This window comes from Watersipora subatra, chromosome 10 (genome assembly GCF_963576615.1).
Source record: "Watersipora subatra chromosome 10, tzWatSuba1.1, whole genome shotgun sequence".
Classification (NCBI taxonomy): domain Eukaryota; kingdom Metazoa; phylum Bryozoa; class Gymnolaemata; order Cheilostomatida; family Watersiporidae; genus Watersipora; species Watersipora subatra.
Window position 1 is genome coordinate 11,396,106 of NC_088717.1, and position 144,179 is coordinate 11,540,284.

The following is a 144,179-nucleotide window of genomic DNA, read 5'->3' on the forward strand; positions in this document are numbered from 1 at the left end:
AGCGTAAAAGAAAGAGAAAGTGGATGCAAAATAAGCTTGAAAGAAAGTAAAAGTCATGCAAAATAATCTTAAAAGAAAGTGGAAGTGATGCAAAATAAGCGTAAAAGAAAGTGAAAGTGATGCAAAATAAGCTTGAAAGAAAGTGAAAGTGATGCACAATAAGCGTAAAAGAAAGAGAAAGTGATGCAAAATAAGTATAAAAGAAAGTGAAAGTGATGCAAAATAAGTGTTAAAAGAAAGTGAAAGTGATGCAAAATAAGCGTAAAAGAAAGTGAAAGTGATGCAAAATAAGTGTAAAAGAAAGTGAAAGTGATGCAAAATAAGCGTAAAAGAAAGTGAAAGTGATGCAAAATAAGTCTAAAAGAAAGTGAAAGTGTAGCAAAATAAGCACTTTAGAAGCTTTTACGCTACATAAAACTTTTGACCTTTTTATAAGAAAAAGTCTGCCTTTGATAATGCCAAAAGGCATCATTACAAGAAATGCCACGATAATTTCACAAACTTTATGCAATAATAGCGTTTTCATATACAGTATCACTTATGCCAAAACACATGATGGATTTGCCTCCGTCAGTCTACCTTTCCAAAATGGTGCATTCAAATGCTACCAACTAGGCTTTTTTATTTACATCTATGCAATACCTTAGTCTTACACAGATCATGAGAGTAATGATTAAAAAAATGCATTGTTTCCGTATTTTGAATGCCGCTAAAATAGGTTCTAAATGAGCTGTTTTTTTTAAATCTTTCTCAATAAAAGTTTTATATTCAAATAAGTTCATTACAAGGCATTTAAATAAGTTTGACAGAAGCGTAACAAAAGTTTCAATAATATTACACTTCACAGACTTTCACAATAACAATATGATATGGCCACTATTGATATACAGTATCACACTCTTGGCTTAAATTTTAGCCATGTATATGACAAAAATTAAGTGCAATATGAGCATACCCATATTTATACTGCCAGAATGATCTATTTCCGTGGTGAATCTGAGTCTATCTTAACAAGTTTCTTGGAAGGCTCGAAATGCAAGTGAACGAAAGTTTTGCAGAAAGAAAATTCAATATGTTTACCATGTAAAGATATCTGAACAAAATACTGCAAGAACCTTTAACGAATGAAAACAATGTGGTAACACTGCATTACTCATGGTGAGTCGATTACAGCAGAAATATGGTAAGTGAGGTGCATACGGGTGGCCACTGAATCATGCAGACCTAATAAGCAATAAGCCTCACGATGTACTATAAAAATTGAGGCATAGAATTGATGTGAATAGCTCATGTTAGTGAGAAAAGATGACCAGCTACTTCTTGTGTAGAATATGTTTTCAGTAAATGACAAATTGTTTTCATTCACTCTTATACTTTCTATTGACAAGATCTTTAATATCATAGATTAAAAACTGTACCGATAGCATATGTATGTAGGGGTATAGGTGTATGTACCATATATGGTGTATAGAAGATAACTCCACGGTAATGGATATGTATGTAGAGGACTAAATGACTGATCAGCATGCATGTTAGATGTTTTCATGCATACTTCACAGTTGTTCGCATCAGTATATATTTATCTATACGTGCATATATATACGTATATACATACATATGTATATACTTATATATATACGTATACACATACATATGTATGTATATACGTATATATGTTGTATATACGCAAACAACGTTGTAGCTGCCGAGAGAAATTTTAGCTGTAAAAGTCGTTTAGTTTTATTATACTCAACTCGTAAAAATTTGAGTTCTCTTATTAACTTAATTACCTTGAACTAACATATAAACATGTATACACAGTCAACGTGAATAACTCAAACTTCACGAGACCGAGCAAAAGTGTTCAAATTATCATAGCATTGTCACAAGTGCATGTATTTATCAGTAGATACATGTACATATACAAACTACATCTACTATATAAACAGCAATCGTTGTCTCTGTGTGTGTGTGGGGTGTGGTGTGTGTGGTGTATGGTGTCTGTGGTGTGTGGTGTGTGTGTGTGTGTGTGTCCACCTTATAGAGTACCGTGCTTTTCGGACTATTAGCCGCTACTTTTTATGATGGTTTGTGATCTATGCAGCTTAAATAAGGGTGCGGCTATTCTGTGGTTTTTTATTTCACCGCTAAGGCGCATTAACGGGAATCTCCGGTTAGTGCGCCTCTATACATAACCTATTCATCGTTTTTGCACAAAAATCACGTCATCTCTGGTTAGCCCGCCTCTTTACAGTGACCAATGGCACTGTTCCGTTTGAAAAAGCAAAGTTGCTGCCGCGTTAAAAACACCATTCTGAGTTTCGCGGCCTATACAAAGGTGCCTATACAGCTATACAAATGTACTACTCATTAAATAAAATAAACTTATGAGTAGTAATTTACATGCAATTAATATTTACTGCCAACGTGTACCGAGAAGGTCACGTAAACGTTTGTTTTTTCCGGTCACTGGAAAAAACACAGTTCTCACCTACTAAACTTCCACATCAAAAAGGTAAGTACTTCTTATTCAATGTTGTATTGTCTATGAATTGCCACACTTCCAATACATAACCCTTTCACTTGCGTCCACGTACAAATTTAGCTATCGGCCTACTGCCAGGCATTTTTCCAATATTGCTTCATAGGTATACAATATTTTTTCAATTTCAAACTCCATCTAGAACGTTTGTTTTGGTTATATATCTCATTTTGCCAACATTTTAACAAGCACTGCTATGAAAAAACTCCATTGTATCTATACATTGTGCATTTTAATTATCTGTGTAATCACAAAAATCTGAATCGGCTATAATGTCATCAACATAAGTAATTGTTTTCTAACTCGGGGGCATTTTCAAAACATACACAAAAAATGGTTGTTTTTAAGTTGGAAATTCTCAAACAAAGATTTAAAATTAAATTTTAGGCTAATTTTATAGAGAAATCTTTGGACAACACAGTCACTACCATAAAAGTCTTAAAGATCGTTGGTTATGTTATCAACGAATAATAAAATTCAGTTACTAGCAATTGCTGGGAAAGTCGCAAAAATGTGTCTATGGCAGTCGACCATAAAAAACGTATAAGTCTACTTCAGTGAAAGGGTTGAAAACGTTGGATTTGCCACTGTTTGTGATAATAAACGTGTTCATTTCCTTCCGGAGCTGGGTTACTTTTCCTTTTTTTCCAGCTACGAGTACTACAAAACTACAGCTACTACAGAACTTGCACGGGCACTCCAAGCGTTGCGATAGGCAACGGTGAGAAGAAAGCGAGCAGCGTATATTACAAAAAAGCACACCATCTCATTCAGTTTTAGAAATGCTTGAAGCAGTACAATGCCTCCCAAAAAGCCTACTGCCCAAATGCAAGAACAGATTGATTTTCGTAGAATCTGCAGAGCAAACACAGCTACGCCCACAACGAAACAGAACTGCTACTGCAGCTGCCAGAAGTGCAGAAATTGCAGAACAAACACAGCTACGCCTACAACGAAACAGAACAGCTACTGCATCTGCTAGAGGTGCAGAAACTGCAGAGCAAACACAGCTACGCCTACAACGAAACAGAATAACAGCTGCTAGAAGAGCAGAAACCGCTGAACAAACACAGGTACATCAAGAGCAGGCCAGAATTATAGATGCTGCAGCTGCTAGAAGTGCAGAAACTGCTGAACCGACCTAGCAGCGACTCAAACGGCTCAGAGCAGCCGCTACAGCGGCCAGACGTGCAGAAACCTCCGAGCAGATGCAGCTGCGACAAGAACATGACGCACTAGCTACAACAGCTGCTCGGCGAGCTGAATCTTCAGAGCAGATGAAACGGTGACAACAGCGAGATGCACTAACTACAGCAGCTGCTACCAGGCGCCGTGTATGGGCAGAAAACTTCGCACTTGACTACAGTCCTGCAACACAGTATAGGGCCGAATTTTTCTATGGGACGAATGTCCAAAAATGCTCTAAATGTAATGCCTCACGTTGGAAAGGCGAGAGGCCATATATGTAGTTTATATAGTAGATTTTACTGATAATAAATTTTATCAACACAACCACATTACTGCTGCACAGTTTGTATATACCATGTCAAAACGCAGGTTATAGACGAAGAACTGGTGAGTCATGGTTAGTGTTTTAAGCATGTAGAAGTCTCAATTCAATAAATGCTGGCGATAGCTTAGCAGTGCAATAGCAAAATATTTTCTAGAATTTTTTAAAATATGTAAAACTTTTCAATACAGCCAGTTTGAAGAACTTCAGTTTGCCTCGCAATGTCAATTTCATTATCAGTTCTGTGTACAAAATTAGGACAACTCCGATTTGAGTAGTTCGAGACTGATGCATTGTAGACTAGCTGTAAAACACATTGCATATTTCCATTGGTCTCTCCAACATTATTGACATGTACGACTGCATATGTGTATGCAGTCTGATCAGCACAAAAATTTCAGTAGATTGCGTATTTGGAGTTGTTTTACAGTATGAAAGACAGCTCTCAATAAAACTATTGTTTTTAGTGTAAATCTGTTCCCGAACACGGGTAATGCAACTAGTACATGTATAAATCAAAAGCATAGATTGCTTATTGCTAGTTAAAGGGCCTTTTATGTAAAGTTTTAAAAAATTTTATCATAAAGTATAGATATTTTTCTATCACTTGAGATTTGTTTGTTGTTTTAGGTGATGTGACTGCTAGGACGTTTTCAGATTAAAAATGGCAAAACTTGATCGCGGTTAAAACGCTAAAAAAAGACATATTTTCCTTCTGAGCATTTTAAGCAAGATCAATTTTGCTGATTTTACTTTAAGTTTATCCGAATGTTTCCACCCTTTTTCTTGCTTTTGAGAGGCCATCGCAAAGCAGATGTCTGGTAAAATTGGGCTTTTTGCAAACCTTTAGAAAAGTTGTTAACGAAAATATTTTGCCAATGATGGTAATAACAACGCCTAAGAACTACTAAACGTTGAGTTTTATCGCTATGGCTTGGAATAAAGTGATATTCTAAAGTGATAACAACCGTCTCGGTAACCGTTGAGCAAAAAACTGTTCGAGTTAATGATGCTAAGTTCGAGTTATCTAAAGCAATTTATCATTGCGTGGGAACAGACCGAACAAATCTGTTTGAGTTAACAATGTGTTCACGTATCCGCGGGTGAGTTATCTATGTTTGACTGTATATATATATATATATATATATATATATATATATATATATATATATATATATATATATATATATATATAGAATAAAGTATAGGCTAAAAGTCAGCATAAAGTGCTCGATACTAAAGTAGAGCTTACTATAAATTTGGTAAGAAATTTAATAAAATTTGACTAAGCAAAAAGTTACTAAAAGTTTCATAGGTATTACACAAACCTATGAAACTCTTAGGTTTTGAAAATAGGAAAATTCTGAAAACCTGAAAATTCTTTTATATAAGCTGAAACAGCTAAAGTTTAGTTCAAATTCTATTAACTGGGTGGAAAACTTTCTTTCTCAACGAAAGCAAGTCACCATTATTGGACAAAATTTTTCTGATGAACTAAGCATTACATGTGGTGTTTCCAGGGATCCATACTTGGCCTTACACTTTTTTTAATTTATATAAACGATTTACCAAACATTTTAGCGGTTTTTACTCCCATCTTGTATGCCGATGATACAAACTTGTTTTTAGAATCCGAAGACTTAGATGAGCAGACTTCTGCAGTAAATAATGAACTGAATGAAATCCAAAAATGGTGTACTACGAATAAACTAACATTAAATGTAGACAAAGCAAACTTTATGATATTAAAGGACCAACAAAATAAATACAAATTTCCTAGGATCGCTTTAACTTTGCATGGTAAAATTTTAAACCAAGTCGAAAGTGTAAAATTTCTTGGTGTTCACATTGATACAAACTTATCATGGAATGATCACGTAGGCAAAATTTTAATTAGTGTTAGACCTTTGTTAGGACTCCTATATAGATGCTCAAGTTATTTACCTCCCAAAATTTTGGTTCTAATTTACAACGCATTTATTCATTCTAGATTCAGTTACTGTATTGAGGCTTGGGGTAACGCCCCAGGTAAATACTTAAACAAACTCCAACTTCTACAAAAACGAGTTCTCAGGATTTTACATAAAAAACCTAAATTAGAACACACACGCCCACTTTTTTAAAAATCTTCACTTTTGACTGTGAATAAATTCTATAAATTTCGAACTCTCATCGCGTCTCATCAATTATTCTACAGCCTTAAATCACATCGCATTCATCAATATCCCACTCGCTGCTCTTTGTTAAATCTAAAGCTACCTCCCTCTAAATCTGCTTCGGGTCATCGTAGAATGTCTATCAGCAGTCAGCACAGTGGAACGCTCTGCTTGATGAACTGCGTAGGGTTGTGAGTGGGCCCACTTTTAGATGTGCCCTCAAGCTGTACCTGTAGAGTGATGACTAGCTAGTTTCTGGCTGCTCGTTGTAAACTTGTGACCCAGCGCCTTGACTAGCAATGCTACTGCGCAGTTTGGGCCTCATCATTATTTTCTTTTGTCGTTTTTGTTTTCATATCTTTTGGTGAAATGAAACAAAACAAAAGGTGTGTAACACACATCAGATAAAATGCTTAGTGAGGACTATACATAAAATTCTGCATTAGCTAGTTAACTGAAATAGAAGCTCAGGTATTAAAAGCTAGATGAATGGGGTCTATTATGTAACGGTATTTCTTGAAAGATGTTTCTTTGAATGTTTACAAGTAGATATTAGTTCAGTTTGTTTAGAGTTGCCTTTTCGGGTCTGTAAATGATGCAATATTTTTCCAAAGTACATAACTTGCAATTTTTTTTGTTTGTAAGGCTATGTTTGCAATGTTTTTAGGGTAAGGCTTGGCATGTGATAAAATTTTCTAGGTTATGTGGTAGTCGATGCTGCTTTCTTTGAGGTCCCATATGTAGCTGCTTAGCTCGGTAGAGTGGCGTTAAGATATGTCCTTGCATGTCGATTTGTGATGGTTAGATCGTATTTTGAAGCTGTTGTCGCTGAGCCCTACATATGTGGCTACAGGTTTTTAGTTATCGGTGGTTGTTACGCTTGCATGGTATATCACTGATTTCGCTAGGCAATTGTCTGGTAATGGGCAGGTGTTCTTATTTCTGCAATTGCAGCCAGGATTAGTTGTTGCTTAATTGTTCCGATATATATAGATGGATACGCTAGAGTGTAGGCGATATATGTCGCTATATGGGAGCAAATACGTGACCGCTTTTCATTATGACACAGCGTCATGAGAAGCGGTAGCTCTTATTAGTAAGTTTACTCAAATTATCCGTTAGCAATATGCCAGGCTAATAGCAAGTGGCAGGCAACTCTCATTATCTCTCAATATTTATAAGCTGATTTTTAATACCCGGGCAACGCCGGGTAGCACAGCTAATATCTATCTACATAATAAATTAATATAGAACTTTTTTCCAAGTCAGACATGTTTATTCGTGTAAATGTTTTTCATAAAATGGTAAACTTCATGAGTTGATACACCGTATCTTTACACTAATCACAAGAAATATGATGTTTATTTTCATAATCTTGTAAAAACAGTACTACCTGAAAAAAAATGCCATGTAGAAAAAATGCAATGACTAAGTCAAGGAATAAGTGATGACATAGGCTGCGTGCACACCTGCAAATAATCCAAAGTTTGGTTTTTGACTACATATAATTTGTATAACAGTCACTTTTTGTCGCAAAAAGTGCTTCAACCGATGTGGCAATTACATGCATTTTTTCAATCGGTTAGCAGCGCATTACAAAAAATGATTGAACTCATGTTTACTTATGCAAAGTAAAACCGAATTTATTCTGCTATGATTGGTTGTCACGTCCGACCCATCGTTTATAAATTGAGGGAATTCAAACTAGAGTTCGGCCAAGTGTTTGGCACACATTTAATTGGCTGAAAATAAAAAATTTTGAAACTTGTCGGCCAATCAATATTTTGGTAAATTCTTGCTTGATTATTGACTATTGCACACACAGCTGTAATGAAAAGCCATACAGCTACCCGCACTCAAGCAAAAGAAAAGCACACAGTTCTATGCACAAGTACTCGCAATACCATGTTTGGAGTTTGATGAAATCATAAAAGTTCTAGTTGTAGTTGAACTAAGACATGGTTTTGGAGCTGGAAATAAGCTGACTGGCCTCTAATGCTGCCAGTTGTTCCAGTCTGTCAGTCATTGTGAGAGCAAGAGGTTCTCGGCATGTCTCAATGTTTGTAATAATCTCATGTGAATTCCACTGCGAGTTGACCAATGAATGAGTTGTATCAAAATGTCCGACACGAATTCGTCTTATTGCAGTGCAGACGGCCCCGCACCTTAGTTCCTGTCCGATATCATGGATGAGCTTCACTATATAAGGCCCAGTTTCATTCACTGTGTGAATCTCTGTAAGCAGATGTCAAAGTAACAAAAGTAGGAGAGTGAAACAATTGCATGAATTTGATGTTTGATGATAGGGAGGAGCAACCCTGAGTTTCTCATTGTGTCATTTACAGAACTAAGAGCACCTACAGAACTAGGAGTACCTACAGAACTAGGAGTACCTACAGAACTAGGAGCACCTACAGAACTAGGAGTACCTGCAGAACTAGAGACACCAGCAGAACTAGGAGCATCTACAGAACTAGGAGCACCTACAGAACTAGGAGTACCTGCACAACTAGGAGTACCTACAGAACTAGGAGCACCTACAGAACTAGAGACATCAGCAGAACTAGGAGCACCTACAGAACTAGGAGCACCTACAGAACTAGGAGTACCTGCACAACTAGGAGTACCTACAGAACTAGGAGCACCTACAGAACTAGAGACATCAGCAGAACTAGGAGCACCTACAGAACTAGGAGCACCTACAGAACTAGGAGCACCTACAGAACTAGGAGTACCTACAGAACTAGGAGCACCTGCAGAATTAGGAGTGTCTGCGGACGTAGGAGTATCTGCAGAACTATGAGTATCTGCAGAAGTAAGACCAGCAGTAAAACTAGGAGTATCAACAGAAATAGAAACACCAGTAAAACTAGGAGCATCTACAGAAATAGAAACACCAGTGAAACTAGGAGTAGCAGCAATAGGACAACCTGCAAAACTAAGACCTCCTGGACAGCTAGAAGCTCCAGCAAATGATTGTCCATTAGTAAGTTGGAACTGCATGACACAGAATAGAGATTTTCACCAACTGTAGCAATAGTAATGCTATTACAGAAGACGTGACATTTGAATTGTATGAACTCTTCAGTGTTCACATTTTCTTAACGTTTAGTTGGGACCAAATTTAGATTTGCCTCCCTTGGTCAACACTTTACTAGGGTTCCCCCAACCCTTACGGAGTGATGCTTTCAAAGGCTGCCTATGGAATACAGTACACTCCGGCCATTTGTTCCGGTGTCGGCATCGCAAGAGAAATATGTGGTATAGAGGAGTATAGAAACCCATAGTAAATATACCACGCAAACACTCCTTGGTAAAATAACATCAACATTTAACAAACGTACGGTACGGATTAGAAATTAGCAACAAAATAGCATATTAACATTAGCAACTATAATAGTTACCAACAGTAACCTTGGTGTATTTAGTGGCTATGATCTGTAATAAAATTTAACATTACTATGTACAGTACATACTGTATGGAGTTCTTACCTTTGAGACAGACGTGTAACATAAACTTTGAAATCAACTTAAATGAATTCAGCTTTTTAAACGCACACTGAAAAGCAAGTTTAGTATGCATTTTACTAAACTAAACTTCAAATTTGTCATAGGCTAGAATTTTATCACTTATCTACTTTCGGTTTCGTTTCAACTATAACTCAGGCCCCTATAACAAACGACGCTGAACTAAGATAGCGAGCATGGTATATCTCTTTGTGGGTGGGATTTCGGTGAGCAGCATATCAACATCTTCGTTGTTCTGACGTATTCAGCACTCTGACTGCTAAATTTGAAATTTGGGAGATATTTTTGTCGTCTGGCGGAGATAAACGTGTTTTACATCGGAAGGCAAAAAACCGTGATGCAGGGACGTTGCAACCCAGAGATGCACTGTACTGCATACAGAGCAAAATGAGAAAAATCTTAAAAGATGTGCCATTCTCATATTTCTAGTGCAGCTAAAATGAAACATGTCACAGTAATTCCTTTTTAACTGTTTGACTAACGCAAAGCTAAAAACAAAATAGAAATAAACGTTGCTGAATTTTGAATTTTTCCAACAGTGGTATAATATTGCTTATATTAATAAAGAAATCTCAAAGTTTGTGTGTATGTATGTGTTTCAGTTTGTCCAGCTATAACTATTAAAATTTAGGATTGAAATTTCTGTTTTCTGCTGGATTAGATCTCGAAACCTGCTATTCGCCAAGCAAATATCTTACCAATTGAGCAACGCGAGATGTATCAAAGTCTAAGGCGATATGAGTCGTCATGTTGGTTAAAATAGGCATAGCATTCTGCGTTAGCCAACATCACTAAAGCTTGCTCTCACGGTTCATATTAGTAAGTTTAGCAATACGGATAGTAGCGTCTCAAATTAGTCTTTGACAATGGCAAGTGGCAGACAACTACGTACCTTACCGGCAACTGTTTAAAAGCTATTTTTAATACCTGTGCAACGCCACGCATTCACCTAGTATAATAATAAATGGCAGCGCATAACAGGCCTAAATGTTTTGGTAACGCTTGCACAAAACATTACTTTTGATAACCATATTAGTAGATGGTGAATTTTAGAAGATATCTATATATGTAATCTACATACAGAAATCTCAGTTTGTCTGTCTGTTGTTTGTCTGTCCACCTATAGCTGGTAAAGCTTTTTTAGAAACAGAAGTTCACCTTCGGAAAATCACCTGGATTAGAACTGACAACATTCAAATCGTAAATCGATCAACAAGCGCGCGCAACTACAAGGATAAGCCCTTCTTATCACATCCATCGCTCTTATCATATACTGTATATCCATTGCGTGATTGCAGATGCCAAATGTGCCCTTTTTATTACTAATTAATACAGTATGCTCGGGTCGTTATGCTGCTGTTATAAGATTTTTTCGCCTTACTGCATAAAGCACAATGGTTTTTTTCCGAAGAGGCTACGACGATTTTTTTTCCGGCTTTTCTCCCATCATATGATATCAACAAAAAATTTTCTCGATTCTCTCGAAATGAAAATTTGGCAGTCGGTGTACTGATTATGACAGAATAACAAAAAAGCCAATATATGCTACTTGCAGAAATATCTCCCTCAAAGCCTGAAAGAGATATAAGATGCTCACTCTCACAGTTCAGCATCATGACGTTCAAATAGAGAGTAGCGCAGTATTTTTTGACCAGCTCATCAGAATTTTGGAAAGATCAAGTTTAACCTTATACAGACAAAGCAATGCTCATGTTGCCTACATTTTACACTCTCCTTCGAGCAGAGCGACATTACTGTCATCAGTCTCAGCATTTTCGTTAAAACATTTTTCATATATACCGAAGTATCAGACTGAGTTAAGTTAGGTAAACAAGGATCTACTTGGAGTGAAAAAATTTAGCTGGATACAGTTATTAATTAGTTCGATGATGTCACTTTCAAAGTTTTAACCCTTTCGTGGGCAGTGCGACGTTTTTGTCGCTTTGCGATACGGCTGCTAATGGGCAGTGCGACGTTTTTGTCGTTTCGGTAACGTATTTTATTATTGCCGTTTCTGGTTAGCTAAATGCCGTTTTTTGTTTACTTTTTTTACCAATAGCAAGCTACGATATAGTAGTTTCAGTTAGCCTCAAAAATTGACTTCAAGGTTGAAAAAAAACGATCGTTTTTAGCAGTGATTAATAAATAAACTTTCGAAAAAAATTAGAAAACTGTTCTAAATAATTTATCAACTTTTATTTTCCTTGCTTCGGTTTTAGCTTTTATTTACCGAATTTTTTGAGAGTTTGACTTTAGTTTACCGTCATGGCGACTTCTAAAAGAACCTCCCGAGATTATTTTCATAAAGCAAGTACTAGTACCGAAATTACTAAGAGATTCAGAGATGACAGTGACTTTTTAGATTTAGTAGCAAGAGATGACAGTGAATCAGGTTTGAATTGTGATTGTAATGACTTTACATCTGGAAGTGACAGTGATGAAAAGGCTGGTAGCAGTAATGATGAGGATGTGAGTAGGAGTGATGCCAGTGCCTGGAAGAATATAACCAACATAAACAGAGATAAATCTCCTACAATTCAGCAGTTTATAGCAGTGACAGACCCAGTATTTACTCCAGTAGATGCTCAACCAGTAGAGTATTTTGAAAAGTTTTTTGAGCCTGTCAATACAGGAAGTACATTTTTGTGGTAGCTCTTTGTTACACGAATAAGTACATGGTGCAAAGACTGTGATGTGGGCCTTTGTAAAAGAGAATGCTTTCGAAAATATCATTCGTAAATAGACAATTATTATGAAAAGCATATATTTTATGTTATACATTTTTATTTGTTTATAATATATATATATGCCTATGGACATATACATGTATACATATGCACCTTTAAACATAGAGATATGCACATAATAACACACAGAAAAGTGTATGAACCTTTTGGAAAAAATTGATTTTTTGGAAAATTAATTCGCCCATGGGAGTCTGATTTAGTTTTGAAAATTCGCCCACGAAAGGGTTAAAGAAAAAACCGTAAGCTTTGGAGTTATAAAACGGACTTCGATACACCATCATTATGGGTACTATTACGCCGTACGTTGTTCTTGAAGAGTATTCTCATCATTCATCGAAACGCTTCAAAGTCATCAGGTTCGATTGTAAACCACATTATGGACAAATCTGAAAAAACAATAGTTTGGATTTAGACCTTAGTGACTTCGAATCAATGTGTAGCTTTGAAGATTGTAATGATAGATCTTTTCACGTGCACCATCACTAAAACCATGGCAACCAATACAGCAACTGCGAAAGAATTAATTGTTATTGATGTAACCGAGTCATTATTAGTACCATTTTGTGGACACTTTTCTACTAATCCCTTGCCATTATGGGTTCATAAAGATCAGAAAATGTCAAAGTGGCGGTCAAATAGAGGTGGCATTCAATTAAAGGGTGGCGCGGTATTTTCAAACTCATCTATATTGGAGTTCTAATAAAGATGATGTTCAAATATAGGTGGCATCCAAATAGAGGTTTTACAGTATTTGGTTTCAAAACTCCATCTGGTACCTGAGCACCTTTTAAACACTCACTAACTGCATCTGATTGATAATGAAAGACAAAGATAATGAAAGACAAAGATAATGAAAGATGATCCCGGACAACACCGGGCTTACTGCTAGTAGTCCAAAAAATGCATCAAATGTACAGCATACAACGGATACCATTGCTATACCTACAAATGATGAATCGTTATTGCTGAAACGGGCTTAATCTAAAGAGGCTAAGCCACAGGTTCACTAAAGAAAGTATAAAACGCATGATTGAATCACCTATTAATAGTTCCGGAGGTTTCCATTCAACAGATTTGATACTATAGAGAACACAGCGTCTTCCACTGGGTGATGGGGCTGGTCTAACCAGACCTCGGCTTGCCAACTCATAGGCCTCTTGTGACTGTACATCTACTCCAGCCATCCTGTAGCAAAGAGATCATCATCTCAACTTTATCAGATCCCTAATCAAAGCATTAGAAATGTTGTGGTATACTTCTCAGAACAAGGTGAGTGATAATAAACAGACAAGAGGTAGAGTGATGACTTGAGAGGCGAGTAAAAAGTGTAACAAAAATAACAGAAGAGTTTCGAGTGGGCACTCGATCTTTACTTTTGCAAAGGACAGAAGTTGAGTTGAGGGCAAAGTTGAGTGCAGGGTGATAGTGGTGCACGTGGGGGATTGCTCTGGAGGGTTCTCATCAGGATGAGAGAGTTTAAACGATGGACTTACACTAAGTTTTAGTTGATTTTATCAGAAAGTCTCGGTATTTTTCTATCAGATCACGATTGTTTTTGATGTTTGAGGTGGTCGGACTGCCAGGATGTTTCAAGATTAAAATCGACAAAACTTGATCACGGTTAAAACTCTCAGATCATGCGTAAGTGGGATCATGATGTCTACAGCAGCAACGAGACCGATGAAATATAGACGCGTAAAGCTATAACTTGATCGCAATAGTCGATAGCAACTATTGCAACGATAACAACTTGTGACATCATTTCGCGTATATTTTTCTTGTGAGTGTTTCAAGCGCAATCAAGTTTTGCCGATTTTAATCTTGAAACACCCTGACAGTCAGATCACCTCACAACATCAAAAACGATGACAAATGATAGAAAAATACCGATACTTTCTAATCAAATCTACTGAAATGTTATGCAAGTTCATCTTTAAAGATAACAGCATGCTGACTGTCATTTGTGTAAGATCATCGTGTGTAATAACTCTGAGCACAATTATTCCTCTTGTGGGCAAGGTGGTTGAGTGGTAGCATGCCTAAATACGAACTGAAATATCTGAGTTTCATTCCTAAGGCTATCTTTTCTTCTTCGGTCAGATAAGCACACACGGCTCTTATTATAGTAAATATTAACAGGTGTTGCTCGACCAGCATAACATACTGATTATTATCTGTCAGAAATGTTGACACGAGTAAGATACCTTCTGGCGAGGGATTTTGAATATTATTAGTGATAGGTGGATATTCACACATGAATCATTTACAGATTACAGGGAAAAAAGCAAATAATGTAATCATGTATCAAAACTGCTCATGATTTGAGTGTCAGAAATGAGGTGGTGAATAGCAGTTAATAAGAGACATCCTTGTCACAAGGTCAACCTGTCTCAAGCAGTTCAATGCCATCTGTAGTGACATTGATGCAAGGAGCTTCAACCGTAGACTGGGTTTACCATTTTTAAACTCTCTTAACCCCTTATATGCTATAGCAGCTGATTTCATGCAATTGAATTATCGTATGGTGGCAGAAAGTAAGTGAAGACATGTAGGTAACGATATATAGATGGAGAAGTTATTTAAGAGCAGGTGATAAGTTGATAACAGGTGAGTAAGGAATATATGCTAAGGGTTTGATGTTAGAAAACCAGCGAGTGATGAGTAGGTAATGGTGTATGTCAAAGGGGTACATGAGTGTTGGTAGATGACAAGTAACTGAGGAGAGTGATAGCAGGTGAGTGATGAGTGGTGAAAAGGAGAAAGGTGAGCAATTGGTAGACAACAGAAGAGTCATGAGCTGCTGCTATGTGATGAGTCATAGGTGACGGGTGAGTGACACCTGTCATCTATGACTCATATGACCTATGACTTACACATATTGCAGCTTTTGGTGTGTAGCCTGAATTGCAGATAGCAGTCTGTCAATAAGAGGTTGTGTAACATGTCCTGAAAAGAGACATTAAGGAACGATGAAAAAAATTAAAGATGGCTGTCACAGCCAAACTACCAGCAGTCTCTAATTTTTATACTGATAGCATTCCGTTGCATTTCCAGCTGTTACACAGATTAGTGTGACAAAATTTATTTAAGAATTAGTCAAATAAACAACAAAAAATATAGGATGTTTTATATGGCAATCACCTAAATAAATAATGCTAGTGATTGATAATTGAACTCAAGTATTCCTGAACAACTGACATGGGTCTACCTATAGCAAGACAGAAGGTCATTCTATCCACAAGCGAGTAAATTAACTAACAAAACATACACAGAAGTACACAATCAATGAACTATATGATGTCCTAACTGGGTAGTGTCTCATAACTAGAGCTGGAATAGTTAGCTCGTCCGGTCTTGACCAACCGGGTCAGAGGTGCCCGGGTCGGGCCACCCGACCCTCGGGTCTTCCTTTACAAAGACACGGGTAAGTTTATGGCTAAACGAAAGCGATTATATATCACTTTTTAAGTGCGATTGAAACAGAGTCGCGCATAGTCCTAGCGCGGAAGGACCAGGCGAAATAAAACATGGTGAGTCAATACTATATTTTTACGTCTGCGACAATAGTCTTTGGACTATAGGTTTTTACGACGTTTTTGGCAAGAAATAATCAACATGTCAGTGGTCTGGGAGTTCATGAAGAAGCCAGTCACGAAAGGGAAAGACCAAGTTATTTGTACAATATGGTAAAGCAAGTGAAGCTACAAAGAACGGTCCACCTCAATACTATTGAGGCATTTACAATGAACGCATCCTGAGGAACTGAAAAGCGCGTCTAAGAACCTAGCGTCTAATTGTTTTTAATTTGAGTTTCTTTTACCAATGCCATAAGTTTTAGGGAAGTGATGGATTTTTGCTTTCCACTATGCTGGGTTATCTATTTCTATATTTGTAAAGTATTTCTTAACTAATCTCCTCTTGTTGATTATAATAACAGAGTTGAAAATAAAATCTGTAATAAAAACACTTTAGCCAAAATCATACCATTAATCTATCACCCATTGAATAGCATTGATCCACCAATGTCTAGCCATAAATCATAGATTGCATCTATAAACCAAGCCACAAAATATAACAATTGGTGCTATAACGGGTTCTTTTATCTTAGGTTATTGATGTCACAACATTAGGCTGTAATAGAACTATCTCTTAACCTTAAATGAATAAAAGTTCACACGTGCTGACCCGGCCCGACTCGATCTTAGACCTTATTGCTGACCCTGAGTCTGGCCCGACCCTGCACTCCTTGGTCTCGTTCCAGCCCTACTCATAACTGTAATCTAAAACTACCGGATATGTAATATACGCCGGTGTGAGGAGAGAGAGAGGTTATAATCACACACTCTATCCATAGACAGCGTATAAGGCAGCACTTAAAAACAGTGCATTAACTGAACCTAGTTATCACAGGTAGACCTCATTTTAGGTCTACATTTGTTAGAAACGCTTTAAATTTGCGCTTGCAGAAATAACTTTGCGTGACAACTAACTCATATAACTCAACTAACACATATAACTGTTTCACGTGGCATGAGCCAATCGCAGTGACACTAGTGAACGAATTTCATGATAGTCTTTAGAATCTACTGAGCTTGAGAAGTTTTTCATCAGTAAAGCTGTGAGTCTCAAATGCTAACAGAATAGAGGTTAAATAGATTATCATAACCTGCCTTTCAATTGGGTTAACAACAAGCATGTTAACACGTGTTGTTAACATGTTAACACGTGTTGTTAACATGTTAACACGTGTTACAGACAAGTGTTTACATTTTTCGACCGCTTTAGTCAAATCCTCAAAAATATTTGGATTCAAAACTCCAAATGGTTCCGGAGAACCAGCGTTTTAAAAACCTACTTGTAAGCTATCTGCTCAAAACTGAAAGAAATCCAGGAGAACATCACAAGGCTTACGACTAGTAACCCATAAAATGCTTAAGTACACAGCGTACAATGGATACCATTGCTATACCTAGAAATGATGAACTGTTACTTCTGAATTGGGCTTAATCTAAAAAAGCTATAGCCGCTGGCTGTCTTGGGAAAGTATAAAATACACCATTGAATCACCTACCAAGTTTGTGACTGTATGTATTTACATGTAAATAAGATGGAAGACACACAAAGAATTGAGTAATTAGTAATCTGTATATCTAGTATCCGTAAATATAGTATATTAGTAATCCTTCAAACGAGGTTCATATTGACGTCTAAACGAGGAAACATTAGCAAAACTAGAGCAGGTAACCAATAAGATGTCAATGTGGAATGATTTGGAGGTATGCAGAATAAGATGTTTGCATGTAAGGAAGCATGTGACTCTATCAAACTGATGTGAACAAACAGTGAAACAGAATTGAGCGAATACAAGCCAATAGTTCAGTATAAGATAACTTATAGGAGTCCTTACGATGGTCAACCTTCTCGAGAATGCCGCCCGACACTTGGAAGTTGCTTGTGGCAATCCCAAGCTGTGCTGTCACTCGATAAACCTGCAATAGTGGTGCCTTGCATGAGTGGTGCAGACGTTTGGGTGTACTAAAACTTCACTTGTTATAGTACATCAACACTATAGTTGTTATAGTACATCAACACTATAGTTGTTATAGTATATCAACACTATAGTTGTTATAGTATATCAACACTATAGTTGTTATAGTATATCAACACTATAACTGTTATAGTATATCAACGCTATAGTTGTCATAGTATATCAACACTATAGTTGTTATAGTATATCAACACTATAGTTGTCATAGTATATCAACACTATAGTTGTTATAGTATATCAACACTATAGTTGTTATAGTATATCAACGCTATAGTTGTTATAGTATATCAACACTATAGTTGTTATAGTACATCAACACTATAGCTGTTATAGTATATCAACACTATAGTTGTTATAGTATATCAACACTATAGCTGTTATAGTATATCAACACTATAGTTGTTATAGTACATCATCACTATAGTTGTTATAGTATATCAACACTATAGTTGTTATAGTATATCAACGCTATAGTTGTTATAGTATATCAACACTATAGTTGTTATAGTATGTCATCACTATAGTTGTTATAGTATATCAACACTATAGTTGTTATAGTATATCAACACTATAGTTGTTATAGTATATCAACACTATAACTGTTATAGTATATCAACACTATAGTTGTTATAGTATATCAACACTATAGTTGTTATAGTATATCAACACTATAGTTGTTATAGTATATCAACGCTATAGTTGTCATAGTATATCAACACTATAGTTGTTATAGTATATCAACACTATAGTTGTCATAGTATATCAACACTATAGTTGTTATAGTATATCAACACTATAGTTGTTATAGTATATCAACGCTATAGTTGTTATAGTATATCAACACTATAGTTGTTATAGTACATCAACACTATAGCTGTTATAGTATATCAACACTATAGTTGTTATAGTATATCAACACTATAGTTGTTATAGTATATCAACACTATAGCTGTTATAGTATATCAACACTATAGTTGTTATAGTACATCATCACTATAGTTGTTATAGTACATCAACACTATAGTTGTTATAGTATATTAACACTATAGTTGTTATAGTATATCAACGCTATAGTTGTTATAGTATATCAACACTATAGTTGTTATAGTACATCAACACTATAGCTGTTATAGTATATCAACACTATAGTTGTTATAGTTTATCAACACTATAGTTGTTATAGTATATTAACACTATAGTTGTTATAGTATATCAACACTATAGTTGTCATAGTATATCAACACTATAGTTGTTATAGTATATCAACACTATAGTTGTTATAGTACATCAACACTATAGTTGTTATAGTATGTCATCACTATAGTTGTTATAATATGTCATCACTATATCAACTATAGCAGATGTTATAGTATATCATCACTATATCAACTATAGCAGATGTTATAGCATAACAACACTATAGCTGTTCTAACATATTAACACTTCACTTGTTATAGTTTATAGTACATCAACACTATAGTTGTTATAGTATGTCATCACTATATCAACTATAGCAGATGTTATAGTATAGCAACCCTATAGCTATTCTAACATATTAACACTTCACTTGCTATAGTATATCAACACTATAGTTGCTATATTATATCAACACTATATTAACTATAGCAGTTGTTATAGTATATCACATAGTCTTACCTGATCGGCAGAACCCATCGTGAGAACACAACTTCTTATAATCATGTAATGACCACTGTTCTTCACAGAAGACTGTATCAAAGCAACTACACTGACAAACCAGCTTGGTGTAGCTAGTCCCTACTGGTTTATACTAAATGTTAAATGATTTTGTTGTGGCCATCACAGGACTGAAAAATTATTTTATTAAATGTATCGAGCTTGTCTACGACTGACATACATTTTCCACTCTACTATTTATTGCACTATCATATTTTCATAGAGGTTAGTTAGTTTTTATTTATTGTTCAGTCATAATTTAGGATGTTAAAACTGGAATGTTAAGCTTCTAATTTCAAGCTACCATAATTGCTTATACTGAGTAATGCAACGTTAACAAATATTGCGAGAAAACATTGAAGCGATCTAGTCAGCGTCTACCGAACTGATGACAAACCAACCAAGGAGCTTCTAACAACATTAAAAGTTGACTTGTAACAAAATCCACATTACAGTTATTTGGTATCAAGATTCACCATGTCTTACTCTGTTGTGTTGTAGGTGCCAAGTATGTGGAAAGGTGATTACAAGCTCTTAAAAACTCAAAAACGAAAAGCCGCCGTAGACTGGAATCTCTTTATTTCTCTGATGTAGTCATGAAATTTATTTATTGTCTTGTCACGGAGGTTCTCACGTGAATTGAAAGGCTAATAAAAAGCTCAATATAAAACTTACTGTAGCACTAGTTTCTGACAAACACTTCGGGTTTTACCGAAGACCCTGTATCAAATATAGATGCTCGCTACTTTACAGTTTTGTTTCGGTTTGGTCTAATCGGCAAGCCGTAATCCGATCGTGTGACGCAATACTTCGCAAATAATTTTTGCAGCACTTTTCGATTATCACAGGTGACCAACAGGCTCGTCATGATTATCAGACAATGATATGTACTCGTTCGAGGTAAGGCTAAAAAATTAAATGAATTTTTACGGCAAGTTATAAGATATCACTGCTAAAAGTGACAGCATTTACAATGACGGTAAAACAGACGCGTAAGAACAATAGACATGGTTTTATTGAATGCGTGAAGTATATTTGTGAAAATATTTCGACAAATAAGGTTGCATGAAAGTGTAAACAGAAACCATCTCTCACAGCTACGTCACATTTGAGCCGTTTTGGAAAGAGAATCCAAACTACGGCGGTCTCGTGTGGCTGCGATTAACTGTTCGTTTTTTAGCTTTTAAGAGCTTGTAATCACATTCCCACATATTTGGCACATACAACACAACAGAGTAAGACATGGTGAATCTTTTGATATCAAATTCAAGTAATGTGAATTTTGTTGCAAGTCAACCTTTAAACAGCCAGGAGAACTGAGCTATCAGAAGAAAAATACCTTGATTGGGTTGTGTGCCCGCAGTTCCGTCATGTCCTTTTTTCCTTGCTTTCCCACGGCAAATGCTAAAAGTTTGATTTTGTTATTAAATAAATGCAGAGAGAGTGAAATAAAAACATATAATGGCTCTACATCAGTCACTAAATGTTCATAAGAATATCTTAGATCAGATTTGAGATTTTTAAGCACATGTAAAAGAGTTACTGTATTTAGTACAGTAGTAGTCCGCCGAGTCACTAGAGGCTTTTAAAATGAGATTTGTCGAGAAACCTACTGTATATTCATTGGCATACTATCTTTGCATCCTGGGTAAAATGGAGCATGGGCTTAGTTCAGATAGATGAAAACACAAAAAGATTAAAGCGAGTTACATTGTTAGTACAGTCAAACCTCGACACACTCGCCTAATGCGTTCTGAGACTGAGTTTGTATGTCAATTTTTTTGTATCTCAAAGCAATTTTCACTATCCAAAATAACTAAATACAAATTAATCCATTCCCATCCGATGAAAGAAACCATCTGAAAACAGGATGTTACAATGGAACAACGAGTTTTAATCATACTAGTTCACTGCCTACGCTCATAAAGTAGCAAATACCTATTTAGTGGTAATGATCTGCAAAAAAATGTAACATTATGTACAGTGCTGCGTGGTGTTCTTACCTTCGAGACAGACATAGCGGAAAATGGCGGTCTGAGAGAGACTTCATGGCAACACTTTCAATACGCTAGACTTTTGTATCACAGTGTAACATAACTTTAAATTTAACTTAAATGAATTTATCTTACTAAACACACATATAAACATGAGTTTCAATCTTATAATCACACTATCTTAATAACCAATTAATCTAATTCTGTTTTCATTTGTACTTTTGATTATCTTCTTCCAGTTTGGCGCTTTCAGCTTCACTTGTAGCCAGTCTTTTGAAAACATTTTCAAACCGATCCAATGAGAAAGATCAAGCGATGGTGTTCTCGAAAGCGGCCTCTCGAATACTTGGCCAACCAACGGCTGCATCGAAAACCGTTTCGTATGCATATATCTCAAATTTGTCTTGTATCTCAAGGCATAATAATGATCGAAATTTTGCTCGTATCTCAAATTTATCATATGTTGGTGCACTCGTATGTTGAAGTATGACTGTATTGATTTTCTGCTTCGGAGTAAGAATTCGGAGTCAACACATCCTTGACACGCTTACTGAACTTCCTGAAACACCCGGATATGATAGAGATAACGATTCAACTGTAGATAGTCGTACATAAAGGTGATTCGACGTAGAGGCTGTCACGTAGTTGCACCAGCGCACCATATAAGTAACACTAACTATGGACATTCATTAAAGATGATCTTACACAAAATGTCAGTAGAATTTATCTGAAAGTATTGATATTTTCTATCATTAGCGACTGTTTTTAATGTTTGAGATGATCTGACTGCCAGGATGTTTCAATATTAAAATTAACAAAACTTGATCGCCGTTAAAATGCTTACATGAAAAATACGTGCCGAAATAACGTCATTAGTTGCTACCGCTGCTATAATTGATATCAGCTATTGTGTTCAAGTTGCAGTGTTACATATTTCTACTCTGTCGGTCTATTTGTAACTATAGATGTCATAATGATACTTTCAATTGATCCGAACGTTTTAACCGCGACCGAATTTTGTCGATTTTAATCTTGAAACACCCTGGCAGTCAGATCACCTCAAATATCACAAGCAATCGCGGATGATAGTAAAATATCGATACTTTCTGATAAAATCTACCACAATTTTATGTAAGTTTGTCATCAAACAAGAATGAAACAGTTAAATATATGACTGACTACTCAAATAGAAGAAACTGCAAAAGAAAATGTCAAACTCAACAAAAGGTAATAAAAGCAGATAGATTAACAAGTAGCTGAAATGACCGAGCAAATTTAGAGAGAAAACAAAAACTCATCACTTTAAGGAAATCGTAATTACTCACGGAGAACTCCGGAAGTCAAAGGACTGACCATATCCAATGGTTTGATAACAAAATCCTCGACCCGCCATAAACCTCCTAAAACTAGACCAATAATCACGCGGATATATGCCAAGCAGAATTCTAGGTCTAGAGAATTCCACTACAAACAAGATTATACAAATAGCAGAGAAAAAAATAATAGAGGAGAGCCACCAATTGCACTGCAGTTGACAGTGGGACATGCTAAATGTAGTAGTTTTCATACATTGCATATTCTTGCTTCAGCATAAACAAGCGCGTTGCTTTTTTTTTAAATGTCACTATTTTATTCTTGCTGGTGGCTATGAAAAACTTCCGGGTAAATATTTACCAGAAAAAATATTTTAGCAGACAAAATATTTAGAAGCTTATTAATCTACAATTAACTGAAAAGAAATAAAAATATAAACTGCAAGGCATATACTAATAGTCCAATTTCGACTTATAACCGCCTCCGGGTGCATATGAATACATTTTCCTTCATATAGCTTGTTTCTAAGTTTTTGAATAATATTACAAAGTGATGCGTACCTCGCTTTTTCATTGTAAATTCATGGGTCCAAAGATGATTGGTGGTAAAAAAGTAAGAAGGCAATGATTCTCTTATAATTAAAACAACAAAGAATAAAAACACACACGCAAACATTGCCAGATCAATGTCTGTGTGTTTGTGTGTACTTCAGGTTGTCTGGTTATAGTTATTAAATTCTTGGAATGAAAAGTTTGCTACGTGCTGAATTTGAACTTACAAGGATTGTGTTTCTGTATGTGTGTAGTTCGGTTTGTCCAACTATAGCTATTAAAATTTATTAATGAAATATCCATTTCATGCTGAATTTGAACTCATGGAGATTACAACTGCAAGTTTCAAACCGCGCATTCAACTACTGAGCTATACAGTCCTTAAGATTCTATTGCTTTTATCATATACCGTATGCACACGCTAAATGTGCACTTTTGATTATTAACTAGTAGTATCTTTTGCATTTGTTGTTTTTAGAAACTGCTTGAAAAGTAATTTTTTGCTACCATTAACTATTTTTTTAATTTTTAATTTTTTAATATACCATTTCAATTTCAAATGTGCCATTTCATTTTTATTTCTGGTTGTTCGTAAGGCTTGATTGCTAAATCAAAAAAGGCTAATACTTTTCACGCAAACAATTGTAAAATGAACACAGGTTGAAAACATTAATGAGAACATCGAAGACAATTGCTGATCCATAAATATAATACTACAATTATAGAATGTTAGAATATACATAACTGCAATGTCTAAAGTCTAAAACAAACGCAGGTACATAGTCGATATACCACATGCCTAAGGTGCATCCAGGTATATAGTAATTATACCAAAAATTTAAGAAACTAGTTGATGTATCAAAATACTGGTATATTATATTGGGGTGTATATGTGTGGTATGTGTGGTGTTATATTCAGGTTATATGACTGAAAATAAACCAATCCTGGGTATCGCCGGACATACTGATAGTTGAAGATACAGCTTTGAGAAATTAGAGTTGATCCTTACATCGTCTTAGCTAGACTAGCTTTGTATTTTTACCTGCGCACATATTGTAAGCCATATCATTAATACTAGGTCTCACTTCACCTTTTCTTAAAGTAAAAGTGATGTGAAAATAAAACACCATTTCATCGATTATTATTTTGTTTAATGTTTAACATATAGCTCTGATCTTTACATATAGTTTTTTATTTATAAAATTTTTTATTTATCTATTTTATAGATCAGCTCAGGAAACTTTATCTATTTTATAGATCAGCCCAGGAAACTTCGAGCACTTTTATGGACAACGGGATACAATTCTGATAGTTTTTTATTTATATATAATTTATAGGCATTATATATTTGTTGCAACATACAGTGGTTTTGATGAACAAAGCAAATACCAGAATAGAATAATTTTTTATGTCGAGATTTGACTACATTTTAAATGTTTTAACAACAGTTCTCAATAGCACAGCTTACCACTAGGGTGAAACTGGACATCTGCAGGTTCCATGTTCAATGGAGAGAACTCTTTTGAAAGCACTTGCACTTCTTGTTCGCTGCTAGCAGATGGTGACTCTTGATGTGTAACAACAGACTCAGCCCTAGCATCTGAGATGTTACTGAGGCGGCGAGCTCTTAAGCCAAAGGCTTTAGGAGAGATATGTCGATCAGCAAGGTTACCTAATTCGGTGAGTCCGTATTGGTTAACAACCGCTGACTGTTGAGCATTCAGAGGAAGTTTATTCATTTCTGGAAAAATGCGAAAAAAAAACTTCAAACTACAGGCTTTGTCCACGTTATGAAAATGTAAACAGGTATACAAACCATAAAAAATAATTGTGTTCTACACTGATGATGTAATAATTATGGTAAACATAATTTTGACCTAATCTTGTTGAGTTTGACCTAAGAAAATTTAACTTTTTTTACCCAAAAATACTTGATTTCACCATACTTTGACTTGAAAAATCACTGACAGGTAGATATGCAAGGGCACTATCCATGAAAATCAATAGCGCAAATGCATTATATTTCGCACAAATATATTCATCAACATTCTGATCGGTGGAATTGCTAGGGAAAAACGATGAATGAATCAGACTGAAAGCAAGACAACAGAGTAATTAAAAATCCTTTTTAATGAACTGAGAATAAAAAAAGAATAAAATTTTGATGACTTAAATTTTGTCATTCTCGAAATTAAATGTTAAAAAGCAAATTTTTTGATTTAAAAAGCTTAGGTTTGACTTTTTTGACCAGAAAGGCTCAATTTTTATTATACTGACTTTGGAACAGTTGTTTTTACTGTAAGATTTTTAAAAAAGGGTTACAAGTAGGCCTTTTACGCAGTAATTAATGCAACAAAGAATTTTGACTGTTTAGCATTGAGTCACTCTAGTAGTACCCAAAAGTTCTTCGCAAGATCTTCCTAGGGTTTTGGAGAAAAACTTTGACGTGAGGTACGACGATGAGTATATTTCAATTTCCAATATTTGTTAGGCTCAAAATCAAATAATCATTCACCAACTTAAACAGTAAATAAATTACTAAACATCCATTTTTCATGATTAAAAAGATAAATACTAGAATTTTTAACTAAAACTTTGTTTAAAAAATTTTTGTTCGTATAGACAAACAAACTTTGTCTATACGAACAAAAATTTTTTAAACAAAGTTTTAGTTAAAAATTCTAGTATTTATCTTTTTAATCATGAAAAATGGATGACAAACAAACTTTGTCTATACTATAAATTTTGTATTGCAATCAGTGTTGTATACTTTTCTCAACAAATACACAAATGAAATAACCATAATTTTACAACATACGGAAAGGTCTGAAATGAAGCAACTTAACCAATGCGTAACCATTAACCAAATGTGTAACTTAACCATGTATACATCAGCATATATTCTATTATATTGACTGAAGTCTTCTTAATTAAGTTTTTATTGAGTCTCAAGTCACAGCAGAGTATATATCAAAAGCTGATACATTTAAAAGTTTGAATACAAATATTCGTGACACATTTAAAACAAGCACAAGCAACTCCACCTATAATTGTAAACAATCAACAAGACATCTACGGTTTACTGCTCGTGTACCTCAATCATCATAAAAATTAACTTCATCTTTCCACACATTTTAGGATATGCATTTAAGAAACAAACGCCGTTCAGGTACCCCAAACACACACCGTTCATATGCGGAGAATCCAAAAACACCAATACTGTGATCAGAGCAAAAAAGCCAAATGGCGCAGGAAACCAAAAATTGAAATATTTGATTACATGTACTTACTCGCACCACAAAAGGTAGACTTTAAATAGAGTGAATCATCATTTTCTCAATCAGTTAAAAAAGAAACCGAAATTTCTATCAGACTATAGGTAATGCTGCGACAATCATATACACGTTAAACCATGCTTACCATTTGATAGCTTAAGTTTTAAAGACCTTGCCAGCATAGATGTGGAGATATGCGGGGGTTTGTAAACACAAAATACTCCTTGCAAAGCGTGATATAGCTCTGAGCTCAATTTAGTTGCTGCCATGAAGCCGAGTTCACAGGTTCTTGCAAGACAAAGAAATTTGATAGATGATCTGTAATGTGACAGGTAAGTCATACAAGATGACCAGTAAATCATTGAGGATTATTTTGCACTTTCATAATATACCTTCCTTTACAAGTTCCTTATTCCACATAAGTTATTCGCTAGATTCTAATCTAATGTTATCACACTTTCAGAATAGAAAATCTGAATGCTTAAACTAACAATAGTCTCAGAATTATATCTCAAATTAATTAAAATATCAAAACAACAAAAGATATTTTTGGTCTCATAGAAATCAAAATATGCAAAATTCAAGGTCACCCTTCAATGCGTAAAACTGAGATTTGATATACTCATTTACTTGTGTATGAGCAGTAAGTGTGATAATTGTAATTATGCGATGTAACAAGTCGAACAAGCTTTCTTAAATGTATTTCAAAGTAGGCTAGACTCGAACATGAATTTTCTGCAAAATGCATCATTTAATAGAAATATTGTGGGCAAACAAAAGGCTTCTCAATGTACAACTGAGTTTTTCGAGATAAAGTCTTTTGTCTTCGCAAATTATCCCAAAAACCTTCACCATAACTTTTATAACTTAAGCATACTGATGAGAGACACAAACATACTGCATAGGTCATATTTCATCATTGTTGAGAATTATAGGATTGTAAAACAGTGCACAACTACAGCTTGATTGTACATTCAATTGATTGATCGTGCACAACTACTATGATTGTCATTCAATAATATAATATTGAATATCAAGTCTGGCGAGTAGTAAAAACGGTTATCCCAAGACATCGCAACATCCAAATTACATGTATATTCACACGTTCTTCTGCTTAAATATAAACTTTGTATTACAATTGTATTAAAATTTTTGCTCATCAAGTCTGGCTGCCCTGCGTTTGCTATCGTTTAAGCTCTCATAGTAGGTGTTATATTCTTTTAATCTTGACACCGGAAGTGCAGGTATGCGTACGCATCCATGTGCTAGGAGGCTAATTAGAATATGGCGTAATCTTATGAATAGACTACAGAAGAAAGTTAATAATTCATTGCAACCTAAAACAAAGCTGATTGATAACTATATATTATTACATGGTGTCAGGTACCAGGACCTCACGCCTGCAGATGTTTGCACCTACCTGGTCTCTGGGTGCAAGCAGCCCATGATAAAAGATAAGCACTGATTGTTCTGTCTATCATTGTTTCTATTAGTTGGGAGTTGACATACAATTCAAACAATGGTTGACTCAGATTCACCTGAGGAGGAGGGTCAAGAAACGCCTGCAGTGGTTACCAGGCCTCCACCGTTGAGATTAAAAGTTGACAATCCGAAACCGTTAGATTTTGTAAATGCGTCAACTCAATGGACAGACTGGCTAAAGCGGTTCACCAGATTTAGGAATGTTACAGGTCTTAGAGAGCAGTTGTAGAAGTTGAAGATGTACAGATAGATGCTTTACTGGTGATCATGGGACCAGAGAGTGAAGAGGTCCTTGCTCAATTAACTTTCACTGGAACACAGGGTGAAACTTATGTGTGTTAGATGCTTTTACTGCCTACTTTCAGCCAAGAAGAAATATTCTGAATTACAGAACGCGATTCTATAACAGAAAACAGTCTACTGATGAGACAGCTGAAGAGTATATCAGAAGTGTACACAGTCTAGCACTTAAATGTAAATTCAGTGAAGGACTCACACAAAACGACATGATAAAGGATAGACTGTTGTCCGGTATGGCTGATTCGTTATTGAATGCTGAGTTGCAGCTCAATGAAGATGTGACGCTGGATACCGTGACTTCCAAAATGAGAGCTAAAGACACGATACAGGAACAGATGGCTGCTGAAACTATGGTTGCTGCCATTAAATCCAACGAAACAGCGGTGGCTGCTGTTAAAACCACATCAGCATTTGGAGCTGCCAGGAAACCACATGACAGAACTATTCGTAATTGCAAATACTGAGGTGGCACATACAATTACCACACTTGCCCAGCGTTTGGCAAAGCCTGCAACAAATGCTCCAAACTGAACCATTTTGAACGAATGTGTGGTCAAAACAGAACTGCTCAAGCTAATGAGATCACAGTTGCTTCGTCAGAGGGAAACTCTGAATACTACATCGCTTTCGTTCAGTACACTGTAGATACAATTAGTAGAAATACTGAAACTACGTATTATGTAGATGAGTTTTGTGTGGAGCCTAAACTTAATGTTTTACAAGTTGAAAATGAGTGGTTTCTAGATTTTGATGTTCTTGGTAATGTAATGAATGCTAAAGTTGATACTGCAGCTCAAACCAATGTAATATCACGTGCTGAACTGAGTAGGGTGTCGCCAAAAGCTATAATCAAACCCAGTAATTCAATGTTGACTGCATACTCGGGTCATGTTCTACCGGTTTTGGGTGTCAGTGACATCGAGGTGACATACAGGGGAGAGCGGCATTCACTTGCATTTCATGTGCTGAGCGATGAAAAAAAGACATTCATTGGTTTACCGTCTCTCAAAAGTATGGGTATTCTTAATGTCTCTGTGGTTGGCTGCGATAATAGTACAAACTTGGGAACAGAAGGTAAGTGCCAGATTACGGATGAGTTCACCAACGTGTTCACAAGATTCCGTAAGTTAAAACCACACATCACATTACTCTAAAACCAGATGCTAAACCATTCATTTGTCCGCCCAGGTCACAGAGTGTACTGGACCAAGTGAGTGGTTAAATCAAATAGTTCCGGTTTTAAAACCCGATGGATCTTTGAGGATATGCCTAGATCCTCAGCAATTAAATGCGGTTACTGTTACAGAGAGGTTTACCTTACCAACTATCAGTGATATATATGCTAGGCTGTCAGGTTCTACTATATTTAGTACCTTAGAGGCGCAATCAGGTTTTCACCAAATTTCTATTGATGAAGAATCATCCAATCTGACCATTTTTCTCACGCCTTTCGGTAGGTTTAGATATTTTCAATTGCCCTTTGAACTGACATCTGCACCTGAGTTTTTCCACAAAACTATGGTAGATTTGGTAGGGGACATACCCAGGATAGAGATATACATCGATGATGCACTAATTCATGCCAACTCGCAATCCGAACATGACCTAAAGCAAGTGTTACATAGATTCAGAGAGGCAGTGCTCAAGTTGAATGCAAAAAAATTCCATATCAATCAAAAGTCTGTCAAATTTTTTGGCCACATACTCTCAGGCAATGAATTGGCCCCCTCACCAGATAAGGTGCTAGCTGTGCGAAATGCTTTGACTCCGTCAAACAAATAAGAGGTGCGCTCTTTCCTAGGCATGATAACTTATCTTGCCAAGTATTGCCAAAACTTGTCCCACCATACCAAACCATTACGTGATCTGTTGCGGAATAATGTTGAGTTTTGTTGGGAACCTGTACATGATAGAGCATTGCAAACTGTCAAAGATTTGGACACAAATGCGCCTATATTAGCTTTATTTGATCCTACTAAGAAAGTTGTGGTTAACGTAGACGCTAGTTCTCACAGCCTAAGAGCAGTTTTGTTACAGGATGGTAAAGCTGTTGAATTTGCAGCTCAGTCATTAACCACTACGCAGTGCTTGTATGCTCAAGTTGAGAAAGAAATGCTTGCAGTTCAGTTTGGTCTAAAGCGGTTTCACCAACATGTGTATGGCCAAGATGTGAAAGTGGAGTCTGATCATCAACGATTAGGGCGTATATGTAAGAAAGCATTAAATTACTTGAACCCCAGATTGCAGAAAATGCGCATGCAAATACAACACTATAGCTATGAAGTAGTGCATGTGCCAGGCAAATATATGTATGTTTCTGACTATCTCTCAAGGTCATGTAGAGCGAAAACCTACCAGGTAGATTTGGGTATTGACGACACCATGTCACAGATATGTGCAATTCATGTTAGAAGTGACACAGGCATGAATGAATATCAAGAGGCTACCAGTAACAATGCCCCCTTCAGGTAGTACTCAAGTATGTTTTATCTGGGTGGCCAAGGCAAAGGAGGCTTTGTCACGCTCTTGCCAAACCTTATTGGGGGTTTCGAAATGATATCACTGAATATAACGGTTTGTTGTTTTACGGAGACAGAGTTATAGTGCCACATCTGAAACAGTCACACGTGGTTGAGCAGTTACATGAGAGCCATCAAGGTATTACTCGAACTCAGCAAAGAGCAAGAAATTCAGTATTCTGGCCAGGCATGAATCATAGAATAGAAGACAAAATTAACTCGTGTAGTATTTGTAAGGCTCATGACAATGCACAGGCGAATGCCCCACTTACAACTAGTGAAATACCAGATTACCCTTGGCAAATCCTAGGTAGCGATCTGTTTCAGTTTGAGGGGCAACATTACTTGTTGAACGTCTATTACTTCTCTAAATGGGTGAACGTCACTGCACTAGGTGACTTGTCAAGTAGAGCTTTGGATAATGAGTTTAAAAAGCAGATAACAAACTTTGGGTGTCCAGCTGTAATTAGATCAAATAATGGGCCACAATACTCAGCCAAAGAATTCAAATAATTTGCTAGATAGTATGATATTAGACATGTTACTTCCTCACCAAGTCTAATATCATGCATGCTCCAACGGTCAGGTTGAGCGTTCTGTACAGACCATGAAATGTCTGCTACAGAAGGCATCAGAAGATGGTAATTGTTTTTGGAAAGCATTACAAATGTTCAGAAATACTCCACTAGACGGTAACTTGCCATCGCCAGCTCAACTTCTTCAAGGCTGCACCTTATATGATGGCATCCCAGTGCAACAGCATTGCTTACTTCCTAGGGCTTACAATAGGTCACAGGTTAGGAAAAAAATAGTCAACAGGCAAGTTGTTCTAAAAGAAAACCATGATGTCAAAACGACTTCCGAGAGAAATGTTCTGGTAAATGGTCAAAATGTGTGATTTAGGACTCAGCAAGGTAGGTGAGAAAAGGCTGTAGTGCAAGGTCACCATGGTAGTAGCCGGTCATACAGTATCAAGAATCTTGCATCTGGTGTAGTAATTAGAGAAGGAATAGACAGCACCCAATGGCTGATAACACCCTATCAGAGCCTTCTGATAGGACACTCGCGGTAAGTAGTAATGGAGCAAGCCATAGCACAGAGACCCGACCGGTACGGGTGCCAACATCAAATGACGTTTCGGGCTCAGTGAATGAACCTGTGAGTGCTTCTCCTTCACTGTCACCTCCTCCGACACCTCGTATTAATCCAATTGTTGAGCAGCCAACGGGTGCGCAGTCCGAACTTAAAAAAACTCGATCTGGAAGAGCTATTGTGCGCCCTATTCGCTTCAGGGATGATTACCAATAATTCTTTTTAACTGTCCAGCTTGGTTAGCTGAGTTCCTTTTGCATTGCTTCGTTTTGTCAGAAAAGGAGATGTTGTATTCTTTTAAACTTGACACCGGAAGTGCAGGTATGCTTACGCATCCATGTGCTAGGAGGCTAATTAGACTATGGCGTAATCTTATGAGTAGACTACGGAATAAAGTTAATAATTCATTGCAACCTAAAACAAAGCCGATTGATAACTACATATTTTTACAGTAAGTATGCCAAATGGAAGTGTTTGTTCTGTGTAAACATTATTTTGTTACCACAATTCTAATAGAAAATTTGAAAAACTTATGAGGTCATGATAGTAAAAAGTTTAAAAAACTAACACCAAAAAAACTTACTAGGTTTTCCGATAGGAATTCATGCGTTGCCATATCCAAATCCCACTCCTTGGCGAACATAATGCGTGCGGTTCATGAGCCTGTCTTATTGTGCAATGCACTGTAATGTAATCGCTGAGTGTAGGCTTAGAACCCAAAGTAATAGCGAATCGGTGTAACGGCTTTTGTTTTGCATATTTTATTAATTATCCTGATCGTAATTTGTAAGGTTGAACGCATAGAGCGTCTAGACGTCAGTTGGATGAAAAGGTTTAGTTGCGCAGCAACGTGATCAATGCTCGTGCAAATTCATGGGTGCTTGATTTGGGATGCTACACTGTGTCAAAACTACTCTTTCTTAGACATGACAACGTCTTCGAGTACTACCGTTACGGATGCTTTTCAAGTTCTGCTAAAAACCTTATGCGTGCACGAATTTCCATGCGGAAATGGCTCTTGGAGAAAACAGGTTACAGTTAGAACAATTCCCTTAAACTATGGCAAGAAAGTCATGAAAATTGCGGATAAAACTGAACCTCAGTTCTCTGTCACGCTGAAAGATTATGATGCTACCAAGTCGCACATTGAAACGCTTCAAGAGTTTGTATCTGTTGTATATGCGTGTGTCTGCCTCGTGCCCATTCGTATTGCAGGACCTTAGGTTACGTATGCCAGCCCGGCATTGAGAGGTCACGCTACAAGTTCGTGGACCTATAGGAGTCGGCCATGTAGACGACTACAGCGATATATATATATAGGACAAAGAGCAGACGAGGTTTTTTCCCTTGTGGATTTCTTGGTGAGTGCACGTATTTAACATGGCGCAGTTGACAGGATCGCCGATGCGTGGTTGTTAAAAGTGATTTGTGTTGTGATCATTGTGTTCAGTGTTTTACAGGTTCTATACCTCGTGGTAAGTGTTTCGTGTGTGGTTTCTGTGTTTACCGTGTTGTGGTGTTTAGTGAAATATTGTGTTTACGGTGCAGTGGTGCTTAGTTAGTGGTGATAAACTTGGTGGTGCTTTTAACACTGGTGTAGTGTTCGTGTCGTGTTACGCGTCAATTATGGCGTTTAATTTTAATGAGTTTCCTTCGTTAAAATTGGATAGTGGTGACGTTCACGGTTCTTGGAAAAGATGGTTTGACAGTTTTAAAATTGTCGGAGAAATGGTTAGCATGAGATTGGGTAAAGATCAAGACGGCAACTATAAATATAGTGGCCGTACGAAACTTCTTGCGTTATTACACGCAATAGGTAGTGATGGTAGAGATGCTCTAAGCTCTGTTGGTTTTGATATGTTTGGTGAAAACTCTACCTACGATGAGGCAATGGCTCATTTAGTTACTATTTATGGTACTGATGAAACGGTTTACGTTAAAACGATGAAATTTGTTACTATTTCACAAACGGCTTGTGAAAAAGAAAGCGATTATTTACTACGAGTTGAAAAACTCAGTAGAAATGTTAATTTTGGTGGTAATGATGATGTAAGGAAAGAATTTGCTCTTGCAATAGCTGTTAATGGCTTGCGAGAAGGTTCTTTACGTAGGCAACTAATGCAACAAACGGAGTTGAATTGGAAAATTCTAACGGATACTTTGAGGGCCAGAAAACTCGCGCGAGAATCTGACGCCATATTGGAAGACGCTAGATGTAAAACTAGCGAACTTAGTGTTTCGGAAATTTCGACAAAGGCTCCTAGAAATAAATATAAAGTAAGAGGAGCCAGTCGTTATTCAAGTTCTGACTCAAGTGCTTGCGAAAATGGTGAAATTAATAGAATTTCACAAAGGCAACGTAAAAGCCATTACGATGAAAGGTCTAAGAATAAATACTCTAGAAAATGGAGTAGAAATTCCGGTTACGAATCTCCTAGATATAATCGTAGGAGCAGGTATAGAGACTCTAGCAGGTCTTCAAGAGACTCTAGCGTTGATAGGTATAACCGCAACTGGCGTGTTAAGTCTAAAGATGGACAGTCACCTAAGAGTGATGATGAATGTTACAATTGCGGAAGTGGAGATCATAGGCTACGTAGTTGCCCTGCAGCTAGATGTTTTGTATGCAATAGGAAAGGTCATACTAGTATTGACTGTAAGAAAGATGGCGCCGATATTACTCGGAAAAGTGAATATAGACACCGCTACAACAGAAGTAGTAGCAGAGAAAGTGATCGGAGTAGGGGCAAAAGCCCTAATAATAGGGATAGAGATAGTACACGTTCTTACTCCCCAAGTAGAAGTGTAAGGTTTTCATCTGCAGGTCCTAAATGACTAGATAATAAAATAGTTAGGACCTTGAAGGTAAACGGTAGTGAAGTTGATTTCACATTTGATACAGGTGCTGATGTTTCTACTTTAACTGTTAAGACATCAAGTAAACTCGGTTTGAATTTGAAAGAGCCAGATCGACACCTTAGTGGTGCTGATGGCTCAAGCCTAAAAGTTCTTGGATTCAGTAGAGTAAATATAGAAAGCTCGTATCGTACTACTGATGCTCCTGTATATGTGTTGAAAGGTTCTAGTTGCAACCTTTTAGGAATGACAGAACTTAAAAATCTTAATTTACTCGCTGTCATTAATGGTATGTGTACGGATAATTTTGATCCTATTCAGAAATTTCCTAAAGTGTTTGAAGGCTTGGGTACTATGCCTGGTATGTTTTCCATCACCTTGAGAGGTGAGGCGGAACCCGTCAGGTTGTATTCCCCAAGATCAATTGCAGCCGGGTTAAGATCTCAGGCTAAGAAAGAGCTTGATAAAATGCTCACTGATAAGGTTATAGAAAAAGTAGAAATACCTACGGATTGATGTTCGGGTCTAACAATAGCTCCGAAATCTGGCGGTAAAATAAGAATGTGTGTGGATTTAACCAATTTAAATAAAGGAGTTAAAAGGGAAATTTACCCTTTACCTAAGATCTCAGATATGTTATGCAAACTGTCTAAAGGCACTATGTTTTCTAAACTTGATGCCAACTCTGGTTTTTGGCAGGTGAAATTGGACCCTAAAAGTAAATTACTGACCACGTTTGTAACACCGTGGGGACGATTTTGCTTTAGGCGAATGCCTTTTGGAATTTCCTCAGCTCCAGAATACTTTCAAAGAGCAATGGAAAAAATATTGGATGGTTTGAAAGGCGTTATCTGTTTAATGGATGACATTTTAGTGTATGGTTCAGACCCATCACAACATTGGGCGAGACTTCACAAAGTTTTAGAAAGAATAGAAAGCTCAGGGATGACCTTGAGAAAGGAAAAATGTGAATTTGGTTTAACGGAAGTAAAATTTCTCGGACATGTAGTTAGTGGCAGTACTATCAAGCCAGATCCTGGTAAGATAGAAGCTATAGTTAACATGTTACCTCCTTCAAACAAAACCGAAGCGAGGCGTTTTACCGGTATGGTTAATTACCTAATGAAGTTTAGCAGAAAACTAGCTGAACTTTGTACTCCTATTTATAAAGTTTCAGGCTCTAAGTCTGAATGGTATTGGGGGCCTGACCAACAACAGGCTTTTGAAGACGTAAAAAAAGAAATGTCTAAAAAACCAGTTTTATGTACGTTTGATCTAAGAGCTAAACATCGGGTATCTGCGGATGCCAGTAAAAATGCTCTTGGAGCCGTTTTACTGCAACTAGCTGGCGAAAATAAATGGCAACCAGTTGAGTATGCATCACGGAAAATGTCAGAAACGGAAACTCGATATGCTATGGTTGAAAAAGAAGCCTTAGCAATTACATGGGCTTGTGAAAAGTTTGACTACTACTTAGTAGGACGGAAATTTGAAATAGAGTCAGATCACAAACCTTTGATCTCGATTCTAGGTGAAAAAGATCTCTCCTGCTTGCCAGCGAGAGTACAACGTTTTAAGTTAAGGTTAATGCGGTATGATTACAATATTTTTCATACAGCAGGTAAGGATATGTATTTAGCTGATTCTTTGAGTCGTCCTAACAGCAATACATATAGTGAGACGAAGTCCAAGAGTGACTCGATAGAAGCTTATGTGCACAACATAGTCTCTTCTAGCACACATACAGATGTGAGGGAGGAGGCCGTGGTCAGCGCTATGGCTAATGACGAGTGTGGTAGTCTGTGTATGGAATATTTGATAAACGGATGGCCAGATAAACATGACTGTTTACAAGGTGAAATGTCTAAGCTATATACAGCCAGAAATAGCTTATGCGTATACGGAGGCATGTTGTTGTATAATTCTAGGATATATATACCTAAATCTTTAAGACCTCAATACCTAGAATTATGCCATGAGGGACACCAAGGCGTCACTAAATGTCGTAGGAGAGCCCAACGCCATTTTTGGTGGCCGGGTTGTTCTGGTGATATTGAAGACTTCATAAGTAAATGTAATGTTTGTATTATGCATTCGCAAATAAAACATCAGCCTATGCATGAGTCAACGTTGCCTTCTAGACCATGGGAGGTTATCGGTTCAGATTTGTTTGTTCTAGAGAACAGTGTGTTTATGGTGGCAGTTGACTATTACTCCAAGTGGATAGAGGCGTTACCCGTGGCCTCACAAACACCCGGAGCAATAATTACTGTTATGAGAGAATTATTTTCTCGGTTTGGCATACCTAACATAGTTAGATCAGATAACGGAAGGTGCTTTGATAGCAAGGAATTTAGGGGGTTCGCTGAGGATCAAGGGTTTAGTTTAATTACTAGCAGTCCTAGATACCCTTGTTCTAATGGTATGGCAGAAAGCGCTGTAAAAATTGTTAAGTCTTTATGGAAAAAAACTACTGACAAATATGCAGCATTAATGGCTTATCGTACTACCCCATTACCATCGGGGTTCACACCTAGTGAACTTATGTTTGGCAGGGCAGTAAGGTCTAAATTGGGCATACCGTATGAAAGTGACATTGATTATAGTCAGTTCGAGGAATTGGAGAATTCTCGCATGAAGAATTTAAAACGTAAATGGGACAAGAAATATAGAGTTTCTTTGTTAAGTAAACTGAGCCCAGGTCAGACAGTTTTCGTTAGGGCACCTACAGACTCAGGGTCGAGAGGTGTTGTACTGAGAGAGGATAACTCTCCAGATAGTTATTGGGTGCGGGTCGGACAAAGTGAGATCCGTAGAAATAGGAAACACCTCTTTGTACTCCACCCTGAAGGGGAGAGTATGGAAAGTGATGATTTGGAAGACCTACCAACTCTAGTTAAGGAGTCAGTAGGACAAAGTATGAATGTGACATCCCCCCCTGATATGTGGGAGGATGACACTACAGCTGGCTCAACCAGCCAGAATGTGAGTGATGGTGTTGTGGTTACGAGAAGTGGTAGACGAGTGAGATGCAGTCGTAATCCCGACTACGTTTATTAACACTCAACCTGTACATTATGGTTTCAGATACTTTGCCCAATTACATACATAGACTGATGTCTGTTGCCTCTGGTGGAGGAGGACCCGGAGACGGGGATCGGCCTGGCGACAGGAAAGGAGCGGACAGACACCCCGCTAAGACTACCGGCCAAGCTGGTAAGGAGGCCACACAAAAGCCTAAAGGGAAGGCCAGACAGATCTGCGGCAAAGAGGGCAAGCTGTTCTGTTGGTTCTGCGGATGTAAGAGGGACCACTATGCAATAGATTGCCCTAGCAACTATTGCAGGAAGTGTGGAGAGAAGGGCCATTGGGCAAAGGAGTGCACGGAGTCAGTGTGCAGCTACTGTGGGGAAGTCGGGCACCTAATGACTAAGTGCACGGCTGGAGGAGCCTCTTTCACCAGGAAAGGAAGGAAGCTTCCGGAGGAGAGTAGAGCTAGTACCAGCTCTGAGGATATGGCTCCCAAGCCTAAGATGCCCGCCCGCAGCATTAGCTACGCGGCCGCAGCAGGTGGTAAGGTAGTTAGGCGACCGGTGGTCGATAAGGTCCAGTCATTTTTGGCTGATATTCAGTTTGACTTTTTGTCACAGGACGAGGTTGTTGCCAGGAAAGCTGACATCACCAGAAGGAGGAAGGAGGCCCTAGCTGCCTACCAAAGGACTCTTGCCCAGCTTCAAGAGGAGGAGGACGACCTGGTTCGCCAGCTTGATGCTGATCGCCAGATGTCCGAGGCTCTGGATAGCTTGAAAAAGCTTACCCAGAAGGTTTCAGGTACCGCTGCCAGGGTTGGTAAGAGTGGTGGAGGTGCTAAGGGCAACGAGGCATTTGCAAGTGGCAACACGGGCAAAAGCCAAGATGCACCGGGTAGCACAGTGGTTGACAAGGTTGGCGCTGGTGACAAGGTCGGTGGGGCCAATGAGACCGATGAACCGAGTATCAGATCGCAGAGATCCTGGGCCGGTGAGGTTGAGGCTGCAGAGGACACTGAGCAGAAGAAACAGGAGATGCCTGTGACTGCCAGTGAGGGTGAACTGGTCGAAACGCCAGTTCACAGGGACTCTCACATTAGTGAGAGTACGGAGGCTTTGCCTACAGAGGCACTGTCTATGGAGCCAAGCTTCGGCGAGGCTGAGTTTGTAGGTAATCGAGACTCCAGTGAGAAAGAGTCTGACATGGATGGCGATGGTGAAGGGACGGTGTCCATGGATGTCGCTGAGACCGGAGGATAACTCCTGAACTGTGAGTACCGGGTTTTAGGTAATGATGAGTTTCTGTGAGGTCACCAATGAAGACCCTATAGGCGCCGATAACCTCGGTGAAGATTCCTGAACCAGGAAAACCGGTGTATGTGTAAGGAAGGGTTCCGATACCTCTCAATGGAACATGCGCAAATCAAAGGTACGTTCCTTTTATCTGCAACGCATCTTCCTTAAATGTGTTCAGGTTTTTGTGCTGGTTGGTTGTGTACGGCATTACGCCTGTCTAACCAACTTGAAAAGAAAGGGCATGTTGTATATGCGTGTGTCTGCCTCGTGCCCATTCGTATTGCAGGACCTTAGGTTACGTATGCCAGCCCGGCATTGAGAGGTCACGCTACAAGTTCGTGGACCTATAGGAGTCGGCCATGTAGACGACTACAGCGATATATATATATAGGACAAAGAGCAGACGAGGTTTTTTCCCTTGTGGATTTCTTGGTGAGTGCACGTATTTAACAGTATCTACTAAGCATTCACCATGGACTTTTGATTATAGCTGGAGTGATGAAGCCAGATCGCTGCGCGAAATAGCTGTGAAGGACCCTGAAATCATCGATGATGATTTCATCCATCGGCACTTCGTTACTTTGAGGCTGACCGACAAAGGCATATCTGATGTAGATGAACAAATGCTTAAATTTTCAAATTTGGAATATCTCACTTTGAGTGCAAACTACATCAAAAATGTAAACTCAAAAAACTTACCTCGAAAGTTGGTGAGCCTCGAACTAAACTCAAACCTGGTAAGTGAACTCTTTTCGCTGTGTGTTGACCCGCCTGCTTTGGTTCATCTGGGTTTGGGAAACAACTCTCTGACATACGTTGATGACTACTTGTCTGGGGATCATTGGCCTGCTCTGCTCTCCTTAGATCTTAGTTACAATAACCTGACAGATCTTCCAGAAACATTACGAAAACTTAAAACCCTCCCAAATCTCCGGAACATTATACTAATGGGAAATCCGCTGATGTTAACTCCTGGGTATCGAGGGTTTGTTGTGGATAATCTAAAAACAATTGACCTTTTAGATGATATTAGAATTGAGGCCGATGAAAGGCATCGGTGTATCCACATGTCAAAATTGACCGAACAGGAACTTTGCCAGTGTTCTATTACATTTGAACTTGGTCATATAAAAAATGTGCCAAAGCCTTTAGAGTTGGAACACCCAGAGGAGCAGTCCGAGTATCCCACAATCACGCGCAACTACTACGTAGAGTTTCATTACATCAGCAAAGGCAGGTCAGGAGGAGAAATGTTTGCGTTGGATCGAGCAAATGGATTCGATTTCAACCCATTTGCTGACGTTGATCACGAAAAAGATAGAGGCGGAAGAAGCAGCGCTAGTGCTTCCTTTCGTGGTGATATGCAGACTTCGATGTCTTTTGCTCCTTCCGATGTGCCCCCTGAAGAACCACCTGAGGCATTTTTCACTGCGTTGGAAGAGGACACATCTAAGCAGCCGCCCAAAGTTGATCAACCAACAACCATCATTCGGTAAAATTTCACAAATCTCTAATGTTTGCTACACCTTCATTTAAAGTAATCCATGTTCTTTTTTAAATGTCAGACCAACTATTTGAATGTTTATCTTGCACTATTTATCTATTCACATGTATTGACTCAGCAAAGTAATATATCTTTATTATTATCTTACCTTTGTTTATTATTACTATCTTTATATATATACATGTTTATTTTTAGTATATCTTGGAAGTTGAACTTAGTGAATATTCTTTTAAGGTCAGAGAAAGGGCAATGGTCGGCCAACATAGAGCTCAACTGGGCACAAACGGAGAAAAGAGAGGACTTGCTCGAAGTTCGGGATTTTCTGAAGACACCTATGACTATAGATGTGCGTACTAACTGTAGCCTTCCTTACCAGGACTTTATATTTGTGGCTAAATATATTATGATTATACTACATATAAATATATATACTAGTTGAATGCCCGGCATTGCCCGGGTATTAAAAACAGCCTATAAACAGTGGCAGGTAATGTAGTTATCTGCCACTTGCCATTAGCCTGGCACATTGCCAATGGCTAATTTGAGTAAGCTAGTATCCATATTGCTACACTTACTAATAAGAGCTGTAAGATCAAGCTTTGGTAACTTGCGCTTATGACCCGGATAACCCAGATAATGACTTATATCGCCCAATGAATTCATTGCATCTCGCATAGCTTAATGGTTTAGATTATTGCCTGGTGAACGGGAGGTTCTGAGATTAAATTTTCTGTGATACGGATTTCTTATTGCTAGATACAAATTGCTATAGCTGGACAGACTAGCCGACTGTCCGGCGTTGCACTGGTATTAATAAGAAGCTAATAAACAGTGACAGGCGATGTAGTTGCCATTGGCTAATTTGAGTAAGCTAGTATCCGTATTGCTAAACTTACTAATAAGAGCTGTAAGAGCAAGCTTTAGTGACACTGCGTCATAAGACAGGGTCGCTATGCGTATTTTAACCCAGTTAGTGATTCATATCGCCCAATGGGTCCATTGTATTTTGTGTAGCCTAATGGGTTAGCTTCTCACCTTGCGAATGGCAGGTTCCGAGATCGAATCTCGTGTGATACAGATTTTCATTGCTAAATTTTACTCGCTATAGTTGTACAGACAAATGACAAACTTTTAGATTTATATATATAGATATTTTATTGATGTATTTATATATGTATGTAATGTATGTATATATACAGTACATGAATATAACAGCCTGATGATGGACATAATCTGTCCTGTCAATCATCAAGCTGCTACCAGTAGCAGCTTGATGATTGACAGGACAGGTCATGAAACTGACAGGAGCTGCCAAGATGAGTGCAAGTATTTTTCATAACTAGTACTCTTTGTTCCGATTTCTTGTAGAGCTCTTTTATTTTAGTATTAATTTACTGTATTAGCTTATAATATAGTAGAACCTTACTTGTTGTTATATGTGCGTATATATATATAAATATATATACGCATATATATTTATATATATATACATACGTATATATATTTAAATATATATTTATGTATTATACTGGTATATATATATATAAATATATATCAGTATTAATCCACTTTTCATTTATTCATTGTAACACAACATACTTTATCTCGCCATTACTTGCTAATTAGTTCACATTTGAACACTTATACAGTTGTTTTAGTTTTTCTTTCAATTCATTTAACCTACACAAAACACTTTTCTCATGATAGGAAGTTTAAAAGTTTTGAAGGTAAATGATGTGTATGTTAATAAAAAAATTAAAAAAAATCTCTGCAAAAACTTTTTAATTACCCAGGCAACGCCAGGCATTCAACTAGTATAGATATGTAGCAAAAACTCACAATACATTTATGCAAGCACAAAGGGGTTCTCAGCAAGTTCAAACAGCTCCATCATCTTGGCATTTTAACCTTGCTTGTGAACTGTTGAATGACCTATTTATGTTTTCAATGATCATCAATGCTAATTAGTAGTTGTCTGCTCTAGGTTGTAGAGGAAACGATTCTTAGTTACCCAAAAGATGAAGCGGAGTCAGAAAAGCAGTCAAGTGCTAAGAAGAAAAAAGAGGAGCCAAAAAAGGACGATAAAAAAGGCAAGAAAAAGAAAGATGATCAAGACATGCGCCACGAGCCACCAGAGTATTCAACCCTTGCCAGCTTTGAGGCAAACCTTTCTGACTTTCTCACCGGAGAAGTTGAATACACTACGACTTTTGCCAAAATTGGAGTTCAAGTATGGCTTTATATAGTCTGTAACTTGCTAAAGTACTTAAAATACGCTATTCACTTTAATTTAAGAAAGTATTTGTGTTTCAGACTTCTGTTGGAGCCCAGACTTTAAATATAATTGGGCACATACCAAGTTCAGTATTCTAGAAACCATCACTAGAGGATCGTGACACCCTACTGATAGATTATTATATTGAGGATTTCTATACAAATTATTAGTTTCGAAAATTTGTCATTTTTCATGACTGGTTACCTAGAAATATATTAAACAGGCGGCCATTCTTAGCTGCCTTGTTTGTGTACAGACCATCATTCAGCGTGTGAAGAGCCTAGAAGATTTAAGGGACTAAACTTGCCAAACTGACAAAAAAATACCTTATTGTTGTAAAAATACAAGATTTTAGCACCACTAAACCACCTGTATGAAATTTTTACAGATTTTGTATGAAGTGGCTTATTTAGTAAAAATATTTAGCCTTGAGAGTATGTGTGCTTAGCATCGCAGTTCGCTTTGTGAAGGGCTTTTTTGTAGGTCAAAACTTCATTTATTTTGTAAAAGGTTACTTTTTTAGATCAAAATTCACTCATATAAAATACAGTTCTCTGTGATAGGTGAAAATTTTAGCCTTGAATTACATGCGAATAGATTTCTGTATAGCACACAGTATGACAGTGATAGGCATAAGCTCTAAAAGCAAAGAGTTATAAGTTACTGAGTTATTGATATGTCATACTGGCAAGTAGAACCCTATATCCTAACTAGGACTGCTGTCTTACAGAGTCGATTGCCTAGCAGTATATCTCAACAGCCACCATCAGCACGAAAGGAAAAGGGGCGTGTGAAATCAGGAGATAAGAAGGATGGCAAAGGAGGAAAAGAGCAAAAGGGAAAGGACGCGGCTGAAGGAAGAAAGAAAAGTGGAAAAAAGGATGGTGGTGAGATGCTAGAATATGACGATGCTGATATCAGGATATTATAGGATATCAGGATATTATAGGATATTAGGGTATTATAGGATATCAGGATATTATAGAATATTAGGGTATTATAGCGTATCAGGATATTATAGCATATCAGGATATTATAGGATATCAGGAGATTATAGGATATCACGATATTATAGAATATCAGGATATTATAGCACATTATTAGGATATGCATATAAGGAAATGAAGGATAGAACATGACGATGCTGATATCAGGATATTATAGGATATCAGAATATTATAGCATATCAGGATATTATAGGATATCAGGATATTATAGGATATTGGATATTCTAAGATATCAGGATATTTTAAGATATCGGGATGTTCTAGGATATCACGCTATTATAGGATATCAAGATATTATAGAATATCAGGATATTGCAGAACATTCCGATTAGGTTGTCGTAGAACAAATGAGATGTGGTAGAATATCTGGGTACTGAAGAATATCAGGATATGGCAAAGTATTTAGGATATGAGATATCTTATCAGGATATTGCTGGATATTTAAACAAATATTTGGAGATATCAGAATAATGTTTGATCGATATTGCAGAATATTTATATACTGCACGATGCTACTAGAATAATCTAGAATATCAGGAGATTATAAAATACTAGGTATTAAACTTGAATTTATAACAGAAAATATTAACTATCGAACTATAGAAGAACTCACAAGGTATCAGAATCATGCAAGATAGAATATTGTAAAATTTAAGTGTACTTTAGGTTATCAAAATATTGTAGAATATCAGGATGTTGGGGACATCAGGATAATGGGGATATCAGGATATTGGGGATATCAGGATATTGTGGATATCAGAAAATGGCAAACCATTCAAAATATTTTGTTGAATCAAACTGTATGATATCAGGATACTTCTTATAATAATCTTATTGTTTTGAGTTCCAAAAAATATGCCGAACAATAATCTAGTTTAGCGCTACAACCACACTCATGCGGGTCAGCAGAAGAGTGGATAAAACAGGTGCCATTCTAAGTGTGCAAGTGCAGACAACTGAGTACTTGCCATAGATATATATACCTATATATCTATGGTACGTACTTGCTATATATATATATATATATATACTAATATATCTAGTGGAAATCTTCTGACTAAAAAGTGCTCAATGCCATAAAGGCAGTGCATATAGAATAATTTAAAAGAAGATAAAAATTTTGACTATTATATTTACACTACTAATAGTTTCGTGTTAAAAACACTCATCAGGTGACATTCATTTATGCGCAGAAGCTTATATATACGTAGGAACATACAAGCTAGGCAGTGATTTTATAATGAGGCATGCAAGCACTGTAAATTCCCAAATTGATGGCAGTAGTAAAAGTAGTAAATGGCTAAGCAATAAAATTGTAAACAATAAATGGGATGAAAAAAGCTGATCTATTAACTGTTTATTAGCAAAAATTTACTTGAGTGTCTACACCCAGATACCATTTCAGATTTCTTATTCAGTGTCGCCATATGTGGCTTGTACATAATGTAGAATTTTTCTCATCCCATTTATTGTTTACAATTTTATTGCTTAGCCTTTGCACTTTTACTACTGCCATCAATTTGGGAATTTACAGTGCTTGCATGCCTCATTATAAGATCACTGCCTAGCTTGTATGTTCCTACGTATATATAAGCTTCTGCGCATAAATGAATGTCACCTGATGAGTGTTTTTAACACGAAACTATTAGTAGTGTAAATATAATAGTCAAAATTTTTATCTTCTTTTAAATTATTCTATATATATATATATATATATATATCTATGGTACTTGCCTAAATGACATCAACCAATTAGATTAAACCTACCGTATATTGACTGACCTTTGGAATTTCTTTTAATATTCCGGTACTCCAAAACACACTAGCTCTGCTTTAACAATGAAGATATAGGTCACTTCAACCTGCTTCTCTCTACTTGATAGCGCATCCATTCATTTGTGTTTGAAAGTCAATCATCAGTTTGTTAAAAACATTTACATTTTGTATCTTATGAAAGAGTCTAAGATCTTAGTCTACTGGCTCTCTAACTACAAGGGTTTATTCGACCGTCCCAACAAAGAAGATGTGTATGTTACTGAGAATTTCACTATGCCAGCTTCAGCTACATCAAACTCTGTTGCACCATTTGGTGCCTTCTGCAAAAAGGTGTTAATTTTTGTACTTTGCTTTTCTGTAAGCAGCTCTCTTAGCTTTTGTGCACGCTGACAGTTACTTAGATGCATGTCGCAATGAATCACTATTCAATTTTTGAGTTTGAGCTATTTTAGCTTTTAATGATTATCAAGTTTGGCACAAAGATGGCAGCAAATTATACTTTATAAACAACATCTATTAAATTTTTATTAGTGATGTATCTTCCTGCAGAAAAACTGAATTAAGATGTTATTTAGTCACACCTCTCTTAACAAAACGCTGACAATGAGGCTCAAGGCTTTGATTACCAATATGATGTATCATTGATTTTTCTCAGGAAAGAAAAAAGACGCACCAGAGGTAGAGGCTGATCCAAATGAGCCACCACCTCCTTTGGAGATTGACATCAAGATCAGGATCCATCGTTGGGCATCCGTAGCCGAGTCTGTGGAAAATGAGGAGTGAATACGGTTCACGTTATCCTCATCTCTAACATTGACTGAAACTAGTAAAGTGACTTTCCAAGATTACATTTGTAAATACCATTACTTATTTTTGTCTATATTTGTGGCTGGAGCCTTGACACAGTTTAGCAGGCTTATACATAGTGATGTAACAACACCACATCGTAACCACTGACTTTTTGACACGCTGCCATAACAATCTGATTGCTGCACTTGGGTCAACTCAGATATTCTCACTCATTGCTTTTACAATACATAGTAATACATTATATATATTATATATACTATACAGTATATATACAGTATAATATATGTAAAATTCCTTGCTCGAATTTTACAACAGCTAGCCTTGTTAGGCTTGACAATATTTTGACAGGCAGTGTATGGGGTCATACTCCAAATAGCTTTGTAATACTGGTCCGTCCCGACAAGTCTGGCAGGTGTCAGATGTCTTATCATGCAATTACCACTGCAGTCTTAACTTACAGTAACCAGTGTTTAAACCTGACTAGTGTTTTACCATTATCTGCTTTGAAATTGCACTATCATGATCTATTAAGTTTTTAGCTCCCATAATTTAGTCATTGCGAAATTTGTTTATCGGTTGCAAACCAGGAATGTTGCTGTCACAAGTAAACTTGTACTAATATGAAGCTCTATTCAGTGTACTCGTGTTTGTGTGCGCGTGTTTGTGTGCGCGTCTATGTGTTTGTCTGTCTGTTTTTGTGTCAGTTAGTCTGCGTAAACACTATGCGTTTTTACATTTTGTGGCAGATTTTATCTAAACTCGAGACGCTTAAATTATTCTCCGTGCCTCCCGCCAGTTGTTTAAAATTTTTTATCAATACTCCATCTCATTCCTGAGAACCAGTCCCTTAAACACCAGCCTGCGGATTATCTGATTGAAAATCAAAGAAATCTTCGGCTGTGTGTTAATTTATTATAAATATCCTAGTCATGCTGTCAGCATGGTCTGTGGCAAACTCCACCACCTCGCCAAAAACTCCTACTAGTTAGGCTTTTTATGGGAGTTCTCTCCGATTTTAACTCGCCTGAGAGACACCTCGAGTTTAGGTTCAGTAATAAAAGAATCCTTGAGCCTCTATGAGGCAAAAAGCTAAAAAATAAAGCATGGAAGTGATTTAGAAGGACTCGTTACACAATGTCTTAGATTGTTTTTATAGCAAATAAGGAATTACTAGGGTTCACAAACTACACTTTGTACTCAGGAATACTTCGATACACTTAATGTACAAGTTTTTTTCATGGATTTTGTTGGGCTTTGAGTAATTTTGGTTGCTTTAAATCAGCATTTGATTACTGCATAAATAGATATAGCTGTTTTGATGTTCTTTATGCGGAGCCACATTATGCCTTAGCTTGTGCGATTAGACAGCTTGTCTATTGACATTCAACATAGCTTCATAGCTGTCTCAACCTTTGAACCTGCAATACCAAGGCTTTTGATTGGCTGTGCTAAAAGTCAGCAGGCTTCCCTACCTTTTTATTCTGTGCTACCTTGTCTACTTTTTTGACCTAAGTATATGTATGAGGTCATTACTATGCCAAACAAAATAGCAATCACAATATAAAATTAATTCATAACCATCTATTGTGTATTTCAAAAAAGATTCAAATCAAGATTATGGACTTTTTGAAATAATTTTAATATCAATTTTAGATGAGCAGTCAAATCCTAAATTATTTTTGTTAGCATAGTAAGTAATAGAGAGATGTAATTTTCTATTGGTCAGTTATGCCATATTAGGCCAAAGACATCTTGTCGCTGGGACTTCTTCACATTATCATGTGAGTATATTCATGATGTCTCAGACCTCCTACCTTACCAGCTTGATGCGCTAGCTAACCTATATATACTGTAAACTCTATATATACTGTAACTATAACTATATATATACTGTAACTATAACTATATATATACTGTAACTATAACTATATATATACTGTAAATCTCAGCGTCCGTCAGTCCAGTTATAGCAACTAAGTTTTAGGAATGAAAAATCCGATGTGCACTGGATTTGAACTTCAAACATATAGTTCTGCAGACAAGCAATGATCCAATACACAATGCTGTCCAACTTGTTATACCATGGAACATGGTTGTGCACATACGTATTACATCTGCCAACTTTTTTTGGCTTCACGTTTAATACTGCAGCTAGTGCTATGCGTGAAGCCACACCAGAAGAAAAATGCTTAAACCAATGCAATCAGTACAGTATAAAGCTATAGTAGGTGCCGCAGTCAGTACAAAATGAATTAGGCAAAAGTAAACACAGTATACCAAAATAGACACAGTAAGCTGAATTAATCAAACACCTTAATTTATAAGTTAGAATGATAAATGTTGTACTGTATATGTTGATGAAAAGCAAATTTTCTGTGCAAAAAAACCTTTTCATTACCCGTGCATCGTCAGGTATTCACCTAGTAATAAGCTAAAAATGAAAGCTCTCAAATAATTATCCTTTTCTAAAGGTCACGTTACTTCACCCTGTAGTTGTGTGGCTACATCTGCACACAAGTAAACCTTATCTTATCATAGCATGAGTAGATAACCCCAGTTTCAGCTAAATTTTAACTGACTGTCTAGGACTCTATAAGCCATAAATGTCCATAAAGCATTTCACGTAATGGGCATGTCATGTAATACTCTTGTCATACATTTACTTTGGAGATGTGTCATGTCTCCTAGCCTCCCTTTTTCTTTCATTCTCTGTCTTCCTCTCTCTCCCTCTCTTCCTCTTTCCCCCTCTCTCTCCTTTTCTGATTCCCTCTTTCCCTCCTCTCTTTCCCTCCATCTCTCTCCCTCTATCTCTCTCCCCTTTCCTCTATCCCTCTCTTTTCCTCTCTCTTTTGGCTTTTCTTTCCCTGCTTTTCTCTTTATGCTTTTTTCTCTCGGAACCAATTTCAGACCCACTTCTAGCATTCACCACCACTGCAGTAAAGGTCTGCTTGAAGTTTTGGCTTTATCATACCTTTCCCAAAAGTTTTACCGGGTATTAAAACCTCTCCAGTCGGCTTGTCATAGGATTTTTTTGCCTCACTTTCTGGTTCTCTAAAAATTTAGACTTTGAAAGTTGTGCCATTCTTTTCAGTTGAGGTCTCAACGTCAGTAGTCTTCCTTGTGAACATTGAAAGGCAGTTTAAGCAATGATATACAGCAATGGGGGCTGTATATCATTGGTTTAAGGTGAGTCGCACACCTTCTTTGCAAGAATGGTCCAAGAATGTTAGGCTCTCCCCCTCCCCATCCACTCCTTACTTTCACCAGCAATCTACGTATGATTTACTTTACTACGGAAAGACAACCCCTAGTTTTTTATAACAAAGGAGGTTTTTGACCATTGTTTCTGACGATGGATTGTAGCACAGGCACCGCCTCTAAATTCTTGGTAATTCTTATACGTACTTTTATCATCAGAGAGAATTATCGGCATCGCTCGATCCGATCGTAATAACTTTAATAAATAGATGCCCATTCTACAGTAACTGCGTGCAGTTTGATGTTTCGGACTTTTTGCGCACATTTTCTCACAAGTGTCATAGTTCGCCACTAGATTACGTGTAGGATCATAAAATCCTATCTGGTAACTGCTGGGCTTAGGTTAGCCAATACACCGTTTGACTATACCGCCAATGAGTTGGCTCTATCTAAACCTAAGCTGACAATTTAGCGCAACATAAATATTTTTTATAGTATTAAGAAATAACTATTCATTGAAACAAGCGCTGGATACTGACCACCAGATAGGATGCTGGCTACCAGTATCAGCATGATGTCTAGTTTTTCAATATCTGTTGAATACTGCATAGTTGTATTATGTGCTGGTTTTGCATTGCATACCACGTATACGATGGGATGTTTTACTGTACGACACCCGCTGGCCTGTCAACGCAAGACTGGGGCAATGCTTGAGATTTGGTTTTGGGGCAATTGATGTATCAATGATAGTATATATAAAATTTTGGAAATTGGGGAAAAAATCTCACGCATTTTCATTTTTTCTTTGGGGTGATTGCTTGAGTCTCACGCTCAACGCGTGAGAGTTGGCAGGTATGGACACCTGCAGTAAGGGTGCTACATTTTGTGTTCTTGTTTGGGAAGTAAATTTTACTAGACAAGAATAGACGACTCCCAACTCAAGAGTGCGTTCACTCAGACTCGTTGATGAATCGATAAACACTCGTGGGTGAGCCGATGAATAGACTCGATGGTGAGTCGATAAACACTCGTGGGTGAGCCGATGAATAGACTCGATGGTGAGTCGATAAACACTCGTGGGTGAGCCGATGAATAGACTCGATGGTGAGTCGATAAACAGACTCGATGGCACCTTTTCCCAACTTTTACACCCTAGTAAGCCAATCGCAATAATTATTGGTGTTCTGCCAATAACACTCAAAGTGAATGTAGCTATGATACGCTGGCTGATATTGCAATACTAAAGTCAGAAACACTGACAATAATTTTATACACAAAAGCAAGCAGAGCTATTGTAAAGAACGCAGTATCTTTATTGGTGTTATCTTACAGCACCAAGTAGTAACACACCAGCAATGATAAAACTGAAAGGTTATATAGTAAACCAAGTGGAAAATCTACAGTTGATTGGCTGCACAATAATTAGATCAACTTGCTGCAATAACATATTTCGAATACAAAAACGATAACATTTGTCACTAACTAATCACACAATATGAGTATTAATAATTTGCTGAGTATTTATATAGTAGCATGCAAATCTTAGAACAATAAGGTAATAAATGATTAACATAAAAAATTGCTAGTATAAAACATACTTTCACGCTACATTGGACAAGTGTTAAGCTTGCGCCTTATAAATGACTATTCAAATTTGACTGAATTGCGATGGCCGTAATATAGATCCATTGAGTCAGTATTTTGAAGCTGCCGGATTATAGGCTTAGAGAATACGTCACCAACTCTCTTATGCATGCTGGCAGTCTATAAATACTGTTACACACTGATTGACATTTCATTCGTTTTTACAAGCATGAAGCACTCGTGTACTTTTTGCGACTTTTCTTGTAATAAGGACCGTGACCTACAGAGGCATGCTCGTGTTCACAGATACCGCTGCTCCTCCTGTGATGAAGTGTTCACAACCCAGCCTCTCCTACAAGCACACATCTCTGCTGAGCACCGGAGAACACAGTCTACCCAGACCGAACCTCAGAGACCAAGAGCGTGTTCACCACATTGCCCACACCATTACTGAGGGCAATGCTACACAAGGCCACGACAAGATCTATAGCCGTACTGGAGGCCAGCCCGTAACGCTTGCCCTACTCCACGGCATGAAGTGGAGTCCAAGATAGTTTGCTCGCTGGTAGACCCTGTCAGAGATGACAGTATCCCTTTTGGGCTACTGGACTCACCAGTAAAAATCGACTTCTGAATGCCAGTAGTCCCACCATGCACCTCGGCCCTTTTCAGGGCCACCATTACCATTTCAATGTTCTGCGATGACAATAGTGAAAACTTACATTTGTTTTTATGTAATATCTTTTGAGATTAGCATGATAATACCGAATTCTGTAGGTCTCGCTAATACTAGAAAAGAAAAACTAAATAGAGCATAAATGAGTGTATCATATGAGTAGTGGATAAGGTATGATGGTATGTATGCAAAGCAACTAAGTATGGGATGGAGTAGAATAGATTAAATACTGTATATACATGAGATATAAAAAACCAAACATTTGATTTAGCAATTAGACTATAATTTGAATCAAGTCAATTGTTACACCAGTTAACTTATGCTAAAATGAATAGGATTGTCAATATTATCACGTTTAGTGTACAGGTGTTATCAACCGAGCGATTGGACAAGATAATTGCACGAGATTTTTCTATGCAGAGAGCCGAACCGCATGATGTATTCCAATTTTCGATTTTTAAAACCGTTCAGTTGTGAGTGTTTGTACATGTTGCTGGCTGTCACTAACACTGAGAAGAGCAGTATCATCAGCATATGAGTATGTAAAGGCATGGTTCTCAAGCATATCATTAACCATCCGATTAAAAAGTAAGGAGCCTAATATAAAACCTTTAGAAACCCTTTTTAAAATGGGTAAAGACGATAGCACACTTGTAGCAATTTACATAATTTGTATTTAGTTCATCAGATATGATTGAATCAGAACAGTATCTTTTTAAATCCACACAGGTTGTAAAAGTAAGAAGTGGTCAACTGTATCAAACTCTTTTTATACATCTATAGACAATAGCATGGCATGTTGTAGCTTTTTAATGTCTAAGGCAGTAGCCAACAAATCGAGAATATAAAGGAGCGTGTGATAAGTTGTTTCCTAAATCCACATTAGCTAGTTGATAAAAGCTAAGAGTTCTTGAGAAAATTTCAAATCTGAAGAAACATAATGTTTGCGATTACCTTAGACATGATAGGCAATGATGACATAGGCTTATAGTTGTTGCATAACATAGTCTTTTTTTTAATATATTGGAGTTACAAAAGCAGCTTTACAAATATCAGAAAAAAACACTAGTAGAGAAGCAATTATTTATAAGATAGATTATATCTGGTACAAGAGTATTTTTAGTAGGTATCATCAGATGTTCCCCCTCGCTTGCCTGGTTTGAGTGAGTTAAAGGACTGTTTCATTTGTTACTTGGTTACTGGGTAAAATAGAAAGTGATCATTGTCAGCAGGCAATACCGGTTTTAAGATTCTTTTCTGGCTGTTAACATTAGTAAAGAAATTTAGCAAATTAGCAACTTTTAATGGCTCTTCTATAATCTCATCCTTTGTTTTGAGGTGTATTTGTTGTGAACCATTTTTACTTTTTCCAAGCAATGGGTTTTCCAAGCAATGGGTTTTCCAAGCAACCCTGTAGAATGACTTAGCATTTTTCCTAAGCTGTTCTGCATAGTAATCACGCTTAGCCTTTTTGACTTTTTGCTGTACACATAATTTTTGAGCTTTTGTATTGAGCCCAGTGTAATTCATAATTTAGGTTGTTATCAAAAGAAAAAAACTATGAAATGATTTTTCAATGCTAATAACCGATGAAGCTCTGAAGTTATCCAGTGTGATGAGTTAGCTTTCACCCTCACCCTTCTGAGAGGGGCATGTCTTTGGGCTAAATTTTCAACCCAGCTCTCAATCAGATGAACCAATCAGAAGCTTTCACTCAGAAGCTTTCAATCAATGCCGGAAGATAGCCTGAGTAAACTACTGCTTTTGTGTAAAAAGTAGGGTTTTAATTGAAAAAGGTGGTCAAGGCAAGTGATAGAAACAACAGGTTTAGACCAAAAGCTTTTTGGTACAATGAAACTTTAAAAGATAGATTACATTTCTTGTTTGTGCTTTGATTTTGTAACAATTTCAAACAATATATTTTCATTACAAACTTGACTTCTCAAAATTTATATGCAAAAATACAACATTCGCCTACAAAAGTTTTACTTCACTGATTTTTGGTTTTAAATAACAAATTTGGAATCTGTATTTAGATGTGACATTAAGAATAAGGGCAGAAAACAACACCGCTCTACGCATCTCATGCTAAAAAACTAAGATGTGTTTTTGTGGTCTTCAATTAAAAACAACAACCTGATAAAGTTTTCTGTTAAAGTGAAGGCAAGCTGTTTTATAAAAACTAAAAACAATTGTGCACTAATTAAGCTCTATCCACATCACAAGTAACGGTAATTGTTGACCACTTTCATTAAATCTAATGCTTTTTTATTTGTTGAAACATGGGATATTTAACACATCAGATGTCTGGGTAAGCCATCATGGAGTCATGAACATTTTTTGTTTTTCCTAAATATAGATAATACAAGCAGATAAATACATAATACAAGCAGATAAATACATAATACTATTTAGAATTTTTTATCATAGTTATTTCTGAGTTTGCAAGCTGGCAGCTTATTTCAGTATTTGCAGCAGCATCATACAGTATCAGTTCAGTTAAACTCAAAATGGTTCACTCATCACATAATACAATTTGCAATTACTAGTGGCTAATTGCAATCTTAATCAAAAAGCTCTATGCGTTGCCAAGCTCTGTGATATATCCTATTAAAATATATAGTTAAGCTGTAAATAAACCATAATGACATTTGTCTACCAAAGTGCCAAGTGTTTTATCAAACACTTTTACTTCACAAATTTGTGCATCTACTAGTTAACAAAATTAAGTGGGAAAGCATTTGTTTTTAATTGTAAATTGAAAACAAAAAAGGTGTTTCGAGGATCATTTGTTTAGCGCCTACAAATATCTCGACTTCTTTGCTGTGATGGCTGCCTTGCTCGATTCAAACGTGTGGAAGAACTGGTCATATCACTTTAAGAATGTCAAAGACCTGATAAACAAACATTTTTACATATAAATTTACCGCCTATTCTTGCAGTAGTTCATCTTTTAAAATTACATTGTAGGTTGTGCAGCAGTCAGGCTAGTAATTACATTATCTTTCAGATGTCAGACTATTAAGACATGTTAACCGTATCTATTTTATAAAAAAAATAATCAGACCCCTACAAGCTCAGTCTGTACATATGCACAAAGTCTAATTCATAGAATTGTCTTTGACATATCTCACATACATACTCTTATCAGCTTTTTTGAAAGCTTTCGTTTTACACTCGCCCACGCGTACATTAACTGTAGGTTTTCAAAATGCTTCATTCTACTGAATCTAGGATTGTCCAATATTGGATCATCCACCTTGCTTTCATTTAGAAAGCAAGTAAGTCTGTCACATTCTTCTACACATGCGTTTAATACCATAACTTAGTATAGAATAATCATTATTGTGTAATTGAGCTGTTGTTTCTAAGGCTTAGCTTATGATTTTCTTATATACCAGGCTTGAAAACAATTTACCTTGAAATGAAGAAAGAAATACCTTCTCCGGAGACTAGAGGCTCATCCAAGCGAAACAAATCTAACTGCAGGTGTGACATAAGTTGTTTTTTTACTTTTATTTACTAACATATTGTCTTGTGCTATTATTATGATATTATTATCATATTATCTAGTATTAGTATCATTCTAATCTTATTCTAGTATAGCATTAGTCTGAAATTGTCGTATCCCATCCAAATTTGATATACAATGGTAATCAGCTGCGATAGTTAATTCGTGTGTTCAACGTGTTGTACGCTGGAGCAAATGTTTTTTAAGATATAGTATATTTTGTTTAAATCGTTCAGATACCCATAACCAAGGATAAATGTTGTCAGTGATACATAAAGTGTTATGACCCAAATTTTTAAACAGGCAGGCGTGCAAAAAATAGGTTTTTTATTGCTACAATAGACGCTGCCTCGATGTAAATAATCCGTTCTGAGAAAGTTTACTTTATAGGGATTTTATGTTATACGAACAGTAAAATAAATTGTAAATTGTGTGATCTGTTGCAAGATGGTCTCAAACTCACTTTTTTGGCTTTTCAAATGAGAAAAAAATTCAACTTGACTTTTTTAATTTAATATTTTTACAATAGCTGTGATATGTACATGTTTGGTTTGTATCGACAACCTTTTCTTCTCATCACTCTCACTTGCTTTATTGTCCATGAATAAGGTAAATTTACACTAGGTAAAGGGAAGTGCTTACCTTATATGTCACTTTAAATCATTTTTTTCTAGACAGCAAGATCTTTACAGGAAAGAATAAAATGAAAATATTGTGTATGTCTAAAATAGAGTGAAACTTAAAAAAATATATTTACTATCGTAAGATCGGTGTCTGTCCATCCATTTTTCTGAAGTCAGGGTTAGAGGTTTGGATAAGACTGATTTCAATGAGACTCCAACTCGTGATATTCAGATCGTTAGACCAACACGCTAACCTCCGCACCAATGCAATTGACTGCCTTTAAGTATTTCTGAATAATTATACAGCTACTTATTCTCTGTATTTTATTTGCACACCTGACAATCTCTTACAGCACACTAGACTGCGAGGGTACTAGAATATATGATAGAGATATCCTTATACGAAGTTTTCTCTTTCAAATTCTGCAAGAAAGAAAACGGAATTTGTAAGGCTAGCTATCGGACTCATTATTCAAATCAAATTTGAGAACTTGACGCTTGACGTTATGTGGAATTTCTTACGTAATACGAAGTGAAAAATGTTACATAAATTATTTGTCAAGTGGAACTTGCGCTATAGTAGGTTTATGTTATAGTTGTGTCTACAGTACTTTATTTTGAGACACTTGAACCAAACTATAGTATAGGACATATTTCTACATTTAGGAAATATAGGACAATATTTTGAACTTGAAATATAGGCTAGACAAAGTGTAGGACCAGAGGTAGATAAAATATTGAAATACTCTAACATACACCAAAGGTAGTTTAACTTAATTTAGAATTTTTTTGTTATTTTGAAATTTAATTTCTAATTTTTGTGAACTTCTTTTACTTTTATTTATAAAACAAATGATGTATGTTGAAAATAGCTACAAATATTCATTCATGGATCTACTCTGTACAGTCACACTTCGACATCCTGGCTTGATGCATTCTGGGACTGAGCTCGTCTCAAGGCACTATTTTTTATATAAAATTTCTATGTACAAATTAATCCGTTTTTTCATACTGAGAAAAAAACACTCAAGCAAGATGTTACGATGGAAAAAATTTGTTTTTAATTGTTGTAGTTCAGTACTTGTGTTAGAAAAGTAACAAATACCTATTTAGTTGTTAGGATCTGCTATAAAATGTAACGTCACTATGTAGCCTACACTACTTTATGGAGTTTTTACCTTTGAGACAGATGTTGTGGATAACGATTTTCTGATAGATACTTAGGAGCAACGCATCTGGTACACTAAACTTTTGTGAGCCTAAGTGTTAGGAACATTGAAGTCAGCTAAACTTCAATGAGTTTAACTTACTAAACACACACTTGAAGCTAAGTTTTAATCTTTCACTAAACTTATTTAATTTTGTCGTCTAATTTTTTTAGTATGTTACCGGTTAGCCACGTTTTGCCTCGCGTTTGTTATAACTTTTAGCCAGCCTTTTAACAACTTCTTTGAAACTGATTTTATGAGAAAGACTGAGCGATGCTGTTCTCAAAAGCGGCCTCTCGCATACTCGGCAATATAGGGGCGATCCACAACCAGTTCATATCTCAAAGATTACTCGTATCTCGAGGAAGAAATTGGTGAGAAAGTCCGCTCATATCTCGAGTTTCTCTCATGTTGAGTCACTCATATGTAGAGGTATGGCTGTAAATCAAAACCGTTAAAACTAATAAGAATATGCTGTAAGCTGTTTAATTTGTTTCTCAATCTGAAAGCGGTATAATAAACTCTGCAGGTAATTACACATTACAGATATGTGTAGCTCTAAAACAAATGCGGTATATAAAATATAATATGAAACTAATTGCAATTGCCTAAATTATATGTAAAATAAACCAAAGTAATAACAAATAGAGAAATTGTTATTGTTATTTCATATGACCATTAATGTAGAAGTGGGGGTGGTGATAGAGAGATGTGTGTAACATACTGAACTTCAACCAGGTAAAGTGGTGATAGAGAGATGTGTGTAACATACTGAACTTCAACCAGGTAAAGTTGAAACTAACCTTACATAATTCTTATTTTCAGTTTTTGCTTACAAACCAGTCTTTTGATGAAACCTCGAACATAAGTTTGAAAGTACTTTAGTTGTATAAACAAACACTTGTTGCAAGTTGGAATATTCGCAGATTGAGGTGATTGTATTTTGAGTTCTACATAAAAAAGCATTCATAATGTTAGTATCGCCTAACGAGTAAATAATATGTAGGTGTTGTAGAATTACTAGCTGTGCTACACGGCGTTGCCCGGGTATTAAAAATCAGCTTAAACAATGAGAGGTAATGAGGGTTGCCTGCCACTTGCTATTAGCCTGGCACCAACAATATAAACTGACTCTAGAAAGTCAGCCCTGAAATTTATAAGGAATTTATAAGAATTTGCATGCAAGACGACCCTAGAAATCATACCTATCAAAGCAAAAGGTTGCGTAAGTGGAGCGGCGTGTAGGCTTAGTACAAAACGTTTCTGATTGGTGGGTAGTTGTATGAGTAGTGTGTCTCCGCATAATTGATAGAAAACAATCATGTGTTTGTGTTGAGCTAGGGGAAAATATGTTTGCATCTCATGCTTAGCTTAGCAAAACACATTTCTCTAGGCATTTTTTCTTCTTGAAGATCAGACGCATTACAGCTACGTAGGTTTGGCAAATTGTAGATCAATGAACTTCTGATGATTTCCTATTGGCCAATAGTAGTGATGACAATAACTATATATTTTTAACAGTAATAATAATACCGTAAGCTATAGTAATAGTGGTAACTCGTATGACACTGAACATGCTCAACTTGTCAACCACAGTAGTATGAAGAGGACAAAAAAGTACCCAAACTCATTCTGCCACACATTAGTGGCCTTTGTATGGTATTAGATGATGTAACATTTTATGCAAATTAATTTGGTCAAATGGTATGAGAACTTATATCCGCCAATGTCAACTATTTGGTTTTACTGAATATATCATTGCCTCAGTATAAAAATTTATTTGGGGGCGAAAGAGTTACTGATAGTTATTGAACCATTATTGTTATATTTTATTTTTATTAATAACGATAAGAAATGTCTCAAAATCCTTAGGATTCAAAGTTTCAGTCAGAGTTCTTGTCAAATGCTTTCAATCAGTGCTTTCAGTTGCACGCTTGTAAAGCAGACGCCTTAGTTAGGTAAGCTTTGCAATCTAGAATCGGTTTATATGCGACGATATACAATAAAATTATATTGTACCACATAAAACTTGAACAAAGGTTTGTTTATACAACTAAAGTACTTTCCAACTTATGTCCGAGGTTCCATCAAAAGACTGGTTTGTAAGCAAAAACTGAAAATAAGACTTATGTAAGGTTAGTTTCAACTTTACCTGGTTGAAGTTCAGTATGTTACACACATCTCTCTATCACCACTTCACCTGGTTGAAGTTCAGCATGTTACACACATCACTCTATCACCGCTTTACCTGGTTGAAGTTCAGTATGTTACACACATCACTCTATCACCACTTTACCTGGTTGAAGTTCAGTATGTTACACACATCTCTCTATCACCACTTTACCTGGTTGAAGTTCAGTATGTTACACACATCACTCTATCACCACTTTACCTGGTTGAAGTTCAGTATGTTACACACATCACTCTATCACCACTTTACCTGGTTGAAGTTCAGTATGTTACACACATCACTCTATCACCACTTTACCTGGTTGAAGTTCAGTATGTTACACACATCACTCTATCACCACTTTACCTGGTTGAAGTTCAGTATGTTACACACATCACTCTATCACCACTTTACCTAGTTGAAGTTCAGTATGTTACACACATCACTCTATCACCACTTTACCTGGTTGAAGTTCAGTATGTTACACACATCACTCTATCACCACTTTACCTGGTTGAAGTTCAGTATGTTACACACATCACTCTATCACCACTTTACCTGGTTGAAGTTCAGTATGTTACACACATCACTCTATCACCACTTTACCTAGTTGAAGTTCAGTATGTTACACACATCACTCTATCACCGCTTTACCTGGTTGAAGTTCAGTATGTTACACACATCTCTCTATCACCACTTTACCTGGTTGAAGTTCAGTATGTTACACACATCACTCTATCACCACTTTACCTAGTTGAAGTTCAGTATGTTACACACATCACTCTATCACCACTTTACCTAGTTGAAGTTCAGTATGTTACACACATCTCTCTATCACCACTTTACCTAGTTGAAGTTCAGTATGTTACACGCATCACTCTATCACCACTTTACCTGGTTGAAGTTCAGTATGTTACACACATCACTCTATCACCACTTTACCTGGTTGAAGTTCAGTATGTTACACACATCACTCTATCACCACTTTACCTAGTTGAAGTTCAGTATGTTACACACATCTCTCTATCACCACTTTACCTAGTTGAAGTTCAGTATGTTACACACATCTCTCTATCACCGCTTTACCTGGTTGAAGTTCAGTATGTTACACACATCACTCTATCACCACTTTACCTGGTTGAAGTTCAGTATGTTACACACATCACTCTATCACCACTTTACCTGGTTGAAGTTCAGTATGTTACACACATCACTCTATCACCACTTTACCTAGTTGAAGTTCAGTATGTTACACACATCTCTCTATCACCACTTTACCTGGTTGAAGTTCAGTATGTTACACACATCACTCTATCACCACTTTACCTAGTTGAAGTTCAGTATGTTACACACATCACTCTATCACCACTTTACCTAGTTGAAGTTCAGTATGTTACACACATCTCTCTATCACCGCTTTACCTGGTTGAAGTTCAGTATGTTACACACATCACTCTATCACCACTTTACCTGGTTGAAGTTCAGTATGTTACACACATCACTCTATCACCACTTTACCTGGTTGAAGTTCAGTATGTTACACACATCACTCTATCACCACTTTACCTAGTTGAAGTTCAGTATGTTACACACATCTCTCTATCACCACTTTACCTGGTTGAAGTTCAGTATGTTACACACATCACTCTATCACCACTTTACCTAGTTGAAGTTCAGTATGTTACACACATCTCTCTATCACCACTTTACCTGGTTGAAGTTCAGTATGTTACACACATCTCTCTATCACCACTTTACCTGGTTGAAGTTCAGTATGTTACACACATCTCTCTATCACCGCTTTACCTGGTTGAAGTTCAGTATGTTACACACATCACTCTATCACCACTTTACCTGGTTGAAGTTCAGTATGTTACACACATCTCTCTATCACCACTTTACCTGGTTGAAGTTCAGTATGTTACACACATCACTCTATCACCACTTTACCTAGTTGAAGTTCAGTATGTTACACACATCTCTCTATCACCACTTTACCTGGTTGAAGTTCAGTATGTTACACACATCACTCTATCACCACTTTACCTAGTTGAAGTTCAGTATGTTACACACATCTCTCTATCACCACTTTACCTGGTTGAAGTTCAGTATGTTACACACATCACTCTATCACCACTTTACCTGGTTGAAGTTCAGTATGTTACACACATCACTCTATCACCACTTTACCTAGTTGAAGTTCAGTATGTTACACACATCACTCTATCACCACTTTACCTGGTTGAAGTTCAGTATGTTACACACATCACTCTATCACCACTTTACCTAGTTGAAGTTCAGTATGTTACACACATCTCTCTATCACCACTTTACCTGGTTGAAGTTCAGTATGTTACACACATCACTCTATCACCACTTTACCTAGTTGAAGTTCAGTATGTTACACACATCACTCTATCACCACTTTACCTAGTTGAAGTTCAGTATGTTACACACATCTCTCTATCACCACTTTACCTGGTTGAAGTTCAGTATGTTACACACATCACTCTATCACCACTTTACCTAGTTGAAGTTCAGTATGTTACACACATCTCTCTATCACCACTTTACCTGGTTGAAGTTCAGTATGTTACACACATCACTCTATCACCACTTTACCTAGTTGAAGTTCAGTATGTTACACACATCACTCTATCACCGCTTTACCTGGTTGAAGTTCAGTATGTTACACACATCACTCTATCACCACTTTACCTGGTTGAAGTTCAGTATGTTACACACATCACTCTATCACCACTTTACCTAGTTGAAGTTCAGTATGTTACACACATCACTCTATCACCACTTTACCTAGTTGAAGTTCAGTATGTTACACACATCACTCTATCACCACTTTACCTGGTTGAAGTTCAGTATGTTACACACATCACTCTATCACCACTTTACCTAGTTGAAGTTCAGTATGTTACACACATCTCTCTATCACCACTTTACCTGGTTGAAGTTCAGTATGTTACACACATCACTCTATCACCACTTTACCTAGTTGAAGTTCAGTATGTTACACACATCTCTCTATCACCACTTTACCTGGTTGAAGTTCAGTATGTTACACACATCACTCTATCACCACTTTACCTAGTTGAAGTTCAGTATGTTACACACATCACTCTATCACCGCTTTACCTGGTTGAAGTTCAGTATGTTACACACATCACTCTATCACCACTTTACCTAGTTGAAGTTCAGTATGTTACACACATCACTCTATCACCACTTTACCTGGTTGAAGTTCAGTATGTTACACACATCTCTCTATCACCACTTTACCTGGTTGAAGTTCAGTATGTTACACACATCACTCTATCACCACTTTACCTAGTTGAAGTTCAGTATGTTACACACATCACTCTATCACCACTTTACCTAGTTGAAGTTCAGTATGTTACACACATCACTCTATCACCACTTTACCTGGTTGAAGTTCAGTATGTTACACACATCTCTCTATCACCACTTTACCTGGTTGAAGTTCAGTATGTTACACACATCACTCTATCACCACTTTACCTAGTTGAAGTTCAGTATGTTACACACATCTCTCTATCACCACTTTACCTGGTTGAAGTTCAGTATGTTACACACATCTCTCTATCACCACTTTACCTGGTTGAAGTTCAGTATGTTACACACATCACTCTATCACCACTTTACCTAGTTGAAGTTCAGTATGTTACACACATCTCTCTATCACCACTTTACCTAGTTGAAGTTCAGTATGTTACACACATCTCTCTATCACCACTTTACCTGGTTGAAGTTCAGTATGTTACACACATCTCTCTATCACCGCTTTACCTGGTTGAAGTTCAGTATGTTACACACATCACTCTATCACCACTTTACCTGGTTGAAGTTCAGTATGTTACACACATCACTCTATCACCACTTTACCTAGTTGAAGTTCAGTATGTTACACACATCACTCTATCACCACTTTACCTGGTTGAAGTTCAGTATGTTACACACATCACTCTATCACCACTTTACCTGGTTGAAGTTCAGTATGTTACACACATCACTCTATCACCACTTTACCTAGTTGAAGTTCAGTATGTTACACACATCACTCTATCACCACTTTACCTAGTTGAAGTTCAGTATGTTACACACATCACTCTATCACCACTTTACCTGGTTGAAGTTCAGTATGTTACACACATCTCTCTATCACCACTTTACCTGGTTGAAGTTCAGTATGTTACACACATCACTCTATCACCACTTTACCTAGTTGAAGTTCAGTATGTTACACACATCACTCTATCACCACTTTACCTGGTTGAAGTTCAGTATGTTACACACATCACTCTATCACCACTTTACCTGGTTGAAGTTCAGTATGTTACACACATCACTCTATCACCACTTTACCTAGTTGAAGTTCAGTATGTTACACACATCTCTCTATCACCACTTTACCTAGTTGAAGTTCAGTATGTTACACACATCACTCTATCACCACTTTACCTAGTTGAAGTTCAGTATGTTACACACATCACTCTATCACCACCCCCCCCCCCCCCACCTCTACATTAATCGTCATGTAAAATAACAATAAAAATTTCTCTTTTTGTTATTGTTTTAGTTTTTTCACATATAATTTGAACATTTGCATTCAGTTTTATATTATATTTTATATAGTGCATTTGTTTTAGTGTCACATGTATTTAACTGCAGCGTTCATAAGGAGTTTTCTAGATTGAAGACTGAATTACATCCTCAACTGAACTGAATTCGGCGTATTTAGATGATTTTGAGCGTTTTATACCAGTTTGACGAAAATGAAAAAACTTCAACACTGATTTCAACCAAACTTACTTAAAAAGCTCAATTTGGCTCAATGTTTTCCAGACCGACGACAAAATTACAGACTGAAGACTTTACGATGGGTTCTTATTGTCTTCATCTTACGACACTTTTAATACACAAAGCAAATCACAGATCAAGTTAGTCTTGTTTTTAGGACTTCCTTGACATGCTCGTGGCTGCCCAACTAAATATATTTTTGTTATTTTCAAAAATGTGTATTGTTTAAATTGTTTTATAGGGTCGTCCTTAGCAAAGATATCTGGTCTAAAAAAGATTTGGAGAGCACGTTGGACCTGACAGGAAAACGACTCCACTTATTTCAGCTGCCTCCGGATGTAAGAGATTAGTTTAATCGCTTTCTTTATCTTCACCATTTTAGAGATAAAACTTGTGCATGCTTTTGAGGCATATGTCACCTGTTGGTTACGACAATGGGAGCAAACTCTTTAGTCATGGTTCTTATTTCGAGCCAGCAGGATGGAGAAATTCTAAGATGGTCGCAACTTTTAAGCAGTTGCTATTCATGATTTAGCAGTAGAATTTTCTTGCGCGATGCAGAGTTAGCCATATTTTTATTAACATATTGTGTGAGGTGTACTTGCATTACTTTAGTGTATTAGCAGTACTTGCATTACTGTATTGCTTCAGCTGTACTTGTATTACTGTATTGCATCAGCTGTACTTGTATTATTGTATTGCATCAGCTGTACTTGTATTATTGTATTGCATCAGCTGTACTTGTATTATTGTATTGTATCAGCTGTACTTGTATTATTGTATTGCATCAGCTGTACTTGTATTATTGTATTGCATCAGCTGTACTTGTATTATTGTATTGTATCAGCTGTACTTGTATTATTGTATCAGCAGTACTTGCATTATTGTATTGTATCAGCTGTACTTGTATTATTGTATTGCATCAGCTGTACTTGTATTATTGTATTGTATCAGCAGTACTTGCATTATTGTATTGTATCAGCTGTACTTGTATTATTGTATTGCATCAGCTGTACTTGTATTATTGTATTGTATCAGCTGTACTTGTATTATTGTATTGCATCAGCAGTACTTGTATTATTGTATCTGCAGTACTTGTATTATTGTATCAGCAGTACTTGTATTACTGTATTGTATCAGCTGTACTTGTATTATTGTATCAGCAGTACTTGCATTACTGTATTGCATCAGCTGTACTTGCATTATTGTATTGCATCAGCTGTACTTGTATTATTGTATTGCATCAGCTGTACTTGTATTACTGTATTGCATCAGCAGTACTTGTATTATTGTATCAGCAGTACTTGCATTACTGTATTGCATCAGCTGTACTTGCATTATTGTATTGCATCAGCTGTACTTGTATTATTGTATTGCATCAGCTGTACTTGTATTATTGTATCAGCAGTACTTGCATTATTGTATTGCATCAGCAGTACTTGCATTACTGTATTGCATCAGCTGTACTTGTATTATTGTATTGCATCAGCTGTACTTGCATTACTGTATTGCATCAGCTGTACTTGTATTATTGTATTGCATCAGCTGTACTTGTATTATTGTATTGTATCAGCAGTACTTGCATTATTGTATTGTATCAGCTGTACTTGTATTATTGTATTGCATCAGCTGTACTTGTATTATTGTATTGTATCAGCTGTACTTGTATTATTGTATTGCATCAGCAGTACTTGTATTATTGTATCTGCAGTACTTGTATTATTGTATCAGCAGTACTTGTATTACTGTATTGTATCAGCTGTACTTGTATTATTGTATTGCATCAGCAGTACTTGTATTATTGTATCAGCAGTACTTGCATTACTGTATTGCATCAGCTGTACTTGCATTATTGTATTGCATCAGCTGTACTTGTATTATTGTATTGCATCAGCTGTACTTGTATTATTGTATCAGCAGTACTTGCATTATTGTATTGCATCAGCAGTACTTGCATTACTGTATTGCATCAGCTGTACTTGTATTATTGTATTGCATCAGCTGTACTTGCATTACTGTATTGCATCAGCTGTACTTGTATTATTGTATTGCATCAGCTGTACTTGTATTATTGTATTGTATCAGCAGTACTTGCATTATTGTATTGTATCAGCTGTACTTGTATTATTGTATTGCATCAGCTGTACTTGTATTATTGTATTGCATCAGCTGTACTTGTATTATTGTATTGTATCAGCAGTACTTGCATTATTGTATTGTATCAGCTGTACTTGTATTATTGTATTGCATCAGCTGTACTTGCATTACTGTATTGCATCAGCTGTACTTGTATTATTGTATTGCATCAGCTGTACTTGTATTATTGTATTGTATCAGCTGTACTTGCATTACTGTATTGCATCAGCTGTACTTGTATTATTGTATTGCATCAGCTGTACTTGTATTATTGTATTGTATCAGCAGTACTTGCATTATTGTATTGTATCAGCTGTACTTGTATTATTGTATTGCATCAGCAGTACTTGCATTACTGTATTGCATCAGTTGTACTTGTATTATTTTATTGCATCAGCTGTATCTGTATTATTGTATTGCATCAGCAGTACTTGCATTACTGTATTGCATCAGCTGTACTTGTATTATTGTATTGCATCAGCTGTACTTGTATTATTGTATTGTATCAGCAGTACTTGCATTATTGTATTGTATCAGCTGTACTTGTATTATTGTATTGCATCAGCAGTACTTGCATTACTGTATTGCATCAGCTGTACTTGTATTATTGTATTGTATCAGCAGTACTTGTATTACTGTATTGCATCAGCTGTACTTGTATTATTGTATTGTATCAGCTGTACTTGTATTATTGTATTGCATCAGCTGTACTTGTATTATTGTATTGTATCAGCAGTACTTGCATTATTGTATTGTATCAGCTGTACTTGTATTATTGTATTGTATCAGCAGTACTTGTATTATTGTATTGCATCAACAGTACTTGCATTACTTTATTGCATCAGCAGTAATTCCAATGCTGCACTGTGGGCACTTTATCATTTAGTTTATGTTGTGGTGAGCATTTGACACTGCTGAGTATTATCGCTGTGTCCGGCAATGTCTTCTTTTTCACTAGCTTTTCATCTCATCAGGTCTGTGTTCATAGTGTGCAGACACTCAACTGTGCAGACACTCAACTGCAGTTTGAAAAGGTATCGTATATGAGTGATTCTGTTTTCAGATGCCCATTCAGTGCTTGGATGGAGTGGAGCTACCCGTGCCCCGCAAAAAAAAGTGGTCTCGCCCCATCACAGTCTCCTACACAACTAATAAGGGCAAAGCCAATGAACAGGTGAGTCTTAAATGTGGTAATGGAACCATGGGAGGATGTTTATTAAAGGATAAGATAACTCTCCTTTTGTTACTAGTGTCCACATATGTCAGCGAAAACATTTATGCGCGGGACAAGGGTGGCTCATTGCACCCAGGAGAGATTCATCTAAAAAGCATGTAAAGAGGTCACAAGATCATAATGTGCATTTCAAAGCACATTCAAACCTCAAATCTTTTGACATCCTATGAAAAATTGGAGCAAGTACTTGTTTCAACACTGATCAATTTCCTACATACAATGTCTGAAATCTTGCTAATTAACAGCTATAAATAATTATAAAAAGTATTCATTAAGTTTAAGCTAAATGGAACAAAATGGAATACTTGTAAGAATATTTACTCTAGACTCTGAATACAAATCAAAGCAGATTAGCTTTATATGTCAAGGTTTGATTGTACAGTTGTTTATAATTTATGCTAGAGTTTATTTATCCAACCTATTTGAAATACTAGTTTGTGAAAGTATTTCACAAAATAACGCTGCATGTCTGTTTTATAATAACTTCTTTGTCTTGTGTAACTTGGTTATGTAATCACAGTTACAATTCTGATTACTGGTGGAACCATCCCACACAGCATTGATTTCCGAAAACGTAAATTTACCAATTTTTCATTACCTTCAAAAGTGAAATTAGTTTACTCATGCAGGAGAACTCAATTCTGAAGTGGCATTAAAAGGTCAAATATGTTAACCGCCATTCCGATCTCGTTTACCTACCTTCTTGGACATCTCATTTTTGACAACATTTGTTTCTAGCAAAATTAGGCTGTTTGTTCTAGTCTGCTGCCATATCCATCTGTGGCCACGGAACTGTGCAAAGAACTTCATTCACTTAGTAGACTTGTTCTTACCTCCAAAGCGGTCTAACTTGTATGAGTGGTGGCCATGTTTCCTTGTAGGCGCATACTCTCGCCTTGAAGGCTCAGAAAACTGTCAGTGATGAGACCCTGTTAGAGATTTGTGATGGAAAACTCTCCATCTGTAAGTATCTTGAGAAATGATTGTTTGACCTGATGTTTAGTATGTAGTATTACTACACAAGTTGATAGTTTACACGATTTTTATACCGTGGGTCTTCTATCCTGCGTGTCTCAATGGCTAGTTATACAATGTATAACTGTATAAAGTATACAGTATATAATGGTTAATTATAGTGAGTTTATATAATGCATCATAAAGACAATATCATCTCACATACTCTGTGTAGCTATTGAAATGGTAAGATGGCCCTTGTAGAGTATCGATACTTTAGAAAATCAGTCTGTGTAGCTGCCTGTCTCTTTGTTTACCTTTTATATTAGTTTCCCACTCCTGAGCTGTATGTCTATTCGAATCCTTTGGTGAGTTATTACTGAGGAATCACTAAGGAGTGCGAAGGTCATAGTTCAAGTTACAAAGTTTTTATGCTGAGGCTGATCAGTAGCCAGATATTTGCCACTTTTTAATATGCAGAATTATTGCAGATAGATATCAAAAATTGGACACTGCTTGTTTTATTAAAACATGCTGTTTATTAGCAAACTTTGGTATTTTTGATCTTGTTTTTCGCTTTTGTAAAGGATGGTCATACCTGTTCACTAAATAACACTAAGAATATTGATTTGGACTAGCGTTCAACGACACGTAAGCTCATGGAAAAATTGTAACTTTGGAACCTAAGCTTTGTCTACTCTTGTCATAAGAGTAGAAACAAGAGGAGATAACTCTCAAGTTTCAGTTTTTTAATTTTTGGAAAGTAGAAAGCAGTTATTTGTAATACATGCCAGACATGTTGATCCAACTGCCAACTGAATTTTTTTAAACTGATGATTGCATAACTTATTCATTTTTTGATCTTTTATGCTTTTTGTCCCAGGCACAGAGTTTCTTGCCTTTTACACAGTAGAACCATTAAAGCCAACTGGTTATTGGATGGTGAGATGTAGACAATCATTTTCTTTGTGTTTTAGTGTAATGCCAGATAACCAGATACCAGAATATGGATCATCAACATTTTGTGATGGCAATGGTATTTGTTTTAGCTTCATGCTTTAGCTATGAAAATCAGTCAAGTCTCAGTCAAACAACTCTCTCTCTTGCAGTCTGTCCTTTTAACAATGATTGGTTATAATTTCGGATTTATCACTGACTTCCATGTAGCTCTGTTGTCCCCCTTTTTTTAAAATAGAAGAGCTAAATTAAGGAGATGTTTTGTTTATGAAATAAAGTAACAAGAGAACATAACTTAGGCTTTCAATAGATTTAATCGGCTAAAGAATTATCCTGAAATATTTTATGAGCAGTTTCGACTGGCTCCAAAGGCCGTCACCTATCTTTGTCATTTGTAAGTAATTTATGTAAAGCCTTATTGTCGGGATTCAACTCGGAATAAACTCTCTTAGCCACTCACAGGCACGTCAGTCTCGATTGTGAGGGCATGTTCATTAATATACAACCCATCATACACTCTATATTTGCGCATCAGCAATGCCATTTCTTACCCAAATAACAGCTTTTATCCGTGATATGTGTAGCTGGGGCTTAACAGATCAAAAGCCAGCAGATCAAGAGGAACCAACTGTGCATATTTTGTTGTAGGTGCAAGCCAGCCTGTGAGTATTTTTCAAGGCGTTGAAACAGAAGAGAAGACAGATATCATAGTTCCAACGGTTGATGAAGCCGTGCATACGCTCCCTCCTGGACTCCGACAGAGATTTACGCCTATAGGGAATGGTATCAGCCAATCACAGACTGCTCCGATGGAGTTAACTCCTCTTTCAAGTATGATGTTATATCACATTCTTCTAATGGTTCATTTTGCACCGTGAAGTTGCCTGCGTACACATTCAGGGGAAACAATGTTTTATTTTGATGTTAATCCTCTTTTATGTTGTTTCTGCATTAGTGTAAAATCTTTGAGCTACCTTTGGCCATTTTTTATCTATTTATTATTTGAGAGCTTTTCAAGAGTATCAGGCAGCATACATGTTTGAGATATTTATGATATACCATGCGATTTGGGCTACATTAGCTTTCAATAGTAATACTACTCAGAGATTTTTTTTTCATTAATGAAAAATTTAGTTTCATTCACAAAAAGGTTTCACTTTTTAGAGTCTCCTTTTTTCTTAAAGATTTCATGTTTTATTTTTGTGATTTGGCATCAAGAAGAGCGGAGATGTGGATCAGCAAAATATAATGAATTTGTTCCAGAATTAACCAATCATAAACATGTGTTTCAAAATACACCAATCATTAGCGTGCGAATATTATTTAAATATTATAATTATGTCGATAATATTGCAAAGAATCTTTTGCGTCTACATTTTTTAGAAAAACAGGAAACAAACCCCATACAGGAAGGGATAGAGATCTTAAGTTTAGTAGCTTGGGATCTAACCCAATCCTTGAGTTATCTTATTCCTACTCTGTAATGTCCTTGATTCAAGGTTCCCTTCGCTCCACCGCTAGATCCTTTCATTTTATCAACTCACTTAAAAGTCATGCATAGATATTATTGTAGTTTTGTTATCTTTTATGTGATTGGTTGTGCTAAAATGTGTACAACTCGTGTTCATGAATTGCGTTAGATGGAATTGATCAGCGAAGTTGCATAAGGTTTTAGAAACTTTGTGTTGCATGTACTCACTCAATAGGCTACATTTATTTAGGAAAGCATCATTATTAGTTTGTATTGTCGCACCATACAGTCGATACAGTTGTACAGTGGAACCTTGGTTCTCGAACGCTTCGGTTCTCGACCAACTCAGTTTTCGACCAAAAAATGTGAGATTTCTTCGCCTCGGATTTCGACCATAAATTTGGTTCTCGACCAAACCGGAACATGCGCATTTGAATTGCACGTTCAGAACAGCTCTGGAAACAGCATGTTCATAGGTTTAACGGTGTTGTTATGAGCCACTTTTGGAAGGTTCTCAAAAAAAGGGAGAAGTTTCACGACATTTATTCTTTGCAAAAAGGAGCCATCTGGGAGGACGTCGCCTCTACCGAAGAGATTGTCTAGGGACACAACTCCTCCAGTCGAGTTATCCTAAATTGTTTTGGAGAAGGATTCTTCTTCAGAGATATGAAGTAAACGTGCCATTGCTGTTTCTATTTTCTTTTTTACACTGTTTTTGATGTAACTGATCTGTTGCATGCTTTGCTGTTTTATTACCAATTTTTACGATTTTCGGTATTGTATCGTAACCTTTAATGTTTTCGATGTTCAAAGAGCAAAGCATACGAAATGTTTACTTTTTGTTTTCTTTTTTCATCATCATAGATAGAAAAAATTTTTTAAAGTTAAACACGATCTATATTTACCCGTTTTTATTTATAGTATGCAGTATACAGTACAGTTTATGGTGTAAAATGTTAAAAAATACTTTACCGAAGTTGTTAAATTGACTTGGAACGGATTAAAACTTACATATATTAATTGTAATGGGAAAACCTGTTTTGGATCTCGAACAACCCAGTTTGTGACCAACCTTCTAAAACAGATTGTGGTCGAGAACTGAGCTTCCACTGTATTTGATTTCAGTGTTGGTTTTACTACCATAGAGTCAGAGATGTTTATAAGGCTTTAAAAATAACTCGACTAATTTTAATTCTCATCAAAAATTTAACAAATGAATTCCCATATATTTTGCATCAAATTTTCTGTAAGAATCGATTCAATTCACAATCATAGCAAAAACATCACAATTTAATTTTTTAGCAATCCTAACTTCAAGGACTCGATTTAATTCTTTTAAAGCACATAAATTACATAATTTTTTTATTATATATTTCAATACATCAGAGTCTTGGCTTTCGAATGAGCCTATATTCATACACAAAGAATAATAGAGCTATGAAAAACGAGGTGTCAAAAGTACGTCCTGCAAAAAAAAACACTTGCTTAAGGTACTCAAAATGTGATGTCCTAATTCTCATTTAGCCTTATGTCGTCGATCCCTTTCGCTGCCATTGAGGCTGCGTTTTTCTGTGACAATCGGTGCTGTTAAACCCGGAGAGCGCTAATAATAAACTAAGATTCTAGATAATCAACAATGCCCTCGATCGTGCTAACGCCCGACCAATACAAACACTTGTTCTGGGTTAATTAATTATGCTTCAATAAATATACTGTCGTTGATAAAGGTAATGAAATCACATCGATTAAATTATGACCTGCGGTTGCGTGGCCCTTGGACTAAATGTCAATCGCACTTTCGCGAGATCACGCAATGCTTGAAATTAATTAGTCTTGGTTGTCACCCTCAACATCACATTAAAAATAAAGAGCTAGTGCATAATATCATCGGGAAAATATAGTATGGTTCTTGGAGTCTGAGGTACTTATCATAGAAATAATATGTACATGGAGAACTAATGACTCTGATTCTTTTGTCATCTTCATTCGTTCTCTGGAGTTGTCCTATCTTCGCCTGCCACTAGCGTCAGTATTGTCACTTTCGTAGTTGATAAATAAGCGGCAAGAGCAGACAACAACGAATATGAGAATTGTGAGGTCGCAATTTTCGAGACTATGCCAGTAAACTTTTTCGCGGTAGAGCTCTGGGGAAATCCTATAAACACCAACCAATGTCTGTCTCACCATGGCAAACAATAGCTCATTCGAAAGCCAAGACTCTGATGTATTGAAATATACAATAAAAAAATTATGTAATTTATGTGCTTTAAATAGAAAATCAATTCTCCATCGATTCTTACAAAAATTGACTTGGCAATATATCAAAATAACTGTAAACTACAATCACTAATTTAGTTACACATATTAGCTCGGTCAATTGACTGTTTGTATTGCATATATCAACTATTTCACTAGAAATTTCATTGCCTTTTCAGGTGGAATTAAGTCATGCCTGCCAGTTTTTGCTGGCATACACTCCGTATTTTTGCTGTAAAAGCATAGTTTCCGACGTATACCGTCAATTTAATGTTTTTTGAAATCAGCAAAAAATTTTGCACCATAATCGATGCATTTAAAAACAAAAGGAGTGTTTAATATTTTTGTAGTTTAGTGAAACCAGGTGCAAAAAAAAACAGCTTTTTGCAGTTTGAACAAACTGCAAACACACATTATCTAATATGAAAAGTTAGTAGCCAAAAATATGATTGGTTCAGTCTTGAAGGATTTTACTTGCAGAAATATGTTCAGGTCGCTTTCTTGCAATATTTCTTTCATTCAACTTGAACCGGAAATTAAAAAAACTTAAACCACGATTTTGTGCTGTTTTTCGTGAGTAGAGGAAAAACTGCAACAGGTTCATTTCAGCACAACGATAACCCAACTTCCTACATTTATTGTGGCAAAGCTTTGGGTGATCTGATTACACTGCGATCAGTGATTGTTGTTTTTGTATAGGTACAAAGGCGAGTTGTTATAAAGGCTTATCAATAAAATGGACAATACTCAAGAGCAACTATAAAAATTATAAATGAGATTATTGTCAGTGCAACGTAGACAAGCCATAAAGTCAGTGCGTAGTGTATATTATTGACCAATAAAATATACGCAGTGATATCGAAGTCTTTTGAAAACTTGTGGGGGTGGCCACATGGGACTGCACTGACATATTCGCTTTGGTGCAAATCAAGCAACAGATTGTGTTAGTTAGGTCATCACTGTTAAGATGGATTTTCCGTCGATGCAGTAATTATAGAGGGAAGGATTGGTACATTTTGACTCGAGTCGTTTTGCTTATTGAAAATAGAGAATCGAGTCAATTCCTCTATAATGACAGTAAAAACTCGATTTAATTCAGTTCTTACTGGTAGGATGCTCCGAGTCGATATAGTGATACAGCAAATAAAAGATACCATAGAATCAATTCTTTTCATTCAATTCATTTGTTAGGTGAGCTTTAAGGCTTGCTTGAGCACGCGAGTTAACTCAAGTGCCCATCTCTGCATGGAGTACTGCACTTTCATGGATGCCACTATTCAATTCAAACCGGTTCCTAGTTCCTATGATATTAAAACTCTCTCCAACCCTATTCCATTCATTGACTTGGTATCTGTAAATTCTGTTGGAAGAATAATTTTCTGTGTGTATATCTCAGTGTTTTATATATGGTTTGTGTAAGGTTTATACGCTTTCCATTAGCTTTTTTGTTCTGCATCTAACTTTCAGCTATTATAGGTTGGTAGCTACCTAGCAGCAACTTGTGTGTCATGTCACAAGTCATTGTGAGAGAGGGTCAGATATAGCAAGGTGGGCAAAACAAACAAATTTTACCGCCGATTCCGATATATATATCATCTGAATAAGCCTTCCAATTGGATTCATTAGCCTTAGATCTTAGATGTGATTAAATACCCACCTTCTTTGATGATAAATCCTTCTATCTGTTTGGGATTTAATTTTAGGTATTAGTTATTACATTAAAAAATAATTGCAATGCTTAAATTATAAGCATTTTATAGTGTAGTGTGTTCATGATTCTTAATGCTCCACACTCGGAAAGACAACTCCATAATATTTTTAGTACAAGTTTATTTAATTTATGCTTTGGAGTTGAATCACATGGTATATTAACTGTAACAGAAAACACTTCAGTGAAACAAATGCTAACAATAATAAATTTTGGGGATTGTTACTATAGACAGAGAGTATACAATGTTGTAAGATATACCTCTATACACGTTACTTATTTACAACTGTATCTGCAGTGATAAACTGTAAAGGTACCGCCACAAGTAATGATTTTTTCGTTGATTCTGACCGAAATCACGCAATGAATGAAAAACACAGAATTATTCAGCCGAAATTCACAGAATTGTCCAAGCTGTGCATGCACACCGAAATCATCAACGAAACGCTTTTAATTGGCTAAACAAATTATTAGTGAGCACGATTTTAGCAGCTTCTGCAATTCATATAGTCCGAGGCAAATAACGCGACATGCAAGAACAATACTAACGCGATTTGCCGTAGTAAATACGATGCAACTAAAGATGGCAACTCTTTCTACACCAGAACTTTTGCTGCTAAAAAGAAATGGCTATTATTAAAAAAAAACGATTTGTAGTCATGATGTCCGAATGATAAAGAACCAACAATAGTGCAATCGAGGCAGTTGCATCGTATGTACTATGTCGAATCGCACTGGTACTTTTATTGTGTGTCGTCATACGGGTCTTGGACAATATAAATTGCAAACGCTGCTAGAGTCGTGCTCGCTAATAATTTGTTTAGTTAATTTGAAGCGTTTCGTTGATGATTTCGGTGTGCATGCACAGCTCAGACAATTTTGTGACATTCGGCCGAATAATTCTGTGTTTTTCGTTCTTGTCGGTCAGAATCAACGACAAAATCATTACTTGTGGCCGTACCTTTACAGTTTATCACTGCAGGTACAGTTGTAAATAAGTAACGTGTATAGAGGTATATCTTACAACATTGTATACTCTCTGTCTATAGTAACAATCCCCAAAATCTATTATTGTTAGCATTTGTTTCACTGAAGTGTTTTCTGTTACAGTTAATATACCATGTGATTCAGCTCCTAAGCATAAATTAAATAAACTTGTACTAAAAATATTATGGAGTTGTCTTTCCGAGTGTGGAGCATTCGATGATACGACTCCAAAGTATCGCAGACATTTTACATGTATGTCAATGAGCTTTTTCATGATTTTATAGAATAGCTGGCCATAAGAATGGTGGTGGGCTGTAACTAATCTACAAGTACATGTATTATATTCCTGCTGTCTTGGCACACCATTGTGTTGTCGTTGCCTCACCACACCACTGTTTTAGCGTTGTCTCATCACACCATTTTATCAGTTTGCCTCACCATTGTCCATAGGTGTGAAAAAAGCTAAGAGAAGATCAACTAGCAAAAAGGCTGATGCAGAAACACCAAAGAAAAAGAAAAGTCGAAAGTCGGATGTGGAAGATTCTGATAGAGTGGATGGACTTTCTGAAACCAAAACCATATCACCAAAAAAACGCAGACGTTGATATTTTGGTCTCGTGTTTCAAGATATCGCTGTTTGACTGGTTCTCTCCGCCAGTCAGCGCTTCACTTTCTACAGCTATTGTTGTTCTCTTTCTCTGAAGCTGTCTTCTTTGTCTGGATTAGAACTGGTCATTATGTTGGAATTTGTTTAGCAGCTCTCTGGCACAGAACACATCTGTCACTCGCGCTTTCATTTTCCAGAAAGTCTATATCTGTACATTTTAAATATAGTTATTATTTGATTTTTTAAATGGCTGTTGTATCTTTCTACACGTTCATGTAGCTTGTAGGTTCATTCAATTTGTGCTCTTTTTTTGCTTACTTGTACAGTAAAATGTGATGTCTATGCCATGTCTGTGGTGGCTAAAAGAAGTGTTGGGCCTGAATTGTCTCATGCCAACTCTTACGACCAAAATATGTCTTTTTTATTTATTACCCATCGTTGACAAAAGCTCCGTTCTTCGAAGGTAAAACCCAATTATGAGAGTTATCACGTTTCACAGGACCTCACAGTTTTATCCCATCACGACTTGTCCCAGTTTTTGACTGTTTGCTTTCTCTGTTCAGTATGAATATTGGACTTATCGGCTAGGCATTTCCAGTTTTTTTTTGTTGTCAGAATCTGCTTAGCAAATAAAGTTAACAAACCTTATGGCTTCGTTAGTAGCTAACAGATTTTGTTAGAGCTCATAAAAAGCTAGCTGAAATTCTGCCCATCAAGCTAGCCTGAAACCTGAACATGTCTAAAGTGTGTCATTTGGTAGTAGTTTTAAAGAACCGAGTTGTGCTATAAAAAGCTCATAGTTTTCAAGAGGGTACTATTAATGTTATTGACAAATGTTGCCATTGTCATCTTCAGTTAAAGAGTTGTCCTCTATTGATGAAAGGTGAATTACTCATATTTGGGTGCAAGTTGAGAAACAAAACTAATTCTTTTGTAAACTTCGTCTAGCCGAGTGTGCAGACTCCATAGCTTTTTGTTCAAACTTCCTGTTATATTGCTAGTAGTACACGTCTTGCATCTTGCAATGTATATTTTTGTTGGATTTATGGTAGATGTGTACTTTTTTGTTTTTCAGTTTTTCTGCTAAGCTTGTCTCATTCATTTGTGTAGGTTTATATTTGGGTGCAGACAGCTGCAACTTTTGGCATAGTGTCTTTCATTGATGTGTCTAGCCAGATTAAGTCCTTTTTTTAACCATGACCTATGTCATGTTCAGAAGTTCGTTCCTTCAAAATGACTCATCACTCACAAAAACTCACTCGTTTTTGACCAAGGTCGATGTAGATGCTTTGTGATTTGAATAAGTCAACTGTGACATGACCGTTAGTTTAGACCTTGTTGCGAGCTATTTTTCTATCGAGGCAATCGCTGATGATTCATAATTCATGTATTTGCTCAGTTTACACTTCAGCCTATCGTATGCCTCATAAAACACGCTAAGCATGGGAACTATCACCATAAATACTATATTGTCAAGCTGTTGAACAGTGTTTGTTGAACGATCTACACAAGCTTGGGAGGTTTCGGCTTAGAGCCTGTGACCATAAGGGGTGAGTATTATGTCTTGAACTTGTGCGTGAGCAGGTAACTCTAATATATGTATCACAGTTTCTGCTATGTCATTAGTCTCCAGTGCCTGTATAACAGAAAAGCTTAAATTCTAAAGAATTGCTCAGCTTATGTTTAAAAAATAGCAAATAGTTTTCGTTATCTTATTCTCTCGTTCAGATGTGCTAATTTGAAACTTCATTTTTTTAATATAAGCTATTGATCAGTCATATCATGGACTGGGAGTCTTATGTCAATAGATATACCAAAAGCGGCGCATATAAAAGCAAATAATTTGGTGGCATGATAAAGTTCGATGTAATCCAGATACCATAGTGTGTGAAATAAACTGGACCTCTGCTGGAAAAACAAATTCTCATTTACAACATTGCTATTCATTGTGAATTTCGTCAATAGCCATAAATTATATATTAAATTAATCCTCATTTTGTCCCGATTTCAAATATGTAAACCAAATGTAAAGTTATCATTAAGACTTATTATGCAGGCTAAATTGTTAATGTTTCATTTTTTATAGTTGATAACAATCTGTACCGATATGATCACACCACTTACATTTTTGTTCACTTATTCCAAGTCATTTACTGTCTACGACTAGAAATAAGCAAATAAAAATTACTAAGTGATGTTGTAAATGAGAATTTTAATTTTTGGCAAGAGTCCAGTTTATTTCCCACACCACTATATTTACCTCAATTAAATATATTGCATGCTTTTTGTGTCGTGACTGTACAAGCAGTCCAGATGCTCTGTTGTACAACAACCAACTGACAGTGTTAAAAAGATTGGACTTTTTTAAAGAACGGTTACGCACCTTAAATGACTGGAACATTGTTGAAGCTCGTTGTTCTCCTAGCGCTTTATATACAAATGATGTTTCCACCAGTCCGGGAGAGATTTGCTACAAATAATATGCCAGTAGCAATCACTTGCCATACATCCAAATGGCCACTCATGTTTTTGCACATTTCACACCTCGAATTATTACACTAGTGAGAAGACAGGAAGCTAAGGGCAAGGTTTCTAGAATGCTAGCGTTTGTTTCTTCTTATTGAACCTTTTACTCTTTGGATCACGACTATTGTTATCATTATTGTTATATGGTATCGGTTACATTATTGAATATTGACAGTCCATTGGTTTTTGGTAAAGGACTTAAAAGTACCATTAGCTCTGTTCCGATGTTGTGAGAGCAGGAGTTTTTTTCTAATGCGGTGTAAACAGGTGTTTTCTGTACTCAGGATGTTGTGATAGCAGGTGTTTTTTGTTTTAATGTCATGAAAGCAGATATTTTCCGGTCTTTGATGCGAAAACAGATGGTTCTTGTTCTGCTGTTGTGATAGCAGGTGTTTTCTGTTCTTGTAGTGTGAGAGCAGGTGCTTTCTGTTCTTGTGACGTGAGAGCAGGTGTCCTGTGTTCTGGTTTTGAGAGCAGATGATTTCTGTTCTTGTAATGCGAGAGCAGGTGGTTTCTGTTCTGGTGCTGAGAGCAGATGGTTTATGTTCCTGTAATGTGAGACCAGGTGGTTGCTGTTCTGGTGTTGAGAGCAGGTTTTTTCTGCTCTGATGTTGTGAGGGCGGGTGTTTTCTATTCTTTTATTATGAAAGCAGGTTTTTTCCTTTTGATGCTGTGAGAGCAGGTGTGGGCTTCATCTCTTAACCGGGCTTACCCCATACAATAGTAATGAAAGCAAGCATGAACGTTTTTTTTTCATATGTAATGCTTTTATTGCTGAAGATATAGGGATTGTGCCAAGCATCAAATCGTAGGATTAATTTACATTGAGCCGGTGCAGCAGTTTAGCACTTGTTTACTATGAAAACACATCAAGCCCTGCATAGACAGATCCATGGCCAAATTTTTGTCACTCTTGTTTCAAATGTTATGGTTCTGTACGATGAGAGAATACAAGTTCTAACAGCAAATGTTGTTCCTGGCCAGCTTCAAGGATACCCTTGCCTTCACCATTGAAAACTGATTTTTAATAAACTTATAAACTTTAAAGCTAAATGACATAACCACTCAATGAAAGTGGCTGTCTCTACGCTTCCAGGGATGACACGCAAAAATGCAACTGCAATCACAAAAATCTTGGATTTCAAGTTTTCATTTTTGGATTTTTTAAAAGATGCTTTGAGTCGACATATTTATTTACTTTTGTTATTTTTAGCCATATTTGTCTTTGAACTTGGCTTCTGTATGCAAGTTTGAAATTTAATGAAATCACTCGATGTGATAATCTATTTTACTTTGCCTGCAAATGATGTCCTTAGCACTTTGTAAAGGGAGTTGTCTTCCTTGAGGAAAAGTCAGTTATGTTAAGAGCTAATCTGAGAATTAACAGCAACTTGCTTGCTCTTAGGTAAATCTTACCTTGGCTCAGAAGTGTTTCTGATTACCAGTGCCAGGATGAGCACCAGAAGTGTATGTACATAGCATAGACTAGTGGCATTCAATTTTAACTAGTTTTACAGCAGAATGTATTAGCACCTTTTTGGTTGCTATGGTTATACATATCTAGCTTTAAAAACCAGCAAACCCTAAATTTGACCAAGCCAAACATGTCTGTCTATATTATTTATCTTTTACTTGAGAATGGCCACCCAGTTTTAAGCTGTGGCTGTTCTTTTTTTTCGAAACTACTGTTTTTGCAAAGTTTTTCAAGAACACCATAGACTGAAAATTGCTGTTGATGTGGTAATTCGTACGTGTAGGATGCATGTCATCTTTGCTTTTACGAGGGGGATGCAAGACATCCGTTTTACATGGCGTTTTTGCTCTAGTGATATAGATGGTGTTTTGTGCATTTGGTAGTTCTTTTCTCACTTATATTTGCAATTCTTTTGTGTTAAGTTATTTTGGTCTATCTAAAGATCAGAGTTGCCATCATAAATCAACATTTTAGCAAGTGGTTAGTTTTAGCGATGTCTTGTTTGCTGTTGAGCTAACAGTAGATAATAAATAATAATAATTATTATTATATTTTAACTTTTACCGGTATGTTGTAACATTCTCAATTCTTTTGCCCAACTATGAAAAAACAGGTTAGATATCCTGATCTATTTTATCATCATACTAAGTACTTTTGGCCCTGTCATTGGTTCTGAATTGTTTTGGTTCATAAATTGGTTCTGTCATTGTTTGTATGTACATTCCTATTTGTTACATTTGTCAACATCCCAGGTTTCATACACTTTCGTGACTACTCAATATGCAAAGTACCAACAAATCTCTCTATTTGTTCTACTGATAATTCTATGTAAATCTTACAAAGTAGCCATGATGCAATTTTGAACGCGGAATTAGCATGGAATTACAATCATTTTTAACACATTGCAGTGTCTCCTATACCCGCCTTGCCACAAATGGCAAGACTTTCTCTAAGTGTTGTTGCTATCTAGCTCCTTAGCGATGCTTACCGACACTCGACAGTTGACGCTTGGTTGTTCAGCCTGGAGCTCAAAGCGGGTGCCCTGTGTAATGGCAGTCAATGCAAATTTCGTTGCTGAGTAGACATGGATTGCTGGGTTGTTGATGACTTTATGGCCAGATAGACTAAAAAGACAGGCAGCATCAAACTAAGCACAATTCGTTTCTTGAATATCTTTTACTACAACGCATTAGCGCATTGTATAAACAAAAGCAATAGTATTTTCTATTTCAGTTATCTTATAATTGCAAAAATAACTAGGTTATTATTTTTTTACAACTTTATGTAACCTCATAGTTGTATCCCCCTGAATGCGCCCTTGAGCAAACTGCAGGTTCAAATAGATGAACCTTATTTACAAGTAGTTCTAAATCTCATGGTTAAAACATTTTACTTTATAAAAGCACAGGTATGACAACTCCTGTGTCATACTCGTACAATTTTTTTGGAGAAAGTAATTGACAGTGTGGTAAATAATTTCTCTGCGAAGTGCTGCTGGGGTACTTTTGCTTTTTCGATATTATAAAACACCAGTCCAGGCATATTAGCTCACTATGACAGCTAAGAACAGTCAAGTTGATTTCTGCCTTGAAGCCATGAGTTAAGGTAAAATCAAGTTTTTGCTTTAGAAAGATTTTGATTTTATCTTGTAGACATAATGTGGGAATAAACATGTCTAAATTAGCTTTAATTTGCCAGTGAAGCAGAGATCTCGCGGTCTAAACACAGTCAATTGCTATATCAATAAAAATCATAAGTGTATATACAATGTCTATCAAATCTTTGTTACAATTATTGCACATTATATTAGCTAAATAAAGACCGCTCTACTTTTGTAATTGTAGAGCATACATTTTCTACAGATATTCTATGGGTGATATTCTATGGGTGATATTCTATGGGTGATATTCTATGGGTGATATTCTATGGGTGATATTCTATGGGTGATATTCTATGGGTGATATTCTATGGGTGATATTCTATGGGTGATGTTCTATGGGTAATATTCTATGGCTTTTGCATACATAGTAAAAGGATTATGTAACTTTCCCAATAATTTGTTCTTTAAAAACTTCTGTTCACATTTGGCAATCAGTAAAAACAAATTCTATTGATGATCATATAAAAATAAATGTTTATTCAAAGCTCAACTGATAGTAACAAATGCCCTATTACAAATTTAAAAAATGTTGTTTTTCTTTTTAGATTAAGTTGTTAGTTTTCTCACTGCAAGGCTTTCATTCAATATTTTACTATTCGCTTTTCACCAGTGAAACACACCAAACAGAAGCTCGCTTCTCTCGTAGAAAAGCAAGTATTATGGTTGGTACGTATCCTGGCAGTCTGGAGTACTATGAGAGATCGTCAGGAGTGCCAATAAGGCACAGAGAATAAGTATGTACAATTATTACAGTCCTGAAAGGTGAATGATTAGTACAAGTAGCAAAGTGCCAGACAGCTATGCAAAGTGTTGTGCATTCTAATCCCTTGCAAAGCAATAGCTTTGGACACCGCTTCTATTATAGGAAAGATTTAGCGATTGATTTTAGACAAAAAGAGGCAACTTAGTGACACGTCCCACCAGCTTCCAGCAGCACTGTTATATTGCTATAAGTGATGTTGGTATAAGTAGTGCAATCTATCTGTATGGCTGGAACAAAACAGAGATTAGGGTCGGCAGAGGATGATGGAACACGTATGATTACCATATGTATGTGGGTACAACACACCCTTGAACAGTGAATGAACGTTGGTATAAAAAATTCACATTGTAACCAATAACTTCCAGTATATATTAATCATTATATGTAAAATATTTTTAGTCTGACATACTTAAAATATCTAGGGTATACCAATAATAACATTACCTGGGAAGCATCGTTTATCAACAAGGTGGCAAAGATGCTATCACAAATTCAGTAGCAATTTCGCAACTGTTTATTCAAAGCGACACAAGATGTTAGTTATGCGTAGAGTTGTTACGAAAACTTTTTTGTACGTTTTGCTTTGATAAGGATTGGATTGTGTGCTCCAGACATGATAAAGGTTTATCAGGCATCAGTGTGCTACAGGTATACAACTACCCATATCTAGTCACATCCAACTGGTACTCTTAATTTTTGATTGAAAATCAGTAAAAGATTATGCGCGTTATACTCGAATAAATATGATGAGTATTTTTGCAGCATTCAATGTAGCGGCAAATATTTTACTTGACTCAGGAAGTCAGTCATTTTGAATTTGAATATAAATTTGATAACTGTTTGTTTAACCTTCTTAAAAATGCTCATTAAAAAATAATTTTCACAGTTTTTAAGCTAATTTCACGCCGAGTTGTAAGCTAAATGATTTGGAGATAGTTGTCTAGTTATTATATTAGAAGTCAAGTCATATCAGAAACTGTACATTCCTCAGAAAATAATTATGTGAACAATGGAACCATGGCTTTGTATCGTGAAAAGTGACTAAATTTTGAAAAGTATCGCTAGGTTTTTAATTTTTGACATTTGTCTTCCATATGCTGGCTCTGTTTTCACACTAACATCAACCATCTTTTATTTATGTGAAGCTCTAACATGTTTCTTTACAATCTGATTGAAGAAACTTGTTTTTATCGAAGTCATTGAAACCAGTACTGAAAAAACTAATATTTCGTAATGGTAAACAAAAGTTAGCTGTACTCTTAGCTTTACGCATGTCTCGGTGACAAATTTCTGCACTAAAAACAGTGGCTTTGCAATCTAATGAAGCAAAATCTGTTGTAACCTTGAAGAAAGGCTTTTTATAGATGTGCCATATTTAGTCTACGGAGCTACGAGTCCTATCGCGACTGGCATCCTGTACTAAGAGCAGCTTGCAAAAATATAAAAACAGAACTTTGATCTTAAGATCTGGCTCGAGGACAAATGACAAACCATCAGTCGCCTGCATGAATCTTCTATCCTATTCTCTCTAAGAAAATAATTGTTTGATGAACATATATCACAAATCTGCAAACTAAAAAATATAACAATATAAAACAAATACAGTAAGCGCTCCTACAACATAAACAATCCGTTCCAGGAACGTTTACGTTATAAGAACAGTAAAATACATGTAAATCGCCTAATCCGGTCCAAGATCTTTCCGAACTTACCCCTTTGGCCATGCAAAAAGGAAAACTTGACTCTTTTAATTTGTGGGCTGTACTGTAATTGCAGTATTATTGGTTTGTATCGACAACTGTTTTTTATGATCAATCTTACTGGTTTTATAGACCATGATTGCTATAATTTAACAACAAATTGATGGGAACTGCACATTTTCAATGTTCATTTACAATAATTTGCTTATTTTTTTTAAACAGCAAAGTTTAGTCTACAAAGTAAAACTAATAGCAAATATTTTGTACGTCTACAATAAAGCAAAACAACGGTTTTTTTACTACAAAAAGCAGTTCTAGCTGTTCATCATCTATCTGTATCTAGGGGTCAAGATTAGGATAAAAGATAACTTTCAACGATATTCCAACTCGTGACATTCAGATTGTTAAACCGACGCTGTAACATCTGCACCAATAGATCGCCTTTGTATTTATGAACAATTGCGCAGCTATCCTATTCTCCTTCTTGTCGACATTTAACGATCTATTATGACGAACTAGAATGTCGCGAAAGTTATATAATAGATATAACGCTCTACGCACGCTGTTTTTTTTCTGCAAGTGCGGCGAGATAAACTAACATTAAAATCGAAATTGAACACTTGCCTGATTTGACACTTCACATTATATGAAATTTTTTACGTAGTAGGAAGCACAAACTTCACATAAAGTTTTTACGTATTAAGAAGAATAAAAATTCACATAAAATTTTTATGATATCTGAAATTTACGTTATAGGAGGTATACGGTATACGGAGTGTCTGCTGTATTTCATTTAAAAAAGCGCAAGCAACTACATTGATAAAAACCTCGGTTGTTACATAACCAGACAACATTTTGGTGTCCAACTTGTAGTGTTCACAGTGTTGACCTACTCACCTGTTTATATTGATAATATGGCTTTCTTCGCTCCTCTTAGCTTTCATCGACTTCACCGCTTCCCTTGTCACAGTCAGCACCCCGATAACATTGACCTAGATAGTATCATGTTTTATAGTATAGATAAAACATGCAGGTTCGTCTGTTCCCATCTGAGAGAAGAAACATCAGCTTATCACAGAAAAGATACAATTATTTTGACATTCTTAAAGCTCTAAAATCTATTTCGTAAGTATGCCACATCTACAGCGCTAGTTATGGCTACGCTGTCTTGTTTGCAGGTGTTCATTCTAGGAATACATCTTTTCATATGACTTCTGGCCGATAGCTTTTTTTCTGCCATTACAGCGGTTAAGCTTTTAATTATTTTTGGTAGTTTAGAAAAGTCAAATTTATCAATAATGAAGCTAAAATAATGCCAACAATTTCCTCTCCAGCTTGCGTGGAAGCATTTGTCCGTATTACTGGCAGGACCCGCAGGTGCTTTAATTATGGCAATATTACACTGCATACTTCAGTCTAATTTTGCAACTTCTTTTCTATGAGATTCCACTTACATTAAACATTCGCTGCCAATCTGCTGACTCTCCGCTCAAGATTGGCGACTGATATGACAGACCTGCATTGTTGATGCAGACATCAACTCCTCCATATTTTTTATTTATCTTTGAAAACATTGAAACTACGTCTTCCTCATCGCTCACATCACACGCGATGACTGTCAACTCTCCGATAGACCCAAGCTCGACCTCCAATTCCTGTGTTATTCAACGGTCAACAGAAAATGCAAAGCAATTGATAAAAAGCTTAACAAGCATACTTGATATTTCATAAAAGTCTATTTTAATTAGAAAGTGAACTCATGTCTTGCAATATTTCGTTACCATTAGACAGCAACTATTTACAAGCATCCGAGCAGCGCTGATGTAAGTAAAGTGATTAGCCTTTTGCTTGAATTAGACTCTATTAGCCTTTTTGCTTTACAATATTCTACTTGAATTGTTACGCTCTACACTCATAATTGTCTAAAAAGTTATTTTGCTATTTGTCTGCATTTTGCTGATAAGCAAATCATAACAAAGATATAATTTTTTCCAATTTTTTAAAGTTTCTACTTCATCAACTTAGCAAACAGTTATGCTAGCAGCAGAACTAATGGTAGATGCTATGACAGCAACAACGCTGCTGTTTTCAGCCAGAACAAAAGTGTCATTATTAGCCATTTATTTGTCTCACCGTATTAATTTTCGTAGTTATAGATGTTGGGTATTTTAAAATGCTATGATTTAGAATTTTTAAACACTGCAGAATTAACCATGTAAAAAATAACACGTACATCAACTCATACATAGCATGCCTATGTCAGAGTGAAAGTTTTGGTAATAAACGAAACAAGTATCACTGCTTCATGAATACTCAGTGGCATGGCAGCATCCATTCACATCACTCTTCTATTTCTTTATTAGACTCCAGAAAAGTATATTTTTCATTTTTAACCATTTTCAGTGAATATGTAGCTCACTAACTGATATGCCCTAAAAGCACTAAAACGCTTAATTATGATTTGAGAAATGAATTTGAATTGATTGAGGGATTGGAATTGATACAGTAGCAAGTTAACACTGAAATTAGTTGCGACTTTTTAGCTCTTACCTGTAAGGCCTCTAATCTTCTCCCACACCCGACCACTGTCATGCCATGCTCTAATAATCTTCTCGCTGTAGCTTTCCCTATTCCTGTTGAAGCTCCTGTGACCAGAACTACTTTATCATGCCACCTGTTCATACCTGCTTTGTCGCAATTCATATGTCCACGCGTCTATCACCTGTTAGCGTCTGTCCTGTTGCTGCTCGTATGTCTATGAATCCATCTGAATGTTAGCCTACATGCGTTTTTGTTTGCGTTATGATAAGACGCAATGGATGAGCAGGAATAGCACCCGCCTTGTTGAGATAATTTCGCACAACGCATGGGTTTCTGCCAGTAATGACTTGTGAGTTGGACTGCAGTTTTTGTAGAGCTTAATACAGAGGGAAATGAACAGATTTGCAGCATGCTCTATCAAAAATATTAGTATAAAACAGTCCTAAAAGTATATTATAAATTTTGGCGGATGTCCAACAAATTGAGCGGTAAAGCTATTGTCACACCAGCTGTAATAAACTGGAAACTAAATTACATTTCACATACAATGGAGAAGTTTTTTTTTAAAGTGTTGCTTCAGCAACTCGACTTCTCACAATTTCACTACCACTCTGAGTGTGTAACATTTAGCAACATTCAAAAATAATATAGAAAAGTATTAAAATATATTGTTTCTTTTTTTGATAATCTATGATAAATAAAAATATTGCTATTATTATTTATAGATCAAATTCAATGTTTATTAACTTTGAAATTTTTTATTTAATGGTGATCTTTTTGGTATCTAGCAGAAAGTGTGTGTACTGTCTATACATATTTACAAACAAAGAAGTGGAGCAGAAGGTGTGTCATCTTTATAATATGGAGCATGGTCTCACTTCTTGGAGCATGGAATCACTTCTTGGAGCATGGAATCACTTCTTGGAGCATGGTCTCACTTCTTGGAGCATAGTCTCACTTCTTGGAGCATAGTCTCACTTCTTGGAGCATGGTCTCACTTCTTGGAGCATGGAATCGCTTCTTCGTTATTGTAGTTTTAAAGCTGCTTTACGGACTTGGAAAAATTTGGCATAAAAAATTAGCTCGTTGTTCACCCAAACCAATAATAGAAAAAACCACATCTTGGGGTTAGTGTTGCAGGCAGTCTCTCACCGGCGCTCAGTTATGTCAGTAGAAAGTTTCAGCTAGAGTAAAATGTGCATAGCCTACCCTCCTCAATTTTATTTCCACACGACTTGGTGAAAATCTGTCTGATGGTTTTGTCTGTGCAGGTTACTTCATCCTACATTTTTGTTTTCTTCAGTAGATCGATATACTCTTGATATCTTTGTCAAATGTTTTGCGAATGGCACCATGGCTTCAACCCGATATGTCAATAGAGTGAGGCTGGGAATTACCAGAGAGATATCTCCCCTTTACCAGATAAGGTTTCAGTTTGCTCAAAGAACCAAGTTTTCAAAATTTTTATGCATGCTAATGAAACTCTTCATTTTCAAGGCTTTTTCAGGTTTACTGTGCGTAATAAGCTGTCATTCAGCCATATTTAATGTGCCTAATGTTGAATGGTCTTGTAAATACTGACTAACCACATCTTATATTCAACAGTTAAAGACCTGAAGTTAATATAGTTTACAGGGTATTTATTTTTTCTGAAATGTACGGCTTTTTCTGCGGTTTGGAAAATCACTAATTTCATACAAAAATTTTGGAAATGCGCACTAACTTCTGCTCAGTGGAGCAGTGAGCAATAAGAACTATATAGGTCAGTGTTCACATACCAGCTGAGCAGTGCAAAGTAATTGGGTCAGAACCTGATTATGTAACTGTGCAGCATTGATTCAGAAGGGCTAAAGGGAGCCAATGTATATGGGATGGCAGTATTGAAATAAATGCGCTCTGAGTTGTCAAATATTACAAATATAATACAATAAAAATTCTAATATTTACATTACACAAAATAAATAAAAATAATTAAACCATTGGGAATGAAATGGCCTACGTCTTCAAAAGTTATTTCTCTGCAATAAAAACTGCAATTGCGGAGACAAAAAAGTGCAGTTTTAACAAAACTATTTTTAAAAAATGCTACCTACACTTGATATATTTACTGTACAAAAATATATCTGCACAACCCCAATCTGTTATGTCGAGGAGAGGATAAGTTCAAGGTCATTGAGATCTTCCTGCAACTGCTGTGCATGCATCGGTGGTTGCTCACTGCCCTGACCTTGGTTGTGCTGAGGGGGTAGATTGAGAGCTGCCGAGCAAGGCTGTGTCATACCGTGTTGTTGGATCACTCTGTGCTGCATGCTATGGTGTGACAGCTGACCATGCATTTGAGGCATAGACTGAGGCATAGACTGAGGCATATTGTAATGGGTTTGTGGGCCGGGTACAGACTGTTGTGGTTGGGGAGGAGACACAGTTTGTGGCACCATCTGCTGTCCTGGTGGGTGCATGCCGGTGGAGGGAGATCTGTGCATCACATGAGAGTGCATAGACGGCTGCCGGGAATTGGAGATCATGTGACTTTGAGGGAGAACTAAAAATAAGACGTCCAACTTGGTGACACCCATATACTAACAGTAATATTAATTCGGATTTAACCTAAAATTTGGATTTACCCTAAAACATACATTTTGAAAAAGATTAAAACCCCTGTCAAAGGCTACACAGCGAGCGCCAATCCCTTGCCAATATTGACAGAAAAATGGCTTGGTTTATATTATGGAAAAACCATCCAAAATGTTAATTTTTGACCACCTTTATAACAGACACACAAAAAAACAAGATATTGCATGACTTATTTTTATACAAAAATCTAAAAAGAATTTCATGAAAAATAATTAGTTACTAAAATATTGTGTTGGTTATGTGCTAGCTTCGACATTACGCTTCAACCAGTCATCTTTCCACCAAACTATACAACTATCGAATCAACTGCCAATTTTCAACTGATTCAAAGCCATGTCACCCACAACGTGGTTATCTTCCTTGTGTCATCGGTTGGCTACAGTGTTACCATGGAAATGCTCAAATGCTGGAAATGCCAAAATTCACCTCGACACTGAATCCATTTTTCATGATAAGTCGTAATTCCATATCGGAACCGTTGCTTTTTAACAGTAGTTGAAGGATAAAATGAGCTGAAGAGCTAAAACTGACAAAAAACTGACAATTCTGCAAATTTTTGTTTATAAAATTTGGAGCATGCAATACATATCCGTATCTTGTATATTGAATCAACTATTCCAATACAATGGCAACATTGTTGCAGAAATGTCGAAGATAATTTTTTGCTTGATGCTATATTAGACTCGAGCATTCCTAAAATAAATCACTCGATTTTGTTTATAATTTATTGGTAGACATTTGTTACCGATGCGGAGCAGGAACTTTGGATACTGAACTACCCAATCTTCTTTACTATAAGAGGCATGACTGTCTGTTTGTCAGAAGTCATACTTAAAGGTTGGAAGAAAATAACGCCATACAAGATTCAAAGCCGCAATGTTCAGCATGTCGGGCCACGACTCTAACAGAAACGATAGAAACTCTCGGCTACGCGCTTGTTTCTATCGACGGATCGTAGGTATAGTTCTTCTCTAACGGCACACTAGACTGCCAGGGTTTCAGTCTATATATATAAATCTCAGTGTTTGTCCAATTATAGCGATAAAGCTTTAGCGACGAAAAACCACCTTCGTAATGGATTAGAACTCTTGAAATTCAAATCGCAAGTTTACTAACAAGTGCATGTAACCACAACTCCATAATTATCACACCCATCGCTCTTACCATATACCATTACCACAAGTTTACTAACAAGTGCATGTAACCACAACTCCATAATTATCACACCCATCGCTCTTACCATATACCATTACCACAAGTTTACTAACAAGTGCATGTAACCACAACTCCATAATTATCACACCCATCTCTCTTACCATATACCATTACCACAAGTTTACTAACAAGTGCATGTAACCACAACTCCATAATTATCACACCCATCTCTCTTACCATATACCATTACCACAAGGATAAGCCATTCTTACTGCTCTCCTTGCTCTGTTCTCCTCACCATATACTGTATATCCTTTTCGCATTTGCACACTTTTTATTATTAACTAATATTACCTTTTGCATTTATTATTTTTTTGAAATTTTGTTTAAAAGCTAATTTTTTTACCATTACTCATTTTTTAATTTGTAATTTTCCAAAGTGCCATTTCAATTTTGAATGTGCCATTGCACTCATATTTCCCGTTTCGGCAAATATGTAAAAGCCAAGATCTTTTCATGTAGACAACTGCACCATCTGGAGCAGGAATTGCCTTTACATTCTCTCTCCATTTGGTCAGATAAAGAACGTTCAATATCTCATTTTTTCCATTTGTACCAGCATCAAAAGGTAGTAGCATCGCCCATCAAAACTTTGAATACCGCGAACTTCGGCTGCAACAGTAATCTTTTTTAAACACCCGCTTCAATGTACTCATCGTTTATCTTTTCTCTTAATTTTTTTGAACTGCACAAAAACACTTTGCTCATGATGTGAAGTTTAAAAGTTGAAATCATAATTGTTGCATATGTTATAAAGATAAGTTTCTGCGAAAAGACTGTTTTATTACTCGGGCAACACCGGCATTCTATAGATATAAATGTTTGTCTGTATGTCGTACATGTGTCCAGTTATTGCGTCAAAGTTTTAGGTAAGAAAAATCCACTTCGCAGTCGATTTTAACTCCGAACCTCCAGGTCTGCAAGCAGGTGTACTATCCACTAGGCCAAGCGGCTAAATTGCTACACAATGGAATAATTGTGGTCATACTAATTACGCACAGAGTAAATATTATTGGTTACTACGAGCATGCTTGAACATCATGATTAAATTTAAATTTAGTAAAAATTTAGACTAGTTTAAGTTACTCAAATTTATTGGGTAATTATGTTATTACAAGTGCAACGCAGGGCATTTCGCTAGTTTTCATATAAAAATACATTCCACATAAATGTCTGCACAAACCTTGAGTTCCGCTTGCGGATCCAGGTCTCGGCAAGTGTTGAGGTACACTGGAGCTCTGAGGCTGGGAAATCATGGCAGGGTTTGTGGAGTTTAGAGACCTAATGGAGACGGGTACTGCAGGATATGTGGGAGCTCCAGCCATACTAGGATGCGCTGACATTGGATATACATTTGCCATTGGTCCAGCAGCTGAAAACAAAGTATATAACAAAAAGCTACAAAGTTAGCTGATAGAGAAAGCGCAGACACAATGTTGATATACTCTATGCCCATATAGAGCTGTATATCTGTTACATCTGTATATCAGTAAACTGACTGAAAATTACATTCATTTCACAAATAGATTGATTTTACACATTGACTGTAACAGGTTATGAGATAAGGACTGTCATCAGGCAACTCAATGGCAAAATATATCAGGAAGCGACCTTGCATACAGATGTTTTAGCAATATGACTAGTGAGGACATTATTTAGGTGCCAGTATGATTATCACCATCTATAAATAGTTATTTCTCAAAGTCTGTGTGTGTATTCGAGTATTCATCTGTTGCTATGATTGTCCAGCTGTAGCAAGAGTAGTAGTAGAGAATCCGTATCACAGAGAGGTTTGATCACGGATCCTCCTGTTCACCAGTCCGATCCTTACCAGTTAAGCCACACAAGCTTGATGGATTCATTGAGCGATATATGTCGTTATATGGGTGTAAATAAATATGCTACCGTTTTCCATGATGTTGCCCCGTAATGTCATGGAGAGGGGTTAAAACAGGTAGCTCTTATTAGTAAGCTTACTCAAACTAGCCATTGACAATGTGCCAGGCTAGTAGCAAGTGGCAGGCAACCACAATACCTCTCATTGTTTATAAGCTAATTTTGAATACCCTGGCATTCCGCTAGTCTCGTGTAAGTTATAACATGACACTCTACGTATTATTACTAGTTTGTATATCATATAAGTTTTAATTATACATGTATGTCAAGTATCAAATTACTACATAGCCATCACACTTGATAAACTTACCAGTTTGAGGCATGTTGGAGATTTTTGAATTCAGAGTTGGTTGTTCATGAGGAAGAATGTGATTGGAGAGTTGACGAGAAAGAACTGGTCCAGCTGCGACGCCATTGGTCATTGTCATCGGATAATTAGATCTAGCGTGCATGGTGTATTGCGGGTGTGCCCCAGCCACAGAACCAGGAGGCATTGAACCAGACACTGCTGCCCCTGGGAGAAGAGCTCCAGCTGATGCCGGCCCATGTGAAAGACCTGTGAGGTCAACAAATATTTGCTACGTTGCGCAATCGTAACAAATGGCTACATGAATTAACTAGGAAAATGATGTGTTGAAATTCAAGTGCAACTTTAGATAGCAAATTTTAAATTTCTTACTCGGGTGCTGATGGGCTTGATGCATGCCTGCTGCGTTAGGTTCTGACACGGCATGATAGTAGCCACCACTTGGGACAGCTCTGGGATCTGAGTACGGCCCAGCAGGTAGACCAGTGTGAGAGTTGCTCCGGGCTAACTGAGCTTTCATTGCCTTAATACGGTGCAGCTCCTTTCAACAAAAAGGAGTATATATGTACATATACTGTCAACTGAAGTAAAGAAAATACATAGACACTCCAAGACAAGAGAAAGCACCTGCGCTTAGGTTGGAGGTCAAATGGTTAACGTGAAATGTTAAAAGAAAATATGAAAGGCAGAGATCTCCCTTTTCACAAGATGTACTGGTGACTCGGCTACAATGCATTACTCACTGCTCAGTCAGAAGTGAGATATACATATATGACAGCGAGGAGAAGATGAAGAAATCAAGGAACAATTTATAAGACAAGGCATTCGTTATAGTTAAAGCACACTTTTATACGATAGTCGGCCACTCATTAAATCTACAAGCACTCACACTTCATTGTTTTCCGAGATGCAACAAGATACGTTGATTTACATATTGCCTTTAGGTTTTTATACTATGGTTCTGCTATTCCTGTATGAATTGAAGACTTGCTTTATACTGATACTTTTTAACCTGGGTTCCAAACCCATAACCTGGGTTCAATTGAACCCTAGAGGTTTGGTCAGCTAGTTTCAGGAATATGGTGGAGGTCTCTCAAAGGCAACAGCAGAAGCCACAGTGATTTGAAAGGCTGTCTTTATGAAAAAATATGCACTGTATTGGTTTCATTCTTTGAACACAGTGATTTTAACGCCCAGTTCAGTTTGTGCACCAGTAAAACATATATATGTCTTGAGTGGGACAAAAAACCATATTTTATTTTTCAGTAAAGAAGAGTTCGGTGAAAGCGCATATGAAACCGGTCGGGTTCGGTACATCCAACGAGGTTAAGAACCACTGCTCTACACTGTGACAGCGCTATTGTGACAATCCAATAAAACCCTTCATTACCTCTTCTGTATTGATCTCGTACACTACGAATTGCATCTATTACAAAAAACTACCATAGATGATATACAGGACCCAGGCTATCTTACAGGGTTTAAACACCACAGCAATAGATGAGCGAATGTTGAACTGGTCAATAATTGAGTAACCGACGACACAATAAAAATAAAACAATCAATTAAGTAAAAATAAAATATTTTATGCATTTACAGTTGCAGAATAAGGTGCGAAGAACCTCGTGTGCCATTGCAGAGAAAAGCAAAAAATATGTCCTTGGAAATGCCGAGTTGCCTGTTCGTTTTTGATCGCATAAAGTCATGACAGTATTTTAACGGCTACCAATCGCTAAAAGATAGTTCTGATCGAGTGATTAGGTGACTTCTGCAGCAATTCATGAGATGACTGCCATCTCGTGTCTATTCAGTGACCAGAATGTATTTAATACATGATTTATTGCTAATATATTATTTAGATTTAAATATTTTGTCAATTGAAACTTTAATTAAAACTATTTTAATTTGTTGTGATTGTTCGCATTTTTATGAGCGTCTAACCAACTCAAGAGAATCGATAGGATTAATATACCCCTCTAATACCATCAACAAGCTTTCTCCAATCTCAGCTTTGTTCAGACCTCTGTCATTGATTTGGAAAAGCTTTGACGTACAAACTTTAACTACACATTAAAACAAATAAACACGTTATGCATGCTGCGGGTAAAATAGTCCTATAACTAACCTCCTGGTTTATGGGCTGATTATGATGGGGGTACTGACTAGTAGGGTAGTTGAGGTAGCCTGTGGCCCCAGGATACTCTCTCATGCTCCCCGCCATTTGCGAATAGTATGCTCCCGGAAGGGCACCTGTAACAATTGCAACTAATTATGCCCTGCAAGATTTTCAAAAAGGCTGTTATACAACTAACTAGTACAGAATCACTAATATTTATATCTTCTATATATATAAATCTCAAAGTCTGTGTGTTGTGTGTATGTCCGGATTAAAATCTAAGAATAAAAAGTCTGCATCGCAGAGGATTTCATCTTGGAACCTGCCGGTCGGCAGACTTACAAAAGTGCCTGGAGTCATTAACTAGCACGGTTGACAGTTACGCGATTATTAAGCCATCTGCGAACACTAACTGTTTTAATGTCTGCACCTTGGCTTACCTAGTAAGTTACTCAAATTCATTGGATAACTATTTTATTATCCGTGCAATGCCAAGCATTCGGCTAGTTTACTATAATAAGAGCCACATTTGTCCGAAACCAGGATTGGAGGCTAGGGTAAAAGATTACATTTTGCAGGATTTGAACCCATGTTATATGGTATTCCAACAAGCCACATTCAATACCTTCTGTGCTAATCATTTACCTTCTCAGTTTTAAGAATAATTGTGCACATACTTATTATCTACGCTTATTGGCACACCTAACAATCTGTCGCAGCCCGTCGGACTGCCAAGGGTGCCTTACTAGAGAAAGAGCCCTATCTGACAGTCCGAAACCACCGATCATTACTGGGAACAAAGATTGCTTCGTATAGAACTCGAACTCATGACTTTCGGCTTTGCCGCCCGGCACTCTACTACTTGCGCTATTCTACCACCTTCCAGAGTTTGTGGCTATTTGTGTAGATAGTTATTCTCTGCGCTGTATCAGCACACCTAATGATCTCTCACGGCGCACTAGACAGCCTGGGTAGTACTATCGATAGAAGCTCAAAACGTGGTGGCAGCCGCAAAGTCCCTGTGTCTTGTTAAATTCACCACAGAACTCACGAGCTAATTTTAATCTGCAGTCCATTTCCTTATGGAGCATTTACTATAGTAAGAGTCTGTAGCCACTGCTGGAGGTTAGGAAAAACTTGCACTGTACGGGATTTGAACTCACGACATTCAGCTTGGCAGACTGACACTGTGACCTGACACTGTAGACTGTCAGGGTACTAGTAGTTCAGGACGATCTATCACCGCACACTAGACTGTCAGGGTACCGGTAATAGTAATTCAGGACGATCTCTCACAGCAAACTAGACTGTCAAGGTACTAGTAATTCAGGATGATCTCTCACAGCACACTCGACTGTCAAAGTACTAGTGATTCAGAACGATCTTTAACAGCACACTAGACTGTCAAGGTACTAGTAATTCAGGATGATCTCTCACAGCACACTCGACTGTCGAAGTACTAGTAATTCAGAACGATTTTTAACAGCACACTAGACTGTCAAGGTACCAGTAATTCAGGCGGGATGAGACATTAATAACCTTTAAAAATGAACTTACATCCAATTTTTAGTAGATTTTATTGATAAGTTTCGGTATTTTTCTATCATTAGCGATTGTTTCTGATGGTTGAGGTAATCTGACTACCAGGTTGTTTATAGACTAAAATCGATAAAATTTGATCGCAATGAAAACTCAAGAAAAAAAAGCGAAACGACGTTACTAGTTGTTATCGTTGCGATAGTTGAGCTGCAGTGTTACGCGTATCTATGCTGTACATGTACGCCTCTTTGCAATTATATGCGTCACAATCACACTTTCGATTGATCCGAGCGTTTTAATCACAATCAAGTTTTATTGATTTTAATCTTGAAACATCCTGGCAATCAGATCACCTCAAACATCAAAAACAATTGGTAATGATAAAAAATATCGGCACTTTCTGATCAAACCTACAAAAAATTTTGTGTGAGTTCATCTTGAAGCAAAAGAAAACAGACATACAATACAAAACCTTCAGAACAGAAATTTTTAGCTTAGTCCCTACATAAGAGCAACCAGTTTTGGTTAACTTACTGTGCTGTCCAATTGGAACACTCAATGATTTGGTATATTCTGGTCCTATGGGTGCACCTTGTGGCCCTCTTGACATAACCTGCGTTGGTAAGGCTTTATTACCTGCAGTATATGGCCCGAGTGGCATTTGTCTACTAGCATATTCCCCAGGCTAAAAACACAAAGTGCAATGACATGAGGGGTGAACCAACAATAGACTTTGAACAAATACAGAGTTTACAGTTCAGTTTATCCAAAAGTAGTGCTATAAATTTTGGTATGAAGTTCGTCTGACACTCTAGTGAGATTGTTAAAATAATTTCGCGCCATCGTGCATATATCATTTGTTAAAGTAATGTTTTGGCCCCAAACTAGCCTTATATATTAGGTCAGACGATATACTGTAAGTGCAGGATGTGATGACAAATTGTTGAGTAGTCATGTAAAGTTATGCTCTCATGGTTTTTATTGAGTAGATAACTCCGACTTTATAATAACAAGCTTATAGTGCAATTCTACAATCTAAGCAAATTAGGGTAGAAAGTAGCTATGTTGATCTTCAATGTTGATCTTCAATGTTGATCTTCAATAAACAATCATGTTTTATAGCCTAGCTTCCTCATAGTCAAACCTTTCATAAATTATTCCGTACTACGAGTATGTCTTGAGACTTGATACAATTGTATGATATAGTCATACATGTGTAACAGACATGTCCACTATACCATACTATATTTATATTAATGTTTATACAAATCGTGTAGCTGCATTAGTCCTAGCTTGGCTGTGTGCAAAAATAATTAATGAAACGACCAAATCTTGAAACTGAGAAACCTGGGAAGTTGCACTCACCAGACTGCCCTGTCGTTCCAGAGGCTGCTGCATATGCTGCCGCATGGCAATGGCAGATGCTGACTCGCTTATACTTCTGTTGTACTGCGCTTGAGAGACAGCGCCTACTCTTTCTGGTTTTACTGACTGATAGGGAACCTGAGTATGAGACATCTGCCTGCTGACGTGGTGTCGTGTGTTAGGATTATACGGCTGTCCTCCGACCTATGAGCGATCAAATCAAAAGTGTGCACGAAAGGGGAAACATCTTGAAATACATTTCTTCCGGAAAATTAAATTGAAGAAACAGTCATGACAAGGGTCTCTCAAATCATGTGAATTATTACACCTGTAGACTAGGCTGGCATATGTATGTTGACGGAAGTGATTTATAATGAAATGAAAACAGATGCTGCTGATTTTAGCTTTAGGCAGAGAAGGAAAATGTTCAGAACTTGACTTGAAGAGGGGAAAAACCTTGCCCTTTGGTGGGACAAAAACAGATGGAAATGAATTTGATCAACATATGCTTTGATTTCCAGCACAACCAGCCTATAGCATCTCTGACCCTAAGCAGAATGCATAGAAGAAGACAGGATGCTTCCCAGAATACAATAGTCAAGGTGATTTGGTCTGCAATATCATCTTAAAATATCCCAACTCAGGAGTCAGATAGACCGAGTTGGTGACACTCGTCAGCAGGTAGTAATGCAGGCAAAACTATTGGCTACATGTACATGACTCACTTCCTGTGTCAACGGAAGCATTGAAAGATTCACTGTCCAATATTCTCAAAAAACGTGATGTGTGTAATCATCTACAGTAAGTCAGCATTAAAAAAAGAGCACTTACAAAAACAAGGGTCAAGATATGTTGACTCAAGTTAACAAGCTATCACTGCGTTTCCTTGGCGTGCATGATTCGTAAATTTGAGCCAATCGGCAAGTTAACTGCATCATGGAAATGACATAAATCCGCAAGCTAAGCGAGTTTTGCGATTCGCAAAACTCTATCAAATCCATCATGCTTGCGAATAATGGAAACAGCAATTGCGAATGATGCGCATTAAAATACCGCACCAGCTACTCAAGTTTAAACATTTTCAATACTTCCGTCGTCCTTTTTCGATCGAGTTTCATGTGCTTGCGTTGCTAACACCTGTGTCACTAACTATCAACTATAGCGTACAATTCCTTACTTTTTTTCAACAAGACACCGAAGTGAATCGGCAACATGCGAATGTCCATAGAAACACTCAATTCGCATGGTAACACAACTCCAAACCCGCACGATGCGCCTCATGGAAACATAGCGATTAGAAGGTAGCCTAGAACTATATTAACCTTATTTGTCTTAACTATATTAACTTATATTACATCCAGACCCGTTCAGAGCTAGTATATAGGAAAGCTTCACCAGCTCCATTCAAAACCTTGCTAGTATTAGTAATAAATTGCTTAGATTTATAAAAGTTTAGTAGCCCGTGTTCTATACAAATGAGTGGAAGCCCTAACCTGCTGCGAAGGGTGACCGTTCTGTTGGAGCTGTGGAGAAGGAGTGTTGCTAGGGTGCTGCTGAGGAATAGAATGCGGTGGCTGATGGTGCGAGTGCGGAGCTGTTGTATTTGTGTTAGAGGTGATATGCTGTGGTGTAGCCAGGAAACCATTGCTCATTTGGTGGTTCGGTTTCTCATCGCTGTCGGCTGCCGTTGGTGCGCTGCCTGACTCATCTTCCTCGAGAATCTTTGTCATGAAATCGCTGACGTTGACATTGACGTCGAGGGTGAGTTCTTTGTCTAGATCATCGAATATGTTTAACTCCTCTAAATCATTCTGGTCTTCTTTAGCTAAAAATGTTAACAAAAATCTAAAATGTGAATGAATAAACAAGACAAATAATAGTAGCTTATCAAAAGACAGCATCTTCACATGTTGCCATGGAGACCTTTCTTTGGACAATCAAAAACAAAGATAAAGACAAAAAGCTTGCACCTTCTTAAACTGCAATGAAAATGGTGACAGTCAGTTCTATATGCATTATTCTTGTTAGTGCACTTTCCAATGATGTCTAACTTTGGTGTCCAAATGTCTCTGATCTCAAACGAATCAAGTTCAAACAAAAAAAATAAAGATTTTTTTGCTTTGGGTGCTAAAAAATAGCAACTTGAACACTTACGTGCGCCAAATAAAAATTTGGAACTCAAACTAACCGTAGAAGTAAAAAAAGTCTTATGATGCGACTCAGATGGCAGCTGACGCTCTCACCTTCTCTTATTATTTTAGTATTAACCTCTTGTGTGCTTTTATGTCTGTTGTGATTTACAAAATACTAACAGTATGTTTGGTTTTGAAAAGTGTCAAAACGCATTCTTATATTTTTATTTTTTCATAGTATAAAACAAACAAGCTATTTTTACACTTTCGTAATTTACATGGAAATTTGAGGAGGCGAGGCAGGGGCACAGTTACAACAGCAGATTTCCGGCCTAGACTTCTCTATCGATGGATTATCTATGAAAAATTCAAGTGTACTTAATAGATTACCAGTTTGTTGTTCAAAATAAAGGATAACTGAGAAAAAGCGAGTTTCTAGGCTTGGAACAAATTTGCATTTGTGATGGAAAGGACAGTTGTTCTAAAATGCCAAGTCCAAACTCTGAAAAGAATTCTATTTTATTTTTCAGTAGAAAGACTTGAACGAAAATGCATCAGAAACTGGTTCAGTACAGTCAAATACACTGAACAAGAACCGCTGTGATAAACTTGGAGTGACTAGCCTAATGCACTTCTTGGTTAGTTTTACTACCATGTTAGGTATTTGAAGAGATGGTCACAGAAACTTCTTAAAAAGCTGAGAACATTTCAAATAAAAATAAATGTCTGTTATTTTATATCGTTATATATATTATTACTGTTATATTATTGTTATACATTTTATTATTATACATATTATTATTGTTGTTAAACATATTAATTTCACTAATTTGGGTTCTGGCTAGATACACCCTAGTTATGGTAACAAAAATATCTTTAGTGACCAAACCGAACATAAATATTTCGTATAACTTCTTCAAATTCAGGCAAATCCTCATATTTAATTTGTTCTTGGACGAAAAAATAATGCTGTTAAACATAACAAGGTGTTGGGTATTAGACCTACATTACATGACTGTGTGATGACAAATGGTCAAGTCATAAACAGGTTTAATATATGATAAATGATAAGCAGCTAAACTTGTTTCACTGTATTAATAAAAACATATAATAGCAATCAGCTATGAAAGCAGCCTGGGCTCCTGTGAGATAACATTTAAAGATAACACAAGATTCCTGTAAGGTGTGAAACATTTTCTATGTTAAAACCACAGTAAAGCGTTTCACTATCAGCGATTTATAGTATTTCTGCAGAAAGCGGAACACATATTTGAGAACGTCTTACTAAAAATCAATGTAAACAGACAACAGTAGTTGCTATCTCTTGCACGAAAGCTAAACATGAGAATGTGTTATTATTATTATTGTTATGAATGTCTCATTATTGGAAACAAGCTGATAACAAGAAAAACAGATAGAAACAGGTTTTATCTGACAAAGTACAAAAAAGATGAGAAACTTGATCAGCACTTAAAACCTACTTGTAGATTTGGCAAAGATACACTCTGATTGTGAAAACAACTTCATCTATTTACGTGGATAATGTTATGCGAATAACGATATGCGGATAAATCTTTGTTTGGATAAAGCACAGTTTAAGACTGAATGTGCAACATATAGAGTCTATTACATTAACTAGAGCAGGGAAACTTATGTTTGAAACACACTGGCACTACCTTTCAACAACACCTTCGGAGTTGTCCTCTTTATTTATAAATGTCATTCAAAATGAGTGGAACAAATATTGCTATTATCACATATTTTGTAATTTAATTAAATAAGTACTTAAAATCAAAGTAACTATGAGTTATGACTCATAGTTTGAACCACTGATTCGTAAAAGTATTCCAAAGCACTGCCTAAAATCATATGAGCTTACCCCAGAATAGAATATTCTTAAAGGTTGACTTGCAACTAAATTCACATTACAGTTATTTGGTATCAAAAGATTCACCATGTCTTACTCTGTTGTGTTGTAGGAGTCAAATACGTGGAAATGTGATTACCAGCTCTAAAAAGCTCAAAAACGAAAAGCCGCCGTAGACTGGAATCTGTTTATTTATCTGACGTAGTCATTCCAGTTTGGTTATCGTCTTGTCACGTATGTTCTCACGTGAATTGAAAGGCCAATTAAAAGCTTAATGTAAAACTTATCTTAGCACTAGTTTATGACAAACACTTCGGGTTTTACCGAAGACCCCGTATCAAATATAGATGCTCGCTACTTTACAGTTTTCTTTCGGCATTATTCAATCGTAAAGTCGTAATCTGATCACGTGACCCAATACTTCGCAAATAATTTTTGCAGCTCTTTTCGATTATCACAGGTAACCAACAGGCTCGTCATGATTATCAGACAATGATATATACTCCTTCGAGGTAAGGTTAAAAAGTTTAACGATTTTTTACGGTAAGTTATAAGATATCAGTGCTAAAAGTGACAGCATTACAATGACGATAGAACAGACACGTAAAAACAATAGACATGGTTTTATTGAATGCGTGAAGTATATTTGTGAAAATATTTTGACGAATGAGGTTGCATGAAAGTGTAAACAGAAACCATCCTGTAACAACTACGTCCCATTTGAGCCGTTTTGGAAAGCGAATCCAAACTAAGGCAGTCTCGAGTGGCTGCAATTAACTGTTCGTTTTTGAGCTTTTAAGAGCTTGTAATCACATTTCCATATATTTTGCACCTACAACACAACAGAGTAAGACATGGTAAATCTTATGATACCAAATAACTGTAATGTGAATTTTGTTGCAAGTCAACCTTTAACATAACTGTGAGGAAACAAGACCACACGGAGCCAGTAGTTAAAATGAGTGACTAGCAACAGAGCGATACCTTGCACCAAAATACAAGACACTGGTTATTGTTGGTACTGGTTATTGTTAAGGAATGTTGGGGTTTGTGTTCACATCTCATTGGCTCCACTTTAATGTTTGGTTCCGTTGGGTTTTCTAGAAGCGATGGATTGCTAAAGGGTTTCTTGAAGCAATGAGTAAATATTTTAAGATTTTGAAAGCTAACAAAAAGGAAAAGACAGCCATTGAAGGTGAAATACAAAAGATCACACGCAACGAACGAATGATTGACAGCAATTTTAAAGCTTTTAAACCTTTGCCTCGCCTGCTTGGCCGTATGACTCGTGTGCCGACATGATGTTACGTGCTAAGCATTGAAAAACTAAGACCTACCATATAGACACCTTCAAATGATCTTTTTATGTTTTTAAGCCTGTTTTCTGTTCTTGACTTGAATGAAACCTTTAAAGAGCAATGCATCGCTTCTAGGAAACCCGACCGGACCAAACATTAAAGCATAGCCTCGAGTTTTAGGCCACCGTGACACACTTCACGGCATACAGCGATACCACTCTAAGTTGACTAACTTGGCTCTAGGGGAACTGGCACGACCGTCGTTGAACATGTAGAAATAAAGATATTGGCTGTATGTACACAAACATACGCTATTATCTCTACTTTTGCCATCTCTCCTATCTCATGCGCTAGGGCAGTCTTGGCTCACTCAAGCAACGAATATCTACCATGGCCTCGGGTCAATATCAAGACCGTTATACTCCTGACAAGACATGACGCTGGTAAGCCTCCATCTGGCATGCTGCCTTTTAATAACCATGGGAGAATAACTCCCTCACTAAGTTTACCTTACCAATACTACTTGAAAGCAAGACCAGTTAAAATGGTGCACAAAGACATTCCTAAGGAGCGACTAACAGAAGAAATCTGACGCAAACCGCCAGACAGTCAGTCGCTCTAGCGAGACATATGCAACAACGAGAGGAACCAAGACTAAAGCTGAGTCTATTGCCTATTGCAGTGAACGCATTCATTCCCTGCACTCCAGCTCCTTATCACTTAACGGAAAGTTATTTTTCACGCTTGGTTTATCACTTCTACCCAGAATGCTATGCGACACCAGCAAGCGACATTTCATAGGTAGAATGGGGAGGGATTATTTCTGGTGAATATTAATTAGGTTTTGTGGAAGCCTCCTGTGCATAGACCGATCGACTAACTCATCTACCATAATAGTATTCAATGGGAGACACAATTACAGAATTGTCTGTATATTTCACACGTGTGTATGTTTTCTACCAATAATGTCTCATTTTCATGAACAAATTCCGGTGCTGACACCAATGTATACAAAGTGATGCTCCATTGAACTCAAGTAGCTATGAAAATGGTATTAATTAGCATCGCATAATGATATCAGCTGAACTCGTATTGATAAACTATTTTTAATAAGAAGAGAACACATGACTTGAAGTTGTAACTTCAAGTGGAACATGACATTAGAATTTCTGGCTAGGTTGACAGCAATTTTTTATGTGAAAGCTCGGTCAAAAAATGTTATAGGTCATGAACTTACCACCAATACTGTCTGTGTTGGCTTGCTTGCTGGCAGGACCGTCTGATTTGCTTGTAGACAACTTGCGTTTTTGCGTCGCCTACAACAGGAGTAGATGTCAGGGTAGAGTAGAGTGCCCGGAGGAGATAATTCTTTAGTTTTATAGGCATAAGCCAGAAGTGGCAAAGTGAGGGAAATTGCAAAATGCCTGCTAAGTTGCAATAGGAAATGTAAATTGGAAGAGAAATGATCATCTATGACTGTCGACTATTACCAGGTATCACTGTGTATAATGGCGTATAACGAACAGAAGAGTTAAGTACTGCTGGCGGGTTTGCTGACAGCACGGAAAAGGCAGCAGGGGTGCTGACCTCGGAATCAATTCTAGTAGGAAGAATAAGGGCGTATCAATTGTCTAAAGTAATGCTCAGCTAACGTCAGTGAAAGTTTGTTAAACAGTAATGCAGTTTCATCTTCCTCGTAACCGCCTTCGACTAACCGACACCAGACTGCTGCTAAAATACCGGATTCAAGTGAACCGCTGTAAATAAATGTGCATCCAGTCGACAAACAACTGGTCGACACGCGGCTGCTTTGAGAGTAGCAAAATACGAAAACAGTTTTTTGAGAGATTACGATACAAGATACAAAAATAAGAAGACTGGCGTCTGTAGCTTGGTTCGTTGGAGCGTGACGAGCGTAGGGCGAAGCAAGGCTTGTGCATAGGTTGAGCTGGCGCGATCAAGGAGTGTGACATGTAGCTTCAACTAATTAGGTTCAGCAACAACATGGGCTAGATGAGCGTGCCTTTGCAAGGCCAATAAGACTAGTAACTGATGATATTCATGAACATAATAGGAAGGAGAGGCAGAAGATGCCTTGCTGATCACGCTAATACGGAGCGTGCTCCGAGTACGTATCTAATAGTAGTGTTTGCCCACTTCACTAACTCGCATAATAAACTGCAATCACTAACTCAAAGCTTGATGTGAAGGTGTCAATTGATACTTTGTATCGATGGGCCACGAGTCACCAGGTTACATATATATACATGTATATACATGTATCGTATAACATAGCTGCTATAAGCGTATGGCTACATATCATTAACAATTTGTAACAATTTGGCCTAATAATCCATTGCTATAGAAAACATTTACAAATACGGGTTGTACCTTCATTTTGACACGCTCTATTACAGAATGAAACCAAAACAGTTCATATCAGTTTCTCTTTGTGGGGCTAGTCATATTGTGCAAATAGAAATTGCATTTTAGAATCTCAAAGCTTATTTTTTGGTTTTCTCTAAAGTCCAAGTGGAGACCAAAATTTAATCGATTTTTTAAAAGAACGATTTTGGTAAAAGGCTAAGGTGCGATATTTTATTGATACATGATACATCAAAATGGTTGATCTCTTTTAACCCAATCCAGGCATCCCGTTATGCAATTATAACTGCAGTTGTTATATCAAAGCCACGTCAAGGTCGTTGGTATCAAATGTATACTTAAGGTCAAGGTCATTAGTATAAATTTTATACTTAATAAATTGTGTTTTATGCCATCGCTTCATGTAACTTTATCATTTAAAATATTTCACCGCTAAAAGTATATTTTTATGTGATCACCATATTTATTGCTTAGCGATGCTACATCTATTTTTTGGCATAATCAAGTCAATCTCTAAGGGTCAATTTGTTTCAATTCGCTATATTTTATCGAAAGATAGACCTTTCAAAATTTATGGCCATAACAGTACCTGCCTAATTATAAAATCAATATTTGTTGCATTTCCGTCCATAACTATATGTTAAACGGATTTTCTAAAGCATCGACTTTTTGATGATCATATTCGTATCAGTGAATTACGATCAACATAAAACCTGGAGAAGTATTTTTGAACCTGGACGGTATCTGAGATATTGTTGACCTTTCATGACCCTGAGAGAGCGTGTCACTAAATACAGGCTTGTTGTGACTGTCACAGCCAGTCAAGTGCTTTTCTCACTCTCTATCCGATCAGTCAATTGAAGTTCAACGACTAACAGTGAGCTAGCCCTCGAAAAGAAATGACAGACTAAACACTCATGTCAAATATTATTTTGTTTTTAAATGTTGTCACCGATAACGGGAAGCCAATAGTCAAGAGCAAAATGTGGGCGAGATAAGCTAACACAGACCGAACTGCCTGGATCAATGAGCTCTAGTCTTTTGTCATTGGATAGATAAACAGAGAAGAGGCTAGGCCAACTTGGGTAACAGTGCTGCAGCGATTAAAAATATCCTGTATGACGTTAAACCATCCGCCCATCTTTAGTAGCGATGAATTGCCAAGTTTCCATACAGCAACGGCGGAGCGACACACTCCCATATGCCATCATGAACAGAGTTGTGTCGCTTTCATTCTGTAGTGATACAGTGTCGCTGTTTGGAAGTGAAATGCCCAAGCGATGCGCCATATTTGTTGCGCCATGAAAACAGCCTTAGCGACCGATGGCATCGCGCATGAGCGTGCAGCATCAGTCTTGTTCTCTTGTTGCTTCATGTGCAGAAACAACAACCTTGACATAAGGCATCACACAACAATCGCTCTACTATAGAAAATACCATATTAAAACATGATTTGCTTGTTGGCCCAGGGTAGCCCTTCGGCACCGGCCACTCAAGTGTCGATACACCACCCTGTACGGTACTTATTAAATATGGTTGACACAAAGATGCGTCTATAGCAAACTGGCTACATAGCAAGCATTTGCTAAGGAATAGCCTTTGTCAGCTTAATACATCTGCTAGTGTCAATCCATGCCCTATCGGATAGACTTATAGATGAAAACCAGATAACAAGCTAGGTTCCAGCGCTCTAAAGAAGCAAACGAGGAACAAATAGTTTGGCAGTCAGGCAGAAGATATGTGTTGTAATCGTTCGGCTCACGAGCGAATGAATAACAAAGGACTCGTGGAGGTCAATCTTTAGGAGAAGCAGGAAATAAAAACCTCTCCTGTCAGCTAAAGAAGGACTGAAGCCAGCCACGCTGGCTCTCTCTCTCACACCGGAAAATTTTTCAAATAGCTTTGCTCAGTTGATGATGATGCAAATTTGGACAATGTCTATTGAAAGAAAACTTTTCTCAATGTATTTACTACACGCAGAGATGAATAGTCTAAACACGCCATTACGTAAATGAAAGCATTTCCCATGTTTGAATGGCTGTAGCGATGTGGCCGATGCCCGGAAAGGGCTAAGCGCAGCAAGGCGCAATTAGCTATATTACATGGACTAGCCAACAATGACAGGTATTGGACGATTGTGGTCATCACCTCTGATTATAATGCGCTGTAATTTCAGTTATAAAACATGGTTCAACTGCTGATGGAGCGAATGCCATTAGTAGTTAGAGTGCCATTCGAGCGAGCAGTGTGATAGCCAGTGGCAAAGCGTGCCGAGACCTCTCTCTCTCTCATTGCTACACATTGTTATACGCTTCTAATCAAAGGACGGCAAACAAAAGACAAGGCTGTGCTGTTTTTATCAATCAATATCGTCCAAGATACTGCAAGCGTTCGGCACCCATCTCCAATGCGAGTGTCTCCTTTGACAATAAGATGGGACTTGTTTGTAATACCTAGAGACAAGGAGAGTGTATGTTGCCACCCTCAAAACAATCGCTTGTTAGCATGTGTTCCGAAGATCAAGCAAATTGATTATTTTGTAACTCCTACAAGGAGCATGAAGTTCATGAAATGAGAGGAACTCGGGCTATGCTTACGCGATGACTGAATCAAAAGAACCTAGGCTAATGTTCAGACCCTAGACTAGTGAAGAGGTAGAAAGCAAAAGTACATTGAGAGTGCAAGACCTCATTCAAATAACACAATGCTTGCTTTGTCATTTGATAAGTTATTGCATAGTTCAAAGTTATGGCATAGTTCATGCGTTATTGCATAATTCATAAACTATTGCGTTATTGCTTAGTTCATAAGTTATTGCATAGTTCACAAATTAGTGTACAATTCATAAACTATTGCATTGGACTCAGCAATACAGAGGATAGGTAAGTAGATATTGCACACTAATCAAGTTATTGCGTAGTTCATAAGTTATTGCATAGTTCACAAAATAGTGTACAATTCATAAGTAATTGCATAGGACTCAGCAATACAGAGGATAGGTAAGTAGATATTGCACACTAATCAATGCATAATCAAAAAGTGAAAAGCTATTTCCTAGTTTAATGCTTAGTTCATAATTACAAAACTATTTGTATTTTCTTACACATATTTAATAAATATCGTCAAATTGACCAAAAGACTTATGTGTATAATAAAACAAAATAATATAATAAAACTATTTTGTGTATCACCTTTTGCAACTATCACAAGAACAAAGTTGCTCATCGACAGCAAATCACAGATGCTGCATAATAGAAAACAAGTTTTCAATAGGTTATACAAATATTGGAAGTATCCAAACTACTGTTGTATGTTTTGAATTCAAGGTAACACCTTATCTACAATACTCGAGTTAGGTAATCCCTGATAAAGAGATGATGAGAAATGAGAGCCGAGATGTTGATGCAATGCGCCTCCATATATTAGATCATAACAAATGTTAAAATTTCCAGTCTCACTTCCTTTCAAGTAGCATCTATAACGGTTGCCCTTGTAATAAGAATACATCTGAACATATTTTACTTGATCTCACAGACACCGGGCCTGCCAACTAAATACTTTGTAGTCTCAAGGTCATGCACAGGTCATACGCCAGTTAGTTGTACAAATTCACTGGCACTCTTAATAGCAAGTGAAATAGTCAGAAATATGTCAATAATGTAGAGAGCTACACAGCATGACACAAGGTAGAGCCATTCAACCATAGAGGTAACAGGCTGTCATAGAGGTAACAGGTCATCTGGATATGGAAGATATGGGTTTTATCAGAGCATAACACAGATTACTCCAGAGCCGTGGGTCTTAACCTGAGTTCTATTGCGCCCTAGGGGTTCGGCTAGTCAATCTTATGGGTTTGATAGAGATATCTCAAAGGCAACAGCAGAAGTCAATCTATATCAATATGCCTCCATCAATAATGCTGACAGAAGATTTTATAAAAATGATCTCAAGCTATAGATTACATCGTCTGCAGTATTCACTAATGGTGAACCTGTTCAGAATTGATAGATTGGGATACGAACTGAACCAAGTCCATCGCAACCAGATATATCGCATATGCTCATGAATAAATCAAAAGGTACTTAAGCCAAAAGAATTGCATTGTTGTAAGTATTACCCACGTATAAGTTGACCTAACTATTCCAGAATGTTCTAAAATAATGACATTGAATGTGAATAGAATTTTGCAATTCCAGAATAAAAAACTACTTTTAAATTTTAATGGTTGTTTTACTCAATGCAATAAAAAGGACTCTTTGACATTTTTTAAATTGGATTTGAGATGAAACGCTTACAGTAATATGTGTTCAACGACTGCATACTCCAACTGGAGTTGAGCATTGCCTGTTTTCAATCACGTGTTTTTTACTCCACAGCTGATAAACAAACAAAAAAGCAATTGTGTGCGCATCTGGGAAGTTAAGACTTTACATAAAACTTATTTAAATATATATGTGTTCGACTTCGTACAGAATTTAAGATTGTAAAGTTTCGTTTAACATTTTCCCAAGTATAGTACTTGTCAAATAAAAAACCGGCAGATGGCAGAACGGCATAACAATGGCGACTGCCGTGTTACGGACCGCCATAAGCTTGTTTACTGGTAATATATACGATATTTCACCAATATTTGATACCAGTAATGCTGTGAAATAAGTTTAACACTTATATGATGAAGTACCATAATTACTAGTGCGTGTTAAGGTTTCATACCACTATGTGTTACATCTATGACAACGGAGTTGTCTTTTCATATTCACATTCTGTTAGACTCAGCAGCAATATGTCCGTAAACATGATTTTTGTATAACTCGAACCCAAAAACCTTAAAATTACTTCCCAGAAATTCAGCATATATTGTGTAACTAGAGAAGAGTGGTATCAAAGGTTAGTTTTACATGTGTATATCGAGCTAGTATGGTTGGAACTTGAATTATATGCTTCACATATATCGCATTATGATGCCTAATTCTGCGATTAAAAAACTATAAACAACGATCTGCCATTTTGACATAAACATCATGTTTTAATAAACATTAAACTAGATGATGTCGAGTGCCTGAACCAGACCACATAGTCGACCAACTAGAACTTTCTAGAACTTTCTCAACAACTAGAAGATACTAGTAAATAAAACAATGACATTCTCATCAACTTTCTTGCCAACTGTAGCCGTATTTAACCTTTTAAGCTCGGTTCCCATATCGGTTGCGAGACCGCGGCGGTAATCTTGTGTAGCAAAACGCTTGCGACACTAGGCTGCTTCTGTTCATACAAAGCTGCATAGCCAATAAGCGAATAAAAAATGTTCGCTCACCATGCCATTTTGAAAATGCTGACCTTCACCTGTACAGTGCATTTCGGGAAAGTTTGGCCTGCGGCTCTTCGCGAAAGTTGAACAGCGCTGAACTCTTGTGTTGACCATCGGCAATTACCAGCGGTACTCGGCGAGTAGGTTCATATTAGGCACTGTCGCCGTTGCTTGAGGTGTATATGGGAACCATGGTTTAGCGTCGTACGCTGTCAGCATTACAAGATGCAGACTTTGACTTCAAATCTTAATTATTAGGATATGTCAACATTGCCCTCAAATGGATACAACGGAAACTTAAGTATGCAAACCTTGCCCTCTAAAGGACACGCCACACAGATACATGTCATGCTTGACCACAAGTAGATATGATACACACATTTACAGCATACCCTTACATATGTTCATAAACCATACCTTCAAATAGCTGCAGCATGAAGTCACAAACGTAAAACTGCCCTCAATTGGATACGACACACACTTACATATATAAACCTTGCCCTCAAATGGACCCGACACACACTTGAATATATAAACCTTATCCTCAAATGGACACGACACACACTTGAATATATAAACATTGTCCTCAAATGGACCCGACACACACTTGAATATATAAACCTTGTCCTCAAATGAATACGCCACACACTTAAATATATAAACCTTGTCCTCAAATGGACACGACACACATTTAAATATATAAACCTTGCCTTCAAATGGACCCGACACACACTTGAATATATAAACCTTGTCCTCAAATGAATACGCCACACACTAACATATATAAACCTTGTCCTAAAATGGACACGACACACACTTGAATATATGAACCTTGTCCTTAAATGGACCCGACACACACTTGAATATATGAACCTTGTCCTAAAATGGACACGACACACACTTGAATATATAAACCTTGTCCTCAAATGAATACGCCACACACTAACATATATAAACCTTGTCCTAAAATGGACCCGACACACACTTGAATATATGAACCTTGTCCTCAAATGGACACGACACACACTTAAATATTTAAATCTTGCCCTCAAATGAATACGCCACACATACGCTTCAAATAATCACTTACAGAACCTCCGCTTGAATCTCGCTGCCGTTTTGTCGACTTTTTTGCTTTGAGCTGCTGCATCTTCTCATTGTAAATTCTGGCTTTCTCTCCGCTCTCCTGGATTTGGGTTTGTAAAGACTTGCGACTCGCCTCCACACATGCATTATTTCTGATCCGGTACTCCTCTACAAGAACATAAGCGGAGTTAGTAAGAACCGCGAGACTTGGTAAGCGGGTCTCGACTACTATCTACGAAACTTGTCTCATTATGCGAATGCTGCCAGGAACAGAATTCAAGATAAACATGTAGACAAAAATGGTGGTTGAAATGTTTTCATACACATACTTATGCATGGAAGGAGAACAGTGGTGAGCAAAACAAACTGGACCTCTTCAGTGGAAAACTAAATTCTCATTTACGATATTGTTACTCATTGTAAATTATACAGTATATGACTTGATTAAAGTAAACTAAAATGTATCTAGTATAATCATATCTAAACAGATTGCTATCTTCAACCATTAAAAAAAGAAATTATTAGAATTTAGCCTACAAAACCTTTTAAAAATTTAATTTCACATATTTGGTTTCTATATTTAAAATCAGGACAAAATGAGGATTAATGTGATATATAAATTATAGTTATTGACTGAACTCACAATGAATAACAATGATGTAGATGAGATTTCTAGTTTTTCCAAAAGAAGATACAGTTTATTTCACAAATTTATTTTAGGCTTTGGTGGGTCAATGTGTTAGCATATCCAACTTAGTACACCAAAATATATCTAGATTCAACCCGTATTTACCATTTATAAGATTAGCGTCCTCCTCAAGTTTGCCCTAAGTCTATTAGAATGTCAATCTAAACTTCTCGGTCTAAACTTCTCGGTCTAAACCCTCGGGCTAAACCCCTCGGTCTAAACCCCTCGGTCTAAACCCTTCGGTCTAAACCCCTCGGTCTAAACTCCTCTGCCTAGAGGAGTTTAGGCTGAGAACTATCCATAGCCACAGGCTGTCCTAACGCAAGTGTGACAAGAGAATTTCACAAACTTTATACATTAGTAACTTTTTCCATATTTTGGTTCCTACAGTTACTTCAAATGCTGCTGACAAGGCATCTTTACTGTTGCCTACCAGCAATGTTTTATTTATGGGTAGAGAGCATGAAAGGGAAAAAATTGGCTATGTTTATAATTAAAATGCAACCAAAAATGTGAGATCCCGTGTGCGGCTTTTGTAGGATTTAACCAAGTTGATAAAAAAACATAAATTCCAATAATATTAAATGAGGATATACGATATTTCTTGTATTGATGGCAGGGACATGCATGTTGTAGCAACGCCTGCTTTGAAAATTACAAATAAATCTGATAATGGTACTAGTTTTAGTGACAAACATCGGGTATCTTAAAAAACAGTTCACTAAAGCCTCAGCTCAATGGAAATGCTTTGAAAATAATGCACAGCCTATTGCATCGAATGTCTAAAGGCCGGTTCACACTATATCGCTGTATCTCGGCGTTGATGCCGCAATACTTCGGTGATCATCGGTGATAACAATGTTCATACTATCTCAAACCTATCTGCATCAGCAAATACTCTGTGACGTTTCGTTCTCAATTTTTTATTTAATTTTCACGAAGAAACTTTCAGTTTTCGCAGCAACTGTTATAAACAGAAATAAATAAATCATGTTATCCACGAATTACTATCGCTGAAATGGCACGCATTGTAAAGGCAGTCGTCGCTGCTCGGGTAATATCGGGAAAGTTTGACAGCTGCAATATTTCCCGACGTATCCGTGTTACTTCATCAATGCCATCGGTTTACAGTTTACATAATCGACGATGAACGTCGAAAAAAATACGCCGTCATACGACGATAGTGTGTAAACCGACCTCTCACCAAGTAAGGAGATGATTAGATAATTCTAACAGTATTCCACTTGGAACTGTACAAACTGCTCGTAGATATCATACATTGTTTATTTAACATTAAAACTTCAGCGTTTAACAAACAAATAAACGAACGCTTAATAAATTAAACATTTAAATTACTCCAAATTTAAATAAGGCATTTTCTCTTACAATCAGTTTCATAAAACGTTTAAACGGTGTCAAGTCTCTTGCAATACCTTACCATGTGAATTCGTGATAAAAATGAAATATTACCGATTCTGTTCCTGGTCCTGTCAAAATTCACGGACTCTGGGAGACCAGCAGGTGATTGGTTACTGACAATCGGCGGGCGCTGATAGTCTGTCATTGCATCTAGCAGAGTCATCAAAGCGGTCTGTAGATAGAGTTGAGAATATTGAAATCTAAAAATCTCCAGCAAAATGCCTCAATGCTTAGGATAACAGTAAACGGATCCTGTCAGCATTTAAAAACCCAGCTACTTAGAAGAAATGGCAGCAAGCAAACACAGTTTTGCATAAAAATAAACATTTTTCAAAAGTTTGAAAATTGTTGTTATGCTGTGAATTCTGAGTAAAAAGAAAACTAACTGGATTGTGTTTTTTTGACAAAATGATAACCCAATATCCTAAATTAATGTTGGCAAAATTTATGATGGTTTTGTTAGAGCTGTGATTCATGATCAATATTTTTGTACAGTCGCTAAGACAGGCCCTCATAAAGGCTTTCCAACGAGAAAGCGTTACATCTGACCGTATCATATAAACTAACCTTGACCTGGCTCCTTGACATGCACTTTCACTATAAATAAACATATTAAACCCCAAAATGCAGAAAGCAAACATTTCGCTAATCCATATGATTAGCGTGTCTGAACAAAACAAATTGACACACGGCTGAGCCAGTTACATCAGAACATAGTTGACTCGTTAGACCTGCCCATTCTCCTAACTTATCACCATTAGTTTCTAGATTGACAGACAATTATCTGCTAAAACGATGTGCCAAGATTGCCGACAAGCTCGTTATCCCGCCAAATATTTGGTGAGACAATCAGATGTAAGTTGACAGGAGAGACACACATTAATTAATTATATTGTGAAAATGCAATAGTAATGACTAGCTACAGAGATTAACATACTGAAGTGTTATTAGAGCCAATAATAAGCCGTAAATCTACATGTATCACTTGAACTAACAGTTACCGGGTTTGTCAATCGCACTATTACTAGGCCCTGGCAGCATTGGCATCACATGATAGTCTTAACTGGCAGCTCAAGGCTAGGGTTCACGACTAGGTGCATCATAAGCCACGAAACCGCAAGTAAAGGGAGCACGACTTAAGGATCCATTACTATTAGTAGAGTCTTTAATAACTCAACTAGCATTGCAAAACTAAAATTGGTAAAACACGTTTCTTGTTTTTAGCAGTTGTGCAACTAATTAAAAAAGGAAACTTACAGAGAAAAATCAATGTTTACATGGATTACTAATTCAAAATTGGAAAAATCAGCAAAGCATCATAAAGAAGAGTGCGAGCGATTGTCTTCCCTTGTAATATAAACACGCGCTAACATACCTCGTAATATCAGTACAAAAGATATCGAGTCACGTCGCAAGATGACAAAACAAACAGACAAACAATCTCATTTTGCTGGGCATCCAAGCTCAACAAAAAATGGATGTCATGAACTTACATGCATATAAAACGCAAAGGTTTTTGCGTTTCATGACAGCTTCGCAAGCAGGTCTAACCCTGCTTTCATTCGTGTGTAGCCTTGCAAAATTGGTTAGTTTTTACAAATTGCCAACCAACAAGTTTCTCATTGAAAGTATTGTCATTGTATCCTACAGTCAGCACTGTGGCAAAAGCAAGCATGAGCAACCCTTGCCACGCTTGAGGACATTGAGTTGAAAGTATTACATAACATCCCACTCGTGGTTAGTTAGACATCTCTGGTGCGTAACCAATGAGAAGTGACAGAACGTCGTTGATGGACCATCACAGATTTTACCGCCAGGTACTCAGCTCTAACTACTGCCGTTAATGCACACTAATCAACTACTCTCATTGATAGTACGATATGTATTACTAGCAGGTGTTTGTACTATTACTTATATCTTACGGTAACAACGCGACTGCACGCTTGGTATCAGTACAAGTTGAACTAGTTCTAAGATCGTGATAACAAAATAACCAATTTCCTTTTAAAACATTTTATCCCACTGACTACAGTTTACATTTATAAAATGTGTAGTCGCAGTAATATTTGTGCGAATTATCTTGAAGGCCACTGTACTTGAAGGCTATGTACTTTGACAATACCACATACTTATCACAGCTTTCAGTTATTTACATGATAGCTGTAGAAAACACATGAGTTAGGAAAAGAAGGCAGACTCAATAAAGTTGTTTGTAAACAGCATAATGATAACATACGTATCGTGTATGTGCAGATTAAATATAAAGTAATTGTACTTTTTCTTATATATATCAAACCTTCCTGGTCCCTCAGTTAAAATCTCCTTATAGCTTCAAGAAACTGAACTAGCCCATATTACAAGTAAAAATTTTCATAAAAACAACGTCAATTCAGCACAGTGTCGCTAAACAACACAAATTTACCATAAAAAACAAGTTGATTAACAAATGTGAAGTTTTCGAAAATACTTACTGTCACGGATCGTTTAGTCCAATAATGCAGAAAACCAACGATTTATTATCCCGACTGCAATACAACATATATCCAAATAATAATGAAGATGGTACTTTTCGTTTAAGCCGTTCATGTACAGTTCGCGATATAGTTAATCGCCGAATCGCTTCAAGTCATTAGCAGCAACCTGCTCATCTACTAGACCTGTAAGATAAATGATAAGAGGTGGAGGCATTAGGCCCGTAGTTCGAAACTACGTACTAGTATGAGCTACATAATACGGGCATTACCGCTTTGTATCACTGTTTGTTTATAATAAGATAGCCCTAGGTACCTTACCAACACGTGCGCTTCGTTGTTTAATCGGAACTTGAAGGCGTGGCCTAATAAATTTCTTTAGCCTCAGCTTTGAAATGCATCACACAATAGCTTTGGACAATCGCTACAACTTCAACTACGTAAATATATCTGTGGCTACACGAACAGCCACTCATATCGTGATAAACACAGCTTAGTTGTGAGTCAAAAGGAAGTTATTCGGTGTCTAAGAACGATGAGTAATCGAAAGTAGTCACTCACGTATTATAGGAGAGCAAAAGCATTAGTCATACTGATATGAATGTACAAGCCCCAAAACGAGAGACAAATCAACAATAACAACAAATTGCCCAAACTAATAACACAAAAATGAAATGAACTATGTACAAAATTAAACAGCTCTTTCGGTGTTGTATGCCACAAACTGAGGTACTGGGAACCAAAGTATTTCAATATCCCAATGAGCACGCATGCCATGCACAAATATTATAGCCTTGGTTTGGTTAAAGTCAGAAAACATCAAAGATTTGAGTAAAAATTCAAGAATGAAAGCAATAGATTCAACCCAGAACAAATAAAAATATAACCATTGTGTTTGCGGTAACTGTTTTTAAACTGGTATGAAACCTGACATATTTAAAATTTGAGTTGTGTGTAGGTTTAGTTCTTGCTGAACACAACTTTTCATGCTCGGCCTACCTACAACTATAAGATGCAGCTCAAAATCCAATATTTGAGTTATATCGGTCAGGTCCGTATTCCCTGGGGCGGCTAGGCAGCTGAGCCGCCCCAACTATTTAGTGATTTTCGGCGGCCAAGTACTAAGAGCTGCAGTCTAAGCTCATTCACTTGGAATTTCCAGCAACTAGCTTACTAGCAACTGGCGTTCTATATAGTCTTCGTGTGATCTCGCCAAATGAGTGATCTTGTAAGACTTTGTTAAGACTTGGAAACTGAACTTTATCGCTTATAGTGGGGTCTAAAGAAGACCTCCAAACTTGCATTTTTGTTATCATATAAAATTTATTCTACGTAGAACCAAAACATCGATGAGGAGCGATAGGTTATATCGATATCGATGAGGAGCACTATCGTATAACCTAAAGTACTAAATAATCTTCTAATATTACACATATATAGAGATGTTGAAATAGATACAGAATCATTTGTGAAAGATTTCTGCTTTGGACACATTGACAGAACAAGAGCTATTGCAATAAAGAAGTAATAGCTCTTGTTCTGTCAATGTCCCTTACAGAAATCTGTATTGTCATGAGTTTTATATCGTTCGTTGAATAATGAAAAAGTTGTGCCTACCATGAACCATAAATAATATATTTATTTAGATTTGATGCCTACAATTGATTTCATTTATGCATACTTTGAGGGTTGTTGATGCTTAAAAAGTCCAGAGCTTCGGGGCGCTGCCCCAAACCTCGTTGGGAGCCTTACACCGCCCCCCCCCCCAATCACAATCCCAATATATCACAATATCTATTCTTCGATCCATCAGTGTGGTGATATTTATGCTCCTACATGTAGATGCTAGTGTGTTGTCAAGCTCATTTTTTGTGCTTACTTTAGGTAAAAATTGCACCGTCACTGGTGGCAGCGATGTGTTCCGACAGCTATGCTAAGATCACAAAGGTCAATGCATTACATTCCGGTCAAGGAGAGAGAGAGAATGAAGAGTATACACAATATTAATTCCTAGTTTGATCATCCCAGCAAAACAAGTCAAAATGTTCTCAAATACACTTTTAGTTACATCATTATAAGAGAAGGAGTCTGAGCATCAGACGAGCGCTTTTGACTCAAAATCATCAAAAGTCAAGAAAAGAAAATGACATCTAACATTGTTTCATGGCCTAATCAAGGTTGAACCAGAATTGATAAGTTTTTGTACGTACGGCTGTCGCTTACTGTCTGACTGTCACTTAGTGACAGTCAGAAAGGTTGGTCATTTAGGTTGGTCAAAAACAATGGTCATTCTGCCTGTGTTCATTGACTAAAGTTAGGTCTAACTTCGAGAAGATCAATCTCACTAAAATATATATTCGCATGATTTGGTCTATGAAATCTCGTGAAATCAACCTTGACATCTCGTATCAAACATTGATAAAAACAGATAATAAATTTCGTAGCCATGCCAGTACTGTTTCAAGGTCAATAGAAGCAGTTTAAAGTGTTTTAACTCGTTGAACCCTGGCTGTCCTTGCCAATGTGCGTCAGTATTCCTGGTCAATTGTCCAACAATAGGAAGTTTTTAAACTTTTATTAAATATATCCTAATATGCTCATAATTAAATGGTATTTGGTAAAACATTGGTAAAAAAAGTACAGCAAAACACAGCAAATGTTAACAAATTGACAAAAATGCGTTTCATTGTTCATCGGGCTAAACCTATAAAAACTCGTACGATTTTAAAACCTTCTAAAAATCTTTACAATAGCATCATATCCATCATCCATCATATCCCATCATCATTTCATGACTCCAAATAATCTGCAAAAAGATAAGTAATATTATATAATTCTTCATCTGCGTTACAATTATTCATGTCATGCTAACAAACGAGTCGTATCAAATTATTTCGCGATATTTTCCCAGTAAAATTGTAAGTATAATGAATAAAGTAGATACAGATATTTAAAAACAGTTAAAAATGGAAGTGAAATTTTCGTTCTAACATCTTGTGCAAAAATTAATTTGATTGGTTTACGCTGTTACTTAGAAACGGCTTTTGTTAACAGAGCCATGAGGATGGCGGTATTTCAGTCATTAGGGTTTCTGAAACACCCTACGCAATGCCGGAATACCGGCTGTCAGGGTTTAAAGTGTTAAAAAGGTACATTTTTATTGCTTTTTAATTTTTAGAAATCTATTAAACAAAAACATTTTGTTATAAAATATTTTGTTAAGGACATATTTGTTGCTTTACGACATAGCACCTCATCAATGTAATGAATCAGGATTTCTGAAAAATCTCTCCTATGAGCAATATTTTCTTTGTACGTATGATCTTATCACAAACTCTAACAGAACACAAATTATATCAATCCCAATTTCATCAATCATTGCAGTCCCCACAATATCCATTACTATGTTTTTGCAGTCTATCTAATTTGTAGTTACTAGTACCTCGGTAGTCTAGAACACTTTGAGAGATCATCGTATGTAATAGCTATACATACAATTATTCAATAAAGGCAAGTGTATAACTGAGTGGTGCAGTTGTTAGAGTTGTGAGTTTGAATCTCGTGTGATGCATCATTTTTTTCCAACTGTCAACTGTGGCTTCAGAGAGACGATTGCTCTGTCTGTAGTAGAGATTCGTCAATCAAATCTGTAAGGATAACGGCTTATGTCGAGCAGAAAAATAACTTGTTTTCAAATTCGTTATTACTAACAGACGATCAAACTGAACTGAAAAGTAATTTTTTAATCTTTTCGCTACACAAAGTAGCTTCGAAGAACCAAGACCGTGCTACATGGTTTATATAAACATGTAACTGTGGAAACTAGACAATGATATATCCATCAAATGTTGTACATATAATTTCAATATATTGTACCCACATTTCCATGTACACACTCCTCTCGAAGATCATAATTGTAGTTGTGGCTGGTTTAAGAAAAAAAAGAAAAACTGAGAATGGCTCTCTGCAAACAACACATTCGCCACTTAAGCAAAAAAAAACTTATTAACATAATTAGCAGTTATAGTTCAGTTTCCAGCAGAATGACAGTTATTATTGTTGTTGGAACCAGCGACACATACTGGCAGGTGCTCGTCAACTAGCTAGTCTGTAAGTTTACATAGGATTCTGCTCACCACAATTAACAAAATAATGACTTGACAGTTGGTAACCAGTCGCATTATGAGCTCATTTGCATATGTAGACTTTTAATAGCTTCATGGAACTGCAAATGAAACCGTGGCTAGGATCACGTAGAACTAAAACTATTGAGCCGAACTTTTAGTTTTTAACATCTGCAGTGAAGGAATAGCACCTGGCAGTCAGATCTCGCGTGTACATTAGCTAAAGCAAATGCAAGGAATGACTGGATGTTGTCAATTTTCTTGCTGTTCCGTTGTTTACTTTTTACACCCTCAATGAATTGGCCATCTTTGAATTGGCCTTGAAAATTTAGAATTGCTATGATGAGTGATATGGAAGGTCGGCGGGTTCAACAGTTAAAAGACATCCCATTAGTCGAAAGTGCCTTTTGGAGTAGAAACTAGAATTAGCAGCAAACATTACCGAACCAGCTTTTTATGTGTCAGGCTACATAGGTGAAGGTCATTCACAAAAATTGTTTACAGCCAAAACGATGAACGAGAGCGAACCAACCCAGACAGTGGCCCGCAGAAAGAGCGCACAATAAACTAAATATTCTAACCATAGGCTAAGCAAAATTGTTCTTAGCCAGTAAACTATGTCTGATTAATGCAGTGAACAGCGGGGGGGGGGGGGGGGAGGTGCTTCTTCGCAGTTTTTCTACTGTCATCCATCCATTAGTCGTGGTCAGTTAAGAAAAAGACCGGTGCACTGAAGTACAGCTCATATTATGCTATAATGAAATGAGTGCTACACATTGCCAGTTAGTGCATAGCTATTGATTTTACTAAATCATATCTACTTTACCTCATCTAACAGATCGCGAAGAAAGTAACAGCAAGTATATGCAGCCCGCCAAAATTTTTGAAGCCTATTTTCCAAATCAAATCTACGAATAAACCATAGTTTTGCTATAGAACTACTGGGTGTTAAACACCTGTTCTCCAGTCTCTCCAGTCAGTCAAAATGATTGTCCTTTGCTAGAGACAGTAGAGCTACTCATGCAAAAGCTGCCTTGTTAATATCATTACATCACAGAGTGGGAAACCGATTAGATGTTGTGTCAGGCAGCGGGTATGTAAAAGCAGCAGAACTGGCAGCACCCCTGCACGCTATAGCCATCTCTCTCTGGCACTCCGCTGGCACCAGCTTGCGTAAACAAGGGCTATTAATAAGTGAGCGCCAGCCATTTTCTGTTTACCAACACCTGAGCTCGATGTCATCGACAAGCCATGTTTTGAATAAATTGGGCAGGCAATATGGCTGCGGTTGAATTAATTTCTTGGCAAACATGCGCTAGTAACAAACTGAAAATTCGACGTTTTTAATGCTTAAACATGTCTGATATATCATGGATTTATAGCAAATATCAAATTTATTTTACCCTGTTTCTAAAATTATTGTTGGCTGATTATTGGCTTACATCGAGTTCCCTTTTTAGGTTTTGGCAATAATAAAGGGCAACTGTATGCATATGCTAAAAGTGGCCCAGTTATCCATATGAAACAAAAACTGGCAGCAGTCACCAGCCAGCAGTATTATCCAAATGCATAAAGTTAAGACTTTTTTATTCCCAAAAATGTAAGATGTTAGCTTTCTTTCCATAAGTATTTACAAAAATTAATAGAATTCAGCTTTATTTTTACAAACAGTCACAAAAATAGCTTCACTATTTTGATGCGAATAAAAATGGCCAACCCATACCAATCTGAGGAAGCCAACATTTATAGTAAGGAAAGCTGTCTGTATTTGCATGGCTTTTTGAAGGTTTGACATTTTTTCGTTTAGTGGCCTGTGCATATATCTGCTTGTTTGTCCGTGGTTCAGTGTTACTAGTAACAACAGCAATTGAGAGAGAGGAGTAGGAGCCAAAGTGTTAAACAAACACTGCATCAGAGGCTGGTATGTAACCCTTTCTGTAATCCTTCAATTGAAGCCGTGGCATGGCAATGTCTACATTTGCCAATCGAGCCAGGAAGTAAGTGATAATAGCTTTGTGCTAAACCACATACAGTAAGAAAATATAAACAATTACACCAAAAATAAGTTTTGATAGATTGAAATTTGGTACTTTCTATATGTATTCATTAAAAGGGCAAATTGGTACTTTTTGTCTATGTGTTTTCAACATGACAACGTATAACAGCATTCTCCAGCCAGGTTGGCTGAGCAATGGCATGCGCCATCTCAACTGTAGCCTTACATTTCAGAGCGCTAGAGATAGAGAGAGATGCCACACTCTGCGGCAGGTCATACGATGCTATGAATGGTTAATCCGCCCAAAGGGAGAAAACTTGGCACCATTAATTATGTAAGATTAAGGTGGATTATGGGAGCTTACTGATGGCACCATTGTTCGTATAGCCCGATAATGAACTCCATCGGCGTTGACATATCTTCGCGAGAACATCCAAAACTGTGAGAGATAATTTTGGGTTTAAAAGCTTAAAATTGAGAGCAAAAATGGTTATGAGAGTGACTGCCTGAAATAAAAATAAAATTAAAAATATGAAAACAAAAATATAAAAATGCTATAATCTGATACAGCGTATTGGCCATTGGGTTGCGCCAACTTGTTTCATTTGGAAGCAGTTCCTGCCGATTCTAGTTAATGTTTCATTTGTAGTAGAGGGTTTCAGATTGTACAGTCGGGTACAGAATTGCTCAGAGTACACCGCCTTTAGACGTTGCAGGTAGAATATGGTAGGTTCCTTACAGAGTAGCTCTACACCGCCCTCTCCCAAACCAACTTTACTAGGGAAAGTTCACATAAGCAATATTTCACATTCTTGTTAGATCCAGTTTCACTTAAGAAAGTAAAAAAGTGGAAGCAATAGAATTGTTGATTAACTAGGCTGGACTGGCTTGTAGAGCCTGTACAGTAAGGGCGGCTGCTAGCATCCTGCTGGCCGGTAACAGTATGCTGTCAATTAGATGTCGGGAGAATAAACTGCCAAGTGCAAACCTGTGTTTTAAACTGGGCAAATGGACTAGTACCCGGTGCAGCTACACGTGAGGGAGACTTGATTTGAAATACAGTGAACTTTCTTCTATTTTTGGAAACAAATGTTGAGTTTTTGACAAGCATTTTGATAGCGTATGTGGTTAGATAGTGTTAATAATAGTCAAAGCTTCTAGAGTCTTCCGGTCAGTAAGAAAAATAGGACCAGAAATCCATTACCTAGAACTGAGTGTGTCCTTTTTATATTGGAACTAGTGATAAAATCTCTGGATAACAGTGGCTATTACTAGTGTTACATAATTTGGATAGAATATGGAAGGTTTCTTACCGAGCATCTCTACTCTGCCTCCTTTTAAACCAACTTTACTAGCTCAAGTTGACATAAGCAATATTTAACATTGTTGTTAGATCCAGTACAGCTTCAAAAAGTGAAAAAGTGGAAACATTAAGTTGACTAATGAGGCTGAACCATAGTGAGTCAAGTGTTTCTTGAAGCCACTGCCACTCGTGAGCAGCAAAACAGAAGAGCCACTAGCAGGCAGCGGAATACAGGAAGTAAAATGCTGTTTTTTTACTCTATAAAACAGTTTTGTCAGCATCTGCATGCCAGTTTTATTTCATAATCAAGATCTAAAGACCAGTTTTCTATACCGGTAGCTGAAAGTACGGCATAAATAACAACATCAAATTATTGCAATAAAAACCAGCCAAGGTATATATATGACTAGCCATTATGGTGAGAAGAGTTCTATGGCATTCACACAGATTGCTTAAATTTATAGTGGCCCTTGCCAAATAATGTTCTCACATCTCATGGCAGTCAAAAGTCTTTTTGAAAAACCATAAGTAAAACGAATCGCAACTAAACCAGATGGGTCCTGAGTCTATTTGTATGTTTACTCACTGTGTAAATGTAAATCCAGTTCTATGATATGCATATCTCGTGGTTTAGCTCACGGATACTGAGACAGCATGAAAACAACGCTGTTGTATTTTTGGAAATTTGGCAGCCGTTTACGAACCGACTCAGGGAATCGTTTGAGATATTTGATATATTTGATATATTTTATAGTATCATATATGGTAATTGATTGCAGTAAGCGAACATATTCTCTGAGAATTACTTATAGGCTACACTATAGGCTTCATCGAAACTCGCTTAAACCGATCAGGTCAAAAACTGGAAAACATAAAGAGGAAAATCTCACAGCTCCAAAAATTGTAGATGTTTATCATAAAAGAGGCTAATAACTCTCCTCAGTTTTAGCCTAGAGTAGAGATCATGCTAGATTGACCTTGACCTGGCCTTAGCACTGTCAAAGTTGCTAAAAGAAATCCTTTTGTTAGTGTAACGGCGTGAACCTTAGTACCAGCTTAGTTATTCCTAGCTACTCAATTGATTTTTGAAACTGTCATAGACAAGCTACAGCAGGTGACCTGACCGTGTTACACACACTCAACTCTACAGTTGCTATTGTAGACAAGCTACAGCAGGTGACCTGACCGTATTACACATATTCAACTCTACAGTTGATATTGCCTTGCATATACTTAAGGCATTCCTTCTACAGTGACAGCATAGACACATTTCTGGATGTAGCTTGTGGTTTTTATATAATTTTACAGGTTGGAACGGGGCTGAATCCATAGCGAGGTCGAGCCGACACTCCGAGCGTAGGAAGCTACGCATTACTAAATACGCGATTGACAGCTCTGATGAATAACTAGGCTAGCCGTAAACAGTTTTATCTCGACCCTAGTTCTATTACTACATAAGAAGCATGACAAAGACGATATATTAGGTCATGCCCGTGGCGAGTTAGTCTAGCCAATCGTTAAATCTAAGGCTAAGTCCGAGGCCAGTGTATCTGTGCGAGGGATAATGTTACAATTATATCTCGTTGAGTATAACATACCATGGCACACTTCAACACTGCGCGAGCTAAACAAAGGCTTGCCTAGCACCTCGCTTTACCTGTCTACAAAGACTTGGCTCGAGTCTGAACTCTGAACTCAACTGCTTTCATGCCAGTCCCTGTTGTTTAGTTTGTGGTTGATGGTTACAATGGAGCTAGTAAGACTTGCAGAAAGTTTTGACTTGGACAGAAAATGGTGCCCAGAGACAATTAATCACCAGAAGTGTGAGAAACTAATAAGCGATCACAGTCTAAAGCAAGCGAGCACACTCAGGCTAGCGAGTGCACCGATTCCTCGACTAAAATATTGACAGCTTAGCTATTAAATTGTAATTTATGTCAAGTTAACACAAAGTCGATAATGCAAAGCTAAACGCCCGCCGCTTAACTAGTGTTGTCGATCAGTTAATTGTTGTGATGGTCACTGACCTCTGGAAGACAGAACATTTCAGCTTCTAATGTTAAACTGGTCTCGGTTCGGTACCAAAAGTGAGTCTCATCGAACAAAATGTTTAAAGGTGATCCTGCCATGAAGTTTCATTACTTTTGGATAGACTGTAAACTTTGTCATTTCAAGTCACATACATGTAGCTCTCAATCGCGGGTGACACAACGTCCAAACTAAAATCCTCGGACACTTCATAGAGCACTGGCTATTCATGCTTGGCAGATATTTGCCTCCTTTTCATAGATTGTAACAAATGGATGAGCAGTTTTAATGCTGAAAGCGTCTGCAGAATCGTCTACTAATCAAATGAACCTCGATAATAACTTGTTTCCCATCTTGAGATCCATTTCTCATGCGCTTCATTTGGAAGGTCACAAAATTTGGTACACTTCCTATTGGGAATTGCCCTAGCATTACCTCACCTCATCGCTACAGGCCCTACTCCATAGCTGACCACTGTGCTCTACTCCCTAGTAATTGCTGCATTGTATCAACCGAGCTCAGGTTTCACGTAACACAATAGTAAACAGAGCATAATGCGCAGCGTTATATGGTTACATGTCTAAGGCAAACTTATTACATTCAATAAACCTCATGAGTACTTGTGTCAATTCACTAATTAACCTCTCAATATTTCTACCCAATTTGCTTATTAAGCGCATTCCTGTTATAACCGCAACAGAGAATATACCCTTGTAACAAAATCATCTTCTCGCGAGTCCTGATAATTAACTTAAGATGCAAGGGCAAGAATGAAACAAGGGTAGAGGAGGAGAGATACGGACATTAAAAATGGTCACATTAGCTACTAGTGACTAACTAAAACAGCCAAGAACCATTGTTACTAACTACATAAGAACATGCCCTCAAAATCCACCAAGCACTTTCCCAAATAGTTCATTTTGTCTTTGCGAACATGTTTGTAACCGTTTGTCTTTTGCTCTACCTTTTAGAACAGAGAGACGTTGCTGCCTCACTTTATGAAGGCAGCACCTTTTTTACGGACAGCTTAGGCTTTCAGAAATAAAAATAGATGTCTGTAAACTACAAGACTGCGTTTTTACAGTGTGATGGGGAGCTACACACCGCGTAAGGAAGTGATTTTTGCTGAGCTGAATCAGTCACAGCCAAGCTCTTGGAGGTCCGTATAAGTGATAAAAACACTCTTCATATCTAAATATCTGTTAAAAAAGAGAAGAGCTGACTAAAATGACACTGCCAAGCAAAATGGGTTAAAAAAAGATTACCTCCACCAGGATTTGAACTCACAACTTTCAGCATTGTACACCAACAGTCCACCAGCTGCACCAATCTATCACTCTACTAGACTACGGAATATTTCTGTAGATACTTAATCTGTAAGCTTTATTGACACACCTGATTGTTTCATTTGGCATACTAGACTACCTGGGTACATATAAAAAATATTGTGAGAGTTTGCTGCAGTTTATCACATCATCTGAAGATTGACACGATCTTTCATCTCGTGTTTCTTATCATAACGAATTCGTCTCAAGAGTTTTGGACCTTATCGATATGAGCAAAAGTAAAGCGCATCATTTCAATTAAAAAATTACTAAAACTACATGGTTAGAAGATGATTGCAAGATGGTTAGTTTTCTTTATCCTTGAAATTACAATTCGTTGAAAGACTTTTTAAGCCTGAAGTGAACATTTGTCTAGAATAGAAATATAATGCCTGTTTTGAGATGTAAAATCTTATACTGAATTTCGTTAACTAATTTCTACTAGTTTTCATACCGACAGCATTTTGAAAGTTTTTATACTAAGTTACCGCTGTGTAGGTCAGATCTTTCAGCCTCATCCATTCCTGGTAGTTCACACTACACAGCTTTCATATCAACTTCTGTTGTCATTGCTACTATGTTGCACACTTTATCTAATAAAAATGATTGGCTACTAAGCAAATCGTTAATTATTAAGAAAAAAGTATTTTTAGGTTTGAGTTTTATTTATCTTGTTGTTTAATACAAGAATACGATTATCGTGAGATGATTTCTGCTTTATCAAAGTTGTTGTTCTGAATAGAAATTTTTTTTCTTAGCACTCAAACAATCTGATTTGGCTCTATTAATTTTTATCAAATCTTTAAAAAATTGCGCCATGTAGAAGCAATTTTGAACCAACGTAATGCGAGTCCGTGACGTAGTGGTCTCATTTTTCTTTTTTAATTTTTGTGAAGAAGCCTCTTTGTTTTCGCTTGCTGGAGTCAAAAACTAGTCCCACAGTGACTATCATAAACGGATATGAATAAATCACGCTATCCGTCACTGGGAATTACCATCGCCGAAATAGTTCACATTTAAAAGATGGTCGTCGATGATCTGCGAAGTATCGGGAAAGTTTGACGGCTGCAAACTTTCCCAACGTCCGCGATGCTTCATCGATGCCATCGGTTCACATAATCGACGATGAATGCCGAAAGGAAAACGCTGACTAACGACGATATAGTGTGAACCAGCCTAGCAGTCACAATGGACTGTCTTTTGCGCTATAATTCCTCATTCTAGACATTAGACAGCAACTGGCGGAGGGGTTAGCGAAATCTCTGCATTATAACCATACAGGTGGGCGAGTGAAGGAAAGTCTAGCACAAATGTCTCAGCTATTATAACGGTGAAAGGAAACGCAAAGTGTCAATAGAACCAAGACAAAAGGAGAAATAGCCTAGTGAGGGGTATGACAACAAATTGACTGTCAACTTTCTTAATAGGCAACAACTGTTGGCCTACAATTCAAGGCTAACAGCGAGTCGATATTAGCCGAGGAATCAAAGACAAATAACTGATACAAATCCGCTATTGTGGTGTTGAAAACAAATTACTTAATAGAAATTTTAGCGCTGCAGCATACAGAACTGCGGATTAACATCACAAATAAGTAATCTTTGCACAGTTTTCGCTCAAATCATGACTGTGCAGGTTTGATACTTCTAGGCTTTTTACAGTTTTCCTACCTTATTAGCTGATTATGCTAGGATGTGTATGCTTGACGCATCCTCGAATGCTATCTAGAACAGGAAGTAAACCACTGAACCCATTCTTCTATAGCTAGTAATGATGAGACTGAATAATTGAAAAAAACGCTAGAAAGAGTAACATCGTGAGTCAGTATACAGCCTTTACCAGCATTGTAGAAGAAAATAGTATAAAATCTTTGTGAAGAGAGGTTAGTCATGCATATTCTTCTTGTAAGGTGACAATATTTCATCTCTAGCTCAAAAACATTAGATTGCTTAGCCCCCACCTTTATGGAACTGTGGCCGTGGAGTAGAACAAGGAGAACGGCTAATAAGGTCAAGTTGTCAGGTTTCAATAAAGTCATTCATCGAAAAATCATTTGTTTGAGACCTGCTCTACTACCATAATAAAATTAAAATCATTTTCCCCAACTATAATATAGCAGGAAATGTAATAATGTATACAACTCATGTTTCTGACACTTGAGCTCTCCAGTCACCGGATATCTCTAGACATGGATTCTGGATATTCCTTCGTATCATACGACTGCAGTTGTACTCTGATCTGCAGCCTCACCTAAACTTGGAGAATTAGAAAGCTAGAAACAGATCAGCTTTTAATCACTGGTGATGGTTTGGAACGGTGAGTGACAAGCAAAATGGAGTGAGGTTTCTGCATGCGTAGTGGATAATTGATCATTTGGCAGCCGAAGCGATATGTCATTATATTGCATCATATTCATACCTCGCCCATTCTCACTTACCCTATGGTGTAATACTAAACGCAACAAATAATGCAAGTCTAGTATAAACATTGCATCGTCTACTATGATTGGATAACTTTATAGTCACATGACAAGTGGTAGATTTGGAGTATAGGTTGTGGCAATGGGCAGATGTCTATAGAAAACATGTAAGAACTTGCACGTGTATTCGAAGGTAAAGGAAACACTGTCATGGCCGTGATCAAGTTGAGCAACAGGAAAGATAACTCCCATAGTAGTTTATACTGTATTTTATAACGATATATATGAACTCTATTATCACGGGTCAAGGCTGTTCAAAGTTAATTAGACCATGAAACAAAAATTAAAAGACAATAAAGAAAAGTGAAGTAAAACTATATGTATTGGAAGAAAAAGTTCTTTTTTTCATAACCCTGTGCTATCGGGTGGATTGGCAAGGTGTTAATGTCTGGTATGAGGTGTAACGGATCTTCTGGCGAAGTAGTAATGCAATGGATAGTCAAGCAGATTAGAGATGCGGTTCGAGTATTTGAAACAGCAAATATGTAATAACACATCTAGCTCTTCAGTATTAAAGCATTTAGATGCTGATCATAACTGTCCATAGCAGATGCCTTTTCTTCTTGCGCAATTGACAAAAATTTGCACATTGTGAAGCAACTAAACATGTCTTCAAATATATTTTTTGTATATAAAGAAGTAAATTTTATGGACATTACAAGTGACTTGGTTGACAGCAGCTAAACATTTTATGAATAGTTCTGCTTTTTCAAGTTGTTCACAAAAACCTATCAACAAAATATATTTTATTGTTTACATGTACTTTAAAAATAAGTCAAATACAACTGAACAGCGTTACTATTGACCAGATTACATCTCCTAGTAGCCAATGAGAAAAGAAATGAATGATGTGACTCAAATTATTCATTTAAATATAGAAATTAGATTAAAACTTACAGTTTTTTTAATAGATTTGACATCAACATATGTATTTTAAGCTGCTTTTATGCAAACCCTTGTCTGGATAATTGATGCTCTAGAAAACTGTTGTGTTCTGTTACTTAACAATATATCTCCTCTGGCTGCCATATTCATTGTTAATTAGTTACAAATGACTGTGTTAACGCTGTTTGGGAGAGTGTATGCATTCAAAGCACAAAATTTTGTTATTTCGAACAAAAAAGGTTGAAGAAAAATGTTGTCAACATTATGTTTAGGCTGCAGAATCAACCAACAATATTACCTGTACATAAAGGTCACAAAGAGAAGACAAGTACCTGGCTATATGCGAATCGGCTTGCGTTCTTGGTTAAACCTTTACAGTATTTTTACTAATAAGATTATAGATGTTATTGGTAAATTTTATCAACAAAGCTATTGCTCCGTGTTGAAGCTTTAACTCTTTTACGACCATGAGCTGATGGATCGGCAATATCGATAATAGAAGTACAGACAGTAAGCTGATGAATCGGCTAATCCATAAGGTTTCACTTTTCTTTTCATTTCGAAGCCTGCGCATTAGCTAGACCAATCAAATTTTGTCTCCAATGAAACAACCTTGTTGCTAATCACATGCAACCAAACGAAAATCTTTTTGCTGAGCATTTTCATTTCTACTTATTTTTCAAAAGTAGAAAACCAGATTGCTATCGTCATGGCAAAAATAAATTCACCGCGTTCGTTCAATGCAAAAGAAGCGTCAGAAATTTTGCCAGAGTGGGATTCACTAAACAATTTTGTACTTATCTTGTAGAGAATTATTTTTGTTTTGAATAAGATGCATTTTACAGTAAAACAATATCTGCATTGATCCTTGAGATATTGCATAAATACTAGCGGTATATCGAATTTTCGAAACTTCGGTCAAATTAATTTGGTCAGAATAGCGAGTTTAGCACAGTAGGGAAAGAAAAGTTAAAAAAGCAATTTCTTGTGCAATCCCATTGGCTCACTGAAAGATCTGGCTAACAGCATCTAAAAAGCTGCTCTGAATGTTATCAGACAGGCTGACATGAAATGTGACAGCTGCTTATGACATCAGCGATAGAAACTTTCTGTTGGAGCAGTTTTAGTGGGGGAAAGACAGCATTTAAGATGCAGGACGAAAGCAGGAACCATTGCATGAGTCAAAAACTCCTAGGTATGGCACCACATGTGCGTCAACGTAGTACCATACAGTCTGTCAAACCTCTAACATTAGTCGTAGCATCTTGGCATAACTTGACATTAAATAACAATATACAGTATAACACAATGTTTTGTAGCATAAACATGTTAGCAGCAAATTAAATTATAACATTATCACATGTAGTATGAAGAATCCTTTGCTGTGTATCATTGCTTACCCTAGGACATTTATGTATTCGCCTCATCTAACTTTCGCGTTTTCGCCAAGTCATCCTCTCATGAAAATTTTATGTGCGAAACTAAACTATCATAACGAACGAGCGAAAACGCAAAATTAAATAGCTTTATTCATTGATAGTCCAAGAAACAAATGGCAGCAAGCGATCAAATTGCATTATCGACCTCGCCCACACCATTCTACCTGCGGTTCACAATTACAAACTAGTCCCAAATTGAAATTTTTTTCTTATCGGTGAATCAGGCCCGTATTCCCTGGGGTGGCTGGCCGGCTGAGCCGTCGCAACTTTTTAGGAACTTTCCGCGGCTAAGCACAGTCAAACTCTGATAACTCGCCCTTGGATAAAATGTAACATTTCATCTCAAACACAAGGTTGACTCGAACGGATTTGTTTGGTCCGTTCCCACACAATGATAAATTGCTTCAGATAACTGGACCTCAACATCATTTATTCGAAAAGTTATTTGCCCAACGGCTATGGAGACGATTTTTATCGCTGTAGAATATCACTTTATTCGAAGCCATAGAGACAAACATCAACTTTTAGTAGTTCTTAGGCGTCATTATTATCATCATCAGTGGCAAAATATTCTTGTTAACGACCTTTATAAAGGTTTGCAAAATATCAAGTTTTCCAAACAACTTAAAATAAAATCGGCAAAATTGATCTTTGTTAAAACGCTCAAAAGAAAAAGATGTCTTTTTTCTGAGCGTTTTAGCTGCGGTCAAGTTTTGCCTATTTTAATTTAAAAACGTCTCGTCAGTCACATCACCTAAAACAAAACAAACCTCAAAAAATAGAAAAATGTTGATACTTTCCGATAAAATTATTTTAAATTTCACACGAGAGGCCCGGCTGAGGCCCTACATAAGAAAAACCTGTTGGGGGCTTACACCGCCCCCTCAACACCCCCAGGTGTTCATAACTAGTCGCCTAACATTGGCCGCCCCAACTTGCAACCAGTGAATACAGGCCTGCGGTGAACTGAACCTGAGGAATCTAATTATGTTAGTTCCACTGCATTTATTTTCACATCACTATATTTTCGCACTCATCAGAGCTGCGAAATTAAGACGCAGTGAAATTTTACTCTGTATGCTACTCATGAAACTAAATACTAGCGAAATATAAGTGTCCTAGGGTAGTAAAGTGCAGTGTATCGAATTGAAACAACTGTACTATGTGATATAATGTAACATTACGTAAGGCAGTGTATTATGTAATAAAGAAACAATAAAATCCAGTATGGCATATGTCAGCTTAATAAACCATCATGCAGTGTAACATATTTATTATGTAACAGACAACCATAACTATTGCTATCACACGCTTCAACAAATGGGAATTATGCTTTTATATGTTTTCTAGAATATTTCCATGGTCAATAACAATACAAGAGTTTCAAACATGAACAACTAAAATATCACATGAAACAACATTTTTTGAGATGCCGTAACAGCGTAACAGAACATAATGCAACATTCTGAACACGAGCCTAGCTGTTCAGTTCACAGTAACCGGTAGATCCTTCCGCATTCATAGCAAGAACTATTAGAAAGGAGAACAGGTGAGAGGTGACCTTTTAACCCACCAAGTCTTTGGCAGTACTAATGCTGATTATGCTATCAAGGTCAACTAGTTGCGTTGACAATCACCTACTGCTCCGGCACAAACAAGTAAGCTAGCATTGAAATACCACAACCTGTGTTGAAACAAAGTCCTTGTCTTCTTGTTTATAAAAGGCCAAGTACATGTACAATAGAGATCAGTTCTGAGAGGCAACAATACATCAAACTGCCATTTAATAGATACGGATAAAAATAACTTTGTCAAGTAGTGAACAACACATTGAATTATGTTCCTGATTGGGCCTGAACCAAGCAGGGAGTGTTAGTGGCAAGTTGAGAAGTCTGTGGAGAGCTCATGTGTGGTTAAAAAGCCTGCAGAGAGTTCATATATAGTTGACAACTCTGTGGAGAGCTCATGTGCAGTTAACAACTCTGTAAAGAGTTTATGTGTGGGTGACACATATGTGAAGCAACCACTTTTCAATCTTGTATGGTTGACACTTGCGTGGTTGACAAGTCTGTAGAGAATTCATGTGTGGTTGACAAGCCTGTAGAGAATTCATGCGTGGTTGACAAGTCTGTAAAAAGCTCATGTGCAGTTAACAAGTCTGTGGAGAGCTCATGTGAGATTGCTAAGTCTGTTGAGAGTTCATGCGTGGTTGACAAGTCTGTGAAGAGTTCATGTGTGGTTGACAAGTCTGCAGAGTAAAATATCTGTAAGCAGCTTTCTACTTTTTATCAATTTAAATATTACATATAAATTTATTACAGTTTATTTAAGTTTAAATTATTTTAACTGCAAATGTTGAACAAGGTTGGAAATAATGCCATTTACGGCAGGTATAATGTTTAATGAAACTGTTAAGGGTTTTACTGGCTCGAAACAATCATCATTTTTACAGGGAATCCGCTAACCATGCGCCAACCAGGAGTCATAGACACGCCGCTCTTTAAAAATATCTTATATGTTTAGGTAATCCAGGTTTATACATCTAGCTCACTTTCTATCATAATATTGCACGTTCTTTCTTTCTATGAATTCTTTTAAAAGCTAAAACTCTGGCTGTTCGATTGTGATTATGAATAAAAGTGGGCATGCGCATGCCAACAGCTGTCTTATAGGCTGAATAGCAGTGATTCACAACACTATACTTTTCCAATCTAGGACCCTCTACTGGTGGTTTCTCTATTTTGGCATGCGCTAGATAGTCAGAGCGTGCCAAAACCGTTCCAGAAAAAGGACATCCATATTAAACTCAATAGCTTTTCCAGCCTGCCCTCTCTAGCACTGTTATGTGTTGAGATTAACGCTGATGGTTAAAGCCACTATTTTGCAGTTGCAACTAATTACACTGCTGAGCAATTTACAAAATATGTGGAACACAGGCTATCAAACTAAATTGCCATTTTTAAACAGCAAATGGCAACTTTGCAGACAACTGAAGTAGTTTTGTTTTTCTAAAGCAGGGGTTCCCAACCTTTTTCATTCAGTTCCCCCTTATGCCTTTTCATAAATTTCTTTCCCCACACACTGTCAACTCCCATGACTAAAAACAACCGACACAAATTAGAATCCCATTTTATTGTACATATCTAAACGTATAACAACATATTATTAATTTTATACAGCACGCATACTACACACAACAATACATGACCTTCAGCATGGCGGTGAATTGGTTTATGACTAGGTTAACTTACTATCCAATCAAAATCTGGATGAATGCTTTCACATCTGGGCTCTGACTCATTATTAGACTCTACATGTAACTCATTGCTAGCAACTAGTTTTATAGATAAAACTAAAATGTTAAATGATGAAGCCCAAACTCACATGGCACTGCAGGACATGAATTAAAAATATAACAAATCAGACACTTCTCTGTTCCCTTTTGTATATTCAAAATTCCCCCTAGGAGGGACTTCCTCCCTGGTTGGGAATCTCTGTTCTAAAGTATATATTCTGTTCTTATTCTGACATAAATGAAAATGCTGTTTATCACTAAGTTTGAGTCAAGTGCAGATACAATGACTATCCTATCAGTAGTGTCAGGTCTCCTAGTTGAACTAGTGCGTGACTCATGAGTAAGCCTCTTAGTTTTTGTCTAAAGATGTGTTTATGATAAGTGATTGTGATATCTAACTTTTGTAGCTAAATCTTGTGAAACAATCGCAGCACAAAATGGCCTGTGAGTGCCCTAATTCTACCAACAAATTGTAACAAATTATTTTTTTATCTTTGGCATTATCCCACACAGTACATTATGGAATAGACCATCTAGATCATAACCAATAAATACACTAAAGTTACTGTAGGTAACTATAGTTATTAAGGTTAACATATTGTTTTGTTACTAATTTTTAATATATACGTACGTATATAAAGTTTTGAGGAATTTTACCAATACTAGTGGGTGTTTGCATTAGATAATTACTATAGGTTTCTATACCACTGTATACGACATTTTCGCCTTACGATGCCAACACTGAAACGAATCAAAATCATATAATTGTACACCAAATAATTATTCATAGTAATCGTACAGACTTTATTTAGCCATTATTTGCTAATTATTTCACATTTACATCTAAAAATCTTTAGTTGTTTTATTTTTTTTCTGAATTTATTTCAACTGCACAAAAATTTTTTTATGAGATGAAATTTAAGTTACAGTTGTTTGAAAAAATTTGAAAACGTTTAAAGTTGTTTTATTTTTTCTTTTAATTAATTTGAACTGTGCAAAACACTTTTCTCCTGATATGAAGTTTGAAAGTTAGAATGGTAACTGTTGTTGTATGTTGAATAAAAGAAGATTTTCTGCGCAAGGAATTTTTTACTACCCAAGCAACGCCGGGTATTCATCTAGTCTTTACTATAATAACAACTGTGTACATCCCATCCCATCCCATCCCATCCATCTGTCTGCCCAAGGTTAGAAGGGAAAAATGATTTCATCATTTGGGATTTCAACTCTCAACATTCAGATTCATGATGGCATGCTGTTACACCCACACCAGTGGTGTCTGCTGTGTCTGTTAGTCTGCGTAAACTGTATGCGTTTCCAAAAAATTGTCCAGTAAATGTAAAAATGCTACACATTTTCAAAATGATTTTATCCAAACTTCACACGCATATACTCTGTGCCTTTCGACAGGCCGCCAAATATATTTGGTTTCAAAAGTCTATCTGGTTCCTGTGAGCCAGTCTCTTAAATACCAGCCAAAGAGCTATCCGCTTGAGAGTGACGGAAATCCCTGGCATCACTGCGCTTACTGCTAGCATATATATAAAGCTTTAGATAAAACGTATGCTATGTCTCAGATAACAGCGCTCTAAAGCGGTTGCTTGTACGCAATGTAGAAGTACGCATGAAAAATGTATGCGCTAGAAATTCCTTGAGGTCTATACGTATTCATATACCTACTTGTACTTATCTCTATACGCAGCTGTTAACGAATCGCTATGATTTTTCGGTGAATTCTATAAAAACATATTGAGCATTCAACAAATGAGTCTGTTATATAAAGTAACTGCTCAGTTAAATAATAAGTAAAATTTAATAAAATAATATACGGCATGTACAATGAAATAAAATAATGATTAATTAGGCAAATCAGGGGCTCTAGTTTTTGATCAAAGGTCACGAGACTAGGTGCACACACTCACTGCTAATAGGCCCCCAACTCAGTTATATAGTGCCATAATGGACCCTACTCCTGCATTTGTGGGAGATACACGACTGAAATCTGAGTATCATACAGATACCCCATACGCATAGCCCCTACGGAAAGGGGGAATCAGAAAGTGGAATAGGAATCTGACATCTGAACTCTGAGGATTTCAGATCTCTGCTGAAACAAATATTTGTGTCGTTTATTATGGATGCTAATTTTACAAACATCTACCCTGAAAATAATGGTCTAAGCTGATGTAATACAAGTGCATTGGAAGCTAAATCCAACCAGTTCTTGCCTTCACAGTTATGCCAGGCTGTTATTCCAACACAGGAAACATTAGACAATCAGTGACAAACATGAGCTCGTGCCCAGTACAGGACCTGCCAATGTAATTAGACATTACAACCATATAGGGATACGGCTACCTATAATTATAGAAGGGTAATCACTATTCAATAACGCTGAGCAGTTTGAATAATTTGCTAGCAAGAGACAGTGCATTCAATGAATATGGCAGGCGTAGCACCAACACTAGCCTGAGATCTGCGCCAATCGGCTAACAATAACAATGCATCATTAGCGCCAACCCTTCTTGGCTAGCGAGATATTATTAAATACAAAATGCCGGATAAAGACATCAATCACAATAGCTATAGACTCAAGTGACAGCACAGTTAACAGCAAGCTACCGACACTCTATCTAATTTATGAGAATTCCTTAGAAAGTGATGTCACCAGAGATCCGCTACACATCCACCTGACGTTCCTAGTCACAAATGTAATGACACGGTTTAGGGAGTTGCCCACCAACACTCCTTTTCGACTTGATGGTAGAGTCTCAATCAGTCATATGCATTTCATTACAACAAATGGCGAGAGACACATCTTACAGATGGTGCACGAAATCATCATGAATCTCTGTAATGCAGCATCTCTTTGCACTCCAGTTAGCGTAGGACGTTTGCTTGCATATCGGTGTGTCGTTAGATGACTCCATAACCTATAAGTCAACTGCGGTCAAAATGGTCGACTGAGAGTCGCTGAAATGAGCAAGAAGCATGACGACATTTTTGTTATTCAAATGGTCACCCAGAATAGCATAGGTGTAACACCGCTGACCTGCTGCTTACGATTACGTACAACATAGAATCTATTTACATGAAATATTACTTCCTCTAGAGCAGGCGTGTCAAACATGCTGAAAACATTCCGCTCGTCCTTGGCACTCTTGTCATCTCTACAAACGATCTTTCGCCACAAACTCATTGACAGGCTCATATGCGTATCGACAGACAGAAATCAAGGCTTACAGACAGATTTCTATCTTTTCAACCAATAAGAAATTGATGTGGTTGAAAGCGTATCAATATCGTTCAACGATTATTCGACTTTTAAGAAATGGCTTGACGAAACAATAGCAATAAGTACTAGAAAGTGACATTCCCTGGTTTGTGGAGATATGAACAAAAAACCATGGAGGTATGATTATATTTTCTTAGAAATACTGTTAACTTTGGTAACTCTATAGCTTTTTCCACCAGACCCGGTGGCGTTAGCCATCCAATATGAATTGATAGTGAGTTTAAAACTACGTCAACAGAACACATTCTCTGTATCACACGATTCCTCCCCAGAGTTTTGCTTTTTCATTATATTATTTTATTAAATTACATGTACATTATTACACAAATTTATCTGTGTTTCTAAATGAAACATTGCAAAAGAATTTATTTCATGTGTTCAGTTTGTGCGGTACTTATGACAAATAAAATTTACTCCTATAGCATGGGGAACTTTGAGTTTGACATGCTAGCTATAGAATATAAATCATACACTTGCTTAAAAAGCAGGTTTAGGAATCGTATAAACTTAAGTAACACACATATGAATAAAAATTAGTATACAATATATTTAACTAAAACAGGATACAGTGTAGCTATCAAATACATGATATTGTATATGAACCCGTTTCATGATGTTCTGTGTCAATGAATATTGGATGGAAATGAAATTAGCTACTCTTGACTACGGATAATGTTGGATTCCCTAAGAGTAAGGTTACAGGATTGGCTACACGCGAGGATTTTAGATTTTAATTAATTATGCACCCCTCACCATTTTAAGAGAAATGCAGTAGTATTTTGTTTTGAGTTTGTTGATTAGAGTATGCTGTCAGTGGATAGGGTCATGAGTGATGACGCCTAAGTAAAAACTGTAGCCTGAGATTTTTATAAATATTTTATTGTTTTCAGACTATGATAGACAAAAGCTGGCCTTACAAAAATACCATTCGACGTTTACTAAAATGTCTTATTGCATGGATTTTCAAGTTATCAATAGAGTAATTAATTAGTGCTGATCACAAACCACGAAAAGCTACTTATAGAAGATAACTCCATGTTTATGAATATGACAGACTGAATATGCATTAGACTGAACAAATGCCTACTCCGTGATAAATATTGTACCATGTAAACCCTCCCAGAGTACTCAAGGAGAATTCAAAATCACTCCTGTTGGCATTCTATCACCTAGCCTGAGTTTGAGCCTTAAGCAAGGCGCATTCCAGTTATTTGGAAATGCATAAAATAACATTCTTGTAACTATTTAATTTTCTTCCTATTGGAAGTTTAGACTAGTTTAAAAGTGGTTAAATACTCTAATTTGGTTTGTCATAAGCAATATTATTTCGCACACTTTTAAAACAAAGCATTTTACTTTTAACACGAGCTTGAGACTAGCTCAGCAAAAATATCTTGGCATCAGAGGATACTGTTCTAACGCATTTCTATCCACATGTTGTAGACAGAAATAAATGGATTATAAGTATTATGCTTGTAATAGATTGACACCAACAGACTACACCTGTCTTTTTGTGTCAACCAATTCCTTTCATCCCCTTGCGCAAGCAATTAACCATCCCATCTAATCTGTACGTTAGTAACAGCTGAGCGTTGAGAAGGGAAAAAGCCCGAGCTGGCGGTATACGGCAACACCACATGCAGTCCTGCACCACCATCTACTAGCATCACACAATAGGCCAGTGGCATGGCATATTCCACTATTACGTGTCCGTAATAGGCCTATCAATCAAAGAGTCACCGAGGGGTAGCGGAATTGACAATTGCCAACAGGTACTACAGCCAATCACGCGTTTGACTGTTCTCTATATATTTGTTTCTACTAACCTTCAACAGGTAGTAAGTGATATTTGAAGCTTTTCTATTGTGCCACACAGTTTTCTGCTAAATCAGCTGTCCTTCAACGAACTCATTGCTGAATGCTGCTATTAATAAGTTTACCCCTACTGATCGGTTTGCTGCTATATGAATGCTTACAAATCAGTAACTTAAGCAATGCTGTCTTTGAACTATTCAAAAACCAACAAAAATAATGAACAAAAGGTTTCTTGTACGAATCCTCTAGAACTATAATACTAGTTCTTTGGGTTTTGCCGCTGATGGTCTATGATGTACGCATTGGCAGCACAGAGGCAGCAATAAATGGTCACTTAGGATGTGTAGATGCGCGTTTCCTTGGAGATGAACAATTAGAATACTTACACTTGAAGTTGTCTTCCATATGCTGCTGTCAGCATATTTGAAACAATAATCGCTGTATCGCTTAAATGATGACCCATGAATGAATCCAACGAAAACATTTTTCACATTCATAAAAAATGTTGGTTCTACGGCACCTATACGTTTATTATAGGCTACAAATATAAAGACCTTGCATTTATATTATAATATATATTATTTTTATAATATATTTATATATTATAATATATGAAGATATTTGTATTTATAGTTCCACACAAACATCGTTTTCTATTCCGTGACATCAACATACTGCATCCACAATCATGCTTCAGTTTATAAACCTTTATAAGTTATACAGTCTATAAACTTCTGTTACTACAACCTTCAATTCACTATCCCAACTTGTCAATACTATTAGATTACCAACTTTTAAAACACGTCTGTTCAACTCACTCAATAATTTCTAATTTTGATCTTTTTGTTATTATTACTTTTTTGGCATGAAAAACATCATTTTGTTGGTTAACTCAGCCAATAACAAGTTGTCCATAATTTTGCCCAGTCATTCTTCTACAAAGTGTAAGCATAAGTCTACATGGTCAGCTTTGTAAGTGTGGAGTAAGTCATCAAAGATGTGAGTTTAGGAAAAGCGGTACATTCAGAATGGAGTATGACGTCGCCATTTAACATTTAATAATCTGACCGTACAGACAAGATTACAACGGAAAAAAAATAAATAAGCGCTTCGATATGTGTTCTACCTTGCAAATGATACAAGCAACTGTCTATATAGCTACCCTTGTAAATGATTAATAAACTGGCTATATAGCTACTCTTGTAAATGAGACAAGCAACTGGCTATATGGCTACCCTTGTAAATGATACAAGCAACTAGCTATATAGCTACCCTTGTAAATGATGCAAGCAAATGGCTATATAGCTACCCTTGTAAATAATGCAAGCAACTGGCTATATAGCTACCCTTGTAAATGATACAAGTAACTGGCTATATAGCTACCCTTTTAATGATACAAGTAACTGGCTATATAGCTACCCTTTTAATGATACAAGTAACTGGCTATATAGCTACCCTTGCAAATAATATAAGCAACTGGCTATATAGCTACCCTTGTAAATGATTCAAGCAACTGGCTATATAGCTACCCTTGTAAATGATACAAGCAACTGGCTATATAGCTACCCTTGCAAATGATACAAACAACTGGCTATATAGCTACCCTTGTAAATGATACAAGCAACTAGCCATATAGCTACCCTTGTAAATGATACAAGCAACTGGCTATATAGCTTTGCAGATATACAGTGCTAGTCCAATATTTTGATCAGATTGCAAAAACTTGCCAAAACTTCATAAAAACAAAAACACTTCCTATTCTTTGCCCTGCGCTAACCACCATGTGTTGGTTGCTTTCTGCAGCCAATTTAGTTATTTTATACACCCACTCTATTGCATAATCTGAATATCTGATATGACATTTCCCACTAGTTTAAAAACTGCATTTCATCTACTGAAGAAATTTTAAAATTTATCTCCGGACCATCGTAGTCACCTTACAGGAGCTGACAGAATGCTCGTCGCTGCCTTCAGGGTGCAGTCCCTGCTGGCAGCGATTGCTTACTTCTGAATGTGACTCACGATGCTCCGACATGGATTAAGAAGACAGCACTTATCAGATGCATTCTTGTGGTCACCTCTACATCTTTTCTTGTCTCAAAGTATGCTCCATATCGCTTACATTCATTATGTAGGCTCATAGCGAATCACTGCTTGTCTTGTCTAACCTTTGAAACATCTGCTGACTTCTGACTGAGAAGTGTGTAGCGTTGTGTTATTGTATCTATGCAAGAAGTTGCTCAAAATAAATCATAAATGGTCATCAACCAGGTAGAGCGCCAGTCATAGTTTTTAGTTTTTAGTCCAAGTTTTTAGTCCTAGTTTTTAGCAACCTATTTGAAGGATATAGGGTTGTTCGGAACATAAGTGTTAGGCATAATAGATGGACACCTACGTGTAGTATTTTGGGCAGTCGTAGTGTGCTGTGAAAGATCGTCAGGTGTGCCGATAAAGCACAGCAAATAAGTGTCAGCATAATTATTCCAAAGAGCTGGAAAGAAATTGATTGGTGCGGATAAGAGTGCCAAGGACTGCCAAGCAGAATGCTGTGAGTTCAAATCCTGTCTGAGGTAATCTTTTTTCTCAACCTTTTTTGTGGCTCTGGACAGACGAATGGAAATGGTTCTTATTTTAGAAAGTATTTTGTCGACCGGTGACTTGGTTTTTCGATTATGAGTGCGAATGAAAAAGTACACGGCTGTCAACTTGAAACTGCCTTATAAGCTGAAGAACCGAGGCGTATACCACTTTGCCGATCCAGATATTGACTTAGTCCAATAAAGCTCCAAAATTTTTTTTTCTAATATGAAACTTTAAATAGCTCGCACTACATGTAATTTATCTTGCTCTTTCAGCAGCAATTTACTGTCATTTTACTGGTA

The 144,179-nt window shown here is 36.8% G+C and overlaps 6 protein-coding genes across 6 annotated transcripts; 3 read left to right on the forward strand and 3 right to left on the reverse strand.

Moving 5' to 3' along the window:
* Positions 1 to 7,523: 7,523 nt before the first annotated feature.
* On the reverse strand, positions 7,524 to 32,928 carry LOC137406252 (pseudouridylate synthase TRUB2, mitochondrial-like). The gene is made up of 9 exons (XM_068092790.1): positions 32,838 to 32,928; positions 27,007 to 27,179; positions 25,055 to 25,327; positions 23,046 to 23,126; positions 21,066 to 21,130; positions 17,891 to 17,972; positions 15,357 to 15,429; positions 13,523 to 13,668; positions 7,524 to 8,443 (listed from the first exon to the last, which is right to left on the reverse strand). Exons 2-9 carry the CDS (start codon positions 27,128 to 27,130, stop codon positions 8,160 to 8,162), a joined length of 1,128 nt encoding a protein of 375 aa, XP_067948891.1. The 5' UTR covers positions 27,131 to 27,179; positions 32,838 to 32,928; the 3' UTR covers positions 7,524 to 8,159.
* A 252-nt stretch (positions 32,929 to 33,180) lies between these two features.
* LOC137406779 (leucine-rich repeat-containing protein 43-like) lies at positions 33,181 to 40,775 on the forward strand (the record flags this gene model as incomplete). The annotated part of the gene is made up of 2 exons (XM_068093392.1): positions 33,181 to 33,420; positions 39,873 to 40,775. Coding segments are annotated over exons 1-2 (1,143 nt in total), but the record flags the coding sequence as incomplete, so codon positions are not given.
* On the forward strand, positions 40,769 to 47,000 carry LOC137406060 (leucine-rich repeat-containing protein 43-like). The gene is made up of 5 exons (XM_068092581.1): positions 40,769 to 40,927; positions 41,174 to 41,285; positions 42,924 to 43,169; positions 43,945 to 44,098; positions 46,653 to 47,000. The coding sequence occupies exons 1-5, from the start codon at positions 40,797 to 40,799 to the stop codon at positions 46,778 to 46,780; spliced, it is 771 nt and encodes a 256-aa protein (XP_067948682.1). The 5' UTR covers positions 40,769 to 40,796; the 3' UTR covers positions 46,781 to 47,000.
* Positions 47,001 to 55,664: 8,664 nt separating this feature from the next.
* LOC137406379 (uncharacterized) lies at positions 55,665 to 77,559 on the forward strand. The gene is made up of 6 exons (XM_068092955.1): positions 55,665 to 55,754; positions 64,852 to 64,948; positions 67,810 to 67,920; positions 68,862 to 68,943; positions 70,540 to 70,722; positions 76,764 to 77,559. Exons 1-6 carry the CDS (start codon positions 55,690 to 55,692, stop codon positions 76,916 to 76,918), a joined length of 693 nt encoding a protein of 230 aa, XP_067949056.1. The 5' UTR covers positions 55,665 to 55,689; the 3' UTR covers positions 76,919 to 77,559.
* An 875-nt stretch (positions 77,560 to 78,434) lies between these two features.
* Positions 78,435 to 87,725, reverse strand: LOC137407319 (dehydrogenase/reductase SDR family member 11-like). The gene is made up of 6 exons (XM_068093937.1): positions 87,594 to 87,725; positions 86,498 to 86,698; positions 85,941 to 86,035; positions 81,909 to 82,044; positions 79,304 to 79,390; positions 78,435 to 78,556 (listed from the first exon to the last, which is right to left on the reverse strand). The coding sequence occupies exons 1-6, from the start codon at positions 87,723 to 87,725 to the stop codon at positions 78,449 to 78,451; spliced, it is 759 nt and encodes a 252-aa protein (XP_067950038.1). The 3' UTR covers positions 78,435 to 78,448.
* A 1,514-nt stretch (positions 87,726 to 89,239) lies between these two features.
* Positions 89,240 to 117,488, reverse strand: LOC137407318 (trithorax group protein osa-like). The gene is made up of 12 exons (XM_068093936.1): positions 117,314 to 117,488; positions 114,894 to 115,014; positions 112,740 to 112,903; positions 105,191 to 105,269; positions 100,150 to 100,481; positions 98,657 to 98,860; positions 97,826 to 97,976; positions 95,762 to 95,886; positions 94,009 to 94,177; positions 93,640 to 93,885; positions 92,617 to 92,805; positions 89,240 to 90,126 (listed from the first exon to the last, which is right to left on the reverse strand). Exons 2-12 carry the CDS (start codon positions 115,003 to 115,005, stop codon positions 89,726 to 89,728), a joined length of 2,172 nt encoding a protein of 723 aa, XP_067950037.1. The 5' UTR covers positions 115,006 to 115,014; positions 117,314 to 117,488; the 3' UTR covers positions 89,240 to 89,725.
* Between the last annotated feature and the right edge of the window lie 26,691 nt (positions 117,489 to 144,179).

Excerpts from the sequence above, each read along its gene's own strand:
- LOC137406252 (XM_068092790.1), bottom strand. The coding sequence starts at position 27,130 with ATGGCAGCAACTAAATTGAGCTCAGAGCTATATCACGCTTTGCAAGGA. Across the intron at positions 17,973-21,065 it reads GGGCACACAACCCAATCAAG|GTTTATCGAGTGACAGCACA; the intron begins GTATTTTTCTTC and ends CCACTATTGCAG. Across the intron at positions 8,444-13,522 it reads ACCTCCGGAACTATTAATAG|AGATTCACACAGTGAATGAA; the intron begins GTGATTCAATCA and ends ATCTGCTTACAG.
- LOC137406060 (XM_068092581.1), top strand. The coding sequence starts at position 40,797 with ATGCAGACTTCGATGTCTTTTGCTCCTTCCGATGTGCCCCCTGAAGAA. Across the intron at positions 41,286-42,923 it reads AGACACCTATGACTATAGAT|GTTGTAGAGGAAACGATTCT; the intron begins GTGCGTACTAAC and ends TGTCTGCTCTAG. Across the intron at positions 43,170-43,944 it reads TTGCCAAAATTGGAGTTCAA|AGTCGATTGCCTAGCAGTAT; the intron begins GTATGGCTTTAT and ends GCTGTCTTACAG.
- LOC137406379 (XM_068092955.1), top strand. The coding sequence starts at position 55,690 with ATGAAGAAAGAAATACCTTCTCCGGAGACTAGAGGCTCATCCAAGCGA. Across the intron at positions 64,949-67,809 it reads TATTTCAGCTGCCTCCGGAT|ATGCCCATTCAGTGCTTGGA; the intron begins GTAAGAGATTAG and ends TTCTGTTTTCAG. Across the intron at positions 70,723-76,763 it reads GGAGTTAACTCCTCTTTCAA|GTGTGAAAAAAGCTAAGAGA; the intron begins GTATGATGTTAT and ends CATTGTCCATAG.
- LOC137407319 (XM_068093937.1), bottom strand. The coding sequence starts at position 87,725 with ATGAACAGGTGGCATGATAAAGTAGTTCTGGTCACAGGAGCTTCAACA. Across the intron at positions 82,045-85,940 it reads CATATTATCAATATAAACAG|TCTATCTGGCCATAAAGTCA; the intron begins GTGAGTAGGTCA and ends CTGTCTTTTTAG. Across the intron at positions 79,391-81,908 it reads GCGTCAACTGTCGAGTGTCG|CAAATCTCTCCCGGACTGGT; the intron begins GTAAGCATCGCT and ends TATTATTTGTAG.
- LOC137407318 (XM_068093936.1), bottom strand. The coding sequence starts at position 115,005 with ATGACTCTGCTAGATGCAATGACAGACTATCAGCGCCCGCCGATTGTC. Across the intron at positions 95,887-97,825 it reads TGTTCCAATTGGACAGCACA|GTGCCCTTCCGGGAGCATAC; the intron begins GTAAGTTAACCA and ends CAATTGTTACAG. Across the intron at positions 93,886-94,008 it reads TCAAGCCCATCAGCACCCGA|GTCTTTCACATGGGCCGGCA; the intron begins GTAAGAAATTTA and ends TTGACCTCACAG.